General features: G+C 32.4%; 2 protein-coding genes and 1 long non-coding RNA gene across 8 annotated transcripts; 1 reads left to right on the top strand and 2 right to left on the bottom strand.

Annotated features, from left to right (window-relative positions):
* The first annotated feature begins 30,360 nt into the window (after positions 1–30,360).
* Positions 30,361–45,073, top strand: LOC127722187 (rho-related GTP-binding protein RhoN-like). 4 transcript variants are annotated; one of them, XM_052229084.1, is made up of 9 exons: positions 30,379–30,517; positions 32,343–32,413; positions 33,529–33,766; positions 35,058–35,232; positions 37,694–37,818; positions 38,972–39,023; positions 41,943–42,019; positions 42,644–42,722; positions 43,916–45,073. In XM_052229084.1, exons 3-9 carry the CDS (start codon positions 33,569–33,571, stop codon positions 44,074–44,076), a joined length of 867 nt encoding a protein of 288 aa, XP_052085044.1. In that variant the 5' UTR covers positions 30,379–30,517; positions 32,343–32,413; positions 33,529–33,568; the 3' UTR covers positions 44,077–45,073. The 4 variants fall into 4 exon arrangements, with proteins under 4 accessions (XP_052085041.1, XP_052085044.1, XP_052085043.1 ...); XM_052229083.1 differs by lacking the exon at positions 32,343–32,413 and adding an exon at positions 32,237–32,304 and having other exon boundaries at positions 30,382–30,517; XM_052229081.1 differs by lacking the exon at positions 32,343–32,413 and having other exon boundaries at positions 30,361–30,517.
* Positions 45,074–57,700: 12,627 nt separating this feature from the next.
* LOC127722477 (uncharacterized) lies at positions 57,701–60,286 on the bottom strand. Its single transcript, XR_007991757.1, has 3 exons — positions 60,141–60,286; positions 58,849–58,947; positions 57,701–58,203 (listed from the first exon to the last, which is right to left on the bottom strand). It is a non-coding gene; the product is annotated as an uncharacterized LOC127722477 (long non-coding RNA).
* An 8,579-nt stretch (positions 60,287–68,865) lies between these two features.
* On the bottom strand, positions 68,866–96,141 carry LOC127722189 (cytochrome P450 2J4-like). Of its 3 annotated transcripts, none has more exons than XM_052229088.1 (9): positions 96,040–96,141; positions 84,582–84,941; positions 82,744–82,960; positions 78,216–78,342; positions 72,732–72,888; positions 72,153–72,289; positions 71,327–71,423; positions 70,680–70,871; positions 68,866–69,163 (listed from the first exon to the last, which is right to left on the bottom strand). In XM_052229088.1, exons 2-9 carry the CDS (start codon positions 84,925–84,927, stop codon positions 68,979–68,981), a joined length of 1,458 nt encoding a protein of 485 aa, XP_052085048.1. In that variant the 5' UTR covers positions 84,928–84,941; positions 96,040–96,141; the 3' UTR covers positions 68,866–68,978. The 3 variants fall into 3 exon arrangements, with proteins under 3 accessions (XP_052085048.1, XP_052085045.1, XP_052085046.1); XM_052229085.1 differs by lacking the exon at positions 96,040–96,141 and adding an exon at positions 89,091–89,152; XM_052229086.1 differs by lacking the exon at positions 96,040–96,141 and adding an exon at positions 88,390–88,597.
* Between the last annotated feature and the right edge of the window lie 48,038 nt (positions 96,142–144,179).

Genomic DNA, 144,179 nt, shown 5'->3' on the forward strand with positions numbered 1-144,179 from the left:
CGAATAATTTTAAAAAATAGGCAGGTATATATATTCGTTTTAAGGTTATTGCTAAGTTTTATTGACCACATACACCTCTAGGAACAAAGTCTTTCTGTTTGTACAAAACAATCTAATAATTGTAACTCAAAAAGACTGTTTACCCAAATTTTTCCATGCATGGTAGAATTTATTATATCTTGACCATGTACTCTATCGTCATTTGAATTTCTGCAGTTTTGGAAGACTTCTGGGATTTGTAACATTATGGCCATTTGAACCTTAAAATCAAAGAAAGAACACTTTTATAAAGCTTGTACAAATGTATATTTGACACTGAGTATGTTAGATTGATATGAAAATTCAGAAGCAATATTTTTAAAACGAGTGTGTTTGAATTTCCAAGAATGAGGTCATTCATCATCAATACTGTTTCCTAACTATCATACAAGTGAGAGGTTGAGCTAGCTATAAAACCAGGTTTAATGCACTATTTTCTATATAAGAAAATGCCTGTACCAAGTCAGGAATATGACAGTTGTATTCCATTCGTTTGATGTGTTTGAGCTTTTAATTTTGCCATTTGATAAGGGACTGTCCGTTTTGAATTTTCCTTGGAGTTCGGTATTTTTTTATATTTTTCTTTTTCTTTAAAAACAGACAGACACAAACCACTGCAGCAGGTTGTATGAAAAACTCAAAATCTGTGAAGTATATGAATATGAATATGAACGTTATTTTAGGCAGTAAGTTACGTATCTAAAATTCATATACCCTATTATCTTTTTTTAGAATCCTTCACGTGCCAGACAATGTTCCTCTTACACAAACACAGGCTGGTATGCCCATCTCTTTGTTTGTCGTGAAACTATATTTTATATCCTACTTTCTTGCCATCTATGCATAACTTGGAGCGACTTAACCTTGATCCTTCAAAGAATGCAAATATTCCTGAAGACATGCCAAAGCCTTGTATATATATAGTTTAACTGAAAGATGTGTAATTTATTTAATCTACCAATATTACATCAAGGTAATTTTGCTTGAACACTGAAGTTGGTATTTAAATATTCCTAAGTAAACCTAAGTGCATGGTAACTTCCATAGCAATATTTCCACTAGTACAAGTATAGGATTTTCATAATCCAACCATAGTTGTAATCACTATCGGAATCAAATTTACTAACATACATAACAAAATGTGGTAGTATCAGATTTTCTCGGAGTTAGGCATTGACAAACACAAACATAATTGACCTGACATAATTATCTCTTGGAGGCATACTTGGAATTTTAACTTGGAAATTAATTTTGCTTGGAGTAATTTTTTGAAGAATAACAATTTTCTTGGAAAGATTGGACATTTGGAGATGGATCATATAACTCAATGATTTTGAGAAAAAATTTACCCCAAGCCAGATTCACAATGAAATGGAAGGTGTTAATTAAAACTCGAGATGTGAATAACCACAATAAAGGAAAACCAAAACTGACCCTAAATATTCAAATATTGCACTTTGTTGAGTATATATCAAAATCAATTTGTTTCTAGAAAAAATCAACCCTAAGTTGCTCTGTAGCTGGTAAAATTTTAATTTAAAAGATATTAGTGCATTTATATACTCATGCAATACTATGTTCTTTGGAAATGCAATGTACATGTAGCATTACCATTGCCATGCCATAGTAATTGAAGAATGTCTAACTCTGTGATGTTGTTAGCCTTTCCTGAAAAATAATATGTTTGATCTGGATTATAAAATCACAAAACCTGTAGGGAACTGCCTTTAAAGCGCATTAGCGTTTTGATTTAGGAAAATGGCAAGGTAAATGTTTCTTCTAACTGGGAGGAGAAAGAAGCATGATGATAGTTTTAACTGTTATGATTAAATTTAATTTTTCGTATCCTTTTAATAATACTTTACTAATTTATGAAATATCTTAATATGCAACCAGCATCCAAGACTTTATGTTTAATTTGCAAAATGCTTATGGTCAGTGTTCGCTATTTATCACCTTTAATCATTAAACTATCCTGGATTTGTACCAAACTTGGACAGAAAATTGTTTATGATTAAAAGCTAATATGTAGAAGGAAATTTTGTTAAAATTTTGTTCCATTTTTTCCGTTTTTTACTTATAAATGGGCTTAGTTTTTCTTCCAGTTAACATTACATACAGTCTGCAGTTTAAGTTTTTAAAGCATTTATTAGATTCATAAACTATCCTGGATTTTACCAAACTTGGGCAGAAGCTACTTACAATCAAAAGATAGTATAGAGAGGAATATTTTTATTAATTTTTTTCCTCATTTTTGTTGAGCCTGCGATTAACAGCAAAAGAAGGCGAGACACTGGGTTCCGCGGAACCCTTACGAATTTTTATTAATCCCAGAGTGTCTTTTTTTAAAATATCAGTGTGTTATTTTCAATTCTCAGTGTGTCTTTTTGGGAAAAATCAGTGTGTTATTTTCAATTCTCAGTGTGTCTTTTTCGAAATATCAGTGTGTAATTTTCAATTTTCAGTGTTTGTTTTATCGCAGTGTGTGTGTGTGTGTCATTTAATCTCCGTGTAATTTTTTCGAAAAAATGGCTTGAACATAGTTTTGACGAGAGCTGCTTGCTATAAAAACTTTTAGTCTACCTCGAGATATTTTAAAGACAGATTTGGAGGCATCGGCTCAGTTAAAACACCAATAACACAAATGAATAACCTCATAAAAAATGATTGAACTATTTATTCTGAAAGAAAATGTTTTTTCTTTTTTGTCCAATTTTAATTTTCTTAAATTATTCCATGTTTATCACATTGCATGTAAGTCTTAATTAGTTAATGTTTAAGTCTACCAAACTACAGATCAGTCCTTCTTTAATAGTTCAATTTTAAGAAATACTTTTACTTCGTGATGTTCTTTTTGTCAGAGTGATCAAATATAATTATATTATCATTAATGTTATTATTTTATCAGTTTAACAGATATTATGTTGTATTTGATTGCGAAATGAATAAAACAGCAGATGTAAGGTAATGTACATGTAAAAGTACGTAAATCCTTTTTGTTAAGATATATGATAATTCCTTCTTTTTTTATACAATTTTGTATACGATATATCATTATTATTATTATTATTATTATTATTATTATTATTATTATGATTATGATAATGATTATTATTATTATTATTAATATTATTATTATTATTATTATTATTACAGACGAGACGTAACGCATAATGTAAGTGCCTTTTAAAACTTCCAGCAATAATTTTTGCTGATTTTTCGTTTAAATTAAGTTAAAAAAAATGTAAGATACGTACCTTTCTGCTTTATTGAGCTTTGACAGTTACAACGAACTATGATAGAACAATTGGTACTTATTGTAAGATAACGTCACTCCCGTTGTGTCTTGTCTTAGACCTTTGTTTATTAGCCGACGTTACTCCAACTGTATCTTGTCTAACTCATTAGGGCCTTTAAAACAACGACATTTCAGTTGTGTCTTGTCAAACTTACCGGTCCTTAAAATAACGGCGCTTAGTTTATATGATGCCTCATTGCTTGGACCTTTAAAACAACGACACTCAAGTTGTATGATGTCTCACAACTGTGTCCTTTACAACAGCAACTCTACATGTGTATCTTGTCTATCTTGGTTGCTGTTTAAACCTCCATACTCCAGTTGTAACATGTTTTATTACCTGACTTTTGATACAACGACACTCATAGTTGAATGTTGTCTTACTATACTTGACCTGTAAAAACGACACTTCAGTTGTGGGAAACGAACAACGTTGCCCTTAAAAGACGACACTCCAGTTCTATCATGTCGAATGATAAGGTCTTGAAAAACCACGACATTTCAGTTTAATGTTTATTTTCAAAATAACGCGCGCAAGTTGAATCCTGTTTGACTACTTAGTTCTTCAAAACAATAACAGTCTATATGCATCATGTCTATCTTCTTAGCTAGTATATATAAGGACATTTCAGTTTTACGATGTTCAATTTTTTGGCCTTTAAAAACAACGACACTTTACGTGTATCATGTCTAACTACTTGACCCTTTAAAACAAAGATACTCTATGAGTATCATGTCTAACTACTTGACCCTTCAAAACAAAGATACTCTATGTGTATCGTGTTGAACTACTGGATACTTAAAACAACGACACTCTACGTGTATCATGTCTAACTGCTTGACACTTTTAAACAACGACACTCTACGCGTATCATGTCTAACTACTAGACCCTTCAATACAACGACACTCTACGTGTATCATGTCTAACTACTTGACCCTTTAAAACAATGGCACTCTTCGTTTATCATGTCTAGCTTCTTGACCGTTTAAAACAAAGATACTCTATGAGTATCATGTCAAACTTCTTGACCCTTCAAAACAAAGATACTCTATGTGTATCGTGTTGAACTACTGGATACTTAAAACAACGACACTCTACGTGTATCATGTCTAACTGCTTGACGCTTTTAAACAACGATACTCTACGCGTATCAGGTCTAACCACTAGACCCTTCAATACAACGACACTCTACGTGTATCATGTTTAAGTACCTGACCCTTTAAAACAATGGCACTCTACGTTTATTATGTCTAACTACTTGACCCCTTAAAAGCAACGAAACTCCAGTTGTCATTTAAAAATACTTGTGATTATTTTCAATTTAAGTAAAACATGTAAAGGTTTAAGATGTCATAATATCATATCAGCAGATTACGTATAGCCACCTTTTTAAGAGTATAGGACGTTATAATGTCATATCAGTAGATTAGGTATAACCATATTTATTAGAGTCTAGGACGGTATGATATCATATCAGTAGATTAAGTATAGCCACCTATATAAGAGTATAAGACGGTATAATATCATATCAGCAGATTGGGTATATCCATCTACATAAGAGTATACGACGGTATAATATCATATCAGCAGATTAGGTATATCCGTCTACATTAGAGTATGGGACGGTATAACATCATATCAGAAGATTAAGAATAGCCACCTATATTAGAATATAGGACGGAATAACATCATATCAGTAGATTACGTATAACCACTTATATTAGAGTATATGACGGTATAATATCATATCAGAAGATTGAGTATATCCACCTACATTAGAGTATAGGACGGTATAACATCATATCAGTAGATTAAGTATAGCCACCTATGATAGAGTATCGAACGGTATAATGCCATATCAGCAGAATAAGCCCTTTGATCTTATTTTCAGTAATTGCAAGAATCCATTGATATAATACTATTAATTATTGCATGAATATATATTCTCCCAACTAGAGTGTTTTAAAGCATCCGAGTGCAACATATATTCTTAGATAAATTTGCACTAGCCCTTTAGCTGTACAACAAAGCTTGAAAAACTATTTGAAATATATTCAGGTCACTGAGGGCGTCGATAGTTTGTAGCTATATGCGCCTTTATGCAAAATCAACTACGTATTTTTGTTACTTTCTCTTGGAAAAATTATGGTGCTTTATCATAATATGTATTATTGTGTTGTGCGTTATTGTTCTTGTCATTTGGTATTTCGTTTGATAGCCTACTGATCGAAATAAAACCGAGGATGGTTGAGATCTGAGAAGAATGTTTATGTAACCTCATCAGTGGTTGTCTAAAGTTAACGATTGTTTTAGACGGATGCAACTATCAACTGTAGAAAACTTTATATTGACCTGTGATTACTTTTGTTATTTGTACCGTAGTGTTTCTGGCTTATTGCGATGTCCTTTTGTGTATCCCTATTCCCCGGTCGGTTGTTTGTGTTAGGTGTACTCTTATACTTATGTTATACAAGTTATGAATAGTTTCTTCTATATTACAGTGATCAAATCTTCAAATGTAAGAATGTAATGTCGTTTTATGCCAGTAGATGAGAAATTCGTTAGTAAACAATGTATGAAAAATTACTAACGGAAGAACAATATATTCGAAACGGCAGATGGTGTTTTTCTCTTCCGTTTCATGGGGCACTAAATCATCTTTGATTAGTTTGTTTTCATGAATGATTTCTCATTTAATAGCACTATTATTGCATGTGACCCTATAAAAGCTCTACATTTATTTTTTTTTTGCATTGCTATAAGTTTTCCTTTCAAGAACAATCTACTACCAACAACTGCATCATACATCTGTAGTTGACAATATGCTTCGATTATCAATATTTTTCTTGATCCTTCTATTGGTTGTAGGTAAGTATGGCTATTATATTTTTAATACTTTAAGATATTTGTTTGTGTAAACTCCTAAAAAGAAAATTAAACGAAAATAAAGGGAAATATTTTTTGTTCGCAAAAATCGGAGAGGTTTTGGATAACAAAAAATTTAAGATTTTCTTATTGACTAAGTTAAGACATAATTGTATGAACTTCACTCACGAAAGATAAGCGATGCTGCGTGGAGATATTGCCTTGTTTTGATGCTAATTCTAACTATTGATATATTTCTGAGAGCGTTATTATGTTGTGTAATCCTACATTTAAATTAGATTATATTTAGAAATTAGTTAAACGTGCATGCACTTCTGCTTTACAAATTTTCATAGTCTAATGCATTGTATATGTTTTATATGTGCTTGGTTCTTGTTAAAATTTCGATGTTAAAAAATTAAGGGATTTGATATAAGCAAATGGAACAGTGCACCTTCTATACAAACTGATAAACATATTAATAGACGTTTAAAGTAATTCAAGAATAACAACGAAATGAACCCAGCAAGGGACTTTGCAAGCTCTGAATCATTCTAAATATGTTCTGGACCCTAAATGTAACTTAACCTTTCTTTATTTAGATCTGCAGGCAAAGTCTTTGGACGGCAAAGAACTACAGGTAATACCACAGTATGTTCCTGTTGCTTATTGAGACGAAATCCTTGAATTCAAAAGAAAAATGTAATTTGGTCTTGACTTTATATGAATAAAAGTAGATGCAGGGTATCTGTCAATGAAACAGTAACCCAGCGACGCATATTTTACTTTGAAAAGAATTTATGATAAATGCAGTACGAGAACACCGCCAGTCAATGTAAAATGACTAGTATATTTTGCATCTTTCCTGCGATTTATTTCACTATTTTCAATTATTTGTTATAATTTGTTATTTTACATAATTTGATAAACAGCTTAAAATACGTACGTATAATTTGAGGAAATATTCAAAGACTTATGAAAATATATCTATATATGTCTTGGTCATTTAACACGCTGTGTCGGCAAAGTTCGGGAAGTAAACTCTTTGCATAATTAATGAGATGAATAGGCATGCAACACAATATTAATTATGAATTATCAACACTTCTGTAGTTTATGAAAACATTCCAGCAATCTTTTTTTGAAATTTAAATACATATCTTTCATCTTGGCAGTCTTAAAACTTGGTTATAATTTTGTCAAAATCGCAGCTTCTATTCCTTTAATGAAGATATTGTATGATTCTAATGTTCTAGATTACGAAGCTAGTTAACAAGCTTACCTTTGTCTAAAAAGTAAACTTTGTGTATGAGTTATGAGGATTACTGCATGGGAATTTTGAGAGAGTAATATAGAGTATTTGTATTTTGTTTTAGAAAAATCTTCTTCGTTTAAAACGTCATGCCAGGAAAAAACAAGTACCAAGTCAGAGTGGTACGTATCAATTTATGTATATTAGGAAGTTATGGATACATTCAGTAAATATATATATTTAGTCATTGACTGGACGAGAGCTTTTAGTATAACACTGATTCGTAGATAATGGTTGCAATGAACGTTTTTTTGTCAGATGGATCTAAAGTTGGGTTTAAAAATTAAATACGAAAATTAAATGAATGCATCTTGCACTTTAAATATTTGCTACATGATTGAAAAGTTACGGGTGTCATTGTAGTCATTAATTGCGAATCAACTGTGTTTGAAACAAAGCCACTGGATTCCATATAAAAATAAGGAGATGCTATGATTGCCTATGTCTATGCCTATTGCCTATGCCTATGCCTATGCCTATGCCTATGCCTATGCCTATGCCTATTGCCTATGCCTATGCCTATCCACCAGTGTTCAAATGAAGTTGATATAAGCAAGTATAGACCACTGTACGTTTTTTGATTGTTGCACAACAAAAAGAAAGGGATTTGTACTTTAATTATTGATATATGAAAGCTTCTGATTTCTAAAGGTGAAAAGTATACACGTAAAAGAAGAAATAGGTTTGCATTGGAGTCGATAGGAATGTTTATTGTTTTACTGAATTGACCCCTTTATCTGTTTCATAGATGACGACGGATATGTTGAAACCAAAATCCGGTCCTCTTCTTTTCGAATGTGACATACCGATTTAGACTAATTATCGGGTTTTGACCTACATGAGCAACACGAGGTTGCCACATGTTGAGCAGGATCTGCTTACCCTTCCCGGTCACCTGCGATTACCGACGGTTTTTTATGGGGTTCGTGTTGCTCAGTCTTTAGTTTTCTATGTTGTGTTTTGTATACTGTTTGTCATTTTATCGTTTTTCGTTTTGCGCCATGGCATTGCCAGTTTGTTTTTTCAACTTATACCTTTGGTATCTTTCGCCTCTTTATTAAGTATATAAAGGATGCGATTCATGTAAAAATGTTCAATTTTATATAACATTGTTGTTCTGAATGTATGTCTTGGTTTTGGTCTACTTTCATTAATGTGTTGTATAATGTTGTGCGTCGTTCAGTTCAATTTCGTTGACTTTTCTTTTAAAAGTTTTGAATATTTTCAATAGTATATATGGAAGTTTGGAGATTTGGTATTATTTCTTTGAGACAACTACTTACCTGTGATCAAAGGATGGGATATTGCATCTAGGTCCCCGTCAGCCTTAAACAACCCGTACCTAATAGTAAGTTATACAAGTCGCCGGCATATCAAAATGAGGAAATTTTAAAGGAGAAAAACAACAGCGAGATTTTATGCTCGAACAAAAAACGAAAAAGAAAACAAATATAGCAGACAACAAACAACGACAATCACTAATTAAAGACTTTTAACGTTGAACAGGCGTATACAGAATATGTCTGGGTTAAACATGTATATGAGCTCATAACCATCATTTAACCTGGCATAACACACAAATTATCGATTTTAGAGTACTTGCAGTAACTGAAAGCTAGTTCAAAGCCATTTACCACTCATTAATAAATTATATTTCCCTTAAGAATATGTGTATTAGTTAATTTTTTATGTATTCAGAGTAATTATTTCAGAATATATTGTATACGATTTTTTTTCTTTTGAATCTAACTTGAATATTTTGTTTCTATACGTTACTGACAGTTCAAAATATTTTGCAGCAACAGTCGACGTCGACCTTTGCATCAACTGCAATAAGTATTACAAGCCGCAGTCGGGTTAGTTTTTTATTATAATTTTTCGCATAACTCAACATGTCTTGAGTCATAGAGATATTATAAGAAATAGTAGGCATATTGCAACTGGCAAATAGATGCTACATTATAATCAGTACAGACCATCTTTTACACACAAGCCAGATTTTGACCAGGATCGGGCCAGATATGATTGGCGAGTATTTTTATCAAAATATATACACGTTTTGTCGAGATTATATCTTAACCCAAAATTGAGTCGATTGACTATTTCAATTGCTTTCTTTATGTGTAGATGATCTATTCTAGCTGATTAGTTTAGCTCTTCACTGTTTCCATGTTTCTATTATAATTAAAAAAAGATGGCTAAAGATACTAAGCGATACAAAACAGTTTTACTAATTTTGCTTTAATTTTCTAGACATAAGAAACGTACTGCGGTGTTACAAAAATAGTAACAAAAATACTATGGTGTTACCTTTATGGTATTGGCTTTGAAATAGCTGTCAGTAACTGCGAGTACTCTCAGATATGTACTTAGTGTCTTCTTGTTGTTTGGATGTACCCGTCCACGTCCATTCTGTGTTTTTGTTAGATGTATTTCTAATTGTATCTATCTGATGAGTTAAGCCTTTTTCAACTGATTTATATAGTTTGTTCTTATGTTGAACTGTTACACCACTGTCCCACGTTAGAGGGGGGGGGGGGGGGGGGGGGGGTTGAGCGCTCACAAACCTGTTCCAATTCAGGAGCCTGTAGTTCAGTGGTTGTCGTTGGTTGATTTCTGTCATATTTGTTTTTCGTAAATCGTTTTGTTATAAATCAGGCCGTTTGTTTTCTCAGTTGAATTGTTTCATATTTTTCATGGCGGGGCCTTTCATAGCCTACCATACGGTAAGGCTACATTATAATCAGTACAGACCATCTTTTACACACAAGCCAGATTTTGACCAGGATCGGGCCAGATTCTCATTGTTGAAGGCCGTATGGTTGCCTATAATTGCTCACATCCACTTCGTTTAAACTTTGCTGGATAGTTTTCTTGTTGGCATTCATACCACATCTCCTTATCTTTATACAATTGTGAAGAAGATATCCGAATGATGATTGTTTCAAAATGTATGTGAAGTTAGCGGCCTATTTGTTATTCGTTATCCGATTTTCAATCTCTAACCGGCTGCTAGCAGGCGGTTCGATATTCAAATTTTCTTTGTTGAAATAAAAATGTAAATGTTCAATAACTTTAAAATCATGATAATCTTAGTTAAAAGGAGTAAACAGAGATTTAGGAAATCATTTTGTTACCCCTTCAAGTTAACGTAAATTCTCGTTATCCCCAATTATAAACCCTTATTTAAATTGTATATTCCTCTTAATGAAATATAGATTTGTATCGATGAAATACAATCAAAGATAAAATTGCGAATCAAAGATGTTCTTTTAAAACATAATATTTCAAGAAACACAAACAAACGGACAATCTAGTAACATGTAATATTTGAAAATATATAGATAAAAACATCAAAGGGACGATTTTAACTTCACCATGATAGAATCCCAGGCCTCGGCTAAACTTCCTGATCTTTCAATCTTCATAGTATTAATAGTATTATGCATATACATAGTTAATACATAGATACAAATGACATCAAGAGGAATTTAGGTACACTTCTTGACTTCTATGTTTACGGAGGGCCCAAAGTGCCAGTTTGATATTCAAAATATATAGTGAAAACCTACCGGAGACGACTGAAATGACAGTGGTCTTTAAATGTCCATAAAATTGAATAATCATTCAGACTATGTATATATACAGATACTACCGAAAGGATTTTCGAGAAATATGTCGTCTCTGATATACACGGAGGGCTTAAAGTGTCCCTTTACAATTAAAAATCGTCGAAAATTCAGGAAAAAGGTCAAGGGTGTTGGCTAGGCCTTCCTGATCTTTGAATCTTCATACTATTATCACTACAAACCAGTAAAAGTCTAAAATGGCCTATTTCTGTGCTCGATTGAACTGATTTTTACTCGACAAGTCTGAATGGGTCTGAATTGTACTTAATATTACTAGACCCAGTCTTAACCATACTCGACTGTACTGAGTTGTACTTAACCCTTATCTTTGCTATTGAAAATAGTTTGAACTTTTACTCGACCAGTCTGAAACAGTCTTAACCCATTCTCGACCTGTACTCGACCAATATTTGACCAGCTCTCGACCTATTTTTTCAGTCTGAACCATACTCGACCAATCTGAACCATACTCGACCAAATAACCTCTACTTTTTTATAATTTTAATTGTAAAAATAACTTTCTTTTTAACTGACAAGCCACTATAAAATAAATATATATATATATATAAACAGATTTAACATCCTTACATGATTCTCAGATTTATCAAATCGAGATAGTTAAATTATCAAATTTTAAAGTCTGAGTCTCGTAAAATAGAAAAACTTTGTTTACCTGAAAACCACATATACTGAGGGTAATAAAACCTTATTAATGTGCTTTTTGTTTGGCATATGTTTTTTTTTAAACAAAACTTGATTTTCCTAAATTTCTTAATAAAAAATACGTAGGTTTCATGTTAACATACAACAGTTATATAACTATCTTTTTAATGAGACCAACAAAACCACTGACATTATTTAACCTTAATATATCAGAAATATATCTATTCTTAATATAATTTGGGATATATATTTATTTTAAAAAGGGATAAAAAATTAAAGAAATTAATAAAAATTTTCTTCTGATTAGCGGTAAACTATAAAGTAATACATCCTTCTTGGGGCACACTGATTCAAAAGATCACACCTGGCCAGAGAGTGATAAATATTCAATTACATCCATTGAAAATTACAACATCCTGTAAAACTTAAATCACAAGGCCTGCCGTTTGAATTCACCAGATAAATAATACACGAGTTTAAGAAATATAGGGTTTTTTTTTCTGTAAAACACAATTGTACTAAGGTAATTATATCTTATTAAAGTGCTTCTAGTATGCCAAGTCTTTAATTTTGACAAAACATATTTAAATTTAGTTAAAAGAAATTTTTACTGCAACTTTGGAATACGTTTCCTTTTTTAAAAGGTTATCAAGGATTGCTATGAAAGTTTTTTTATTATTATTATTATTATAGTAAACTCTTTGTTTTACAAAACAAAGGTGTCAATGTGAACATTTATTAAGTTGCTTTATATACTATTTTATATATATTTTTATAAAAAAAATTTGAATAACATCTAAGATATTAGAAGAATGGTTGAAAGTTCTGGTATTTATGATGTACATAAAGCAATGTGAACATGATATCATGTATATAAAAATTCATTTGATGAAAACTTAATTTATTACATGATATTTTTTTAATCCATCCAGAAAGTACTTTCTTTGATCATCTTGTTTTATTTTTTTTTAAATGTGATATACATTGTATATATATAATTTTATGTATGTATTACAGTTCCTAAATTGATGACAAACAATAGATAGATACAAAAAACAGGTTTAGATTGGTTAAAACTTGGTCGAGTATGGTTCAGACTAGGTGAAGTATGGTTCATTCTAGGTCGAGCATGGTTCAGACTTGGTCAAGAATGGTTAAGACTATGTCGAGTATGGTTCAGACTCATATGAAATGGTTTAGTACTTGTCGAAAGAACGTCGAGTACAAGTTCAGACTGTTAAGTATGCTTCAGACTACAGTCGATTAATATCAAGTAAATTTCTGACCAATTCAGACTGGTCGAGTAAAAATCAGTACAGTCGAGTACAGATATAGATCATTTCAGAATTTTACTGGTTTGTAGTGTATGCATATAAATAGTTAATATATAGATACAAATGACATCAAGAGGAATTTAGGTACACTTCTTGACTTCTATGTTTACGGTGGGCCCAAAGTGCCGGTTTTATATTAAAAATATATAGTAAAAACCTACCGGAGACGACTGAAATGACAGTGGTCTTTAAATGTCCATAAAATTGAATAATCATTCAGACTATGTATATATACAGATACTACCGAAAGGATTTTCGAGAAATATGTCGTCTCTGATATACACGGAGGGCTTAAAGTGTCCCTTTACAATTAAAAATCGTCGAAAATTCAGGAAAAAGGTCAAGGGTGTTGGCTAGGCCTTCCTGATCTTTGAATCTTCATACTATTATCACTACAAACCAGTAAAAGTCTAAAATGGCCTATTTCTGTGCTCGATTGAACTGATTTTTACTCGACAAGTCTGAATGGGTCTGAATTGTACTTAATATTACTAGACCCAGTCTTAACCATACTCGACTGTACTGAGTTGTACTTAACCCTTATCTTTGCTATTGAAAATAGTTTGAACTTTTACTCGACCAGTCTGAAACAGTCTTAACCCATTCTCGACCTGTACTCGACCAATATTTGACCAGCTCTCGACCTATTTTTTCAGTCTGAACCATACTCGACCAATCTGAACCATACTCGACCAAATAACCTCTACTTTTTTATAATTTTAATTGTTAAAATAACTTTCTTTTTAACTGACAAGCCACTATAAAATAAATATATATATATATATAAACAGATTTAACATCCTTACATGATTCTCAGATTTATCAAATCGAGATAGTTAAATTATCAAATTTTAAAGTCTGAGTCTCGTAAAATAGAAAAACTTTGTTTACCTGAAAACCACATATACTGAGGGTAATAAAACCTTATTAATGTGCTTTTTGTTTGGCATATGTTTTTTTTTAAACAAAACTTGATTTTCCTAAATTTCTTAATAAAAAATACGTAGGTTTCATGTTAACATACAACAGTTATATAACTATCTTTTTAATGAGGCCAACAAAACCACTGACATTATTTAACCTTAATATATCAGAAATATATCTATTCTTAATATAATTTGGGATATATATTTATTTTAAAAAGGGATAAAAAATTAAAGAAATTAATAAAAATTTTCTTCTGATTAGCGGTAAACTATAAAGTAATACATCCTTCTTGGGGCACACTGATTCAAAAAATCACACCTGGCCAGAGAGTGATAAATATTCAATTACATCCATTGAAAATTACAACATCCTGTAAAACTTAAATCACAAGGCCTGCCGTTTGAATTCACCAGATAAATAATACACGAGTTTAAGAAATATAGGGTTTTTTTTTCTGTAAAACACAATTGTACTAAGGTAATTATATCTTATTAAAGTGCTTCTAGTATGCCAAGTCTTTAATTTTGACAAAACATATTTAAATTTAGTTAAAAGAAATTTTTACTGCAACTTTGGAATACGTTTCCTTTTTTAAAAGGTTATCAAGGATTGCTATGAAAGTTTTATTATTATTATTATTATTATAGTAAACTCTTTGTTTTACAAAACAAAGGTGTCAATGTGAACATTTATTAAGTTGCTTTATATACTATTTCATATATATTTTTATAAAAAAAATTTGAATAACATCTAAGATATTAGAAGAATGGTTGAAAGTTCTGGTATTTATGATGTACATAAAGCAATGTGAACATGATATCATGTATATAAAAATTCATTTGATGAAAACTTAATTTATTACATGATATTTTTTTAATCCATCCAGAAAGTACTTTCTTTGATCATCTTGTTTTATTTTTTTTTAAATGTGATATACATTGTATATATATAATTTTATGTATGTATTACAGTTCCTAAATTGATGACAAACAATAGATAGATACAAAAAACAGGTTTAGATTGGTTAAAACTTGGTCGAGTATGGTTCAGACTAGGTGAAGTATGGTTCATTCTAGGTCGAGCATGGTTCAGACTTGGTCAAGAATGGTTAAGACTATGTCGAGTATGGTTCAGACTCATATGAAATGGTTTAGTACTTGTCGAAAGAACGTCGAGTACAAGTTCAGACTGTTAAGTATGCTTCAGACTACAGTCGATTAATATCAAGTAAATTTCTGACCAATTCAGACTGGTCGAGTAAAAATCAGTACAGTCGAGTACAGATATAGATCATTTCAGAATTTTACTGGTTTGTAGTGTATGCATATAAATAGTTAATATATAGATACAAATGACATCAAGAGGAATTTTGGTACACTTCTTGACTTCTATGTTTACGGTGGGCCCAAAGTGCCGGTTTTATATTAAAAATATATAGTAAAAACCTACCGGAGACGACTGAAATGACAGTGATACCCCCTGGTCTTTCAATGTCTTTTAAATTTAATAATCATAACCCGGGTTCAGTTCACCATTTTCTACATAAGAAAATGCCTGTACCAAGTCAGGAATATGACAGTTGTTGTCCATTCGTTTGATGTGTTTGTGCTTTTGATTTTGCCATTTGATTAGGGACTTTCCGTTATGAATTTTCCTCGGAGTTTAGTATTTTTGTGATTTAACTTTTTAGACTATGTATATATGTAACACTCCCAAACGTGTCCATCCCCCCAAACGTGTCCGATACCCCCAAACGTGTCTATTCCGCCCAAACGTGTCCTTCAAATCATAAATCGCCCAAACGTGTCCGATTTCACATCCCCAAACGTGTCCGATAATTGTTATTCGCCAAAACGTGTCCAGATGAAAACGCCACAACGTCTCAAAACTTTTAGCGCCAATATAACTCTTTGAAGTCAAAAACGTTTACGGCAATTATATGGCGTGGGATACGATAAAAGACGTCGGGTTCGGTTGAATTCTTAAAAAATCAAAGTAGCTACCCAAAGAAATCTGGAGGAAAGTTTAGTAAGCCGTATAGACAAATGTTCAAGACATGCTTCACTGTGCACAGTGACTTCTGCTTTCAAAAAAATAGACACCAGGTTAAAAAAGAATCCCACAATAAAAAGTTATTTTTACTTGCAGCGGTTTTAATAATGTTTTATATAAAGTTCAGATAGAGGTATTTCACAAATAAAAATTTAATATATTTTATCTTGTAAATTTTCACGGTGCTTCACTGTTAATAAAGTGGAAACTTATTAGCATTAATTTGTTCAACGCCGGTTATTTTTTATTAAGTATGAAAGCTAAATTTGCAACACCTAATGAACTATTGAATGTTGATTGCTTAATGTCCAGTGGCAAATATGTCATGCGTATTTAAAAAAAACATAAACATTGCAATTTATTAGTTTTGTACAGTTTTAATAATTGTTTACTAAGTGGATTCTATTGTACTAATATTCTTCGATGATACCTAAATGGCTATATAATGTATGAGGGTATTGTACGACCTGCTTCATGCAAAAGAGGTTTGTGTGCTTTTAAAAGTGAGACTTTACGGTTTCATATAAACCGGACACGTTTGGCCTTTTTTTTAATTAAATGGACACAACTGGGCGCTTATAAACAAAACACGTTTTGGCGCCCTTTAGCAACTAGACATGTTTTGCAGTTCAGCGACGTCATATGGACACGTTTGGGGGAATCGGACACGTTTGGGGGAATGGACACGTTTCTGAGTGTTACATATATACAGATGCTGTCGAAAGGATTTCCCAGAAAAATGTCGTCTTTGATATGCACGGAGGGCTTAAAGTGTCACTTTTCAATTAACAATCGTCGAAATCCAGGTAAAAGGGCCAGTTTGATATTCAAAATATATAGTGAAAACCTACCGGAGACCACTGAAATGACAGTGGTACCCTCTTGGTTTTTCAATGTCTATGAAATTTAATAATCATTTAGAATATGTATATACACAGATGCTATTAAACGGATTATCCAGAAAAAGTCGTCTTTGATATGCACGTGGGGCTTTACTCAAATTTCGTTTGATGCTATTTGCATCAATATATTGACTAACTATATGCATAATATTATTATAATGCTTTTTTTCTTGCATTCCATAGTGGTAAAGTTGAAATCGCCGCTTCGTACATTTTACGGACTCCGTCACGAGTTGGTTGACCGTTATGGAATATCCGTTTCAACGATGACAACGGATGTTCCAATTGTCATAACTACAATCCCGTCCTGTTCTCCTCGAATGTGACCTAACGACTTTGACTTATTACCGAGTTTGTACTAACATGAGCAACACGACGGGTACCACATGTGGTGCAGGATCTGCTTACCCTTCCGGAGCATCTGAGATCACCCCCAGTTTTCGCTGTGGTTTGTGTTTCTCAGTCTTTAGTTTTCTATGTTGTGTTTTGTGTACTATTGTTTTTCATTTTTAGTCATGGCGTTGTCAGCTTATTTTCGACTTATGAGTTTGAATGTCCCTTTGGTATCTTTCGCCTCTCTTTTGTTTTTTTTTCTATTTTCAAATAATTTTCTTGTTTCTTGAAATATCATGTTTTGAAAGTACATCTTTGATTTAATTTATTGAGAAATATGCGATTAACATAAAGGTTTATATTTGATGGTCTATATTTGAGGACAGCGAGCATTTACGATGACTTGTATGGGTCACAAAAATAGTTTCTATACCTCTTCTAATTCCCATAAACTATCATGCTTTTAATGTTATCGAATATCTAATGTTTTATTACTTTCAACTAAGAAAATTTGAATATCGTACCGACTGCTAGCAGCCGATGGATATTGAATATCGAATAACGAATGAAGAACCGCCCGCTAACTCTTCATACTGAGGAGAATATTTTTGAATTTTTTATGACAACAGACGAGGACGGATGAAAATCGACGATAATTGGTAAAAAAACAGTTTAACACCACTCGTGATTGAACAATTGAGCTATCCGACTTTTAATATTAAAGAAAAATAATTGCAAAAGTTCTTTGTTGAGTAAGAACATTACATGTTACCCCGTATCACACCCGTTTCCGTAAAATGCTGGAAAAGATTTTTTTTTTAATTTACTTTGAGAATTATCTACCACACACTTTCATACGACAACTTTAAAACTTTGCATCACCAGGTCAATCACCAGTGCGTATTTACCGGCAAGATTTTCTAATTTTTCATCTTTGATACAATATAATTTGTGGAATTATAAGGTGTCTTTCGAAAATGCATTATATACACCTTCTTTAAAAGACATATTTTTCGAAGGTTGTGTTTTTAAATGTCAGTTACTTGAAATATAGATGTAAATCTTGAAACGAGATTAAATAAGAACCCCTCCCTCTTATTCCAATTCCCATGATCTCCACCCCAAAAGAAATGTAGACTTCAAATAATTTAAGTCCTATATCGATCGTATCATAAGTAACTTTATTTTTTAATTATTCTCCTTAGATTGAATATCGATACATTGAGTAAAGTCAAGTGACTCCAAAGTCAAAACTAGTGGTACATTTGTATGTGTTACATTAAGGATCATTATAAAACTGTTAATAATTTGGAATATATGACAAATATTAATAAACATGCGGCTAGGTTATACTCCAATGAGACAGAAACCATACGTCATCTAGAGGGCAACATATCAATATACACTTTGTTAACATACTAAGCGTTAGTACGTTATAGTTGTTATCTTCATATTTGACGTTTATTAATTTATAATGTTCATAAAAGTGAGACAAAAGATACCAAAGGGACATTCAAACTCATGAGTCGAAAATAAACCGACAACGCCATGGCTGAAAAAGAAAAGAACCAACAGACAAACAACAGTACACAAAACACAGCATAGAAACTAAAGACTGAGCAACACGAACCTCACCAATAACTTGGGGTTATCTCAGGTGCTCCGGAAGGGTGAGGAGATCCTGCTCTACTGCTTCATACGCTTGTTTTAATTCATTTATGCTTTTTTCTTCACATAATACATGTTACCAAATAAAGAGATTACTTAATTTTTACAGTTCTGTTTTTTTTTTTAATTCACGTACTATCATGATATTCAGATTGAAAAAGTATCCAAACGTTATGTAAAAGGACAGGTTGTATTACTATTAAACCTTGCGTTGTTATTTATAATTTATATAGGGATTCCCGTTACTACCACACCACAATCGACAACAATAAGTAAGTTTATCGAATAATATGTAAGTTAAATAAAATTGTACAAGATTGTGGTCTTTTTAAATATTTACATCATTTGAACTATACTTTGAAATATTCAATGCGGGTTGGAAACATCATAAATGATCCTTATCAGAAAGTAAAAAAAAAGTGACTGCGGGGCATTATTACTAATGCATGACAACTTCCAATAAGGAATCGGTAATAATAGTGAAATGAAACACCTGCTATAAAATATTTCAGTTGTAAAGCATATTAAGTGTTCATTAGAATAATTGCTCCGGTACGGTCAAATCCGACATGTTACATTGGGGTTTGGCAAGTGCCCTTGTCACCTGATGTCTCACTTAAAGAACTTGAAACATGAAGACAAAATAAAACTTGTTAATGTGGATTGATGTCGCTTTTAAAGTTGACTTAAGATGGATGTGGTTATTACTTTTTGGGTCCGTATGTGTGCCCTATAGCTTTTCAAATGTTTTGGTTCTTATACATCCTTGGCTGTCAAACATTCGGTTTTGAGCGTTCCCGATGAAAGCAAATCCAGAAAAGCGCTTCAAACGCCTGAAATTTATAAATTAGTTTTTTTTTTCATTTTTTCAAATTTGCTTTAAAGTGACCTGTTGACAAAAGGTAAATTTTAAACGGGACCTTGTGAAATAAGAGGGGTGTACTTTACTGGGGTCAAAATAAATTGTCTTTTGTTGTTTTCGTATCAACAAATCATATAGGGTAATATGAAGTTCAATTTTAAGGGTGATTTGTTGTTAATTATCCCAACGTATAAACACCGAACTTTTATTCTACTGTTATTTTCGTTACTTTTTCAATACTTACTAGATAATTTTAAAATGCCAAAAAAGTATTAACAATATCTGAAAATAAGTTTAAAATACTCATATGTTCTTCTATTTTTATCAAGATGTTGCATGCTAAACGTAGAAATCTCAGCGTGTCCATATTTGTACGAGTTTACCAAGTTTCTTCTTAAAGCCCTACTTTATAAACATTCGAACATAATTTCTGTACATTTCCTATCTCCATTGCGCTAAAGTTAACAAAGATTTTTTTCTACTCTTTGGATGTTATGTCAAAAATATTTGTTAATGTTAAATGTGGATCCTTGTATCAAAATATGTAGTTTGTTTCTTTTATACTGTATTTAGTTTTTAAGAAAAAAGTGTATCCTGAACAAATCGATATTCATATGAATAAAATTGAGAATGGAAATGGGGAATGTGTCAAAGAGACAACAACCCGACCATAGAGCAGACAACAGCCGAAGGCCACCAATGGGTCTTCAATGCAGCGAGAAACTCCCGCACCCGGAGGCGTCCTACAGCTGGCCCCTAAACAAATATGTATACTAGTTCAGTGATAATGGACGTCATACTAAACTCCAAATTATACACAAGAAACTAAAAATAAAAATGATACAAGACTAACAAAGGCCAGAGGCTCCTGACTTGGGACAGGCGCAAAAATGCGGCGGGGTTAAACATGTTTTTTGAGATCTCAACCCTCCCCCTATACCTCTAGCCATTGTAGAAAAAACAAACAGTAAAACTCAGTTTAAGAGAAGTCCGAGTCCGATGTCAGAATAGGAAACAAAAGAAAATAAACAAAATGACAATAATACATAAATAACAACAGACTACTAGCAGTTACTGACATGCCAGTTCCAGACCTCAATTACACTGATTGAAAGATTATAATGCCTATATCTACTTTAATGTATTAATTATGATTTTCGTAGCTTTTGCCACAACAACAATGGCGGGATGAAAACACAACAAATAATAGGTAAGTTAAGAAATATTTTACAATATATAATTTTGTATTGTTTAATTATTTTTATTTGAAATTCAGACGAGTTACGTGGGTTTATGGAAATGTATGTAAAATTAGGTACGGGTAGAAATATAATATTGGATCAATAACCGAAATCGGAACTTAGTTTCTGCATATGCAATAATGGTGATTTATTGTAGTATGTAATCTAAGACCCGGTTAATGGTACATGTTGACAAAATTAGAAATGAAAAAAAGAGTCTAAATTGAGGCAATTTTAAAGATAAAAACACTTATAAAATAAAAAGCTTTGTTCATGCCTTTTGGAAGAGGAATCAAATGACTTGAGTTTAAAACAAATTGTCTGAAAAATCTAAATACAATACCTCTTTTTTACACTTTACAGTCGTCAAATTTACGAAAATAAAATTATCGTAGAAAGACCAATTTCCTTTAAATTGTTCCACACGAGGACCATTTTCAAAACGTCTTTCAATATTACCTTAACAACATTTATTTACAGATACGACAAAGTATTGGAATCGCACAACTTATCTGTTACCAAACTTTGAATATTTCGAATTACTAAGGATTTTCTTATCCCAGGAATAGATTACCATAGCCGTATTTGGCACAACTTTTTGGAATTTTGGGTCTTCAATGCTCTTCAACTTTGTACTTGTTTGGCTTTATAACAATTTTGATCTGAGCGTCACTGATGAGTCTTATGTAGACGAAACGCGCGTCTTGCGTATTAAATTATAATCCTGGTACCTTTGATAACAATTATCAATAATCGTCATATTAAAAGTAAAAATACCGAACTCCAAGGAAAATTCAAAACGGAAAGTCCCTTGTCAAATGTCAAAATTAAAAGCTCAAACACATTAAGGTGTAATACCACCATTGATTTTCCCCTATTAGTCTTTGTTAAATTTGCACTTTTCAAAAAATTGTGTAGAATTTATATTTGTTTCAAATAAAGAAATACTTGGCATGAATAAAGTTTTATCCTGTCCAGTACTATAGAAAAAAATTCACTTAACATTTCATTGCATATAAGAAAATAACCATCACTGGAAGTTAACCAATCAAATGTTCCCCTTTTTAACCTGTGTACAAGCTTTAGTAACCATGTAACCTCAAGTTTCCAAAATATTCTATAGAAACCCCAAATAAAAAAGTAATGGTGCTTTGAAATACACAAGATATATGTTTATGACCCAGAAATGTTTTACTGCAATGAAATGTAGGATCAATTACCTACAACTGTCAAATTCAAGGGAATATTTTTTTCGACCTATTTTTGTATGCAACAGGATGTGACGTACTATGATTTGGTGGTATTACACCTTAAAAGAATAGAAAACAACTGTCATATTCCTGACTTGGTAGAGGCGTTTTCTTATGTAGAAAATGGTGGATTAAACCTGGTTTTATAGCTAGCTAAACCTGGCACTTGTATGACAGCCGCATAAAAGCTACTGACAACATTTTGACAATAAAAAATACATATGGCGAATGAATAAATTAATGTATGATTATTGTATCGGTATATGTATTTTTCAGTATTAATAGTAAATTGTGGTAAATAGTACTACTAGGAATCTGTCGGTTTGAAATATATTTCAATTTCGAATTCGAATCTTTCTGGCATCTATCAAACAATTCTTCTCAAGAATTTACCATTTTGTCAAAATAATTTATTTGACCTTCCAGAAATATTAATTGAACGGTAAATTCCAACAAATTTAATCAAAACCAATTTTATAGAAATAACCCAGGAACAACTAATACAACAAGAAAAAAAATGAATAAAACCAACACCAACGATTTTCCCGCGAACACATAAAATATCGTTAAATGTCGAAGCATTTGATTTAGCTGGAAGATTCAAAGAATAAAATAGCTTTACAGTCTATGAAAATTATGGAAAAAAAACGATAAGAAAAATCATTGAATAAATTGCTGACAAGTGTTATGAATGTCAACACACATTATTATGTAAAATAAACAGAAATGTCTCTATAAAAAAGTATAATCATTCAGAGATAACATCTTATATCCTTTTACCAGACAAATGCTGTATTGGCTAGTCATTTTCTTCCTCGATTGTCATGGAACATGACCGTTAAAATGTACAGAATATGAAAAGTTGTTTTTGTCTGTAGGTGTATCTATAAACTCAAGCATATTCGTTGCGATATACGTAATTTATCTATGAATGTCATAAATATACCAAGAAAAGGCATTTGCGCTATTTTGTAATATGCATTTAAAATTTTCAAAGTATCTTCATCTAAATAATATTATAATAATAATATAATAATAATATTGCAATTCTATTGTCTGCTTTGAGTAAAGGTATATATATTTTTCAGCTATACATGGAATACAGAGTGGACACATTGAATAACGATAGAATGAAACAATAAAGATGATATCAAAAATAAATTTATATTAGCTGTTCCTTGTATAAACAACGTTTGAAATAGAACAAAACAAGCAATGCAAATATTTAACAACCACACTCATTCGTACACAACTCCAATCAATTGGGTATCAAAGGTACAATAAACACTTTTAGGTTTCTTTAAAAACGTGTGTTGCACATGCTGTAATCAACGTTAAAGTAACTGCAACTAGACACTTAACTTTGCTGGTGGTAAATAGATTTAACAATAACAACCACCTTTCACATTTTCACGAGCTACGCACTGGTATGTCTATAACAACTCTTTATTAATTCTATTGTTCTAGTGGATGACGTATGAAATTGTACAAATTCAACATACAGTGCACTTCAGTTACATTTATGAATTGGATACGGGCGAGAAGATTCGTATCGATTTAACAAAGATAAACTTTTTTTGCTTTCACCCCATTTAATTGAAGATGGAATTTCGCTAAAAATTGACCATATAACAGTTTCGTTTTTAAGTTGAGTTTTAATCCATAAAATCTTAATACAATGTCACTAGCAGTCAAAATATAAGTGCATCTAGAATTCCTTATGTTTAAAACTTAATAAGCTCTTTCATGATGATACAATTGATTTGTTCTTTAACTTCTGTACTATTCAGTGAATGTTTGAAATATTCAAAAATAAATACAAACAAGACAATTTGAAAATGGCAAGATGTCAAAAACTAAAAGACAAAGCCAAATATAGAAAAAAAAAGATTTATACGAACCCTGAATTATCGTTTGATCTGAAAATTCTTGACCGAGTGATACAAGCATTTCAACGGTCGATGAACTTAGCATCGTTTGGAACTCTGCGATGTTCTTTACTTGGTATATTCCAAATTCATTTACGAGATGTGATCTTTAAATAAAAAAACAATGTTGCTGACCAAAAGCACCACTTCAATAATAATCAATAAATACCAACTGGTATGAGTTAAATTAGTGACAAGAGTAGTTTACTGATGATCAAATATCGTAAATTAATTTGGAATACAAATTTTATATAAAAAAATTGTAAAAACATATTTATTCACACGAGATTCAAAAAAAGCGAAACAAGGAGTGTAGACAGACAAACTTCGAGACCCAATAATGCATATGCTAAATATAAGGTAAAAGTTTAAGTTAGCCTTTTCCCGCTATTTTGTAAAATCAAATATCTCAAAAAGAAGTTTCATAACCTATCAATAGTTTAAGCTTAGTTTGTTCCTTAACTAATGTTCTTCCAACGTGAAATAGCAATTTAAATTCTAGATTGTTTTAATTTCATCTAACTATATCCTTTAGCTTGTCTTATTTTTGAATAAGGGAGTATGTTAAAAGATGTTATACTTGATCATGGTATCTCATTTATTATGTTTTCGAAATATGGAGATTTTTTACAGAACTTTGATTGATCTTGTTTTTTTTTTGTTTTTTTTTTATTTTAACATTATAATAGGCTGTTTGCTATCTAGTTGACATATACCCCACATATCAGTTTGACCATGGCTATTTCATATTTGAATGCTTTAAACTTCGTATTGGATAAGTCAATACATTAAAACTACCTTTTTTTCCTGAATTATTACTGACTGTATATAAACCAATAGTTAAAGAGTCAGCATCATGAGCATAGCTTGTAAAGAAAAAAAACTCAAAAATACCAAGCTTATAATTGTGTAAGCCAGACTTGCGTTTCGTCTAAAAAGACTCATCAGTGACGCTCGAATCCAAAAATGTAAAAGGCCAAATCAAGTACGAAGTTGAAAAGCATAGATCAGCATCAAAAAATTGAGAACGGCTTTGCCAATAACAGCTAATGTTGTCTATTCCTGAGGGTAGAAAGTCCTTAGTTTTTCAAACATTTTACTCTTTGTAATCTGTTAATTCATAAATATGACCAATGATATGTCTTGTCGTCACAGAATTCCTGAAGTAACTTCCACCACATTACTGATTAGTTCTGTATTGCATATTTGCAAATAATGTTACAAATTAGGCTTCTTAATGTACTTCACAGCAAATAACAACCGGATGTTTTATTTGACCCTTTTACATATTGTCTTTCGTCATTGCATCGATACATGTAAAGACATACCGTTTATTGATTTTTTTAATAGTCTTTATGTTATTTATGTCAATTGGTTTTATCTTATTGACATCTGACCACTATTTCTATTCATTCATATTAATGTGTTACCTTTATGCTCTCTTCATTGTTTAGATAATGTACCACTTCATGATCCTTTAAAACAGTTATATAAATAAGGTGAAGTGGTATGATTGCTAATATTGATTGAATTATTGTTGGTTGCTTAACATCCAGTGGCAAATATTTCATGCATGTTCAGGACGAGAACAGATAAACAATAAATACAATAGGTAGCGGACGCTCTACTTTGGCAAGGGTTTTACTGGTGGTCGGAAGATGACATGTAGTGACCATATTTCTACTCCCCGGTCACTCTTTGGGGTTGATTGCCAATAAGACAAATAAATGAGTGAGAAATAAGCCCATCGCTACCTTTGGCCTTTGATTGTTGATTACCAATAAAGACAACAATCAAAGACCAAAGGTAAAGTTAGGGTTATTACTTACCCATATATATTTGTCTAAATCATTTTCCAAATGTTTCAAATGTGATATGGAACATCCATATTATTCAGACCTTAATTCAAATAGGAATCAAGTGACTCTTCGTCAGATTTCTCCCGTTTACACAAATTTTTACAATAGGATGAAGGAGCATCTTTGATAACGATAACGAGGACGTTATTTTGGTCCTTTTGTAAAGTTTATAACCTCTCGGTCTTGAATGATATTGAGGTCCCTGTAATAACATGGCCATAAGGATCATATCTAAACTTCGATGTTTCACCTTCTTATGTTCAGGAGCATTGCTTTCTATACTGACGTCTGATGTACCTGACATATAAAAAAAGATGAAGCTTTAACTGTTTTCATAAGAATAAGACATTAAAGGTGGCTCTATCTTATCAAAATAGGGAGGTATAAAGTTTTGAACGATAGAGGCATTGAACATACTAGACAAATTAATAAAATCAATACCTGTGTTGATGTATTTCAATTTTAGAAAATGCCTTCTATGATCTTCGGGTTTGTCAATACGAATGAACAGTCTATAGTGATCAATAGCTGTTATAATACGTGTACACTCATATATTAGACTGAAAAACGAAACTGTATCAGACTGATTAGTCGAAAAGAAACTGACAATGCCATCGCAATTAACGAAAAACTACCAAAAGACAAACAACAGTGCACAAAGCACAACACCAAAAACTGAGCAACACGAATTCAACCAAAACCGGGGGTGATCTCAGTTTCTACGGAATTATAATATGATCCTGAAACACATGTTGCACCCGTATTGTTGCTCATGTAAGTACAAATCCAGTTATTAATAACACAACAGTTAACGAAATACAAACATGAGAGACATACATCTACGAAAAGCACTTAATTACAGAGTTCTGACATGAAATAAAGAATTTGGAGGGGTTAATAATAAACGCTTACAAATATATTTAACAATACATTATGTTTGATCATGAATGAATGAATTAAAGAATTGGCAAACTCAAATGCATAACTGTAGACAGAATTAATTTAAGTGTATCCTGAAAGAATAAACAAACTTAATCACTGTAATAACCTTAAAACAATAGATCCACAACAATACCGTAAAACTAACAAAGAACGATTCATCTGTGACTTACATAACCTTGAAACCTGCATTCATTATTTATTTCCATTATGTTTCATAAATTAACGATGTTTTTAACTATAAATCATTATATGCACAAATGTTTCCAGATGTGTAGTGCTGTTTGTAATATATAATATATATATATAAATATATATATATACAAGTCTAAATTGAAAACAACGTTCAAATCTATTATTGCGTTGGATAAAAACCGCAATTTTTATACGTGTGCATGCAAAACAAATTTTTTGTTAGAGGGGTCTAAATACAGCACAAACAACATTTTCCAAAAGACCAAAAAAGTGAAAAAGTATATTTTAACAAAATGCATTTGACTAACAGGTCGAACAACAAATGTTCTTAAACCCTGCTGACTGTTATTGGCGATTGCCAAATAAACGGATCACCGATGTAATAAACGGATCTTAATTATAAATTTAATACTAAACAGAAAACAATAAACTTGCGGAAAAGATGGTATACCGCAAACAAAAGGTGCAAAGGTTTTAGTACACCATATCCGGATTTCGACAATTAATGTCTCTTCAGTGATGTTAGGGATCGAAACGGTATTTGGAAGGCCATATAATTTATTTCAATTTAGGATAGACTTTTGAATTTTGAAGAGGCGAAATATTAGAAATAGGATGAACGGATCATATAAACCCGAAGGAAAATATAATACAAGCCCAAACGAAAAAATATAAACAAGTCTAAATTGAAAACAACGTTCAAACCTATGATTGCGTTGGATAAAAACCGCAATTTTTATACGTGTGCATGCAAAACAAATTTATTGTTAGAAGGGTCTAAATACAGCACAAACAACATTTTCCAAAAGACCAAAAAAAGTGAAAAAGTATATTTTAACAAAATGCATTTGACTAACAGGTCGAACAACAAATGTTCTTAAACCCTGCTGACTGCCATTGACGATTGCCAAATAAACGGATCACCGATATAATAAATACATCTTAATTATAATACTTAACAGAAAACAATAAACTTGCGGGAAAGATGGTATACCGCAAACAAAACGTGCAAAGGTTTTAGTACACCATATCCGGATTTCGACAATTAATGTCTCTTCATTGATGTTATGGATCGAAACGGTATTTGAAAGGCCATATAATTTACCTCAATTTAGGATAGACTCTTGAATTTTGAAGAGTCGAAATATTAGAAATAAGATGAACGGATCATATAAACTCGAAGGAAATATAATACAAGCCCAAACGAAAAAATATAAACAAGTCTAAATTGAAAACAACGTTCAAACCTATGATTGCGTTATACATATATATATATATATATATATATATATATATATAGATTGCCTAACAATGTAATTTTAACACACTATTTAGTATGTAAATATAACAATGTTTAAAATATTTACAAAATGATGAAAATAAACGCAATATTTCGCTAGACTAACTAGCTTTATCAAGCGTGCATCTATCCAGGTGAAATCGGATGTAGATGATAAGAAACTTTTGCAGCTCAATGTATATGTTGCACTTGAATTTAGCTGCCTTGAAAATAATACATAATTTGGATGAAGTTCAAGATTTTTACAAAATTGGTAGTTGAAGTTAGCAACGTCCATTGGCCAATATTACAGGATAAAAAGGACGATGCTGTGTACTAAATTATTCTTTATCTTTCCTGTATCTTTTCTCATCTTTTTCGTTAAGACCATCAGGTTCTAAAGTGTAGAGTTGGTGGATCCAAAAATTTTCTCTTCTCCTTCTCGCCGTGGTGTCCCACTCGGTGTTGACTTCTATGATTTGGAAGGTAACATTATCAAAAGAATGTTTCGTTGAACGAAGATGTCTTGTGAGAGGACAGTTTTTGTTGGTTTTGTACCATGTTTTGTTCATGGTACAAAACCAACAAAAACTGTCCTCTCACAAGACATCTTCGTTCAACGAAACATTCTTTTGATAATGTTACCTTCCAAATCATAGAAGTCAACACCGAGTGGGACACCACGGCGAGAAGGAGAAGAGAACATTTTTGGATCCACCAACTCCACACTTTAGAACCTGATGGTCTTAACGAAAAAGATGAGAAAAGATACAGGAAAGATAAAGAATAATTTAGTACACAGCATCGTCTTTTTTATCCTGTAATATTGGCCAATGGACGTTGCTAACTTCAACTACCAATTTTGTAAAAATCTTGAACTTCATCCAAATTATGTATTATTTTCAAGGCAGCTAAATTCAAGTGCAACATATACATTGAGCTGCAAAAGTTTCTTATCATCTACATCCGATTTCACCTGGATAGATGCACGCTTGATAAAGCTAGTTAGTCTAGCGAAATATTGCGTTTATTTTCATCATTTTGTAAATATTTTAAACATTCTTATATTTACATACTAAATAGTGTGTTAAAATTACATTGTTAGGCAATCTATAATTTTATTTGTGTAATTGAATTAATCTCTGTACTGATTAATCCACACTCCCATAGATTTGTATGTCATGTGCTGCTATTTATAGGCACTTATATATATATATATATATATACAAGTCTAAATTGAAAACAACGTTCAAACCTATGATCGCGTTGGATAAAAACCGCAATTTTTATACGTGTGCATGCAAAACAAATTTCTTGGTAGAGGGGTCTATATATATATATATATATATATATATGTAATCGCGTTTTGTTAAAATATACTTTTTCACTTTTTTGGCCTTTTGGAAAATGTTGTTTGTGCTGTTTTTAGACTCCTCTACCAAGAAATTTGTTTTGGATGCACACGTATGAAAATTGCGGTTTTTTTCCAACGCAATCATAGGTTTGAACGTTGTTTTCAATTTAGACTTGTATATATATATATATGTAATATATAAGTTGGATTGTCGTTCTTTAAATTATTTGTAGAATTACCAACTGAAGGATATTTTTGTCATGAGCTTTGTTCCACAAGAAAAACAAATTGTATTTGACAGTTTATGACTACAATTGCAATGTAAATTAATTTTATTTCAACTTATGACGTCATGCAAGTTTAATCGTAAAGGAGTGTCGTTTCTATTTAAAGTGTCTTTTTTTAAATCCCAGATTATAATCTGATCATATATTTAAAAATAGAACCTTGCAAACACCAAAACTAGGTCTCCTGTTACATGGTCAATTAGAAATGGAGGGTTTTAACTTCAGGACGTTTTGAAGATTGAGAACGGCAGATGATCCTAATACACATTCAAGGAATTTAAAAGCCCTGATATGATTTGGTAAGCTGAAAATTGATAAATAGAATACTTAAATAGATTAATCTGTTCTTATATCGGTACATGCGTTTTTTGAGGATTTTTTTTTACAGTGGTGTTTTTATGGGCTTTTTTTTCAACTACAAATGTATTGTTAAAATTTTGTTCTTATGTTGTGCTACTACTCCACTCTTTAATTATTGCTAAATGTATAATGTTTGAAAGTAAAATTGTATATCCGTTTCATATATCATATAAAATTAGCCTGAAATAGAAATTTGTTTCATTTTACTCCATTTTTCAAGAAAATTTTCAGCTTTTTCGACCTTATTTCATAATTTTATAGGTAACTCCACCCCTCGCTCATTGAAATTTTGGTATAGTAGTGAGGAATATGATATGTAGAAAAATAATTCAGTAAACTATTTGTTTGTCGAGGGTTGGCACCACTGTTTTTTTTACAGAAAACTGTCATACATTTTGCCAGAAAATGCCAAAAATCAGGTTTTTACGACTTTCATCTACATTTATGACGTCACAAATATATCACTAATGACGCAATTGTCGAAATCTTCTTTAACTATAAGACATTTTACATTACGTTTTCATCAAATTTAAAGATTTTGTGGGCCAAAATTGTGAGTTAGTGAACCAACTCCTTTAAACAAATACTTTTCCAAACTTATTGGATTACAAGAGGATCTTGTTGAGAATGATGTTAATGCCATATTAGATCAACTGAGGGGATACCGAAGTCTTCAAATATTAGCTTTTTAGGAAGACATGACACAAATTTGAATTGTATTGGTGATTTATAGTTCGTGTAAATAAAAAGGTATTCTATATACAATTAAAACCTTTCTCATTCAGTGATAAAGAACTTGAGTTAAAATTTTATTTCCTGCAATTAAGCCATATACGATACTCTAAATTATTAAATTAATTAAATAATGGCACAATTGCAAAGAAAGATGCAATCAATCTTCTCAACCGATCACACTCTATAAACTTGATTTGATAGATAGAATATCACAGATCAAACCACACGTCTCTGTATAAATAGTAAATTTGTCTATATGTTATCAAACCATTTAAAAAAACAAGAAAGCTTTAAAAATAAAACTTGTCAACAGATCATATGATTTGATTTGTAGATTAAACAGAAGCACACGGATTGTAAAAATTCACAGTGCACACTTATTGTGTTTTTAAGTCTCAAGTTACACAATATTGTTGAAAATTGTGTACCGTAGTGGCTATCTATGTTTTAACAGAACTTTAATCTATTGTGCGTTTTATATATTGCATTGTAAAAAACAACCAAACCATACATCCATGTTGAAAATTTTAAGTGAACGATTTCGGTCAGAAGTCGTTATTATTTACTTATTAAATTGTATAATATTACAATGTTTGGAAGAACTCCACTTTACATTCATTTGGATAATTAGTCCACCAATTGGACATTTATGGGGTTAGTCGACACCATAAAAACAAAGGATTTGGAAAGTGTTGAGTTCTAAAGTTATTATTTTATTGTACAGGTAAAAACAAACTACGCCTAATATATCTATGTCACCTTTCGGAAATACTTTGATATTAACGCTCTTTACCGTTTCGTACTTTCAAAAACATCATCGATTTGGTATCGATCATAACTGATAGGAATTATTTTTTTTTCAAAACGTAAATAAATGGCGTTAAATTTCTGTACTTTTTCTTTTTACTTTTTTTTTTGTGTAGGACACTTTGGACATCCTTTGCTCATGTTGCTGTTTAATATTTAAACTAACCTTATATCCTTGATGTTCGTAAGTAATGATTTCTCATTAGCTTGAATGTTTTTTAGCTGTACGGTTTGCTTGAGCTTCAACTTTGGGTAACACGATAGTTTAAGATGATACTACATTCTGTGTATTGGTAAGAATTATAAAATTATTGATTTTGAATATGTCGCAAAAATATCAGCTTTACAATTTCTTGTCAAAGCGCAACCAGATTGATAAATGCATTCTTAATCAAGGTATTCAATAAACAGTGTAATCATAGGGATTGAATTCAGTTGAAGATACGAGAGTGAAGCTACTCAAATGAAGTGTTTATGTTACAGCTGATTGTACTTGCGTAATCCAACTTTAACAGCCAAAACGGTTACATTGAAATCGACTATGCAGAAGAAACATATGCTATCGAATCGAGAACAATTAAGAACATAGCCAAACATATTTAATGCGGTACTCTTTTAGGAATGTATCTTGTCATTTTCCACGTTCTCCAAAGCAACAATGATAAAAAAAAAACAGCTGTCTTTGTTTTTTTATTAACAAGCACCCAAACTATACTGCTTATTTAAGGACATAATGATAACTATTTATAACATGTATGTGAAAATTAAATTGCACTAAATTGAAAAAAATGAAAACAAAAATGAAAGATTTCGTTATTCAATAAAACTTTTCTTTTCTTTTTGTTTCGTTTTGTAAAAACATTTTTATTTGAATTTTTCTTTGCTTTTTGACAAATCACTCGACCTACAGCAGTTGGCACTTTCTTTTCTTTAATACCCACAATAGCTTCATCTCCAAAATATAGAGATAGGAGTCTAGATAAACAGTTAATTTTACTGAAAAATACTGAAAATGTAATAATAAAAGAAAAAAAAAAGAAGACGAAATAGTTGACATTAAAGAATTTTAGCTATTTTGTAAGGGCCCTGTAAGGTCATTTAGCTCATAATGTTTCAGCGTATTTTTAAACGTTTTTCATTTTGAACTTTTCTGATGAAGGTAAATCAAGATTAAGCAATTTGCTAGACAATTTTTTATACGTAAATCTTTAAATGGTCTTTTTATCTTTTTTCCACGATCTTTGAAATATTTTGTAAACTTTACCTAGTTTTGCTTCTTTACAAACTTTGTCTTTAATTTACACCTTTTCATGCATTTCGGACGAATCGTTTTAAATCATAGTTGCTAACTCAGTAAAGTGACACTTAATAAAACATTAAATGATTCTTTCTTCCGCTCTTATTTCAGAGTCCGACCGTTATTTTATGCAGCTAACTAGGGACACAAAATGGAAATTTTAAAAGTTGTGTGCTTAGGGGATCCCACTGTTAAAAAGACCGACCTTCTGAGTGTTCTTTCAGAAAAACAGTGTAAATGTACTGAAAATTCTTGTATCCACAATTTAGTGAAGGATTACTTCACTTGCAATCGATTGATTTCTGACAAATTAACGGTGGAAATCCGATTATTCAATACTGTGGATTCCGTAAGTAGTTATGTTGTATATTTGTGTATATAAAATAATGTTTGTATTGAATATTTTCTATTTTATTTCGTATCTAAATAAAAGTTTTTACACTCCACGTTTTTTTTGCAATTGTATTTAGCTAGACAATTTTGTCACTCTTCAGTTATCGCATTTAAAACTAAAAGAGAGGCGAAAGATAACAGAGGGACATTACAACTCATAAGTAAAAAATAAACTGACAACACAATGGCAAAAAAGACCATAAGACAAACAACAGTAATATGAAAAACTAAAGACTTAGCAACACGAACCCCACAAAAAACCTAGGTGATCTCATGTGCTTCGGAAGGGTAAATAGATCCTGTTTTAAATATTGCACCCGTCGTGTTGCTAATTTTAGTACAAACTTGTTAAGTCTAATTCTATAGGCTAACCATAAAAATAACTTCTGAGGCAACAACAAGTATCTTTATTAAATCATGTGCGTACTTTCAATACCTATATGAAATCAGTATTCATTTGAAGTGTATACTTTTCTGTTTTTATAGATATACGGAGAGACATTCAAACAAAAAAAGCTTTTTCAGTTTAGAAAATTATAATGAATTATTACTGTATATATGATGTTGACTAGATATTATTATCTATACAATATCCAAAGTACTTGTGACTATATTATCTGTAAAAAGTCTGTTTGTGGAATATTACAACTGTAAGAATTATTAGAAACTCCGTATTATAAAAAGTATAGTTATTTATTGCACACACTGGGGTCATCAACTTTGAATTTCATTGAAAGTTAAGGTGAAATTACTGATAGTTTATCCTCCATAACCTCATTCAAGTAATGTATTGTTTTACAAATGAGAATGCATATCTGAGGAATTCATTTCAAAGACATGTAATAAAATGCTAAATAATTAGTTATATCACAAAGGCATTGTACATTAACTATATAAAACAGCCGTAAGAAGTCAATGTCTTATGGGAATAAAAGTATTCTTAAAAGTAAATGCACTTTTTTTATTTCATTGAAAGTTAAGGTGAAATTACTGATAGTTTATCCTCCATAACCTCATTCAAGTAATGTATTGTTTTACAAATGAGAATGCATATCTGAGGAATTCATTTCAAAGACATGTAATAAAATGCTAAATAATTAGTTATATCACAAAGGCATTGTACATTAACTATATAAAACAGCCGTAAGAAGTCAATGTCTCATGGGAATAAAAGTATTCTTAAAAGTAAATGCACACACAAGGACGTAAACATCCAGTCTTTAAGCAAACATATGTTGTACTTTCAGGATTTTATAGAAGCAGGTAACCTAAGACGAATGAAATATGAAAATGCAGATGTTATGCTTCTGGCATTTGATGTTGGTGATCCTGATACTTTTTACAGTATAGAAGAACGATGGGTTCAGGAATGTTTAAGATATTCAAAAAATGCCAAAATTCTACTTATAGGAGTTCAATCAGGTAATTAAATATTAACTGATTTTCGTATTACTCTTCAGGTGTAATACCACAAAATCACGGTATGTAACATCCGGTTGCATAGGAAAAAGGGTCGAAAAAACATATTCCCTTGAATTTGAAGGTTGTAGGAAATTAATCCTACATTTCATTACATTTAAAATTTTCTGTGTCATAAACATATATCTTGGGTGTTTCAAAGCACCATTCATTTTTTATTTGGTGTTACTATAGAATATTTTGGAAACTTGAGGCTACATGGTTACTGAAACTTGTGCACAATAAAAAATGGGATGAAAATTTGATTGGTTAACTTCCAGTGATGGTTATTATCTTATATGCAATGAAATGTTATGTAAAATGTTGTCTGTTGTACTAGACAGGATAAAACTTTACTCATGCCAAGTATTTTTTTATTTGAAATAAAGATAAATTCTGCACATTTTGTGGAAAAGTGTAAATTTAACAAAGACTTATAAGGAAAAACCAATGGTGGTAATACACCTACAAGACATGATTTCCTTTCATTGAATAGTAAGAAAATAAGTATGTTATCTACAATTGCTGGTTTTCTTAATAGTTCTTGATATTGAATCTAATGAACTGTTCCAATTAAAATTCATGCAATTCAGAATGTCCTCTCCAAAGAATTGTTTGAATAAATTCCAAACGGCCAAAATCAACACAATTTTGTGATTTTACAGAATTATAAACCATATTTTTTTCAACTAAATTGAATTACTTAAACGATATGTTTTTCAGCAAAGTTGGTAAAATACATGTGTATCTTAACTGGCTAGAATTTTTTACTTATCGAATAACTTCAAACCATTTATTTACATGCAGGCTACAAATGTTACAATGAAGTTTCAGATTTACTTTAAAATATGTTTCTACTACGCAGTTTAATAGTCATGGATATCCCTAATGAGAACATGTACAAAAACACACATTTATATATACTTACTAGTGTTTTCGACTGTATTTAAGGGTACCCCAAAACTGGTCATATTAAAAATACCCTAAACATGAAATGTACTTTTCAACAAGACTCTGGCAGAAAATGAATGAATTCCTTCTCTTGCATTGTTGTGTTATAAGATTAAACGAGAGGAAAATTGTGGGGTTACCAAGGCTAACCCCCTTACACTTGACCTTTTGGTCAATTTTAGTCATGTTTGTCATGTTTGAAACGTACCAAATAAAGGCTTCAGTAATTCTTAACCGTCTGATAATATTTGCTCGTATCAGATACATTTTCAATATCAGATTTCAAAAGATATTTAAACAGTTGTCAATTTAGGAAATTGTACTTATTTGGATGGAAATGTTTTGTTAAGTTTTATACATTTTAAACTTCTAGTTTTACATTTGAAGATTATGTGAATCATGTGTATTTGTGAGTTATAGTTGTCTTTGAATTAGCTTTCAATAACTGCCAGTACTCTAAGAACGTTATTTGGTGTCTTTTTCTTAGCTAGTTTGTTCTCATGGCATTCCATGCCTATTCCAATTCAGGAGTCTGTAAACTAAGATTTTATATTATGTTATGTCGGGATCTTTTAGAGCCTACTATACCATATGAAATGGGGTCTGCTCATAGTTGTGGAAGGCCAAAAAATTGTAGAATTTAGCGTCACAAAAGTTCATACTAGATACGGAGATGTAAAGAAGTTTACAGCAGTCCTTTTCCCCGTTTAATCAATAATAACTAATAACTAACAAATTTATATTTTTTTTCAGATACGTCATGTTATAAGTGTTGTCACCCATTTCAAAGACTCAGTTTTATAAAACATTCAGTTTCCATTGTATAATCAATCAATTATCTTTGATATACACAACAACGGATATTTCAATTAAGAAATTCTGAAAAGAAGAAATAATATAGAACGATATAAAGTGTTTTTCAAACCCTCAGTTTGCACGGGTTACCTTTTAATTATAATATACTTATGAAGAGTATTATATTTTAAAAATATTAAAGAAATGCATCTGCAAAATATAACTGTAATTATATGCGACTTTTAAAATATTCCCTTACTTATAGCATAATGTTCATGTGGAAATAGTGCTATTTATCGTACATTTTGATACTGATATAAAAACAACCATAACCAGGCTGCAGATTGTCCGATAAGGTAGAACAAAGTAAGAAAAAAGGAAAGTGCAGAGAAAATCGAATTGTTTTCTGTGTACCAATATAATCCTTTCAAATGTCTCAATGTGTATTGAAGCATACATGAATGTTTGATGTTTGGATGTGTGTATTTAAGGATGTTTGTATGTATGTATGTATGTATGTATGTATGTATGGATGGATGGATAGATGGATGGATGGATGGATGGATGTTTGAATATGTACTAATATTAATGTTTATGCACTAAATTAATCATTTGCTTCATCTGAAAATGAATTGTTTTAGGTATGTCAACAAAAATTTTAAACAGTGTTTTGTTTTAGATATGAGCATGATAAATAAAGTCGTAGAGAAAGAGATAACATTCCTTTGCACTCAACAAAAATTACGATACTGTGAAATTTCACTTGAAACCAAAAAAAATATCGAGCAGTGCATGACAGCAATTGTAAGTACGAGTAGTTTTTTTTTATCTGCTTTTTTTATTATTGAATTTTAGTATTTTAAGTTTGTCTTTGGATATCAATACAAATAAACCAGCTATTTTTGGCTATTTCTGATTATATTGTAATGTAGATTTTTAAATCCAGAATTTCTTGATGTTTCACTGTTCTTTATGGAAAAAATAATTCATGTCCCATTGGCAAACTATTGAAATATGACTTGTGTTAGAAGTTGTATCTTCTATTTTTGCTGATCGATGATCATGTCATTTTGCTATCAGTTCATTATAGAAGCCAACTATATATTTTTTTTTTAAAATTTTACGGATAGTAAATTAACTGTTGGGGTCTTCACCATAATTCAATTGTTAATTTTCGAGTGTCATGAAAGAATTAACAATATATTCAGGTAAAACATTCACTATTGGAAAAAAATATATAGTATATAAAAATTAAGCTTTGGCTTTGTTTTTTGGTTTTTTGTTTTTTGTTTTTTTTTTGTTTTTTTTTGTTTTTTTGTCGTTAGCTCACTGCTACTTTAATTATCTCATAGATATCTAAAAGGGTCATTCATAATGAGAGGGCTACAATTTTTCGTAAAGAGCGAAGAATTTTAATTCTTATTTGACATTTGTACCAAATGACTATTAAGATACAAACAAGACATGTGTTATGATTGCCATTGAGACGGCTATTTATAAAGTCAAACAGAAAAAAATTAAAACAAATACAAGTCATCGGTCTGCCTTCAGCAATGAGCAAAACTTGTACCGTATAATCAGCAATAGCACTAGTATTACATATTATGATACAATTCTAAAGAGAAACCAGGGTTGATTCATAATACAACAATGACAGAAGAAACGAAATTGCAGGGAGCGACCAAAAAAAACTAATTGATATGCAGATTTGAAACAGAGTGTATATCTTGTTTCTTGGTCATTGTGTTAGCTGAAAATTGTTTACTTATAACCGATGTCGTTGAAAATATAGAAGTACGAAGTTGTTAATCAAATGTACAACTGAAGCTCATGTTACTTGTATGTTGCATAAAAAATGTGTCTGTGTTATTGGAATAAATCATAAAAACAATAAAGCAATGATATGCTTATAAAAACATGACTTTGAACTTTCAAATTTTACGATTGATTTTTTTAGATTGAGGTAGCTTTCGATACAGAAAGTACAAGAAAGAAAAGAACAAGTATTGGTAAATGATAACATTTCGTGTACTAAGCAGGATGTTTTTGGATTTGAAATTTTGATATGATACGCTATCTTAAAAAAACAGTGTAGCATCAGTATATTGCTAATATTAGGGGTGAAACACGTGTTATTGTTTCTTTTCTTTCGTACATTTCTTTCTACTTTTTATTTATTTACTGTGGCTTTTGACGAGTATGCTGTGAATTGATAGTGCAGTTTGTGTACATGAAAATGATCATTTTGTTGGCATTTCCTGTTAATATAAATTTAATTGGACATGACTTAGTAAAAACTCATTGCACTAGCACTGATAATAATTAAGTAATCAACTGCTTCACACTATTTTTTAACTTTACAAGTTAATATTGCCTACAAATTATCAACAAATTTACAGAATTTATTAAAAATTGATATAATAAATTGTAATTATCGTTTTAGATTTTGAGATACGAGCTGTTGAAATTAACAGCTTGAAAGGCATAAAATACAAGAATATACATATGAATAGGGGAAATAAACAAATCTGCAGATACAATATACAGCAACAAACGACAACCATTTTATTACAGGCACATACACAATGTGGCGAGTTAACATGTAAAGGGACGATCAACAATCCCTTTGACCAGGGACAAAGTACAGAACAATAAGAGAAAATCAAATATGACATACAGCAACAAAACACAACTGAATAACAGGACAATGTAAAAACAAACTATAAAAATCACATGAAGGGCTAAACTCACAAGATCGATACATAGCATACATACAACTAACAAAAACCTTTTTAAGACACAGTTACAGATTGGAGAGTGCTCGTAGTTACTGAATGCTGTTCAAAGCCGATAAATATGTAGGTCAAACTATAATGGTTTACATGTTATAATTTAAACTTTTGATTTCCTAATTGTACAATTCACTCATTACTGTAATAAGGTTTCTTTATAAATTGATATAAAATAATATCTAGTAAAACGGTCTACATGACAATGAAGAAAATGTCAAAATTGAGAAAACTTCAAAGTTCAGTTGCAGGGTTATTATGATAAATTTGAATTACTTACTATCCAAACTCTTTTAAATTTTGTTATCTTGAATAAAATCGTTTCCTGTATATCTTCATAACGTGGTTTAATAGTGTTAACTTTCGCTAAAATCTAGTGAATTAGAAGAGTATAGAATAGCATTATAAAGATGATAGACAAATAAATTGAAAGAATAACTGTAGACGAGTTTCGTTACAAGATAACACCCATTACTGCAACATGTTTCGTTGTTTTGAACTACATTTGAGAGGTGTGAAGCCCGAATAGCAATATGTAAGACAAAATTAAAAAAATTAGATACTGATGTCTGACTGAATTCTGTCTTATGAACAGCTAAAAAAAAGATGTTATTTATTAAAATTCATGGTGCCGAAAAGTGGCTTTATCATACCATCTCCTTATCAAATTGGTTAACATTGTCTTGATTTACACAAAGACTAAAGATACACTAGACACTATGTACAAGCATGAGTCGACAACTGCCGTATATTGTGATCATTATAGAAAAACGTGGAATTGTAATTTAATAGCACATTGTGCAAATTTTATTCCTTTGAATATTGAACAATGTTTAACAAAAACCTCAACAGCATTATTTCAGGTTCGTTGATATAATGTTAAGGACTATCAGGTGCTTCTAAACTCATTAACAGATTTCATATTGACATCATTTAAAGAGTACTGTCGTGTTGGCATATATAGACATCTCACACATTCCTTTTTTACACTTTCATTTTTCTTCCTTTTAAAGCAGAAAATTTTTGTTTACCTGATATATACAACTTTCGATTTTTTATCCAACCAAAGAAGAGCAAAATAATCTTTATTTGCAGATGGTGGTAAATTGGACAACTACTAACGTTTTAATGAATGCTGTTTCAAGAACCATATACATTAACTACACTTAAACATTATGAAAACGCAAATCCTTGATATCTATACGAAACATTCATTTTAGACTTTGACAAATAAATATTGATCCCCAAAAACATTTTTGCCTTGAAAGCATTTTTTTATACTTCTCGACGGATTTGTTTAGAATTTCAATTTCCTGTGTATATTATGCATTATAATATGACGTTCTTCAAACGCTTTGAGTACACACCCGTGGTAATATATGAAAATATTGGTTTGGCCGTTCCGATCATACTCCCACGTCATATGCTTTTTTATGAATGAGCTACCCGAAGCCATTGACCGATGGAGTAAGAATATAATCATTTTACGGGAAAATGCACTGTTGCAAAACCGAAAGTTAGCAAAACAAGGAAACATAAACAAACGATGAAAAATGTGTTATAAGCCAATTGTTTGACATATAAGTAAAATTATCATTTAAATTCACCTAAAACTATCTTAATACGTTATTGTAAATAGTTTAAGCATGTCACTAGTTCAGTTTGCTCCGTTCTTTTACGTCAATATAACAGTGTGTTTATTTCCGGGAATAGCAAATATTTGTCTTCACCTAGAGCGCTTAGATCCAAAAGAATTGCCGTATTTGTCCTATCAGAATAGAAATAATTCATGGGCGCTTGAATTTATACTGATTTTACCACGGGTTTGCCCTTTATGCAGATATTTTACCCCTCGCTATCGCTCGTGGTAAAATATTTTGATTAAAGGGCCAACCCGAGATAAAATCAGTATAAATTCAAGCCCCGATGAAATTATTCTCAAACAAAGCTCTTAAATTGAATTTGATATTAGAAATATTGTACATTGTTGTAAATGGGTCATATGTTTGGTCTTGAGTTATTATAGAACAGGCAGAACATTTAAATACATGTGGGTGCATTTAAGTTGTTTGCTAAGAGTTGTTTTGAAAATGTCGTTCACTTGTATATTTTAAATAATGCGGAGGATATTTATTGTAGGTGATGGCTTTTCAAGTTTTATCAAGAAAGGGGTACGGATACTGCGGAAAATGCTACCAGAAAAGCAAGACGAACATGTAACATGACCATTATTATTGTTATTTTAAAATCAATGTGTTTGTACATAATGCTTAGAAACACATATTTATATTTTACCACTGCACTTATCGTGAATTGAAATTACTTCGATGACACTGTTAAAGATTTTCAATTGCTAGATTGTCCATATGTTTTGATTTAAGTGCTAGAGTCGACGATTTGAAATTTACTTTTAATAGAACTTATATTTGCTATCACATGGACGACCGCGACAGAATATGTTAAAATGACGATTTTGAAGACACATTTTGATGTTTTGTTTTAGGTGATCTTAACTTTACTTTTGTCGATTGATCTGTGCTACCTTTTGAGTTTGATATCATAAGGCTGTTTTCATAGCATTAGAACAAAAAAAAAACCCAAAGAAACATCAACAAATAAGTACTGTACGATTTAACAAATTAAAACAAGATAATTATTAGATATTGTTTTTGGAATGAAGATACGAAAACAAAACCATAGAAAAGGGAAACTTTTCTTACAGATATGTAAATGATGTATTTCATTATTTATTTATTTATCTTTTCAAAATTTTAGTTTGCGGATGCAACCGATACTTCCTTTTTATCTGAAGATATACAGAATGTTTTCATTTTCATCAGGACACAGATTTGGACAAAAAGCAGGATAGAGAAAGTATATCAGAACAATCAGAATTACATGCAATAGTTGATAAACATGGTAATTAATGTCTGTGTGTTTATTATGTTGTGAAAATGCATAATGTTTCCATAAATCATATAACTGAAGACGTGGTTAAAAATTCACCAATAAAAATATTTGAGATATATTGATAATGTTTATATCTCTAGTTGGTTGGATATAGATACTTCCACCGGGGTTAAATGCGAAACGAAATTTCTTTATTCGAGACATTTCAAATTTAAACAGAAGCCTTGACGAGCGTTTTTACTATTAAAAGTTAATTGTAGAGAGAGGATAAATGATCCAAACACATGTATAATTGATATAGATTCATTTATTTCAGAACTTAAGATATTTCGTTCCTTGATAGTTGATAAGGTACTACGTGTTTTTTTTTATCTACAAAGTGTATGTTTGGAAAATATATGAAAGATACATGGATCCTTTATTTACGACTGTTTTTTGTAAGGTTTTAAATGTTTCCCAATATGTTTTGATAATAGCAGCTGTACAAACCCACATAATAAATCACAACAAGCAAACAAACCGTTGCAATAACTGAATTGGGGTACACTGGAGTGGAAATGCAAGACTTGGAATATATAATCAAATTTTGTATACAATTGCTGCTTAAATCTTGTAATAAAATGGATAGTTAACACATAGGTTAGTGCCATTGACAGCAACTCAACAAACACGTTAATCAACAAATTCTAAAAATAATGACAACGAATGGCCAGTTCACACTAGCTCAATGTCTATATAAACCAAGCTAGAAAAATACCTGAACCAAAAGTATTGTAAAATACATGTAGTAAGACGCAATGACGAGTTATTATTCGTTTTATATTTTAGGCAGGCATAATATAACAGTTGTATTTGTGTAATCAACTTGAACCCATATTGTTGCGATAAGATAACAGCGGCACAATAGAATGATGAAATAACAAATAAAAGAGAGGCGAAAGGTACCAAAGTGATATTCAAACTCATAAGTCGAAAATAAAATGACAACGCCATGGCAAACAACAATTTCGATCTAATCAGTCTCACAGTTTATCAAAACTAAACAACAACGAAAAAACATTGCAATTTTTTTTATACAAGTTTGTTATTTGCTGATTACAAAAGAGAAATTTGAGAATATATTGGGTATTATTTATAAAAGCACTTTAATGTAAACAAATGCACATTGTAATGTATTTTATTTTTCCATTTTTGTCATTCAGATTCATCAACCAGGAAAGTACCTTTATTCCGCGCTCGATTACAAAAGAAATACACTGATATCGTGGCCACCATTAAAAACGAGAATATAGTTGACCATCTGATCACAGAAGATGTTTTGACTTTAGATGACAAAGACATCCTTGATTTTTCTACGGCATAAAGTGACGAAAATATGAAACTTATGGAAAAACTAATGTTTACTGCGGGATGAGGGTATATTCAGTTTCTAGCAGCTTCAAGATTAGATGATTGCTATGTTGAACTGGCAAATCAAAATGAAAACACTAAAGTCACAGCAAACAACATTTCAATATCAACATCTTGTTCTAAACTCACAGGACATGGAAATTTAATCGATGACAAATTCGTTTCATATTCAGAATATGATGGTATTAACCTTAAAAATAAAAAAAAAAAGATTAAAAGAAAATTTGAACTCAAAGGTAAAAAATTATCGACTATATCAGACTACACAACGAATGTAATTCAGCTGTCATTTTGTTTAATTGATTTCGTGGAATTGATAAGCATAGTACATATTGCCCTGAATGTAATATGTTCCAGTTAAATGTTCACTTTATTCATAATACCTATATTCATTCCATTTTGATTTGTCAAAATCGTAACAGATTAGTCTGCCTCATGTTACAATCAGTCATTTATTTATTTTTGTGTAACATCAAAAACAGTTTGAGTATTGCTGACTTTTTATTGATTGAAACAATATTTATTTCTCATGTCTTTATTAAATGTAATACTTATCAATGATATTGTATTGTAGAAAACCGTTAAACTATATTGGTATTAGTTGGTCGGGGGACTCTCAAGACAGTGTGTGAACATATACTTTCCATTGCCTTATGCTTTGTTTCATGTGCTATTTTTTTTCTTTTAATATTACGAGTCCTTAAAATTTACTGCATTTGTATGACCACTTTTTTATTTAACAAATTAGGCCTTTTTTTATTTATGTGCATCAAGCATTCCTATTTCTGTTTCCTCTTGATTTTAATTTTCAGTTAGATTCATGTTTTGGTTTTGCTATTTTATATTAACTTACTGCTTTTGAGGAAGATTAATTTATGTTATTTGCATGTGCTCATATCTTAATGTTAGTTTAATGTTTATTATATTTTCAAAGAAATATTCTATAGAAATAGTGTTTTATTTTTTTATTCATTCCAAATCAAGGTTTACCATTCATTCTATCATATATTATCTTATCTAAAAATCCAACGTCATTGTTTATCTGAATTTAACTTTGGTATTGATTCTTGTTATAGTTTGAAACTACATTTTAGTATAAAGCAGTACACAATTGTAGATTGATACCAAACGAACAACACTCAGTCAGAAGATAGGATATTTGAACAAATTAGTTGTCATTTACTGAAAAATTTTCACATTATTTCATGATTTTAAAGTTGATGTGTAATAACATTTACAGTACCAATTTTACTGCACTAGATGTGCATTTTGGCAATGAGTGTCCGCCTAGGGATTCTTGAAGTCGACATATTTGAAAATACAAAACATAACACAAACGTTGAAAAGCTCATAAAACCAAAAAGGACAAAAAGTAAAGCCAAACCCGGAGAGGAAATCAGAGCTATGCATGAGGATGATAATTCCGTTTATTGGTAAATTCTGCATTTCTTCTTTGATGTGTACTCGCTGATAATGTAAGTATCAGTGGACTGGTCCTGATAAAAAAAATATTGGATCAGTTCGCAATTGACATGCGCGAGTGCACTGCGTAAGGATCTACTTTACCTTTCATTCACAAAATCGAGCGTGAATTTTTTCGCAGAAACGCACGAGTTTTTTGGTGAATGAAACACTTGACTTTGTTTCAGTGAAGTTAGTTTAGCTCTTTCGAACGGTTGTGTAAAAATTTAAACAGAAAATGTACGAAAAACCCGTTAAACTTTAAAAAATTGCGTTATCCGCAGTATTATTGATATATTTTCTTACTATTCTGATCTGCGTTTTTATTTATAAATAGTCTGGTGCTGTTCCAAGGTGCATGTTTTCTTCTTTTTTTTGTTTCTTGAGAAGTATTTGTTCAACCTATTCAGTCACTATTAAGTGTTACAATTCATATTTAGACGCAACACATAAATAGTGATCAAAAAGGTACCGCTATTGCATGAAGCGAAAAAAAGAATGAAATATACACATTTTCGACATTTTTTTGTGGGACCATCATATAAAAATTAAGGAGATGTGGTTTCATTGTCAATGTATAGACAGCTATTCATATACCAAAGAACAAATCAGCGAACAAATTCAGATGCGGATCCAGGATTTGAAAAAGGGGGTGCCCAGGGCCCAAAACTAGACAACCTTTGTATTGAACAGGTAAAAAGTCTGCATTAACCATAAATGTAGCCTCCCCCTCTTTAATCCGCCAACGGTTGAAATATAAATGACATCATGACTTTGAAAAAACCATGAAAAGCGAAAATAAATAAACCAAAGTTGATTGACAATCATCTATTCAAATGTTTGAAATAGTTATGAAGTCGACAAGAAATGAGCTTTCAGACAATTTACAGTCAGCCTACAGACTTGTTGCCTGAAAATAAGTGTCTGCTTACACAGTGCTTTCCTTAAATCGATGTGATTGTTTTCAAGATGAGCACTGAGCGTATAACGACAATATAAAAGTGTAATCTTTAAGCAAATTATCCATTCAACTACGAGGAAAAGATTTAACTTGAACTTCTGAAAGTAAAACAATGACAAATATGCTGATTCATATCGTATCGTACTATGCTTTGTGAAAAATAAAAACAATGACGTACTGGTATGTTACCATTATATTCTGCATTGTTAAAGTCATGTTCAAAGAAGAATTAATGAAATGCATGCAAAAAAATAATTTTCCATACTTTTTGCAAGAGAACGCCATGTTTACTGCACTGTGACAAAATTTCAAATGACGTAATGCAGCCCAATCTCCCATACAGACAGATTTGTCGTCCTTTCCATCTCAATCTCTCTGCACCCGACTAAGAACTTCTTTCGATCACGCGGTGGAATATCGGTCATATAACAGCAAAAATGGCGGCCCTCAGACGGCCACACCGGTAAAGAAGGAAAACGTAACGTGTTTTTGTTGTCTTACTGCTGGTCAGACAAGATCGTTTAAGCTTGGTGGTACGAAATGCGAGGAGACAGGTCTGTTGAACAGTCTATCGTCATTTTTAGATTCCACGATTATAACAGAGCTGGTAAATTGCCAGGCACCAATTTGTCGAGGTTGTCTTAACTTTGTCGACAAATGGAAAACATTCAAAATCATGATGAAGGAGAATGCGGACTCCTATAGTGAAAAAAAAATATGTTTAGAACAAAAAGAATGTACAATTCACCGTGTGAAAAGTTAAGCAAATCTGAAGAAGTGAGTAAAAGCTATAAAAAATCGAAATCGAAGATTACAACATCTGCAAAGAAAATGTTAAAACTTACCGAACCAGGCGAATCTTCGGTTAATCAAAGCCTGGACAATCCAATAGACGGCACAATGCCAATGGAGAATATGGATCGAATGAAGGATCTTTGTTATTTTGTTCAAACCACAAGCAAACCGAAAAATGATAGAACAATGGGGATTAATAATAATATTGAAAACAAGCATGAATCTGATTTGAAAGATATGAATTCTACAACTTTTCAGAACTTATTAAAATGTTTGATAAACAATGATCAAAATGCTTTATTTAATGACCGTGCAATTAAAGAAAGATTAGAGAAGGCCTTTGCTGAAGAAATAGACAAGGAGTGTTCACTACTAGAGACAAGGAATATAGCACTGTCATCTGTTTTATACAAGTGTAGATCGGTTCCTTTGCTCCATGATTCAGGGATAAATTTATAAGTGATCTGGCACAAGAAATCAAGGACAGGTAAATTCACTTAATTGCTATTTTTGTTATTTTAAAGTTCAATTATAAAATCCTCCAAGATTGCACCAGGGTAAACAATATAGCACCAGGTGCTATAAGGCCCTGGGGAGAACACCGCACGTCATAGATTTAACCTGTGTGGTGGGTCAATTTTAGTTCATACAATGTACAATGTAGTCTTCATGTAGAAGGTTAACGATTTCACTGAACCTGTATACTACTGTAAGACTGTAAGTTCAGAAATTAATTTGTGCATTTACAATATTGCGACTTTGACATGACCTGATGACGGACCAAAATGTGAGAATAATTATTGCGATTACTGGAATTGCTCTTTGCAAATAATATAATATGCATCAGATTTCAGAATAGGAGTTCTTATTATTGCAATACCCAGTCACATTATACGTAATAATAAAAACCTCTCAAAATTTCTGAATTTACAGTATACATGCCAGTCATGGTATAAAATACATGTTCATTGTCTATGTATATCATGTATATACATGTACAAATTTGTGCACCTCATGTTTGCGGTATACAATTTTTTCCGCAAGTTTATTGTTTTCTGTTTGGTAATAAATTAATAATAAGATATATTTTGTTACATCTTGTGATCCGTTCATGTGGCAATCGCCAATGGTAGTCAGCAGGGTATAAGAACATCAGTTGTTCGACCTGCTAGTCAAATGCATTTTGTTAAATTATACTTTTTCACTTGATATGGTTTTTTGGAAAATGTTGTTTGTGCTGTATTTAGACCCCTCTACCAAGAAATTTGTTTTGCATGCACACGTATAAAAATTGCGGTTTTTATCCAATGCAATCATAGGTTTGAACGTTATTTTCAATTAAGACTTGTTTATACATTTTTATATATAAATGTATTTAACATGTTTGATGTAATTGCAGGGTGCCATTTCTGTTCAATATACTATGCACAGTGGTGGGGAAAATGTGCAGTGCAGATGGAAGGATATCAATCGATAAAATTGCCCCCATAGTATCAGCCTATGCAATCCTGATGAAAAGCAGATGTGAACAACTATCTGCATGGCACAGACTTACGACATTAGTAGCCATTACAGGTCATGTTGAGGACAGGGTTAGTACTTGTTTTGTTTTGTGAGACATGTGTTTGATAAGTGAAAAGTATTGTATGATACAAATATAAGACACCTACCATTTTATTAGCAAGGGAGGCTTGGTATTAGTTTGATAAAAAAACAAAAATCCAAAATTTGTCTTTAAAAAATCTCAACCTTGGACATGTTGGAAAGAAAAAAATTTGATTCAACATTTCTTAACTCTGGTTTCTGTTAAAAAAAAAAATATTTTGTGTGAATAAAAATTAACTCAGCAAGAAATCCCAGACACTGCTTCAGAAGAAAACGTTTGGTGTCTACCCAAATACAGATTATGTGAAAATAGAACTAGCATAACTTCTTTTGATTTGTTCTTACAGTCAGATAAATATACATTACATGGCCATTGTCAGAAAGTATAACAAAATATTTGGTGAGCTTTAGAAACATGAGAAAAAACGAGTCTTGTTGTTTTTTGTAGCAAGCACAAATAAATTTTGTATTTTCCAACAATGAACATATATTGGCTTCATCCTGCAATGAAAAAAATGCTACATTATGGGTAAAAATTTGTTTGAGTTCTAATTGAAAATCATAGCGTGAAACCACGTGAAATACTGTGACTTCAACTTTACAACCATAGTTCCTCTGCTTACATCAAAAGGTACTAGAAACCTTGAAAGGTTAATGACAGGCCTAATAATTTCAATGTTATTCTACATGTATACGTAACTCCTTTATTAGGTTGCTAAAGGGCGTCATTGCAGGATAATGTATCTTATCATAAATTTATGTAAAAATATATTTCAAAATGAAAAAGGTAATTCTTTAAAAAATTACATGTATATATATGATTTGGAATCGGACACTATCATGTTTATCCTTTTTGAACTTTCCTCTCTTGACCGAACAAATGTAATGTATTTAAGAAGTGACCATTCTATTTTAAGGAATGAGGAGGGGGCATTTTTAATTGTTTGATTTGAGTCTATCTGATTGTTGATATTGTTATTTTTATATCTTTTATGATTTTCTCGCTTGGAGTTCTGGATATGTATAGCACAGTCAGGGGATCTATTTGTACAAGGCAGAACCATGTTCACTTGCTGATGTCAGAATAAAATTACATATTGAATTCGTTCTGACTTGTACATGTAATAACGAACTGACTTGCACAATTCAGAATGATGATTGACAACTTAGCAAAAAAAAAAACTTTTTAAGAAACTCCTCCTTTTATTGTTTTAGACAGAAGTCTTTGTGAGGTTTGTGGGAGTGTGTATGTGTGTGTAGGGGAGGGGGGGGGGGGGGGGGTCCAATTCCAATAAATTGCTAGAAGTATCGACATTGGCTTAGTTTACAAAAATATCAAAGTATACATGTTCATGTACTGAATAAATCTTATACATGTATACTGTTGTTTTAATAAAAGACAAGTAGTACATGCATGTACATGTATATATATAAATGCATTTGTATGATATGTCTTCACGTCTTTGTTTAAGGCAAGCTAGGACACTGTGCATGGATTTTGTTCACTTGTTATTTGTTACCAGTTTGTTTTGTTGTTATGTTTCAGTTTTATTCCCTTTACTGTGTTTACCAGATCTTTACACGAGTATGCAGCAATTATATAATTGATTAACATACCATGCAGTAAGTTTTTATTTACTTTTCTTTGATAGATAGAAAAACATATATATTTGTAAATATGAAGTAAATGGCCAACAGCTTTCTTCGGTACGGTATATACATTGTAGGACAATGTACCAGGACCAGAACTGTATCCCGGTTTAAATCCAAGGGTGAATAATATTTAGTGTCTATAGTACCAAAGTAATGCTGTCAGTAACTGCGAGTACTCTCAAATCGTACTTTCTTGTTTATTTGACCTGTTGGTACTAATTGTATTGCTTTTTTGTTATTTAAGGTTATTCAGGGTTATATCTGGTCTATATACCAGCTTTGATAAGTGTTTGGTATAACTATAAATTTTCACTTCGTACTATGAACATCAAAATTATTTATTTTGTAAAAATATTTCCTTTCTCTATTGATACTGTACACGTATACCTAACAACAAAATTATTTTCATTTACCTGTGTTGAAAGTTAGTGCAAATGGCTGATATGTTTGTTCGAGCATATTGTCTTTCTCTAATTGTTTAACATTTCTTACCGATATAACATGTTACTTTTATTATTCCTCCCTTAGTTTGTTTATTTATTTTGTATTTACATTGTGTCATAGGTCAAATTTATTTGTTCAGTGTATGTTCAATGGTGTTAATATGTCCTTTGATTGAGTTTAGCTATTTCAGTTGATATTTTATATTGTGTCTTTCTATGTTGTGATGTTACACTATTGTTTCAGAAAAAGGGTGCAGGTTTGGTACTATTAAAACGTTTAAACCCGCTGCATTTGTTTGCACCTGTCCTAAGTCAGGAATCTGATGTAGTTGTCGTTTGTTGATGTGGTTCATAAGTGTTTCTCGTTTTTTATATAGATTAGACCGTTGGTTTTCCCGTTTGAATGGTTTTACACTAGTAATTTTTTGGGGCCCTTTATAGCTTACTGTTCGGTGTGAGCCAAGGATCCGTGTTGAAGACCGTACTGTGACCTATAATGGTTTACTTTTATAAATTTTGACTTGGATGGAGAGTTGTCTCATTGGCACTCATACCACATCTTCTTATATCTATAGCTCCTGGTTACTATTTCCTATACAGATGATAGAGGGTGATTGTGCTATAACAATGTACAATGTTTAATAGTTTATAATTTCCATGGTTTTGTTTGAATGTAAAATCAAGAGATCATATCATCATCCAGAAAAATAAGTGAATAAAAACATGGAAAACCAGTGAACCCAAAACTGTTTATATACATCACACATTTGTTTAAAGTTCCCGTCAGCATAGCAAAAGAACTTCATAAAGTTACATACATGTACATATATACTTGGTTTTTATACGATCACACAAATTGTGGTCGTATATTGTTATGGTACATGTACATCATTGACATCAACTTTTTGGTGTTTTTTTTTGGCAATAACTAAATCAATGTACATGTATCATTGAGATGATATGTCACCATGAAACAATGAAAATGTATCGGCTTTGATCAAATAAAGAGAACTCCTTTGGAAAAAATTGACAAAAAAGACATGGAAGAAAGAATTAAATGGACATACACACGACTATCATGGGGAAACACAGTTTCTCAAGAGAATGTTGTTGAAAGTGATGATGATGATGATGATGATGATGATGATGATGATGATGATGATGATGATGATGATGATGATGATGATGATGATGATGATGATGATGTTAACAATTTACCAGATTTGTGAATGTAGTGTCATAACTTCATAAATATTTTTTGATATTTCATAAATATTTTTTTATGGAATGTATATTTTTTTGGCCCATTTCATATATACTGTAAATTCAGAAATTATTGCGATGTTTTTATTTCGCGAAAAATGCGACAAAGTTATAACCACATTAATTTAAACTCGCATTTTGATTTTTTTAATATGAATTTAACAGGATTTTTCTCAATAAATATATAGCAAAAATTAAAATCGCATTTTTGTCTAAAATGACAAAATGGCAAAAATAAATACACGCAATAATTTCTGAATTTACAGTACCACATTCACCAACCATCTAGTTATTATTATCTGGAACATAGGTTACCTAGATTGCATGGTCATATTAGGACTTGCTTTTTTTAGCTAACCTGATTAAAAGTCAGGGTGAGCTTTTGCTATCGTCAATCCTTTCACTTTTAGAAAAATATTCTCTTTGCTTATAACTCAAAAACATTAACAGATACATGTAGAGCAAATCTGGCATTATAGGGTTCAGTGATTTTAGTTTATAAGTTTTTGTGTTTTGGTCTGTTTATCTTATACTGTATTCAATAGGTCTATATTTTGGTGTATGGATTGATTGTAAGGTGTACATTTCTAGCTGGCAGGTGTCATCTGACCTTAACCTCATTTTCATTGTTCTGTGGTCAAAGTTAAGTTTTTGAGTTTTGGTATTTTTTTCCAATACTCTATGCAATAGGTCACATATATTGGATGTATGGATATATTTTATGATGTACATGTCAGTCCTGCAGGATTTATTCGACCATGACCTCATTTTCACGGTTCAGTGCTCCGTATTAGGTTTTTGTGTTTTGGTTTGTTTTTCTTAGACTATAAGCAGTAGGTTAACTATATGTGTTGTATGGAAGGATTGCAAGCTGTACATGTCTGCCATATCTATCATATGCATAACAAGGAATGAAGCTTCTAGCTATGGGGTTTGAATTTTAATTAAATATAAAACACATTTTGAACAATAATCCATTAATTGTCAATAGAAGAACAACCACAGCTGCATGAACTGGAACAATAACAACAGCACTTTTTACCACACAAATATGCTGTTTCAGATTTTGCAAATCCAAATTGACTTAACATTAATGTTCGTAGACATTCAGTTTTATTTTTGCAGTATTCAATTATATCATCCTGTATACCAGGCAAGATCACGGACACAGTGGTAAAGAGTAGCCTGTGCATTTTGACCACGTCTACCTGCTCTTCCTATTTCCTGCAAATACTGACTTAAGTTTCTTGGTAGAACAGTGTGAATAACATGCGAAACATTCTCTGGATCAAAGCCCATTCCAGAAACAGAGGTTGTTGATACAAGTCGTATTCAAGGATTTTGATTTTTTAAATCTTCTAAAGTAGTGGCAATAACCTCTGCATCTTGTCTTGAAAAAAACAACTGAATAGCAAGATGTTTTAATATCTTCCTCGCCGAAAAGATGTTTTGAGTAGCTCGCTGCATGACTCATGTATAACATTGGTATGAACATTAATGTAACAGGATAAGATTGTTTGTCTGAAAATAATTTGTCACATTCACCAATGCAAATTTTCTCATACATTTTGCTCACATCAACAGTAGTAGTTTTTTCAACTTTATTCAGAAAAATGTTTGGACTATCTGGACTCTCATGTACAAAAACTGGGTTGCTCATTCCGAGAATAGATGGTATTCTTTTTATTAAATCTGATGTTAGTGTACCACTCAAGCCAAGAATGGGTTTCCCATCAAAGAAAGCTGGTAGTGTATTTAGACTTGCAAATGAGGAACGAAGCTCCTTGCCCCTGAAATGAAACAGACATCAATATTAATGTACATACATGTATTCATATTTATTACACTCATATTTTTTTCTGTCATAACATATAGGTGTAGTATGCAAAATTGGCAGATTATGAACTGTTATATCTTTCAATAGTGAAGTATACATAAAAACAATAGTAATATCAATCGAACTTGTATACATTTTAACTAAACTAATGATGAATATTGTCCCTTTGAAACATGTAACATACGTATGTTATCACATTTCTTTGATTTTTTAGTCCACAATAACAAATGTATGTTATTTTTCTGTAATAACCCTATAGAGTTATATCCCTGACTGATATTGTACTGTTACACTACTGTCTCAGGTTAGGGGAGGGTTGGGATCCTGCTAACATGTTAAACCCCGCCACATTCTGTATGTATGTGCCTGTCCCAAGTCAAGAGCCTGTAATTCAGTGGTTGCCGTTTGTTAATGTGTTACATATTTGTTTTTCGTTTATTATGGCCCCGCAAGAAAGTTGTCGGGGCCATATAGTTTTACCCTTGTCCGTCATTCCGTCATTCTGTCATTCCGTCATTCCGCAACAAACCATTATACGGACTTTCTAAACGCCTTCAGATATTGGGCTGATTTTTGGTATGTAAGTTAACCATGATGAGTTACAGATCAAGTTTAAGTTTAGTTCCGCTCCCCTAATTTTTGCCGAAATTACGGGCTTTTGGACTTTGATAAATTGTTGAAAATCATAGTTATACGGACTTTTTTTCTAAACGCCTTCAGATATTGGGCTGATTTTTGGTATGTGAGTTAACCATGATAAGTTACAGATCAAGTTTATGTTTCGTTCCGCTATGCTGATTTTCATGTCGTTTCAACACATCTTGTTAGATCTGCAGTACATCAATTTCCTGTTTGCTGATAGTTTGAAATTTAATTACTCATTGATCTAGGAAATTTTTCATCAAACTAGTATTGGTCCTGAGAGCTTGACACTATCCATGCGTGTTTGTGTCCACATGTGTTGTTGAAATTGCAGATTTTTCAACTTTTTGAGACGGGGCCATTCGTGTCGTTCTGACACATCTAGTTTTTTTATCATAAATTAGGCCTGTTAGTTTTCTCGTTTGAATTGTTTTACATTGTCATTTGGTGCCATTTAAAGCTGACTATGCGGTATGGGCTTTGTTCATTGTGGAAGGCCGTATGGTGACCTATAGTTGTTAATTTCTGTGTCTTTTGGTCTCTTGTGGAGAGATGTCTCATTGGCAATCATACCACATCTTCTTTTTTATATGAACATGCAAAAAATATTTTTTCTCGCCTAGGAAATATATGAAACAGACAGAATGATAGATTTTCCCTAATCCACGCACACACACACACAGGGTCCCTGATCAAGTCTTGCGCGGAGCCACTAGGCCGTCTGCTCAACTTTGCAGCAGCGTCATGGTCACCTGTATATATGCCATAGGCTACCGGTAAATTACAAATTACATCATTGCTTTTTAAAATGTTACTCAAGCACTCAGATTGTTTGTCTTTCAAAATGATATTTTCGTCATATTTACGAAGACATTCCTGAATACGTGCATTCGGTTCCATATTTTCCAGTACATGTGCGTTTGTTTACATATTAAACCGATCTACGAATGCAATGTCCTTCCGCGAACTATTTTACTTTCATTTATTTGTCAAAGTGCAATATGTTCAACTTCAAATCGGATTCCCCCTTTTTATCAAGATTACACAATCAAAAGTCTATATCTTACATATATACATACCATGTTATCAATTGCGATAATATTTTAGCCAGTTGTTGATGACTTAGCTAAGACAGATCAGCAATATTTTTTTTTGAAATAATATACTTGCAAAACAGTATGTTTAACTATAATATAAGTGTCAACTGGAACAAATATTCATATAAAGTCTTACATGTTAAACAATCTAGAAATATGACAACCCCTTGTTTGCAGCAGTGTTCGCTTAGTGTCTTTGTCATGTTAGTGTCGGTAAAAGTTTTGGAAGTGTTCCTTATAAAAAGAGCACTTTCAATCAAAACGTCATAGTGTGTATGAAAACGTGCTGTAGCCTATACATAGTATTAATTGATAGTGGATGTTTATAAATCTTATAAGGATACATTTTCTAACATGATAACTTCATAATAATGTATGATTTGTCTATAGATGGATATCTTCAATTTACGGTATTTTATTTGGGAACACATTTCAGATGTATTGTGAACATGAAAACAAATAATATTGAAAAAAAGTGTGACTGATGATATAGATTTGTCTACAGACAACAGGAATCTCTCAAAAAAGAAAATCAACAATGGTGATTTTACTACGTTTTATAATTCGTTATAGTAATATTTACCCCTGAACGTACTGTATTCGTTTGTTACAGTACCGCTTCTTTATCTTCCGTTATTTACATTTGTTCTTGTTATCGTAGAATCATGTAATGATAAAATAATAGTACATGGATATATCACTTGTACATGTTGTAATAATTGCATTGACAAATATTACGTTGATAGTCACAAGATGTAAAAAGAACAATGATTAACGATGTATGAGATTTATGCATTATTTGAATAGGTTTAATGCAAAAATGGAATAAAAAAAAATATTACTCAACGCAACTGAACAAATTGTATGTGTTAGTAATGTAAGGAAACATTATCACAGATGGATAGATACACAAACGATAATCCATTAAGATACATTGTATGATTTAATATATGAAATTAACTCACAGATAATAATTATAAAATTGAGAATGGAAGTAGGAAATATATCAAAGAGACAATAACCCGACCAAAGAGCATGTTTGTTGTTTACAAATTTCTAAAAAAAAAACATGAAAAAAGGCGCAATTTTCCTACAAATCTTTAAAAAGATATCATGATTAAATAGTGGTAATTTAAAATAGCATTCACAACAGCGGAGTTGTTGACAATGCAAAAACATCCCCAGTGACTTGATTGAAGAGGGACGAAAGATACCAGAGGCCAAACTAATAGATCGAAAACAAACTAACAAGGCCATGGCCAAAAATAAAAAGACAAACAGACAAATAATAGTACAGATGACACAACATAGAAAACTAAAGACTAAGTAACACGAACCCCACCAACAACTGGGGGTGATCTCAGGTGCTCCGGAAGGGTAAGCAGATCCTGCTCCACATGTGAAACCCGTCGTTTTGCTTATGTTAGTATTTAAATTATACTAACTAACTGCGTGTATAATACAAAAAATAATCACGATAAAGGCTGAAAAAAAAATATATACGTTATAATTAGATTGATGGTTAAACATATGTCTAAATGACTTTTCAAATTATTTGTTATACTATAAAGTAACAATTGGCATATGCATTCAAAAAGATACAAAAACAGGTTATTCAAACAAAACAAGCAAGTACGTCTCGTTTTTATTTCGATTCCATAAAATCTCACGATTGCAATAATTTCAAAAATATAATATCATTATATATATATATATATTAATTAATATTCAATACATTCATATGTACATTTTAAGAATGATTTTGTTAATATTCTCATATTCGTAAAAATATTGATTTTAAAAGAATACTTCTTTTTTAAATTCTAAAAACATGCAACACGTTATGTGTACATACAAAGCTGGTTCTGTTAGTTTGCATTGAGACGTGGACAATATAGAGTCAAGATAAAACTGCAAAATATAGGACTCAGTGAGTCTATGAAAGCACATACATGTGTATTAAATAGATGAATTCAAGAATTCAAGCGATCATCATATTACCTTGTACTGATAACATATAGTATTCACTCGTAATATTAGTTAAGTAACTTCTTTGAAACGAACATTCATATGGATGGTATTTGTAGGATGTAACATAATATTTTTCTATGGTTTGTTTGTTCTATATGCAAGTTGTGCTAGTTACATTTAATGCAATAAAACAAATGAAGTACAATATTTAATATTAACATGAATTAAACATACCACGACTTACTAGGACAATAGTTAACATATATGTCGTCACATAAGCACTGAGCTGTACCATTCACATGCTCTATATAACAGTCACTAAATCCACAGTCAAACGAAGTACACTGACTTTCTGTTCAATTGAAAATTAAAAAAAAATTAAAATATTAACTAACAATGGGATTTTCTGTATGTGCCTAATAATTTGGAATGTCTTTTGATATTAAAAGTAGATATGTTATCAGATTGTCGAGTGTTACTAGTTTGTTAATTCATTTGACTATAACTTTAGTTTACAAATGTATCTCAAAACAAATCAATTGTCATCAAAGAATACATTTTTGCTTTCGATAATACATCCTTAGCTTTACATTTTAGAATGTTTCTGGTGTAGATTTAACCTGTAAAGCGCCTATACGCAGCAATGGTATATATTAGTAATACGATTTCTTCTGTAGTTGTTTGTTAAATAAATATAATTATTCACAAAAACAATTGCATATTTTTCGTAATCTGACTTAGACATTATACTGGATTAATGGAAATACTGTTCAAGCTAGCTTTTCAATTAAGATGGAGCGGGCCAGGTTGCAATGCAGTTTTGATTACGAAGTTTTATTATTAGATTCATTAATGTATGCAAAACAGTCATTATTAAGTGAACGACAGACTTCTAATCTTAGATACTTTTATCTTGATTTTCCACGGTTACAATAAAAATATGCAAATCTAGTTGTTTCATTCTATTGTGTTGCTTTGAAATTAACTTAATATGCACCTTGACAACATTTGCCGGTCCATGATCCTATACAGTCACAAAAAAAATCATTGCCCATTGCCACACATTTCCCACCATTGAAACATTGGCAGTTATCAGCTTAAATAAAACAATATTACTATGAATTGTAAAAAAAAATAATTTAATATCAAAAACATTAACAATTTTAGCAACCGACAGACCAATAGAATTTTCAAGGTTTTTTTTATAATTATCAAAATAAAATGAAATGAAATATTTTGTGTATTTACAAATTGAAAATTGATTGCTGATGCAGTTCTATTTGCAAGCAAAGGGAAAACTACATATTAATTTCATGTTTATTATAAAAATTATACTGAGATATCAAAACATAAATTTAAATCTGTCATTTCAAAGAGAAATGATAAATTCGAAATGTCCTTCAAACTCATAAGTCAAAGATAGAATTACGTATATACATTTTGTAGTTATCAAAGGTACCAAGCTTATAATTTGATGCGCCAGAAGCGCGTTTCGTCTACATAAGACTTCTCGGTAACGCTCAAATTATCAAATTAACTGGACAATTTATACACCTTATGATCATCATCCTTAGTGTAGGATGTTTCCAAACAATTCTGGAGCTCGGTAATAATTTCTGAGTAAGTGTATGTTCATTGTTTGGAAAGCAGTTTTTTAGAGCACTTGACATACCCAGCAATACAGCGTTGTTTGGAAGGAACCTTATGTAATCGTAGTATTAAAATGTGATGAATGGTATTATTATCATTCAGCGTTTTATGCATTCTAAAAAACAACGTTTAATCCACAATTTTCAACAAAAATAATGCTTCTACCAATTCAGGAATATGACTGTTGTTATCAATTTCTTTGATATTATTGAGCTTTTGATTTCGCCATTTGATTATAGACTTTCCGTTTAGAATTTTCCTCGAAGTACGTTTTTTTTTTTTTTTATTTTACTGTTTTTCAAGAAATCAAATACACGTTTGTTTTATTTTATGTAACTATATTTATCAACAATCTCAAACAGATGAGTGTTGTGTTTGCAAATGTACTGTATTATTGTGAAGCAGTTATCCATTTAAATGCGTATTTGTTGATTTACAATAGATAAACACCGAAAAGAAGTGTGTTGTACCCTTTGTATTCATATTTGTTTATGTGAATTCATATCATTCAATGACGTTTGTGTCTCAACAACAAACTAGTTTAATTATTTTATATTCTACTAATGAAATAGAATTTATGAACTTAATGGTTTGAAGCGTACTATTTCAAAATTTTAAAACTCCGCTGGTACTACTTACGATTACATGTTTCTAGTGGAGTTGACTGCAGTGATGTAACTAATGTTCCGTTGCTACATTTCGCACTGGTTCCAATGTGTGATCTTTTAATTACCCATGACCAGAATGGAAAGATACTGCAGTCACAATTGAGTGGATTGCCTGTGAGTCCCCTTAAAGTACAATTACCCTGTTAAGTCAATCTAGTTTAACTACGATTACGACGAGTGGTTGTATCAAGAATAATGAGTTTTAGGCAATCCTCTCAATTGTAAAATTGAGGATGGAAACGGGGAATGTGTCAAAGAGACAACCCAACCAAAGAGCAGAAAACAGCCGAAGACCACCAATGGGTCTTCAACACAGCGAAAAATTCTTGCAGGCGGAGGCGTGCTTCAGGTTTGCATCTAAACAAAAATATGTACTAGTTCAGTAATGATGGACGTCATACTAAACTCCGAAATATATTTAAAAATCATACAAAACTAACAAAGGCCAGATGCTCCTGACTTGGGACAGGCGCAAACATGCGATGTAGTTAAACATGTTTTTTTTTTATATCTCAACTCTCCCCCTATACCTCCAATGTAGACGAAACAAACACACAACAATACGCACAATAAAACTCAGTATAAAAGAAGTCCGAGTCCGATGTCAGAAAAGGTAACAAAAGAAACTAAACAAAATGACAATGATAAATAAATTAACAAATGACTACTAGCCGTTTCTGACATACCAGTTCCATACCTCAAATAAACTGATTGAAATATTATATCTTCAGCATATGAATATCAAGCACAATCCCTCCCGTTAGCGGTTGAGTATCATACCACATACAATATATGAGAAGAACATAACCCGTATCATGACAAGACCATGTTGTAAACTACTACAAACACAAAGGACACAATACACCAGAATTAAACAAATTAGTTGATTTCCAGATAACATGACAGTTATAACTTCTCGATACGATACAAAAAACAAATATGGAATAAGTGAACGTCTGAACAAGAAAACAATCAACTTCAATACATATTTCTTTCGAGGGAGAAAAAAACAAAAAAGGTGGCACAGGAAAATCCGTCAAAATATCAATAAACAAGAGAGACGGTGTACACCCAGAACAACTTCTAAGGAACACTTGTCTATATAAAATCGAGACCATCAGACAGAGATTACAATAGCATACCTCGCAGTAATACCGAAAAAAGTATCAAATGACGTCAATGTAAACCAAGGACCTGAATTAACGGTGTATCCATATGGCACGTGTGACCAACTAGTTGCATGGAACGACAAACAGAGATAGCATGTGGCACCGGCAAGCAGTGGTACATAATTTGATGCCAGTCTGTGACCACTAAATAATACAATTATTTGCAATGACATTGTAATTGCTTTGGACTGTTTCATGTGCGGTTGTCCGAACTTATCAACAATATGCTACTCGCTAATTCTAAGCACATCAAATCATTTCAGCGTTCTGTCTGACACTTCGCTAGCATGTTCAACGCAGAATAGATCAGGCCTTTATATGCGTCGACCCCCAAAAAAATAAGACTAGTAAAACTTCAAAGAAAGCTGAAATATCCCTAAGATTACAGAACGTTAACTTTTAATCCATAACATGTATACAAGTCCAAGTACATGATTCATAGACAGCATGAACGCAGATTAATGTTTTGGTACAGAAACATGACTAGACGACAAGATCACTGACAGTCAAATATTTCCTACTGAATATAACATCTTCCGAAAGGACATTAACTGTAGTGGAGGGGTGTAATAATTGCAATTAAGGTACTTATACTACAACTGTCATCCCTGAACTACATTCGGACTGCGAAATTTATTGGTGCAAACCTTAGCATATTTGTCATTATGCTATATTATTACATTGGTAGCAATGAATTACATTGATTTCCCAGTCAAATAAAAACCGATAATTTCACATGTGAAATAAACGTGGTTAGTTCACTCTCTGACGTCATACAACAATAGGCGTTGTCAAGACGTCGATAACGTCGGATCAAAACAAATTGTGAATGCGTAGAAAAAAGATATAGTTCCTTACATTTTCTACATTAATTTCATTAAAAAAGCCATTTGCCAATGTAATAAAAAGAATAACTAATCAAAGAATTCAAATATCGAAAAATATTCAACTCGTGACCGAACAACACTGATAATTAACTCATGCGCTACGCGCATTCGTGAATTAATGTGTTGTTCGGTCACTCGTTGAATATTTTTCTCTATTTGAATTCTTCGATTAGTTATTCTATAATTCTTAAGATCATACTACAACCCCACAACATCCAATAAAAATGGGTACTTGAAAAGAGGTAAAAACTGAGATACAAATACAACAAAACCATCGAACAAATGGTGAAACAACCAACATAGCCATAACAAAAGCAGAAAAAAATATTGTACAGCCCAGATACAATTTATTGCCTGCTCAATCCTCTCAATTGTACAATTGAGAATGGAAATAGGGAATGTGTCAAAGATACAACAACCCAACCAAAGAGCAGAAAACAGCCGAAGGCCACCTATGGGTCTTCGTTACAGCGAGAAAATCCCGCACCCGGGGACGTGCTTCAGCGAGTTCCCTTAAACAAAAAAATGTACTAGTTCAATGAAAATAGTCGTCATACTAAAAATTGGTACTTGAAAAGAGATTATCCAGAGCAACAATATAAAAATGCTTTTATCATCATGGCTGGAGACTCCAACCTTCCAGTCTAGGCTCCATTCTGGGACTGTAAAACCAAATCTCTAAAAACCTAACTATCAACAAACCATCATACACCATAAATTCACTGACATTATAGTTGACCACAGCCTGTAACAATGGATTTTTCAAAGGCCTTCGATAAAGTAAGTCACAGTCTACTAATACACAAACTGGAACGACATGGCATCAGAGGTAACCCCAAAAATTGATACACATTTTGTTTTCTGGAACAAGTGGAAGTTTTTGAAAATCTGATAAATCAATGTAGAATCAGGCGTTCAACAAGGTTCACTACTCGTACCCAGTTTTTTCCTCCTACATTACGACATGCCGTAAGGTATTCGCTCAATGGTTAGACTATTTGCAGATCACACCATATTATATCAATCCATTGTATCAGACACAGACTATGGAAACTAACAGGAGGTCATCAACAAACATGCAATCTAGGAAACAAAAATAGAAAAAAGCCTGTCATCCCGAAAACAATTTCATGAAAACGTAATCCTATTGTTAGAGAGTACATAATGCATGGCCACACCTTTGAACCTGTTAACCCTGTTATATATCTATGTTGAACAAATATACTAACTATGCAAGATCAGGTTTTTTTCACATGTTAAATTATGACAATTCAAGAAGTGTGAATGCATTTAACTAGGAACAATCGTCTCCTTTGTATTCTGCTTTGATAATTTGACACATCATTACGAGTTTCAGGTTAATCTTCCTCAGATTAAGGTTAAATAAGGATAATTTGAAAATTTTACTATCAAATATCACCTTATCTTATCTCCTAAACATTTGTAGGAATATGATTGGTTTTAAGCAATCGCGTGGATACTGTGTATGTTTCATATATAGGGTTAGTAGGCATGGTTTATTTCATTACAATTGAAAATGAAATTGGGGAATATGTCAAAGAGACAACAACCCGACAAAAGAGCAGGCAACAGCCAAAGGTCACCAATGTAACTTCAATGCAGCGGGAAATCCCGCTCCTGGAGGTGGTCATCAGCTGGCCCCTTAATAGAATTGTGTACTAGTTCAGTGAAAATGGACGTCACACTAAACTCCAAAACATATAAATGAACTAAAATAAAAAATACACGGTTAGTACATGCAGTGGTGGTACGACCCTTAGTAAACACAACATGATGTCGAGGAAAAATCAGAAAGGTTTCAACAGACGTAAAAATCGATAATGAATGATTGAAATAAATTCAAAAGATACAATAAAAGCTTACAATTTGTTATTATTTGGCGTTTGTTTTTGTATAGACCAGTGTAAGACCAGTGTAGGGGTAGAAGGCGTGGTTTTTTTTCATGACAAGGTTAGTAGTGGTGTTATGTCCATTAGTAAAAACAACACGGTTTTGAGAAAAACTAAAAGGTTTTTTTTTATGAAGACCATCGTAAGTAGATTCTTAATATTGACGGCGTGATTTTTTTATTGGGCCAATAGTCTAAACATCTAAATACCACATGTTAAGAGAGTCGGTAAGAAAAATGGTTACACAATATGCTAGTGACCTAATACCATATATAGTGGGTCAGTAATTTCTAATAGAGGTTCGAGCTTCGCTCTCACCCCCAAAAAGGAATTTACTGACCCCATATATGTTGTGTTAGGCCAATAGCACATTGTGTAACTAACGTGATCTTAATCAAACTGGTTTTATAGCTTTCTCACATTCCCCCTGTTTGCCAATGTTTATGCTAATGTGCTATGTCGATATGCATTTTCTTTTTCTTTGATGACATTTTTCATTGTTTTTGTAGGGACTAAGATTATAACAAAATGTACATGATTTGCCCAAAGAAATAAATAATCTTGTTCTTACTTTCATGATAACCAAGATATACCAAACGGTAGATTGGATTATAACAATGAGTTTACAATACAGCTCACTCGGAATGCAAAAAGGCATGCATTCTATTTAAATTTAATGTACATGCCAAAAGCAGTTCAAAATACCACTGATGAAAACTGTGTACACCTAACAGTAATCTATTTATGATCAAATTGTAAAAACTACAGAATGAAAAGTTAGATGTTTGTATACAAATAAGAAGATGTGGACTTATTTCCAATGAGACAACTCTATACCAGAGACCAAACGATGAGCACGTTAACAAATAAAGGTCACCACATGACCAGTAGCAAACATTTAACTGAAAATAAATATGACCAAAGACAATCCTTAGATTACAGGCTCCTGACTTTGAGCAGTCACAAAAATAATGATCATAGGCTAAACATATTTGCTGACACAAGATCCGTATCCGTACCTGGGACAGTGGTGTACAAATCCAATATAAGAACGAACTATACAATCATGTTAAAAGGGCTTACCTCATCATATCGTTTCAAAGTACAAACATTAACTAAAACACAAAAGACACAGATATAAGTAAGGGTATGCTTCTCAGACTTAGATATCAGTAAGTTCACACCTAAGATTAAAAAAAACGCACAGGGCTTTAGCAGAGCAGTAACTCAAAAACAATCAACCTTCTTGAAACGAAAGAATTGTAACATTCAAGCAGCGCCTGCAAACTGAGTATATATCTCCCAATTGATACGATACTCCCGAGCTTGTATTTCCTATCGTGATTTCCTTGATAGAGGGTTGCTGATCACAAGGAAGCTATTAAATCAAGAGTTCCAAATGGTGAAGTTGAAATCAATCCTTCATAACTATTACGGACGCCATCACGAGTTGGTTGACCGTTATGGAATAACCGTTTCAAATATTAAATCGGATATGTTCCTTATGTCGTAACTACAAACTCCTTAACTTTTCTTGAATGTGAACTATCGAATTAGACTATTTACCGGATTTGTTATAACACGAGCAACACGACGGGTGCCAAATGTGGAGCAGGATCTGCTTACCGTTACGGAGCACCTGAGATCACTTCAAGTTTTTGGTGGGGTTAGTGTTGCTTAGTCTTTCGATATATATGTTGTGTCTTGTGTACTATTATTTATATGTGTGTCTTTTTGCTTTCTTTTTTAGCAATGGCGTTGTCAGTTTATTATCGTTCTATGAATTTCACTGTCCATCTGGTAGCTTTCGGCCTTCTTTCGTTTGCATTCCCATAATCATGTAGTAAATTGTCTCATTGGCAATCATACCACATCTCCTTTTTTATGTCCACTCTTTCCAAAAATTGCATTTTAAAAGATATTGATAAGTTCTTTAAAAGTAGTAACAACAATTAGCGGTAAAACTCTTGCTAGATGTTTTTAGAGTAAATGTCCGTTGATTTGATAGTATAGGACTGTTGATCTATTTAATCATATGAAAAAGTTTTTTTGCGTTCTTGACCGTGAAAGAGAACCAAAATAGTTTATAGTTTTGTTTACTAATATTACATGCATTAACATACTTTTCATACAAGACCTAGATCTCATTCATGAAAACATATAGGGAAAACCCTGTCGTTATCTGATCGGTATGTCAAAATATTAAAATAAAATATCTTTTGACACAAAAATACTTGAACGAGTTTGCTTTACAACGACTATAGAATCTAATAGGGATAATGTAACAAATATAAACAAAAATAGCCAAGATATATTTTTAAACCGATATAATATAACATATATTTTGAAAGTTGATCACAATTCATGTTGGGTACTCGGGTGCCTTATCATGAGTCACAGGTGTGCCGTATAGGTGATTGAATTTTGCAATTTCTCGTTTGAATTTGTAAGCTTCGTGTGTCACGCCACATGGTTGGGGATTTGATAAGCAATTATTTTACAATATTTTGTTTATAAGATCTTTGTGAACATTCTTGATGTTGATTTGCCGAGAACACAGTTGAAATTGGATTTTTTTTTGTTACAGTAATCAAGTACAACTACCTGATGTTTGATAAATAACTGTAGTACGATCATACAATACCATACGCACCACTAAATACCCTAACCAGTGTTGATAACTAAAAAACAACCTGTATATTATGCATATAGATCTTATTTGTATTGCTTTTAAGAATATGTTAATATAAAAACGGTTTATTATAGCATTATTTCAATTAATTTCTTCTTGAGATTGAAAAGTAATATTCCGGTATGCTTCCAAATCATAACTAATGGATCCTTTAAATCAACTTATCATAAAAAGTTACCAATTCAACACTGTAATTAGATCACTGAATATTGTTTTTATTGGTATTAATATTGATTTTGTTATCAATTAAAAGCAAACTTAATTTTATTGTTATATCCATATACAAACTCATGGATCTATAATCTGTCGATACCTGCATCTTGGCATTGCACAAGGTCATGTTTTTCTCTGACTGTATATGACGTCTTTACACTAAATCCGCATGTAATTCAGTGGTTGTTGTTTGATGATATGTTACATATTTGTTTTTCGTTCATTTTTTGTACATAAATTAGGCCGTTAGTTTTCTCATTTGAATTGTTTTACAGTGTCATTTCGGGGCCTTTTATAGCTGACTATGCGGTATGAGCTTTGCTCATTGTTGACGGCCGTACGGTGACCTATAGTTGTTCATTTCTATGTCATTTTAGTCTTTTGTGGAGAGTTGTTGCATTGACAATCACATCTTCTTTTTTATATTCATAAGAAATTGCTAGGCATATTGCTCGATTAATTAATAGAAAAGATACACAATACTGGTTGGAAAGCTTGGATGAACGGCAAATACCCCTACCCGAACCCTTCCCATGTTCAATAGTGGCGTGTCAAAACTTTGTTGACATTTTTTAGAATTAAAAACCATACTAGTACATGAAATGTAATTACTTTTAAACTATATTGTACTATCAAAAAGCTTTTAGCTTGTCACTCTCACTAATTTAACTACCACACACACACACACATACACACACAGGGCATTATTATAAAAACATATCTAGAGCCTGTGACGCTCACCTTGGTCATATGACATATAAAACATAGGACACTCTCTAACATTGAAGACCAAAATAGAACATGACAAAAATCTCTGTTTTGTTGATCTTGTTTTACTGATCTTTTAGTCTGTTCAGTTTTTTTGACTTATAAATACATCTTGCCTTGATGATCGAATTTGTGATTTAGAGTGTTTATTTATCTATCATAATGAGGCATAACAGAACAAAAAATGATTCTCTCTAAATATCATAGTTTCATGATAAAAGGAAAAAAATGAAAAACAAATCGTAAAATTGTCATTTATAGGCAAAAACTCCTATTAGAATTTGTCTCAAATCTTATAACAATTTTTCTAACAGTTTTGACGTATACATGGACAATTGGTAGAGTTCATTATTCTGAATATATTTTTCCCGTTCAGATTTTCTCTATTGATTACGTTTCAATAAATAAAAGACAAAACTTGCTTTTTACCCCTATGTTCTACTTGAAGCGATGTCAGGCATTTTAGTTGGTAGACAGGGTTATCTGACACATTTTTTAACTGTATACCTAAATGATAATTGTGGTCGAGTTCAGTTCAATTGTCCCAGTAGTTTCAGAGATGATTTTTGTAAAAGATTACAAAAATTGTCAAAAAAATGTCAAAAATTGACTATGAAAATAAGGCCTTTTAAACTAAGCTCTACATTTTGTGCTGTAACACCACTGTCCAAATTAAGGGGGAACATTATATCGCACACAAACATGTTTATCCCCACAATATCATTTATGTGCCTGTCCCAAGTCAGGGGCCTGACGTTCAGTGGTTGTCGTTGATTCATATATGTCATATATGTTTTCTGTAAGTTATTTTGTTATAAATTAGGCTGTTTCTCGAGCCCATCTCCTTATTTCCATATTGAATCAGAATTTTTTTTTAATATTAGAAAGAAAAACAAAAACAAAACGGAAATATACACGGACTATTTGAAACAGCTTTTAAGTGCCCGGATTCCTGAATAACATATGAAAGAAAGTCGAAAAGCCGAAAAGACATACACACGATTATATTTGGCATGTTTAACTAGGTAATTAATAAAAAGAGACAACGAAAGATTGCTGAAGGTAAAAAATATTTATTGATTTCTTTACATTATAGAAGTATATACATTGTATAATTATGTTGCTAAATACAAATGTTGTAGTATGTGCACACTCAGTTGAAGTGTATTGTTAGTATTCAACAGGCTTCATAAACATTTTGAAGGGTTTAGGGAAAAGAGATATGCCAGTCCAGTCTCGTTCCATAGGCAAGTTTCTCTTATCTGCAGGTATCAATTCAAACTTCTTCAGTATATTTGTTATCATGAGGAAAAGTGACAACTCGACTGTTGGTGCACCTACACATCGTCTCGGTCCTGTAAAACAACCGCATACCTTTAAGCCTATACTGGATATACAAAATGGTTAGAAACGTTTACAAAAGAAATATCAAATAAGGTTTTTGGTAGAGTTCGTATTTCTCAGTCTGTATACTGTTTTTGTCTTTTGTCTGTTTTTCTTTCCTTCTTTTTCATCATGAAATTTGTCAGTTTGTTTTCGTTTTATTAACTCGAATAATATCGTTCGCCATCTCTTTTACATTCATAGAATTAACTTAGAATATCCGAAAAAAACGGCAAATTTTAAACTATTGACATATCCTCTTTTTACCCCAACAAAGGTTACAAGAGGCTAATCATTAGAAAATAAAAACGATCAATTTGAATAAAATAACTAGGTTTATCGTTTCGTAAATTTGTCTCTATACTATAATATTTGATACCCTAAATATGTATCATTTATAAAGACGGCATATCGTTTTATTGTTGATATAATTATTTTTATCATAATTACTTTCAATAAATATCTTGTCGTCTGAAAACCATGTTAAAATCATACCTGTAGCTTAGGTAATATCAAAAAAGAGTGTCAATTGACGTTAACAGTGTAAAAGCAATAGTGAACATCAGTTGTTATGCCCTTTGGATCAAATACGAATCAATCAATCACACAAGCATACACGAGTGAATAAAGAGTGTGATATAACATCGTTGTTTTCACTCCAAATATTAATGTACACCTATCACATGCAACATAAAAGAGAGGCGAGGATAAATTTGGTGTCACTATATACTGTTTTGTATTCGTAATGATAAATCTGATGATCATACAAGTTATTATTTTTCAAAAAACAAAATACATTAAACATCTTTAAAAAATGCCATGATTTGATTAAGTTATCTTCTAATACATATATGTACAGTTATGAAAACTCATGATCCTTCATTCTGACGTTATAGTTTCCTAATGTTTTGGCATTACACAAGGTCATGCGTTTTGCAGGCAATTTATAAAGTCTTCAATCTGAATGCGGTGAATGTGAACGAATGTATACTTTAGTTTTGTAGAATTAGTAATTGCGAATACTCTTTTGTTGATACTTAATTCCTATAGTTGTATGTAAGCTGCTTTGTACCTCGTACTGATGTTTGATTTAAGCCAACTTGCAACAGCTGTTTATAGTTTGTTCTTATACTGTGATGTTACACAACTGTCCCAGGTTAGGGGGAGTTTTGTGTGCTCACAAAAATGACATAAGTCTGTTGTTCACGTTTGTTTTGTTTGTTCGTAGATTGCTTTGTTTTTAATTATATCGTTTGTTTTCTTATTTACATTTGTCATATGTCAGGGCTGTTTATAGCCAACAATGTATGTTTTTTCTCAAAGTTGAAGGTCGTACGGTGGCTTATAATTGCTTGAATCACTTTAATTGATGCCATTGGCAATCGTACCAGATCTTCTTCATTTTATACAGTACGAAATAGAAAACTGTCAAAAAACTACTGTACCAAAAAATAAATGTTTTTCAAAGCTTGTCTGTTTTACATTTACCTATACCAAAGGGAAGGTATCCATTCTTCTGTGGGGTTGTCCATCTGTCAGGATCGAATTCATTAGGACGATCCCATAGTTTAGGGTCGATCTGTGGATCATTTAAATCAAACAGTAAGATAGACTTAGCTGGAATAGTATATTGTTCTACTTTTATTTCACGTGGGTTGGTTCTGTATATGGCAAGTACAACTAAAAAAGAAGGGAAAAACATCAGGAAAAGAGAAAAAATAATCCAGCTAGCATGAATTATAATAAGGGCCCATGGTACAGTAGCAATAGCAGATACATATTTATCCACATCGAACGCGTCGTTTTCGCAAGACATTGTATATTAAAGCACATTGAATCAACTGTAACGGATACACTGAATGCGTCGTTTTTACAGCGCTGTCAGTGATAACTTTAATAAAAAAAAAATATCAGATAAGCATCCACAATTGTCGAAAAAGTCAATTATATCATCTTATTGGTTAAGTGATTCTGAATATGTAAGATTTGGTGTACATCGCTAATCATACCATACACATTATATTTTAGCGCCAAAAGGTGGGAAGTTGATATCAGTGTTAAAATAACTAGGTATCTTCTGTTAGCAATTAGAATAACAAATACTTTGGGAAATTACAACATTGTCAGAATGTCACCTGGTTTAGCAATACGTAATACTTCTTTAATAGTTGATTCCACGTAACGTAGTTTATCTCTGTCTTCGATCGTTACTGTTTGTTTTCCTCTACATACCTTAAACATACACAATAAAAACATGAAAAGTTTGCAAACAAGTAAAGTCAGTATTTGCTTTTTCTATCGCTTTAAGTTCATCAGTATAGGTAATGTGTATTAAGTGTACCAATATAAGTTTACATACAATTTCATACAAACCGCACGTTGAAATTGGTACAATAATACTGATTAGAAAATAAGGTGATAAATAAGGCTTTCTTATCAATTTGAAAGTATTCAAAAAGTTCAAATGACAAAGTTGTGAACGATTATATCTAGTTTGTTCGTAATATTTTTGCCTTGTCATACATTTCCAGGACAGAGGATCACGAATAAAGTCCCATAGCAACATGAGCGATTTTTAGAAACCTTAATCATGTTAATGGTGTGTTTAAATTTTATGAAAATTGATAAGTGCAACTCTTGTTGTCGTCACCAGTGTTAAAACACATATAGTCGGTCAAACGTATGGGCAGATTATCTACCAAATGAACATACCATAAAATGGGCGTATAAACAAAAACAAAGCCTGAAACCACAGTTACAAGTCGAATCCGACGTGTTACAATTTCCCGAGATTATCTACCAAATGAACAAACATAAAAAGGGCGTATAAACAAAAACAAAGCCTGAAACCACAGTTACAAGTCGAATTCGACGGGTTACAATTTCCCGAATAGGTGACAAACTAAATTGCAATACAGTACACAAACTATGCACTTGTAATTAATAGACAATCGGATTTACCCTATGTATTTCCTCCCTGCATTTTTTCTGGACATCCGGGTATTTCAGCAGATAAAACATCAATGCCATCGTTGTGCCTGTGTACGTCTCGTATGCGGCTATATACATATCAATGATAGCTTGGAAAAAATTAGTTTCTGGAAAAGAAAAATAAATTCCGTGCTTTAGAAGTTTTTTCAGATCCTGTTCTTTGGTCGGTTATGTCAGCGATCACTGATAATCTTTGTCATAGCTTGTACATCTGATGTCAGTGGTGCAGATTAATAAATGTTCAGCAAAAGAACATCGCAATGCATTTTTATCAATTGAGTTTGTGTACATACATCATACATCTATCATAGTCGTGCGTTCAGCGATTGAGATTTTGTACATTCCGGCGATTGTCCCTTGGATACGTTGTTACCTGAAATGCATTGACAACTTGAATGTTTAGAAAAATTGCGATTAACAATTGTATGTGCATATATGAATTGGCTTATTTAATACTGAAGGGGTGACCTTGTGATTGGTTTGATAGCTTATTTCACTTTTTGCTTCTTGTATATTTCACCCGAAATCCCGTTGCATTACAACACACACCTGATAAGGCACTGTCCTTTCTTTCTAATTCAGATAGATTCAAATAAACATCCAACAGATCACGTGGGAACTGTGAATTATGGTCAGTGATATGATTCTCTAGTTTTTGTTTAATGAATGCGTGTAGTTTGTCCATTTCTCCAATAACCTCACTGACCTGAAAATATAAATTTAAATACGTATCACTGGTTGATTATAACCTTCTCTAACATCATCAATTGAATTAAGTCCAAGTTTTAGAACATTACAGGTAACCACGTAGTTGGCATCTTCAGTTGTCATAAGAGACAGAACTTAAAGTCATGCAGGATGCATCTTAAATTGTGATAAGAGACCGAAGATGGGATCATTAGAAAATAAAAGGATATGTAGTAAATGTACATGGGACAAATCACACACAATACATTGAAAAAAGAAAAAAATATCAATAAACAGGGCTTTTATTCCTGTTCTTCATCTTGACAGTTGATGTAGGGTCTTGAACAATGAACGAATCATTCATACCCTACAACAAGGTCAAGACGGCCCCTAGTGTCGACTTAAGCGGTACTATTGATAAAAATAAACCACAGTACACCTTCTTGCTCCCCACCCGCCTCGGAGTGCCAACTTGTGCGATGCTTGTGTACGACGGTTCTCCAGTCTCCAGGGATACCAGAAAAGTGCAGTAATTTTGAAAGACATCGATAGCCGCTAAAATATGCTTTGAAGATACACATGTCGGGAGCGGACAATGAATTACATAATTTATAATTACGGGCGAGGTTTTTCAATATATATTTGTCATACATTGCCCAACAAAAGACAATAATTAGAAACAACAAATGATAGACAATACATATAAAACTAAACAATAAATGATAGACAGCACGGGGCACATCGAAATATATGTAAGAACACCTAGCAGTTTAAAATAGTATGAAAGGGCAATATACAAAACAGAAGACCAGACCAGTATTTTGGAGAAATTAAGAAAATATCAAATAGCCAAACATGAAATTTTGACGGTGTATTAATATGAGAAGTTCTCACATGAACAAGCACACCATAACTGTAATATTATAAAATCATACACCTCAAGCACGGGGAAACGTTCTACTGCCTCCACACAGGACTACAGAAAAACTCTAGAATCAATAGAAAAATAAAAGGATATGGAGAAAATGTACATGGGACAAAATCGCACACAATACATAGAAAAAATTAAAAAAATTATCAATGAACAGGGCTTTTATTCCTGTTCTTCATCTTGACAGTTGATGTAGGGTCTTCATTCGCTAATGTAGTAATCACCTTTAATTGTCATAGGAGACCGAACATGTGATCATGCAAGATGAACCCTAAATTATGATAAGATACTGGCCATGTAAACAAGGAGATGGAAGAAACTTAAATTGTCATAAGAGACCGAACATGTTTTCATGGAGGAGGCACCTTAAATTGTCATAATAGACAGACCAAAGATAAAGCGGATTCAAGCAATTTAAGGTCAGCATACAGCCTTCAACAATGTGCAAAACCCAAACTATATGACTATACAAGACTCTGAATGTTTATTTACGATTTATAAATTGAGGTATGCATGCTTGCATATATTTTTATAATTATTGAAGTAAGTCTTGCATACCACGTCTTTATATTTGATGATTATTTCAATCATCTAACAAAAGGAACTATTCGAAGACGAACAAATGGGCATTCGTAAATTCATTACCTTCCCCATGACCCTCCAAAACAAGAAATGTTGTTCTTTAAACATGACCTTTATAATTCCTTTTTAATTCAATTTAAATTGACTTGTTTTGTCAGCACTAATAAATACATTGCATGATGCATCAATACCCTCACCATTATCATGACAAATCATATATCTGTTATAATATCGATACATCATTGCTACCCCGAAACGAAATGTTCCGCACTGCTTCGTAAATGAGGCAAAGAATTATGTGTAAAGTATAAAAGTATAGAAAACATATATATAAAACATTTTAACGTGTATTCCGAGCTTGCGTATTTTGTTCCTGTTTTTCGATAGGCAGAATAAGGTGAAATTGTGGTACAAAAGTAAAACCATGGTCGAGTCCCATTTCCCCATAAAATGGTGGTATTATAATTGAAGTACAATATATTCAGTTACACATGATTCCATACAATCCTACCATGTATGATAGCTTTCTGTCAAGGAGTTTCACATGAGCTGAATTCTCAAAGTGCCATTGTGATATAGGATAGTAAAAAAAAATACAAGTTCCAAGAACTCTTATACAAAATGGTAAAAATCAATATGACAGTACATTTTGGTCAATTACACATTATCACAAACAACACCTTTTAAATATAAGATAACATTGAGAATGGAAATGGGGAATTTGTCAAAGAGACAACAACCCGACCAAAGAGCAGACAACAGCCGAAGGCCACCAATGGGTCTTCAACGCAGCGAGAAATCCCGCACCCGGAGGTGGTCCTCAGCTGGCCCCAAATAAAATTGTGTACTAGTTCAGTGAAAATGGACGTCATACTAAACTCCAAAACATATAAATGAACTAAAATTAACAAACATACAAGGCTAACAAAGGCCAGAGGCTCCTGACTTGAGACAGACGCAAACATACGGCGGGGTTAAATATGTTTTGTGAGATCTCAACCATCCCCTATACCTCTAGCCAATGTAGAATAAAGAAACACATAGCAATGTAGAATACAGAAACACAGAGCTTTCTGTTAAACAGACTCAAGAGGAGTTACGTTGACAATGATATATGAATAAGGTCAAAGTCCAATAACTCCTGTGAAAATAGCCAAAAAGAAATGACAGTACAATTTGGTCAAACTTGTATGACGACAAATGATCATACCAAGTATGCAAGTCTTCTTTAAAACGGCCTTTAGGTATCTACGGAGCCCTGTTGGTCTCACACAGATTATAAAGTGTCTTTTAAAGTCCTGCGCTGAAGATGTGTAAAGTCTAGCGCTGGAGATGTAAAGTCTAGCGCTAGAGATGTAAAGTCTAGAGCTGGAGATGTAAAGTCCAGCGCTGAAGATGTGAAGTCTAGCGCTGGAGATGTAAAGTCCAGCGCTGGAGATCTAAAGTCTAGCGCTGGAGATGTAAAGTCAAGCGCTGAAGATGTAAAGTCTAGCGCTGGAGATGTAAAGTCCAGCGCTGAAGATGTAAAGTCCAGCGCTGGAGATGTAAATTCAAGCGCTGGAGATGTAAAGTCTAGCGCTGGAGATGTAAAATCAATCGAATTATACGAATTCCAAACAAAAAGAAATTAGAAAATTCAGCAAAGAGTCAGAAACTCACTAAAATAAGTAAGAAAATACCAAAACGAGAATAAAAAAATTTATAGACGGAAGAAGAAATGAAGCACACTATGACCAGCAAACAACCATTAGATAGCTGATAGTGGGGGCATAAAGAACCCTCAGATAGCTGATAGTGAGCATAGAGAACCCTCAGATAGCTGATAGTGGGCATAAAGAACCCTCAGATAACTGATAGTGGGAATAACGAACCCCTAGATAGCTAAAAGTGGGCATAACGAACCCTCAGATAGCTAATAGTGGGCATAGCGAACCCCTAGATAGCTAATATTGGGCATAAGGAACCCTTAGCTAGCTGAAAATGGGCATAAAGAACCCTTAGATAGCTGATAGTGGACATAAAAATCCCATAGATAGCTGATAGTGGGCATAACGAACCATTAGATAGCTGATAGTGGGCATAAAGAACCCTTAGATAGTTGATAGTGGTCATTACGCAGCAAAGAACAAAACACCCTCAGATAGCTGATAGTGGGCAAAGCGAACCCTCAGATAGCTGATAGTGGGCATAACGAACCCTTAGATAGCTGATAGTTGGCATAACGAACCTTTAGAAAGCTGCATTCTGGTACAGGATTGTGTGAATGTTCGCCAACGTCGCCAACGTCGCAAACATTTACAAAATCATTACTGTTCGCCAACGTCGCCAACGTCGCCAACATTTACGAAATCATTACTATTCGCCAACGTCGCCAACATTTACGAAATCATTACTGTTCGCCAACGTCGCCAACGTCGCCAACCTTTATGAAATCAATACTGTTCGCCAACGTCGCCAACGTCGCCAACCTTTATTCTATTCTATTCACTATCAGCTATCTAATGGTTCGTTATGCCCACTATCAGCTATCTATGGTTCTTTTATGTCCACTATCAGCTATCTAAGGGTTCTTTATGCCCATTTTCAGCTAGCTAAGGGTTCCTTATGCCCAATATTAGCTATCTAGGGGTTCGTTATTCCCACTATCAGTTATCTGAGGGTTCTTTATGCCCACTATCAGCTATCTGAGGGTTCTCTATGCTCACTATCAGCTATCTGAGGGTTCTTTATGCCCCCACTATCAGCTATCTAATGGTTGTTTGCTGGTCATAGTGTGCTTCATTTCTTCTTCCGTCTATAAATTTTTTTATTCTCGTTTTGGTATTTTCTTACTTATTTTAGTGAGTTTCTGACTCTTTGCTGAATTGTCTAATTTCTTTTTGTTTGGAATTCGTATAATTCGATTGATTTTACATCTCCAGCGCTAGACTTTACATCTCCGGCGCTTGACTTTACATCTCCTGCGCTGGACTTTACATTTCCAGCGCTTGACTTTACATCTCCAGCGCTAGACTTTACATCTTCAGCGCTAGACTTTACATCTCCAGCGCTTGATTTTACATCTCCAGCGCTTGACTTTACATCTCCAGCGCTGGACTTTACATTTCCAGCGCTGGACTTTACATCTCCAGCGCTTGATTTTACATCTCGAGCGCTTGACTTTACATCTCCAGCGCTGGACTTTACATTTCCAGCGCTGGACTTTACATTTCCAGCGCTTGACTTTACATCTCCAGCGCTAGACTTTACATCTTCAGCGCTTGACTTTACATCTTCAGCGCTTGACTTTACATCTCCAGCGCTTGATTTTACATCTTCAGCGCTAGACTTTACATCTCCAGCGCTTGATTTTACATCTCCAGCGCTTGCCTTTATATCTCCAGCGCTAGACTTTGCATATCTCCAGCGCTAGATTTTACACATCTCCAGCGCTAGACTTTACATCCCCAGCGCTAGACTTTACATCTTCAGCGCTTGACTTTACATCTCCAGCGCTATACTTTAGATCTCCAGCGCTGGACTTTACATCTCCAGCGCTAGACTTTACATCTTCAGCGCTGGACTTTACATCTCCAGCGCTAGACTTTACATCTCTAGCGCTAGACTTTACATCTCCAGCGCTAGACTTTACACATCTTCAGCGCAGGACTTTAAAAGACACTTTATAATCTGTGTGAGACCAACAGGGCTCCGTAGTACGGTATCGGTATGTATTTATACAATCAACATATTATTTATTGTTAGTGTAAGCAAATTACTAGTTCATGATATTCAGTATGCTCTTAAATCTTTTAATAAAACTAACTATATCTGGTACAGATTCGTATAAATACCTGAGATTTTGTAAACAGAGCAAGCCAGCTAAACAAAGTTTCCTTTCTACCCAAACTTTGACCATGTTTGAAGATATACTTAATTCTAGTACGTAATATCGTAAAATCTGGTTCATTATATTCAAATCTGCAAAATACATTAAATAGATTAAATTTACACATTTGTATAGGCGCTTTATATAATATAATAGAAAAGAAAGGATATGGGGTATCCATCCATGACAAAAAATCAGTATGTGCACAGCAAAAAACACAAAAAGAAAAGGCACATCGCTTGTATTGCTGTTCTTCATCTCAAAGCCGCAGTGAGACCGTCAACACGGAGCAAACAAAATCTCACCTCACTGTCGTTTTGTTTCCTTTACAAAGCAAAACGAACATATTTATTATTGTTTATTATTATTATAGAGTATTTATAACAGCGCATTATATAATATCAAAAATTACTCTAAGCGCTTTACAACATATTCACACACATATATAAGCATTAACAATAAAATATGAAAGCCAATGTTATGAGATCCTAAAACAAACATATTTAAAATAAATTGCATATAAAACTATACTATTAAATTTACTGATCAACAATAAAATTTATATAAATGGGCATGGTAAAATAAAGGAGACATTGAACCCGTACAAATAAAAATAAATCAAAAATATTTGCTTAAAAAATTCAAAAAATATTTGCTTAAAAATTAAAAAAAAAAATATTTGCTTAAAAATTCAAAAATTACAGCGATATAAAATATTTTAAGAACTATGAAAAAGCATGTCTGAATAAATGAGTTTTCAGGTGTTTCTTAAAAGCGTTCACAGAATGGATGTTCCGTATATCACTTGGTAAATCATTCCATAGAACGGCTGCTGCTTTGTCGAATCTCCTTTCCCCATATGTTTTAGTTCTCACACGTGGTGTTGTTAAAATCATGGCATTTTCAGATCTGAGAGTTCGCATTGGTTTATATATATTAACGAGTTCTTGTAGGTAGACCGGTGCCTCCTCATGCAAAGCCTTGAACACATAGACGAGGAGTTTATATTGGCATCGGTATGTTACGGGGAGCCAATTGAGAGACTTAAGGATTGGCGTTATGTGGTCGTATTTCCTCCTCCTTGTAATGACCCTGGCTGCTGTGTTTTGAACTCGCTGTAATCTTTGAATAGTAGTTGATGGGAGTCCATACAGCAATGCGTTCCCATAATCTAAACGAGAGGTTACAAGGGAGCATACTAATGTTTTGCATGCTTCTTCGGTAATAAATGGACGAATTCGTCCAATGTTTCTTATCTGATGAAAACATGATTTTGAAACAGCGCTAATTTGTTTGTCCATTGCCAAAGTTTTCTCAAAATAAATGCCTAGGTTTTGTACGCACTCAGTATCACTGACAACGTTTCCACCAAACTTGAGATGCAAGTCTGAGAGGTTCTTTTCTCGGTTTTTTGGAGCAAACACTAAAAGCTCAGTTTTGTCCTCGTTTAATTTTAGCAGATTCGAGCACATCCACTTGCTGATGTCAGCTACGCAAGCCTCAAGTCGCTTTGATATATTTGTCCAATTATCAAGTGGTTTAAACACGAGATAAACTTGTGTGTCGTCTGCATAACAGTGATAACACATATTATGTCGTTTACATATTTCACCAATTGGTCTTGCGAAAATGCAATAAAGTTTTGGTCCCAAGACCGATCCTTGAGGAACACCAAATAGAAGACGAATCTCATCAGAAAGAACAGAACCAATAGCGATTCGCTGAGTCCTCATCTCGAGATATGACTTCAACCAACTACATGTAAGTGCTGTACTGGTTATCCCACAAGAGTATTCCATCCGCTTTATGAGAATAGGATGATCGATAACCTCGAAAGCAGCCGATAGGTCTAGCATGAGTAAAACGGCACAACAGTCGTTATCAAGTGCAACAGTGATGTCATGATGCACACGAAGTAATGCTGTCTCGGTCGAATGACACGCACGATAGGCTGATTGTACATTGTCGTGAAGAGAGTTTGACGTATGATGGTTTTCAAGGCGAGTCTCGACGACTTTTTCGACCACTTTGGATACGAACGGAAGATTAAAGACTGGTCGATAATTTTTCAATATCTCTTTGTCTAGACCAACCTTTTTCAAGAGTGGTCGGACAACTGCCTCCTTGAAAGATGATGGTACACAACACTGTTCCAGTGACAAGTTCACTATCTTGGTGATGACGGTAGCTAAACTGTTTAGACACGGTTTTAATATATTTGTCGGAAGAGGATCTAATTCGCATGATTTGGTTGGAGCTTTCAAAATAATTTTACGTACTTCCTCTACAGATGCTGGTGTAAAGAAGGTGAGTGGTTGGCCTTTGAATTTTAAATCGTATTTGAATTCTTCATTATCATAGGCAGACGATTCATTCACTAAACATAGATTGGTCCTTATTGTTTCGATTTTTCCAAGGAAAGAATTGCCGAATCTATTTGATAGTTCAATTTCACTGTGGTGTGATGGCAAAATCACCTGGTTTGTGTTTCCCATTAGGCCATTTGTGAGTTTTAGCAGTTTCTTTTGATCGTGTCCAACTTCCGAAATTTTATTTGAATAATAGTCCGTCTTGCATTTGAAGAGCAGTTTACTTGTTCTGGAACAATGTTCTTTATAAATCTGTTTATGAACTTCAAGCTTTGTTTTTCGCATTTGTCGCTCAGCTTTGCGGCGTTCTCGCTTTGCAACACGCAACTCATCAGTGTACCATATACCAACAAATTGCAAATAACATACTCATTCTTATTTCAGAATGAAGCACGGATTACGGCGTAAAACAATGACAGATGCACAGTTTTATTCAAATCGGTGACGTATTCAGCACTATACTTTGGTGTTAAATTGATAGTTTACTCGTAAATATTCGTATGCTTACGTATTTACTCGCTATGTGATCTTATGCCTAAAGTGCTCTGCTCTTCAAATGGTTGGAGCTATTGTTGGCGTTTTGGATAGTGAGCAGCACATATTCGGTCAATCTTTCGGTAACTCTTTAAATTGTTTTGTACAAGTTCTCTAGAAAATGTCCCAGCGTTTGTGTATGCTTGTATGTAAAATATACCAAAGTATCCAAGGGCAAAGAAACAAGGTAATGGCCCCTGTGCGCATGTTAATAGCCCTTTGCTGTTTGTGCACAGGTGTACGGTACGAACAGTAATAAATCTGTGTCAAGTATCCTTATGTTTCTTTTAACACATGACGTGGGTAAAATATCTTTGTTCTTACTGTGCTATAATCTGGATAATGCACAGCAAAGGTGTGCATTAACTACCTCAGATATACTGCACAGTTCAAAAGTATTCTTACCTTTAGGGACGGACCCTGGATTTTGAAAGGGGTGTAATTCCATAAAAATGAAAAAAAAATTAAAATATCACCCTGTAGCGAGACTAAAAACAATTTTTGACGATTTTATGCTAAAACATGATATGTTTTCCAATCAAAGGGTGGGACATAAAACATTTTATAATATTTTGTGTACAATGTAAATCTGAAATCAGTGTTTCACAGTCAAACCAGATAATAATTATTTTTTTGTAATTTCATTTTTTAGTTATGATTTTTAATACATCAATTTAAAAGTACACCAAACGGAACTTAAACTGTAGGAGATGTAGGTTATGGGCCAATAAGACAGCAACAAAACGACAAAAACAAACTAAGGACATCTAGAAGGCAACATACAGTATAGTTTTCAACAATAGATAAGTGTCTACACATTATGTCAATTTTTAATTCGTCACTAATTTATATAAAAAATGGTGAATAAATTTAACAGAAACGATAAAAAAATATTCTACCATTAAATCACAATTCTCCAAATAATGTAACATTTGTTTCACAATTTAGGAAGAAGCCTAAATATGAAAAAGTTAATAATTTAATACTTACCAAATTTTAACTACAAAAAAGCGTATTTCCCCCTTTCTTTATCCTACAAGAAACTTTCCTAGGAGCCGTGGATTGCGGAATATCGTCCGCATATTTCCAAAATGTTCACGTAAATTGATGGCGTCATGTGTTTAAACAGTTATTGGCCAATCAAATCGGTATATATCATTTAGTTTGCACGGTCGGGATGACCCTTTAACCCGAACTCCTACGTCGTTCGGGTTAATTAGGGTCACCCCAGCCGTGTAGATTAAATGATATATACCGACTTGCTTGGTCAATAACTATAGCATGTGCTAAACAACGTATGCACTGAATGCCGTATTTTGTGTACATGTTTTATTTAAAAACCTTCGTTTGAGAGACAAAAACTTAACTAAAAAGAAATCCTTTCATTACGACAGCCTCGTGTATGTTAATATGTAAATTAGAACAAAGTGTACAAGGGAAGACAAAAGAGAGGGTCCCTTCGCCCCACCACCGAAATTGTGCGTACTGTACCAATCTGAGTACACATTTTCCTGTTCCAGTACGAAAAAATAAAAAAATATATGTTGCTTATCAGGATGTCTGTTATAACATATTCTACAATATATTTACCTTTTTCCGAATGCTACGACCGACATTATATTTAGTGTACTGTTAAAGAAATGGTCTAACGGATCCGTGGCTTCATTAGCACTGAAACATTGACAAAGTTTGTTGACCTCTAGAGCTAGCTGTTGTTGCATGTTCTCTATGACGTTTGTCTTATGTTGACCTTGAAGTATTAGTTTGTTGAGTTCGAGCCACTGATGTCCATTTGCCCATACAATACCTATGTAGAAACATGATATAAAATTGAGAAAAATGGAGAAAAAAAAACATCATTCATTATCGAAAACATTGGAATAGATATCACTATTGTGTTACGTTTTCACAATAACAATAACAATGGTATGACATGTGAGTGCATACACAAGGCTGATTTAACCACACAACATGTTCTGCAAGTAGCATACCATGCTGTCTATACCATTGGTCGTCCGCTGTTATTTTTTGGGCTCAGGTGTCTGACGTAAGTGTCCTCTATTTAACAGTTCATTTTTTTTTACTGTGGTCAATTTAATCCTTATTTTTTATCCGTCGTGAAATGTCAATGACTATTGAGGTATAATTTGGATAAAAAAAAAAATGAGGTACATATAGATTCTACCACTGCAGTGAGTGTAATACGACATTTATCCACTTGAGACAGTCAAATTTTCGAATTTAAAACGCGAGGCTTGCCGAGCGTTTCAAATATTTATAAAATTTACTTGCCGAGAGTTGATAATTATTGTATTGCACGAGATGTGGTGGACGTGGAATATGTTTCTCTAATGATTTTTAGACGATTTGCAGGCAATCTTATTCCTTCTTTTCGATTGATCTGCAAATAGAAGTGTTCTTTTCATGTGACGTCATCAGGCATGGTCGCCTTTTTTCATGACGTCACAATAGAATCTTCAGAGGAAAACAAGAAAATTTGACGTCATCAGGCATGGTTGCCCTTTGCATGACGTCACAATAGAATCCTCAGAGGAAAACAAGAAAATTTGACGTCATAATCGAATTTTTACCAATGAATAACTGAGATCAAACGAGCCACACGTTGATAAATACAAATAATCAACAGGTCAGGAAAAGGATAAATCAGCTAAGAATTAGAGAAATGTACATACAAATGTAAGTTCAACCCTACCCCTTACTGACTTCCTTTTACAGCCGTAAATAAAGAAATCGTTCCTGGTTTATTCATAGCTATACACGCTCTCAATACAAAAGTATTTACATTTGTAACGAGTGAAAAAAAATAAAATCGCTACTCTGACAATAAAACATAATTGTATATTTTTGTGTAAAATCATGTAAGTCCAATATCTTAAACTAGTTGGGAGAAGTTTAAAACATTCCGCACCTTTTCTCATAGACAACAAATACAAGTTGCTAAATATATGAGTAGTCCCAGACAGAAAAGAAGTTTCAAAGAATTTGCTCAAAATACTTGCAAGCAGTGGGAAAAGCGATTGATTGTTTGTGCTGAACGCAACTTTTCAAAACGCTTGGTAATATCGTGGCAGCTAGATTATATTAGCAGTAGGCAGCCAGACATGCACCTCATGCGGTGTTTGAACTCACAGTATGAAGTATCGACAGGCTTAAATTGTTGTAGATTTACTCCTTAAAACTCTCGGCCACCGAAGACATATGGAAAAGAAGATGCACTTTAACTTTGAATTGGCTTATTTGTCTTTTTATTCTTTTAAAGATAAGAACAAACGTACACTCAATATAAAATTACAACGTACCGAATTTTAGTTGATACACAACGGAGCGTACGAATATTTCACGCCGCTTTTTTTTTCCTTTCTGTATACATTATATATATGCCTTTAGTAACGTATTGCTCAATTTACCTTTGCCTCTGAAGATGTGCCTTGGACAAAACATCCAGGTTGGTCTATGCGATGAGTTTTCACCATCATCAACCATAATTTGGGATATATTCGTATTTCCGGAAATAAATACAACAGTTATCTGCCCCAACTGTAATCTGAAAACGTTTCCATACTCCTTTTGTAATTCTTTTGTCAGCTGGTAAAAGTTTTTGGCTCTACTAACCATGATAAGATTTCCGAAAAAAGGCCATGCCTTTGGTCCTGGAAGAGTATCACCTGATGTCAGAAACCGGTTATAAATTAAGTAAGTTATGAAGATTACGACTATGGGCACTAATCCGACAGTGAAGATGTTTTCCATCATCTGTTCAGATGTTGCTGTAAGAATAAAATGAATGAATACAAAATTTCACAAAATACATATCTTTTCCTTTAATGTTTGTGATAGTGATATATACAATCCGAAATGTCGAAGTAAAATCGACGATATTGAAATGAAAAAAGGCACCAGTCAATACTATATGTTTGTACGCCTTCAACAACTGCGACCATTTTTTTGATATGTTGTACAGTTGTAATCAGTTCAAATCTCGCTTAAGAGCTGTCGAAATAATCTGTCAGGAAACTGTTCAAAACAGTCCTATACCAATTTACTAGTACCATATATAACAGTTATACATAGACAGATCAGGTAGAGTGGAACCGTCATCATAGTATCTATGGTATAACTGACTATATCAAAATCAGACTTTATTTGATTACTAAACTTGAAAATATCCATCTTAACGTAGCCCGTATCGTCACGGGAGTACTAAACTTACCAGTATTACTAATTAATATGTGGAAAATCGATGGGAAAAATTATCTGATAGACGACGCAATCATAGATTAATTCTTTAGGCCACGTCAAATTAATACCTCGTTCGTCGGATTTCCCGATGCTTGTGAAAGGTCGACCAGAAGTACTTTTTATAAAAACCCGGGTCCAGTACGGAACCACGCGCGTCCGTCTCTAAATTTATGAAACAAAATTTTAATCAGTTGTGCGTTTGTAAGTAACACCATACTGAGACGGAAATTGACATAAAAACGATCTAGATCTAGCATTCACAACGTTGGTTTTTTTGACAATATTATTGCCAAATTTAGTATGATAAGCATTTTTAGCGTGGACTATTTTTAGTTACAGTGGTAACGCAGGCAAACACATCAGTAGAATATGACTTGGGCAATTCTTTTACCGATTTGTTGGAAGTGCTCCGTGCAAGATCACTATGACACTAACGTTCATACACCAAACTACAATTACGACCCAGGCAATATGACAGCATTTTTTAGACCAGCTGCAACTACCATTCCTAAAAGATCGTCGAACCGAAAACAGATAATATCCCCTTCTTCAATGGCATACACGATGAAACCAATTTACCCTCTGATTAACTGGAAAAAAAAACACATCTAGGACAACCAAGAGCATGCTTTAATAGCCATTATGTTCAACTTTTCCTGAGACTGCAAACAAAACCAGATAAAGTAAAATCCTGCTTCATACCAACCACAATTAAGGATTGGAACCTACTACCTCCGGATATTTTCACCAAGATTCAGACAGCAGACTGAGAACCAGCTAACACTTTCAGCGATATTGTAAGGAGAGTCTAACTTAAATGAGTAACTCAGTTACTTGAATCACGCTTGGTGTAGTAATATCCTTGAATAATTCACGGTATACCTATCAAGATCAAATGACAAAGCAACGACGCCACCGAATTGAAAGATTTAAATTATGACAATATAACATGCATAAGAATAAAAGAGAAACCAAGGCAAAAACTGATGGTTCATGAATTGAAATGGCACTGCAAATGAAACTATTTTTGTTATCTGTTTTAAAATAAAGGTTTACCTTGATTTGTTTTAATCTTTTATTTATATTTGCTAGTATCATTACAAAGTTGTAATTAAAAAAATGAGAATGGAAATGGGGAATGTGTCAAAGAGACAACAACCAAACGAAATAGCAGAAAACCGGCTTATGCCACCAACACATTAATCCATCTTTACAATTTAGAAAATCTTCTAAAACTAAGAATTTGTATGATTGTCAATGAGACAACCTTCCAACAGAGACCAAATTTGTTGAGGTTTGCAACTAGTTAACGGTATGGCCTTCAGCATAGAGCAATATCAACATGCATAGATATATAAATTTGATTTTCATTAAATTCTACAGGGAAGCTATGTCTTTAGTTGAATGTATTGAAATGTTCATTTTGTTAAGTTAGTATATAGCATCTGACTGGTTCATTTGAATGGATAAATTGGTGTTGTTTTTAAAGGACAGTCCTTTATTTGATTGTCAGCTTGTTGTATAAACAAATATGTATGGTTGTATATACAAGCTTTATACATGTCTTTATGCTTTGCATACGTTCATTTAAAACAACATACAATACATTAATTATAACTTACATTAAACATGGATGCAATGCATGCCTGTTCAAAGCTGTTGCACTTTTTCATGTTCAGCAGGATCATAGTTATTTGATAAGACTACACAAAATTGTAGATTTTTCTACAAGTTAACCATTTTATACTTGGAAATATCGTGAAAAGATTAAACTGGGTGTAAGAGAACAAATTGAGAGGCACAGTAGGATAATATACGAACTAGGAGTCTAGGATATGAGATATATTTTAATTATCAAGCACCAAATCTATGTAAATTTCTATTCGCTCGATTGCTTAAAATTCTTTTCATAGATTTTTTTTTTTTAAATATTTCAAACATTATATCGCTCGCTAGTAACAAATTCTTTCGCCTGCCAAATTTCAAATTTCGGGGAAAAAAAAAAACAAATGAAAAAGTTTGCTCCTCGCTTCCCTTTTTAACGGAAATAGTCCGAAGAACTAGAAATTAATTTGGTGTAGCCTTATCACAAAATTTTGAATAATAATACTCCATAGTATTTAAGAGACTTAATGCCTGATTCAGTAGGAAGTAGACATGATCCTTATACAAGACAAAGAAATAATATTACACAAGTCAACATACGGACCCGTTTATATTCTGAATATATTATCCCAGCAACAACAAAACTATGGAACACTCTTAACTTAAACATAAGAGAATGTGAATCTATACTATTATTCAAAAAACAAATTCGTACCAAAAATAGTAAGGTCCCAATGTATTATTATGTAGGATATCGTCTTGGTCAAATTCTTCATGCTCGGTTAAGAATGGATTCAAGTTCGTTGGATTCTCACCAATTCCTTCGCAATTTAGTAGACTATTCAAGCTGTCGTTGTGGTGATGTAGAAACAAATTCTAACTTCCTGTTATCTTGTCCCATATACACTAATTTAAGACATGAACTATTAGCTTCTGTTTCAGTTCTTCCTGTCCAAGTTGACGCAAAAATTTAGCTTTTTGGATTAACGGTACTCTCAGATGAGCAAAACAGTCATTTATTTAGCTTAGTGCAGAAATATATTATCAAAAGTAAACGTTTTAACCCTTGAAGTTACTGCTTCATCATTCAATAGGAATCCAAGAATTTCACACTGTATACATTACAACAATTCATGTTATTTTTTATTTTTTTCTCTATTGTATTTTCTACCTTTTTCATATTTATATATTTATTACAGAGCATACCAGTATTTATATTTATTTATTGTTCAATAAGTGTATTATTTGTGTAAAAGGAGACAGATTTGTAAAAGCAAACTTTCTTGTTTCTGAATCCTTAATATTTATTTCAATTGTATCGTATCGTTATGTGATGATTTATCTGAATACATATTTTTTAAACTAACTGACTATATGTCCCATTGTAAAACGGTAATGATATGTTTCTAGGGTTACACTGTCATGGTACGTTCTGGTGTAAAACTGTAATGATATGTTCTAGTATAAAACTGTAATGATATGTTCTTGTATAAAACTGTAATGATATGTTCTTGTTCTAGGGTTACACTGTCATGATACGTTCTTTTGTAAAACTGTAATGATATGTTCAAGGGTTACACTGTCATGATATGTTTTAGGGTACAACTGTAATGATATGTTCTAGGGTAGAACTGTATTGACATGTTCTGGGAAACACTATAATAATATGTTCTAAGGTAGAACTGTATCGACATGTTCTGGGAAACACTGTAATGATATGTTCTAGGGTATAACTGTATTGATATGTTCTGGGAAACACTGTAATGATATGTTCTAGGGTAGAACTGTATTTATATGTTCTATGGTTACACTGTCAAGATACGTTCTAGGGTAGAACTGTATTTATATGTTCTAGAGTTGCAATGTCATAACACGTTATAGGGTTAAACTGTTATCATCTCATATATTCTAGGGTTACACTGTCATGATACGATCTAGGAATTAAAACTTCCAAAATAAAAATGAAAAAAAAAAAAAAAAACAATTGCTGCTACCATAATTTTGTCATACATGTATATGACAAGTTTTTGTGATATTTCTCAAAAACAATAAACCCCCACAATTAGTCTTACCTTGATTTTAGAATAGACAATGCATACACCTGTATTATAATAACAACAATGTGACGCACGATCGTTAAAAGTCACTGAGTTGTGTAATAGAATGTATAGCATTCAACTATAAAATGGTGTGTAGTTTATCATGTAAAATCATTACTTTAATCTATGCGTTTACTTTTATAAATTGTGACTTGGATAGTGAGTTGTCTCATCGGCACTCATACCACATCTTCTTATATCTAATTAATCATTACTATTTAAATAGTTTCAAATAAAAAGAGTTAATTTAAAAATGTAATGTGTCCAGCTACCTCATGACTGATTTTGGTTTTATATTGAAGATACATATAGTGCCCTTCGATTAAAGCCTGTTGTAAAGGGCTACAGTGTTGAACATTTTTAAATCTACGGTTAAAAGACATCAGGGGATTTAAAAGAAACTCATATCTTTTTTAAATAGTACAATGAAGACATGCAAAATTGAATACTGAGAAATCCCCCCTCCTCTTTTTTAGTAAAACGTAAGAAAGATGGCATACACAGCACATATTTGAATTAAAATGTCAATTGTTCTTGAACAATTGAGAGGTCTTTCCTTTTGTAATGTAAAATACATGTTCCAATAGACGTAGAATGTATTGAAAAGTTCTAAAACACACAAAAAACTGTAAATATGATAAAAATCAACAAATTCGCTTTTTAGGAGATGACCTTGACTTTTGACCTTGTGACCTTTGTGAAGGTCATCGGTTCACAATGTCATTGTAAAAGACTTCATGGGTCTAGGAACTTTGGTTCAAGAGTTAAAACTAACTTTACCTTTTCAGAAACCGTTAATGGGGGTTATGCCCCTTAAAAATATGTCAAATCTCTTCGGTCAAAATATAAAAAAAGTTGTGCCTCAGTCACCTAAACATTTTTCACTGTTTACTAATTCTGTAAGATTAACCGTTTTTGACTAAAAAGTTGAAAGGTCAAAGGTCAAGGTCAACCTTAAAAACCTTTAAAACACACTAAAAATCCTTTAAATAAGGTCAGAAACACATAATTCGCTATTTTAGACATGACCTTGACCTTTGACCGTGTGACCTTTGTCAAAGTCATTAGTCACCAATGTCATTGCTGAAGGCCCCATGGGTCTAGGACCTTTGGTTATAAAGTAAAAGCTGATTTTGTCTTTTCAGAAACCTAAAACAGGGGTTATGCCCCTTACAGAAAGGTCAAATCTCTTCGGTCAAAATGTAACGAAGTTGCGCATTCATGACCCAAACATTTTCCACTATTCATCACTACTGTAAGTATTAAGGTTTCTGAGATTATCCATAACAAGGTGTTATGTCAAAGGTCAAGGTCAACATACCAATTTGACCTTGAGAAATTTTCAAAGTCACATGAATCGATGATGATTGGTGAAGATCCTAGGTGTCTACGACTTACGGTTTCTGAGTTTTGGTGGCCAACCAACACCGGTTAATTTTCATAGGGGCATAACCCTACCAATGAGTCGTTGAATCTTTCGATCCAAATATAACGAAGAACCGGGGTCTGGTCCTGAACAAATTTCACCATTGGGTTTTTTTCTACCTATTACGGTTACGGTGTTGGAACGATAACAAGGTTTTTAGGTTTCGGAGGGATTACTCCGAACCGACAAAATTTTTCGACTCACAGGGTGAGTTCCGGATAGGTATTCATGACACCGATACAAAGTGTAAACATGAAAGCGACACGTCTTACAGTTAAGGCTGCTTACTTCGTCAAAGTTTGACGGAAAAAGAATAATAATAATTAAAATATCAATTGTTCTTGAACAATTGAGAGGTCTTTCCTTTTCGTAATGTAAAATACATGTTCCAATAGACGTAAAATGCATTGAAAAGCTCTCAAACACACATAAAACCGTTAAAATATGACAAAAAACAACAAATTCGCTATTTAGGACATGACCTTGACTTTTGACCTTGTGACTTTTGTGAAGGTCATTGGTCCACAATGTCATTATAAAAGACCTCATGGGTCTAGGACCTTTAGTTCAAGATTTAAAGCTAATTTTGTCTTTTCAGAAAGCGTTAACGGGGGTTATGCCCCTTAATGATATGTCAAATCTCTTCGGTCATAATGTAAAAAGTTGTGCCTTAGTCACCTTTACATTTTTCACTATTTACGATTTCTGTAAGTATAGTCGTTTTTGAGATATCCAATAAAAAGTTGTAAGGTCAAAGGTCAAGGTCAACCTTAAAAAGCTTTAAAACACACTAAAAATCCTTTAAATAAGGTCAAAAACACATAATTCGCTATATGGGACATGACCTTGACCTTTGACCTTGTGACCTTTGTCAAGGTCATTGGTCCCAAATGTCATTGTTGAAGACCCCATGGGTCTAGGACCTTTAGTTTAACAGTAAAAGCTGTTTTTGTCTTTTTAGAATCATAAATTAGGGTTTATGCCCCTTATAGAAAGGTCAAATCTTTTCGGTCAAAATGTAACGAAGTTGCGCCTTAATAACCCAAACATTTCCCACTATTCAAAACTTCTGTAAGTATAATGGTTTCTGAGATTATCCCATAACAAGGTGTTAGGTCAAAGGTCAAGGTCAACATACAAATTTGACCTTGAGATATTTTTCAGAGTCCCATCAATTGATTGATTGGTGAAGATCCTAGGTGTCTACGACTTATGGTTTCTGAGTTTTGGGGGCCAACCGACTGCCGTTAATTTTCATAGGGGCATAACTTTATCAATGAGTCGTTGAATCTTTTCAATCCAAATGTAACGAAGAACCGGGGTCTAGTCCTGAACAAATTTCACCCTTCGGTTTTTTTCCACCTATTACGAATACGGTGTTTAAATGATAACAAGGTTTTTAGGTTTCGGAGGGATTACTCCGAACCGACAAAATTTTTCGACTCACAGGGTGAGTTCCGGATAGGTATTTATGACACCGATACAAAGTGTGAACCTGAAAGCGACACGTCTTACGGTTAAGGCTGCTAACTTCGTCAAAGTTTGGCGGAAAAAGAATAATAATAAACAGAAGAAATACAGTAAGGTCTTTCCCTTTTGAAAAAGGAAAGACCTTAATTAAACAGATTGGAAAGCTAGATTAACATAGGATTTATGAAAAATGCTGACTTTGTATGGTGAACGGGAGAGTACTAGTATATAATATTTGTTCGGCTGACCATTACATACTTATTATTCTTATTACTGGCTTGTATCCTCTACATGGCAGTAGTCCGTTTGCGCCAATGGTTCTTTTGGGGATGTATCATCCGGTGTGTAACGTTTTAACAGCGGTATACTACTGTTACCTTCATTTGCGCGTATTTGTCCTGCGTTTGCGAGAAAAAAAATCCACATTTGCACGATAAAACGCTTTACGTTTGAGCGATATTTACATGTTGAAAAACTACTACATTTCCGCGGATTAATTAAAGTTTCTATTAAAAAAATGATTTAACAATCGTAGAACTTTTTAATAAATATTGTCAAGGATTATATATAGATTCTTCTTTTTTAAACCGAATGACAATATGAGAATTGATATTGAAGCTAGAGATGTCTATCTCTGCGACAAACAAATGAAAAAAAACCCTTGCTATTCGATAAATATTCTTTCCGAGTAGATGAAAGAGAAGAAAAGGGTAAACATTCATTTGAGATACACCAAGACATTATGCAAATATAGAATAAGAACTGGTCGCAATTTCACCTCATTTTCCATGGCAGTGGCAGTCCAAATGTCTTACCCTCCATCCACGGATCTACCTATTGTGTGCATTTTAATTTTTTTCTCGTCCTGAGCATGCATGGAATATTTGCCACTGAACAACGAACACGCAACCAAGCTATGTACATGCATATGTATTAATACACATGTAACACTCTCAAAATGTCCAACCCCCAAAACGTGTCCGATTCTCCCAAACGTGTCTTTTTCGCTTAAACGTGTCCTAAAAATCCCAAATCGCCAAAAACGTGCCCACTTTCAAACGTTTTTTTTTAATCGGTGCTTCAAAGTATGTACTGATATTAAGTTTTTAGTTTTAAAATATGCTTTGTTCGAGTATCACTAAAGAGACATACACAAGAGGAATATTATTAGTTACATAGTGTGCCAGTGACCTAATACGATATATATGGAATTTACTGACCCCATATATATCGTATTAGGTCACTAGCACACTGTGTAGCGAATATATCTTACCAACTATCTAACATGTGGTATTTAAACCAGTGGCCTATCAAAGTGAAATAGTCTTCAATACTTAGTATTAAGAACCTGCTTCCATTTGCCTATACAAAAACAAATGCCTACAATAACAACTTGTTAGCTTTAAATGTGTTTTCTGAATTTATTTCAATCGTTTATCATCAATTTATTTGTCTGTTGAGACTTTTCAGATTTTTCCTCAATACCGTGTTGTTATTATAAAGGCACGTAACACCAGTACTAACCTTGTATTGAAATAAGCCCCGCCTACTAATCTTATATGAAGTATACACGATCTCCACGCGGTTGCTTTTAAATAATCATATTCCTAGAAATGTATAGGAGGTAAGATAAATTAGCATGTATTATTAGCATCCATGATACCAACCTTATAATTCATAATCGTTAAGTACCTAAAGGTATCGATAAAATACGTTATAAACCGTATGATGTGAACGCAAGTCATTTTAAATGTGCATCATTTTTTTTTACTGTCACATTACGATAAATCAATTTTGAAAGAGGTAACATTCGACTAACAGAAAAAAAAATGGATTACATGATTGTAGCTTGCTTAACGTATTGTGGTAATTATTTCATGCATATTTATGACAATAATTGGTTAACGTGCAGTGGCAAATATGTCATGCATATATGGGACGAGAACATATTAACAATAAAAACCACAAATAGGTCTATCAGAAGGGCACTTTCCATACACGAAGTTTCGGATTTAACAACCCCATTTCTGACCAGACATGGCTGCGTACTTTTACATCCCGCACAGCCAAACGGACGCCCATTTTGGCAGGATTTTACTGTCGGTCGGAGGACGACCTAAGTGACCATATTTCTATATTTTCCAGTCACACTTGGAGGTAAGACAATAGATGAAAGAGTAAAAAGAGTATACATAACTGAAAGAGCAATACATTTGTTGTTTAACCAAATTATATATCTAATATTGGTGGACATGTTATTTATTTTGAAGGCAAAACAATAAATTTAATTAAAAGGGCACTTAATATATGGACAAGTTTGGACCACAGGCACTTGTCTCCGAAATTGTTTTTCCTATCTACCTGAACTACAGGCACTTGTCTCAGAAAACAAAATTCCTATTTACCTTTATACTAGGTAAATAGGAATTTTTGTCGGAGTCAAGTGCCTGTGGTTTGGACGTTCATAAACGTGAGACGTTTAGGCTTTATATAAACTCGTTTTGGGGAATAGTCACGTTCGGGCTTTCCAAAACATGGACACGATGTGGTGCTCTGTAGCACCTAGACGTGTTTTGCAATTCAATTACGTAATATGGACACATTTGGGGGAATCGGACACGTTTCTGAGTGTTATACATAATTATATTGTCAAATTAACCTTGTACAAGTTCCATGTCCGGTTAATCAAAACTATGAAAGTTGAATTCCCACTTGTACTCTCAGTGCTATTTACAAACTTCTTGAAAACATCGCTGTAATTTTGCGATAAGAAACATGATTAAGGCGTTGTTTGTTTGCTTTCTGTTGTATGTTGGCAGTAGTATTTTTGTGACCTGAATTTGATACAACTTATCCCTTCTATTGCATTCGAACTACAATTTTCAAAATAACAAGATCACATCAAAACCTGACTTAGAATAACAGGGGCCTGTTTATCGAAGCACTCGTAGGACTAGGACATGTCCTAAGATCATCTTAAGACGTATCTTTGTCATAAGTGCGTTTATAAAAAATGTCGTAACTTAGGAAAAGTAATAGGAATCGTTCTAACTTTAGAACACCTAAATAGGTGTCTTAAGATGGTACTAACTTTAGGATATATTTTATGATAGTTAATTTGTAAAAAAAATACGACCGCTACCTATATATGGATCACCCTTTTTCTAAATATTTTTCTATTTTCACTTATTTAATGTGTTCTTGCTCTCACCAAAAGATATTACAAAAAACAGTAGTATATATATATGACACCCCTCTATTCCTATTTTATACGTGGAAAATAAGAACAGAGGGGCATCGTTTATATATAAAACACAAAAAAGAAATGGACATAAGATCCGTAATGAAATAGTTTATGTATGCCATATTTTTTTGAAAGATGTACGAGATTGGCCTTTGAACTCTGTAAAGTATAAAACCGTGACATTTCGAATTAAACTCACTCAAAAATATATAATGATTGTTACCGATTGTCTTTTATTAGTTTTCACTGTTACTGCTGTTTACAACTAATTTCATCGATTATTATATAAAACGTTGTTACATTTTTTTCTTGTTTTTGTTTTTGTTTCATAAAGTGTGAATGTGCCATTATAAGATACATATTATTTCTTTTCTTTATGATAATATTTATAATATTTCTAATTTTTAATCTTGTAATTATTTACTACTGGTGAAATTCAATGCATTCTTAAACATTCAAAATTTTAGAATTTCTATTTGTTCATTACGGCGGTTAGGACATCCTAGCTAAGATAGTCCCAAGATAGCTTCGATGGGCATGCTGAGACATGTCATAAGTCGGTCCTAACATTATCCTAATTTATTACTAAGAGAGATCTTAAGACAGATCCTAGGACGGCTTCGATAAGCAGGCCCCAGGTATATAAGAATAAGAAGATGTGGTATGATTGCCAATACGACAACTTTCTATACAAGAGACCAAATTACACAGAAATTAACAATATACCAATCAAATACATGCATTGACTGTTTATGTGATTTCAAATAAAATCAAGTACTAACTTTAACTAGAACACAAAAGCTAACTTCTAATCCCTGACATCAAATATATGAGCGCAAATAGATGACACGTACTTACAAGTAGTATACAAAACAACTTGAATCACTTAATCCGGAAATGTGATTAAAGTCACGGAAATGTATGTGTAAACTTTAAATAAAACAGATCCTGTAAACTGGTTGCTTAAACAATGTAGTTACTGAATTTGTTTTATATTACTCACAAATTAAGTAAAGAAATATAAATGAAAATTGCTTATCATTAAATAGTAATTTACTTTTGATTTAACAAAATATTTGTATAATGACGAAAGCGTATAAGAGCCACACAATTATTTGTTTTTAAAATTTCTTCTTATGTTTGCGTAGGTTTACATATATTTGAGACCCCAAAAATACCAATGCAAATATCAGATAAAAGTCCGAGTTAGCCTTTTGTCCCACATTCCAAAAAAAAAACCCTTAAATATCTCGAAAAGGAGCTTCATAAACTATCAATATTTTTAGCTTATTTTGTTCCTTAACTAATGTTTTTCCGACTTATAGTATCAATTAAAAACTCTAGATATTTTAATTTCACCTAAGTACATCCTTAAGAAAGATTTTTTATCAGAAAATTATATAGATTTAACGTATCAGAAGGTATAGGAAAATTGAATTGAATTGAAAGGCCAAGTGGCAAAGTTGAGAAGAGCAAAAAAAAAATAAAATTCATACAATTGTGAACTTATAAAGTCAAATAAAAAAAAAAGAAAAATATTTCGGCTTGCAAATGAATTATTTTGAAGAAAAAAAAAAATAAAATTTGAAATCTCAGAATATGATAAAGATTCTTAGATAAACAAATCATGGGGTTTTATTAAATAGCAATCTAGTGCGGTCGCTATTTAAGATGTTTGGGTAGCAATTTGAGTGTAAAGTACATAATCATGATAATAAAAAATCTAATATATTTATTTCAATATGGAAGCTTGTTTGCATCTAACCAATCTTACAAAATGCTCAAGCGAACACTTACGTTGGAAATATATTTAAATTCAGCTACATTAACAGGGTTTTTTTTTTTAATTTTCTTCGGTATAACTTGAATTAAGACAAAAACTCATGCACATCTCCCCCACCCTACCCCTATTATCTTACGTATGAACTATACATGTACATTGTTTTGCTCTTCTCAACTTTGCCACTTGGCCTTTCAATTCAAATTTTCCTATTATTTGTATTGTGGTCCTGTCATGTGATGTTGTCGTTTTGGTGTTGTGTTTTACGTTGCCATAAAAGCGGGAGGTTTGGCATGCCACAAAACCAGGTTCAACCCACCATTTTTTTCTTAAAATGTCCTGTATCAAGCTATTGTTATACTATAGTTCGTTTCTGTGTGTGTTACATTTTAATGTTGTGTTTTTGTTGTGTCGTTGTTCTCCTCTTTTTGATATTTGATGCGTTTCCCTCAGTTTTTGTTTGTAACCCGGATTTGTTTTTATCTCTATCGATTAATGAGTTTCAAACAGCGGTATACGACTGTTGCCTTTATTTACCATGTTCATTGGACTATCCGGGAATCCATGTGACCACACCAACCGTTAGATGTAGAACCATATGATGTTATGGTCGCATGACTTGTCCAATGTCGTAAATATCTGCTCTTTGTAATGTTGGCTAAATCTGACCACCATATCATATGAGATTTTAGACATTGTGTTATTTGAATTTCCAATTTCTAAATTTTGGGAAGTAGGGCGCCAATGAGTCAACAACAAAAAATGAATGGGTCTCACGTGAAGTCTTGCATAGGGAATCATCTTAATGCAAGACGCCATAATTCCAAGTAGATGTAAAACATCTCTGGCTGTTGCAAGATTTACTTGTTCTTGTGTTGGCATCACTGTTACTAAATCCAAATGGAATATTGTTTATGTTATGTTATTGTGTTATTTTCTGTGTTTGAGTTGAAGAGGATTTTTGAGATTGATCATAAAACCAAACTTCACAGGACGATTCAACACTATCTCTCAATAAATAGTCATAAACCGATTAAGCAAAAACAAATCCAGGTTACAAACTAAAACCGAAGGAAACACATCCACTATAAGAGGTAAACAGCGGAACAACCGAAACACTGAACTGCAACAAAAAAATAAACGCCAACATACATAGAAATACCGCCATATTTAAGCCATTTCATCAATGTCACTTACTGGTTTTTGGTATTCCTGGACACAAGTTCTTAAAAAAATTACACATTTGATACAAGTAGGATAAGTACATTGAAGGATGTTTGATTTTTTTTAAATGTTTTATTTCTGAGGAATGTTTAACATTGATATTTAAGGCAATATACATACACCAAACGCTATCCTTATGTAAGGTGCCTTCTAAAATCTATTTCTTTCTGACAAAAAATTGAATATGCACAATATGGGCGTATAATGCGCACATGAAGCAGCTATTATTTATTTTCTGTTGTTGTTGAGTTATATTCAATATACCTTTTAAAGTGGGAATCGGAAAGTGTTCAATAAGCTGTAATATTAATGGGATTTCTTATTATCTTTCACATGCAGCGCATTTGTGTAAAAAAGTTGATAAGAGGTACATTTAAACAAATGCTTACTTTTATGTAATACAAACCCTTAAATAGGTTTTTTTTGATTTTTGATTTTTAACTAATCTTTTGTATTTTTTTTGGCCCATTGTACACTGATATATATGTATTTGAACTTTCTTTGAACATGCATTGCTCATATATCAAAATTATGGCCTAAGCACGGATTTCCGCGGCTAAACGTTCATAACTAACCATATCTATTTATTATAAATTTCACTCTTAAGGTTTTCAGAGAACTGAAACGTTAATATGTCACATGATTTCTTATTGAATATTTTCCTTTTGCATCATGCTGACATGATTTATTTCTTCTTTTTAGTTGTATTTGCCGTATACAGAACCAACCAGCGGGATATAATAGTAGAGATATATACTATTCCAGCTAAGTCTATCATACTCTTTGATTTAAATGACCCACAGATCGACCCTAAACTATGGGATCGTCCTGTTGTATTCAATCTGAACAGAATTGATACCTTCCATTTGGTATAGGTAAGTGAAACAAAATATCTTTGCAAATTACTTAAGTTGCAACAAGGCCTTTGACATAATTTTCCGGTGGCTAGGTATTAGCAAAAGCAGAAAAATACACTTTTTTATCACGTTGTAACAACAACTAGAATTGGTTAAATAACCAATAGCGGATGTCATCCAAATTGCCACATAACTGCAGATATTTTCAAATTTCCAAACAGTGAATGCACATATGTACATGACAATTCATCTTTCTGTAAGTTTTAAGAATGTTTCGAGAATTTTGAAATTTTTCGACTTTTTGCTGCTTCCACGGCAATGTCAATCATTTTGAAAATTCCAAAGATGGATGATACTTCTACTCATTACAAGTTAAGCTTCAACAAAGGATTATTAAATTTGGAACACTTTTGGATTTTAACAATTTTGCTGTATCCATGGCACATGTGGCAATGACAGTCATTTTGGAAATGACAAAGTTAGGTGCATATGGTGGTTAACTTTATCTTATAGTTGCATTTGTTACAGATTGGTCCATTCACCTCTGAGAACTACAGAGGACAAAAAAGTGTGGAAGTAAAATTGAAATAAAAAATAGAACCTTAGATTTACAATACTATGTCACACCCACTCCCTTCGGGATGACATATTTATATGTATAATGTTCAGACAAGAGCAACTGTATAAGTAATGAGAATGAAATTAAAAATATAACGTTATTTTTTTTTCCTAAAATGATGCATGTTTAGGGTATCCACTATTATAGCATATAGAATTATCTAAGTTATCAATTTATTGAATGCATGACTATTTTTCTAATTATATACCTGTTGGTACCTTTTTCGATAAAGACAATCTTTGCCAATATTTAGAGAATCACTGTTCTTCTGAATAAGATCCGGTTAACTCTTGAGTATATAACAATATTTTACATTAACATATTGTAATCATGAACAGTAGTTGTTTCTCACTTGTTTTTATTGAAGCATCTAACCTGTCTAAGATAAACCCCATTTATAGACCTACAGCTATGCCTTTGTTTTACAGGACCAAGACGATGAGTAGGTGCACCAACGGTTGAATTGCCACTTTTCCTTATGATAACAAATATATTACAAAAGTTTGAATTAATACCTGAAAACGGGATAAACTTGACTCTGGAACGAGAATGACCGACAAATCTCTTTTTCCTAAACCCTTCAAAATGTTTATGAAGCCTGTTAAATACTGACAATACAATTGAAATACTGTTGATATACAACACAATATGTGTTGAACCACATATGCAATATATATGCTTTATGTTTATTTCAACTATGCTATGTAATATTTAAATATATGTTCGATTAGGCAATCTTGCTACGTCATATTTCTTTTTTCTTAAATATTTAGTACAATATAATTATTGGTATGACTTGTACGCTTTATTGCTGCAGTCATATGTTTGTATTATCTATGAACTTAAATTCAAATGGAATCCTTAAACAACCAACGAAACACAAAAGTTTTTGTTTTTTTGTTTTTTTGTTTGTTTTTTTGTTTCTTTTAAATCTTAAAACAAGATGTTGGTTTCAGTTTTCTTTTATTTTCTAGGCGTTTGACAATTTTAAAAGTGGATAATGTGTTCCTTTTATATTCTAAATCATTACAAGAATTTAAATTGTGTAATCATAGATGTTTTTATTTGGAATAAGCAATATGTTTTTTAGTGTGTAATTTAGACCAACAAAACCCTGTCTGATATTTGAATTAAGACAAGGTGATATATGAAACAAAGAATTTTAAATTGCTCTTTAGTAACCTTTGCCTCAGGAAAATTGAACCTTGGATCCTTAATATTGTGTTAATTTATCAACAGACAATGGAAGGAACATGCTAGTCCATCAAACATTTTTAACAGGATTTCCGAAGGAAAAATCTTTTATTGATTTGTGGATGTACGGCGGGCGGGCATCCGGGCGGATGGGCGGGCGGCTACCAAACATTTTCCGTGCATTTACTCATGAAACGTTCAACTAAAGCTTTTCAAATTTTAATATGTTGTTTCTGATGACAAAATGGAGGTCAAATTCAATATTGACGATTTTCACTTTCGCCGTTCAGGAGTTATGGTTCTTGAAATATTGGATCGATGGTCTTGCCAGTCGTGTCCGTGCTATAACTCATGAACTGTTCGACCAAAGTTTTTCAAATTTTAATATGTTGTTGCTGATGACAAAATGGAGGTCACGTTCAATATTGACGATTTTCACTTTCACCGTTCAGGAGTTATGGTTCTTGAAAGATTGAAAAATTGTCTTTCAGTCGTGTCCGTAATATGTTGTTACTGATGGCAAAATGGAGGTCAAGTTCAATATTGACGATTTTCACTTTTACAGTTCAGGAGTTATGGTTCTTGTGATATTGAAACATGCCAGAACACAAATAAATGTTACAAAATCCGGTTTGATGTCGCTCTGACATTCTCTTGCTACTAGTTTATTTACTTATCGTACTCTTCTGGAGAACTTGAGATCACCCGGTTAATGATGGGGTTCGTGTTGCTCAGTCTTTAGTTTTCTATGTTGTGTTTTGTATACTGCTGTTTGTCTTTCTTTTTCTTTTTTTTTATCATGGAACTGTTTGTACAGTCGTGATAAGTTTAGTGTGAAATAACATTTCTAACCACTCTTATACATGTTATATTTTTGATTAATATGTTTTAGGCAAAACTCAAAATGCAAATAAGACATTAGTAAACAAATAAATGGAATTAGACAGGTTTATATCAGGTTTGGCCACGCACTGTGATTCTTACCAATACAGCAAAAAGTCATTTGCTAAAGGGCCGCATTTCTTATCCATATGAATTTCTACAATCCGTCGATAAAGTTTATTTCTGAAACGTACATAAATAACAAGAACATTTACAGATTTAATCATATCATCCAACTTCTAGTAAGAACATCTGGTATAGTTACCTCTTTTCGTTAAAGAAGAAGGCTTTCCATGAGTTGCAATATTTCAGACGACCAATTAAACAAATCGGTAACCGTTTGCTAAGATTGTGTTGATATGTAGTGTAGAGATTCAAACAGTCGCAGTGGTTATTTATTGTTTGTTGTCATGGCAACTAATTCCTTCAAGTTGCAGTAAGCTGAGATGTGGTAATGATATGATTTTTTACTAGTTGGCTCGCTATGGGGTGAACGGACCTAAACAATGAAAAAGAAATATCAGTTAACCTTTAGAACGTCTGTGTAGTATTTACGTCACACCAAAAACATTGTCTAATAATCTATCAAAGAAAACACAAACAAAAAAATATTAAAAAACAGGAACTCCACAAGGATGATTGAGGGTTCTCCCGGAGTGTCATTAGGGACCTCCATCTTGTTAGTATTGTTAACAAGTTCAGTGCGTCATAGCATGTGATTATATATCATATAACAACACATAAGTGACTTTGTCTAACCGCAATTATTCAAAATATCACCACTTTATAAACCATCTGTACAAGAAAATGGTCTAACCTTTAAATTGTCCGAATGGGAAATTTAAAACGAAAAGATTTTACAACAGATATAAACAAGATTTATACAAAATGCAACATCACGGGCATTTCTGAATAGATATTTCCAAATACATATTAAAACTAAATCAAATAATGTAAAAACGACACGTGTACGGACGGAAATACCAATATGCAAATTAAAAAGACAAAAGACACAAACCACCGATCTAGTAATACTCATAATGAACATAATGTATCCATTAATCCTACGAAACCTCTGAAAACAAAACGTTTTACAAAGTGGACGCCACTTTTTGAAGTGTTAATTTCAAGATTGGTTACATTTAAATTAAGCAGCGTTTTTATTTCATCTTTTAGAGGGGACGAGGAAAATTGAAACATATGACTTATTTAAGATCAATACAATTGTTACATTCCGAAGACCCTGACGCCATCTACAGCATCTAGTCTGAATTGATGTAAAGAATGCATTTTGTATTTCGATTTTTAATCGATAGATCAACCGTATACTGCATATACATCAGGCAAAATTGATCTCAGTTTTGGTTGGACCTTTTGATTTCATACATTTAAACTGTTATATGAGCTCCTTTCTGTTTTGGATTCACTTCGCCGCTGAAAATATTATTTCAAAAACATTTATTGTGTACATACTGTTTGTATAACAACATGGTCGGTATCGCTGTGATGCATATTGGATATGATAGGGAATTCTTGATATATAGTTTGATCCTTGTGGAACAATGTTTGTTTTTTTGTTTTTTAGTTTTTTTGTTGTTTTTTGGTACTAGTAAGCGGTTTTATGGTTTGTTTTGCAGTTTGTTTCTTGTTAAGACAAAAGTGAAAGGTGAAATTGGACAAACGTGTATCATAGGAACTTATGTTTGTCGCAAAGAACTGAAATTTAGAAAATTAGATATTGCAGACAATTATTGATGCGACAAATGTCATTGCTGAGGACTCGTATACACATAGTTATGATGGTCAACAAATGTTTTTGAAAACAATTTATACAACATAAATTATTTGGGAATACTTCCATTGATCTTTCTTTCCACATGCACAGCGGGATAGTATATAAATAACACATGGCTGAGAGGGTGATAGACCAGATTGTTACCCCGAGAAAACATTGTCAACTGAGGCGAAACCAAGGTTGACAATGTATTTTCGAGGGGTAACAATCTGCTCTATCACCCTCTCAGATATGTGTTATTTAATTTATTATACTGAATGTTCTGTCTATTACATTTCAAATTCAAAGTAATAAACTATGTCGTCTTATACATAACAATAATCCGTATTTATGAAAGCGCACACTTGAGGGTAATATATTATTTGCCATGGGATAGAGTAAATTGTCTCCCTCGTATTAACCAATCAAAATCTGGCATTTTGACATGAAGTATAAGAATAGTAAATTTTCACTTCAAAATACTTGTGTTGACCTCCATGGACTGCTAGCTTTTTCGGCGCGCACATTATAGTTACATCACCGAGGCCGTTATCAACTTTTGCCTTTTGAATATAAAAGTAAACATGCATGCCAAATGACATTCGTTAAGTGTTCACAGGACAATCGATACAACGAACGATATGACTGTCTGCTCTATTTAAAAGTATTAATTGTATTATATTTTTGTATGTTTCTCAGCAATAATTTGAATGTAACAGGCCATTATCCTTTTTTTGTAAAGAAATAATTACATCACTGTACATTTTTTTTAAATAAACAAATATGTCGAACACAAAAGTTTCCAGTAAAGTTTGACACCATGTCATTTCTCACTTGTTTGATAATCAAATATGTTTAAGTTTACATGATCGTTACAGTGATATTTAGTTACGTATATGGGATATCAAGGTGACATTTTAATAGTTACTTTTTCGTCTTACCAAACCAACACATATAGTAATAAGGGTTTTTTTTCTATTAATTGTTTATCGTGTATAATATCAAAACATGTTGTTTTTTTTTTAAATGTGTTAATTTTGATAATCGATTGATTGTTGGTTGATTAACGTCCAGTGTCAAATATTTCATGCATGTTCAGAACGAGGACAAATTAACAATAAAACAGTAATCAAGTTGGGTTGTGAAGGTTAATCCAGAAAAGTGCTTCGTACACACTTCGTAAAACTCTCTGTACTACACGAGGCATCATATTTAACTTCCTCATTCTGACCGGACGTGGCTGCGTACTTCATACATCCCGCACAGCCAAACGGACGCCCCACTTTGGCAAGGGTTTTACTGCCGTTTAGAAGAAGACCTGTAGTGACTATATATCTTATGTTAATATGTTAATATTGCACACATTTCTGTTAACAAAATCATCGTTTTGCCTTTTGGTACACACCTATCATGTCTAGATTTCTAAGCTTGGATTGTGTTGCCCGGTAAATATATAAAACTTATCTCAGTATTTAAATGTAAGATAAAAAATAATCTGGTTCATTTGTGTACAATATTGTATAGGCTTACTCATTGTTGTGCTATTGTGCTTCACTATTGAAAGGAATGTCTTAGCATGAATCGTAACGAAATACAGTCCACAATTGCTTTACTTTCCGAAGCATATTAATCCAATTGATGTCAGGTTCGTGCTGCTTGAACGGTATTACGTTGCCTAATGTTTTATAATTACTGTTTGTGAATTTTTATAATTTTATAATCTAAATTTTTCATGGTATCTTATCAAACCATTATCTACTGGATTTTAATCTAAAATAGTGTATGGTTATTTCAATTAAATATGAATAGTAATTCAAATTTGATATTTGTCATATATATAATATCCATACATTTGATCTAAAATATGTGTTAATATTTAACATCTTTTCGAAACTGTCATTTATTATAGATATGCATATCAACAGCAACAGCAGCTTTTGCACAGTAGTGCACAGCAGCCTTCACAACGTTTCATAAAATAGTAAAAAACCACAGGAGGCACTACAGGTTATTAATTTGTTTTGTGAAGTAGATCTATAATCTGACAAATAATGAAAATTGAGAAAATAGTGAAAACAACATTATGAAGGAGATTTGAACCGTGCAATTTGAATTAACATACTAACATACTAATGCTTCACATATTATAAAAAAAACACTACATTACTATATATCAATGTGACGAAATACTATAAATTATTATTATAATTTTTAAAAACAAACGAATATTTACAAATCTATCTCTACACTTACTCTGACTTATCTCTTAAAATATCAATTATTTTTTCTTTAAATATTGTTGTTAAATTAATTACATGAATAATATGGCAAGTGTATTAAAACGAATTTAAAAATTCATTAAAATAAAAAAAAAAATATTTTGATTATATCATATTGCAGTACTTTCTAGTCGACTAATTCATTAAAGTTCATCAATAAAATGTTAGACTTAATAACACCTTTTACAAATTTATAATGTATTTTTCAAATCTTTTTTTTATAATAACCAGAGAAAAAAAAGAAGGAAACCCGTTTTTTTTTTTTTTTGAATGTGCCATGTCTTCAAAAAAAAAAACGAAAAAGAAAAAAAAAAAAAAAAAAAAACGGGTTTCCTTCTAGACTAACCTTCACAACTCAACTTTTTTCTTTAAATATTGTTGTTAAATTAATTACATGAATAATATGGCAAGTGTATTAAGACGAATTTAAAAATTCATTAAAATAAAAAAAAAATATTTTGATTATATCATATTGCAGTACTTTCTAGTCGACTAATTCATTAAAGTTCATCAATAAAATGTTAGACTTAATAACACCTTTTACAAATTTATAATGTATTTTTCAAATCTTTGTGTTCATGTTTTTTTTAACTATCATGATACTCAAAAAGGCAATACGATGAATGGGCCAATGAAAACAGGGTCCGTTTTTTGTTTGAATGAACTTCTTACATACTCCTTTCTTGTGAACAAGAAAAATATAATTTGAAAAAAAAATATGAGTTTAAAAATTCAGTGTCTTCGAAGTACTTTTCTGGAGTAACCTTCACAACTCAACTCAATTACTGTTTTTACAAAGGTGTTATTGTTTTAATTGTTTGGTAAAAGTTGGTGTTTGACTTTAAACTTTAACTTATCAATGAATAAACCGACATAGACAACATGAAAATCAAAAACCCGAATAATGAAAATGAATATACACAAAAACCATTTAAAAATTTAGCTTTTGACATAACAAACAACACACTTTTATTGCCAGTCCTCCAACATTTCCAAGAAGGATCCTGTTTCCAAGAGCAAGATAATGGTAGAAATTCGAAGGAATTTGGAGAAGTCTGTACTGAGTTTGGTCATACACTGTGATTTAGAACAGTACAGAAACAAGTCTGCTATTTAATAATACAAGTGTTTACTAGTTGGCTCTTTGTCTGGTGCTCAGACCTGAATATAGAGGAATTTATAATTTCTTCTTATAAACTATCGTGTAGTATTTATGCCAAACCACCACATTATTAGCTGTTTTGTAGACCTTTATGAAGGCACACACTTTGTGAGTACAAGTCTACACAAACTACAAAAGATTAAGCAACCGCATCCCCACACGGATGATTTCGGGTTAATCTGGAATGTCATAAGTGACTTTTGTTTACAAGTTTAATAAGTCATATCATGTAATTATGTCCATAAATCTTATAATTACATAAAGACAAAGATATATACGATTGGTGCATGGTGAAATAACACGGACATTCAGAAATAAATAAGTGCAAAGTACAACAAGAAAACTAAGGCAGTAGCAACATGTAAGCGTTCAATTAGAACTAAAGATAAGGAGTACATCTGTTGCGTCGATAGAGTTGATAGATCCTGTTTCACCGGTTGCATTAATAATAAATGAACGATGAAAAATTCACATAATTCACAGAATTTTTTCTATACACAATAAAACATGCACCATTTGAAAACATATAATATCGCAAAGTTCCAGTATGCAGGTTAAAAGAAAAAAAAAACCGCATAGGTAACGATCTAAGAATATTCGTAGTGAACAACATCAATCCTCTTATCCTACCAAACTTCTGATACAAGCACTTGTGTTTCAACAAATCAAAATAAGAGCATCCCATTATGAAGGGTACCAAAGTCTTACCATAATCTTAAACATGAAAATGGGTTCTTTACCTTACGTGCTTCTTATCAAAGTGTCAACTACATGATTGTCAATCGATTTATTGGATTTTGTCTGTGTATTTTGCATGACAAAAACAAGTGTTTCTTGTTTGTTTCACCAGCAAACTGAAAGATGGCGTAATAAGTTTGGATCAAACTTAACGCGTTGGCACATTATTTGATTTCTAATTAATAGTTAAAAGGGGCATTAGCTGTCAAATTCATATTCATAAATTCTCATATTTGATTTTTAACATACTAGATATATATCCATATATATACTTACAAAAAGTTAACATGAACAATTAACTATGCATGGACTTAATATTATATATCCGTATTATATGTGTATTTTAGTCTGGACGCCATCTAATTAACCATTGAGGTGAACTCCGTGAAGCGTCGACTGTCATATAACCCGAAATAAACATAAACATGATAAACTTAGATATACATAAATAGCGAACTCGTTGAATTGCATATGTCTAGGTCTGTTTGATTTCATATTATAGATTACACAAATATTCTTATTTACATCAGACACAGTTGATCTTAAACTAGTTTTAGCCGAATATTTTTGCTGTTTGGTTGCTACGACTAAAGTAAAAGGTTGCACTCAACAAACGTGTCTCACAGGAACTAATGCTAATCGCAAAACACTAAAACGTGTCTAAAATTGGATATTAATTCAACACATGTCATTGCTGAAAATGTATACAAACATGATTATGGTGGTAACTAAATGTTGTTCCAACGGTTTACAAAATATCTATTTTCGGGTATATTTTCAAAAACCAATTCATGAGTTTTGCATAATATCTTTAATAGAATAATCAATCAATAAATAAAGTTTAAATACGTAATCAGAAGCACATATTGTTTGAAACTTCATTATGTCTTTCATGATTAGGGACTTTCCGTTTTGAATTTCCTCGGAGCTTGGTATTTGTGTTATTTTTTCTTTCCACAACCATGATCACTAATCTTACAGTATAAGGAAGTAAACCGTACGACCGTCAACTCATACCGTATATTGGACTATATATATGAAACAATTCGATTGAGAAAACCAACGACTTAATCTATAACAAAACAATTTACAAAAAAACAAATATGAGAAACATGAACCAATGATAACCACCGAACAACAGGCTTCTGACTTAGGATAGGCACATAGCTTACGTGGCGGGCTATTCTTTTATCTTACAGTGTTTTAATATTAATCAATATAAAGGCAACTGTTCTGTTTATCATTTAATACCTTAACTGATGAGAAGAAAGCAATCTCATGAAGCAATATTGAAGGGTTGATTTATATTAGAGGAACACAAAAACAGTGTGTGATTATAAAATGCATTGTTGTGTTTTGTTAACTATTAACTATTAATAATGTTGAATAGACTTTAATCTACATACAAACAGCGTGTTTCTTGATTTTGTGTTGGCAAGTGGTTTCATGGTTTGTTTTGTAGTTTGTTTGTTGTTTAGACTGAAGTGAAAGGTAGAAATCAAAAAACGTGTCCCATGGAAACTAATGTTTATTGCTTAAATTGAAATTTAAACGTGACTGAAATTGAAGCTACAAAATGTAATGATTCAACAAATGTCATTCCTGAAGATTTATAGTAACTTGGTGATGGTGGTCAACAAATGTTGTATGAACAATGTTTACATCATTAACGTGTTGGGGATACCGCCCTTTCTGTTCAATGCCGCATGGACAACGGGAAATTGTAAATTGCCCTCCAAAAGACTCGTGGCAACCTCCCTGGAATCTTAAGTACGACTGCTCGCTTCCTAGGCGAGCATCTTACCATGATATCACCGAGGTTGTTGTCAACATTTGCTTTTTTAACTTATAATTAAAAGATGAAAAAGTAAAAGCAAATATAATTTTGCGAAAAGCAATCGCAGGATGATCACAGGACGAAAGCTTTGTTCCGGGTTCTCATGGATTGTCATCTGTTACGTCAGTCATGTTAACAATTATAATGCGTCATAGCATGTGATTAAGTCGTGAATGTCTCTGGTCTATTGCTCATTATATAAATTATCACCACGTAATTAATCATCACCAAATGTTGTTTGAACGGTTGACATAACATTACATTTTAGGCAAGACATAGTCTTTGCTCTCTCCATTAAATGTTGCATGCATAACGGGTAAGTAGTGATATTTTACTTCGAAATACTCATAGTGGAAAACTTCTTAACAAGCTTTCTTATAAGAATAAGTGGTTGATATTCAGATTCGAGCACAAAATGCATAAACGAATCATTTGAAAAGAATATTGGGTTTGAATTAAAATGTCGTTAAAAAAATTTAATCCATTTAATCTTATCTATCCATTAAACAAACTTATGCTTAAGGGTTACCAATTAAACACTGTAATTATATCTTTAAATATTAGTTTCATTTGTATTAATATTGACTTTGTTATCAATAATTCAAAATCAAACTAAATATTATTGTCATATACATTATGCACATTCATGGCTCTACAATCTTTCGATACCTGTAACTTAGCATTGCACAAGGTCATGTTTTTCTCTGACTGTTAATGACGTCTTTACACTAATTTAATTAGAGGTTGGATGTGTACTGATTGATATTTTAGACTTAGACATGTTAGATGCATGATTGTTTTATTAGTTGTCTTTGAAGTAGCTGGTACTCTCAGATCTGTACTTAAAATAGTTCTGTTGTGAAGAATTATAAGTATCCTGTCACGTCCACTCAGTGTTTTTGTTAGTTTATTTCTATATGTATCAATGTGATGAGTTGAGCCTTTTTCATCTGATTTTTATAGTTTGTTCTTATGTTGTACTGTTATACGACTGTCTCAGGTTAAAGGGACGGTTGGGCGCCCAATAACGTGTTTAACCCCGCAACATTCTGTATTTGCCTATCCCAAGTAAGGAGCCTGTAATACAGTGGTTGTCGTTTGTTTCTGTGTATCATATTTATTTTTCGTTCATTGTTTTGTACATAACTTTTTCCGTTAGTTTTCTCGATTGATTTGTGTTAAATTTGTCACATCGGGGTCTTCTATAGCTTACTATGCGGTATGGATTTTGCTCATTGTTTAAGGTCGTATGGTTTTAATTTCTGTGTCATTTGGCATCTTGTGGATAGTTGTCTCATTGACTATCAAACCACGTGTTCTTATTTTTATAATAAATGAAGAAAATTAATGTAGTAAGCCAGTCTTTTTTTATAACTATGAAAGGATATCACGAATGATTCTTCTGTGCTTTTTTAATGACATAATATTTGTTATTGTAGCTGACTCAACCGCGGACGACTGATTTTAAGACATATAAACAGGCCAAACTTCCCGATTTGCACATGCCGATAGGAATTAATGCATAAGGCAGGAAACGAACCCACGTTCGCCAACTCAATTGTCCTATATATAAAAAAGTAACCAATAGTTCTTTTCCAGAACAAAAATACATAAATACAAAAACATAAACAAATATATATTTAATGGAGAAAAACATTAATAGTATTAATCATGTTTATAATATATCTTCTGAAATTTTAAGTAACGTTAGGCTGGTTTATTATAATTTATTATTATCAGATATTGAAAATTATACTCCGGTAGCTTCAATTGTATAGCTATCAGTTAAAACATATTTTGTAATACACTGCTGAGATTCGAATGTAATGAGGTTTCTAAGGAAAATAATGATAATGTTGGACCGTTAAAATGAGATAGAGTCGAGTTATCCTAAACAAAGGTTACATTGTATAGGCCTTTGTATGCATCTTGTCACTAATCGTGACCTGTTTATCAATTTACCATATATATATCCAACGCAATCATAGGTTTGAACGTTGTTTTCAATTTAGACTTGTTTATATTTTTTTCGTTTGGGCTTTTACTATATTTGTCTTCGGGTTTATATGATCCGTTCATCCTATTTCGACTCTTCAAAATTCAAGAGTCTATCATAAATTGAGATAAATTATATGGCCTTCCAAATACCGTTTCGATTCCTAACATCACTGATGTGACATTAATTGTCGAAATCCGGATATGATGTACTAATTTTTGCACCTTTTGTTTGCGGTATACCATCTTTTCCGCAAGTTTTTTTGTGTCATGTTTGGTATTAAATTAATAGTTGAGATCCATTTTGTTACATCTGGTGAACCGTTTATTTGGCAATCGCCAATGGCAGTCAGCAGGTTTGAAGAACATCCGTTGTTCGACCTGCTAGTCAAATGCGTTTTGTTAAAATATACTTTTTCACTTTTTGGTCTTTTGGAAAATGTTGTTTGTGCTGTATTTAGACCACACTACCAAGAAATATGTTTTGCATGCACACGTATAAAAATTGCGGTTTTTATCCAACACAATCATAGGTTTGAACGTTGTTTTTATTTTAGACTTGTTGATATTTTTCGTTTGGGCTTGTATTATATTTGTCTTCGGGTTTATATGATCCGTTCATCCTATTTCGACTCTTCAAAATTCAAGAGTCTATCCTAAATTGAGGTAAATTATATGGCCTTCAAAATACCGTCTCGATTCCTAACATCACTGAAGAGACATTAATTGTCGAAATCCGGATATGATGTACTAAATTGTGTACCTTTTGGTTGCGGTATACCATCTTTTCCGCAAGTTTATTTTTTTTGTTTGGTATTAAATTAATAGTTAAGATCCATTTTGTTGCATCTGGTGATCTGTTTTTTTGGCAATCGCCAATAACAGTCAGCAGTGTTGAAAAACATCCGTTGTTCGACCTGTTAGTCAAATGCGTTTTCTTAAAATATACTTTTTCACTTTTTGGTCTTTTGGAAAATGTTGTTTGTGCTGTACTTAGACCCCTCTACCAAGATTTTTTTTTTGCATGCACACGTATAAAAATTGCGGTTTTAATCCAACGCAATCATAGGTTTGAACGTTTTTTTCAATTTAGACTTGTATATATATATATATATATATATATATATATATTTGATCGTGGTATATATCAAAACAAATCTAAGATTGATTCCTGCAAAATTAATTTCTTCAGATTGACAGATTAATATTTAGATATAAATGCCATTCGATCCTCATACTTTTGATTAAAAAAAGATGAAATTTCAATCCAAAAAATCGCAGAAATCAGTTGTTATGTATCAATGTAATCAATGCTTACTTCGGCATCTACATTACAACGTTGATATATAGACATGACGTGATTTCAGCTAACATATGTTACTTTTTCTCAAAGCATATCCGAACCATCTCATAAATTTAACATTTTTCGTTAAAATGAGCGCGGGCACCGCTGTCAGAGAATGTTTATCCCGTGAAGTTATGACCGGGAGTTTAAGCAAAAACTATGGTATCATAAATGAAACACTGAAAACTATCAAAAAGATTTGAAAAATCTATTACCTTTCCAATTTACAGAACATTCTACTTTTTTTTCTTTTCTTATAACTTTTAAGATATGTTTTGCCACATCAATATAGATGTTTTGTTATGATAAAAGAATATTTCGAACACAAAAAAAATTTGTTGAAGTTCAAAACAGTGTCACTTATCACTTTCTCAATTAACAAATGGTCGTTACAGTGACATTTAGTTAAGTATATGGGAGAGTAAGGTGTAACATTATTGGTAATGTTTATGTCTTACTAAACCAACATATAAAACAATAAATGTTATTTCAATCAACTCTACAGAGTAACTGACACAAGGTGTGTCTACTATTCATACTATCATAACTTTTTATCTAAACATTGTGTTAATATTGAACACCTTTTCGTTCACAAAGGTGTTATGAAGAAAAACTGCCGGACATTTATAACTAATTTTTACATATTAGTAGTAGCAGATATTTTTGGCACACCAGTGATCTGAAGCTTTCACATCATTTCATATAAAACACATTTCTTACAACACCTATATATCTGATGAATATCGAACTTCACTACTGTAATGCTTGCCAAACAAGTAAGTTATTGATGTGTCTGCTGAAAATTGTGTTGCTCTGTAAATATATCTCAATCCTTCATTGCAAGGTTGCATTTCATCTGGACGATATGTGAACAGTATTTTGAAAGCAAACTTATTATTGTACGTATTGTGGAGTACTTCTACTTAAGCGGTCCCGATAAAACGTACTGAAAACTATTGTGAACATAAGTATATAAGGATTATTTGCGCCAAAAAGTAATAAATGAAAAAAGCCCGAAAAAAAAAAATAAGGTCAAAATGGTAAAGTTTAGTTTTAAAAAATGGTTGCTTTAAACAGTTTTTCTAAATAAAAAAATTACAAAACGTATTTCCGGATTTACAAAATAACCCAAGAATTTGTGAAACATGAACTTACTATGTCTTAATTGTAAATTGGTAAATGTATTGCCTAGAAGTCCGTATAAAAATGTAGGAAATAGACATTGAGAAAATCGGAGGTGATAGCGTAATAGTAGAAAAAGATGAAAGTAAATTTGAAAAAAGGGCGTCAGGTAGAAGGTCAGTGGGTGTTTTGCGGTAAAGAAAGAGACAGCAAAAAAGTTTGTTTGCCACAGTGGAAAATCGGACTAAAGAATCATTATACAAATTTATTAAAGATAATATAGAACCGAGAGCAACAATAATTAGTGACTTTTAGAAGCTTATGATTGTCTAGGTTCAGGGGGATTTGATCATTTGAAAGTTAACCATTTCGTAAATGTTGTTGATCCAAAAACTGGAGCACATAAAAACAAAATTGAAAGTAATTGACGTGCATTTTAAAAATCATCACCAAAATACGGCACGTGAAACCTCTTTATGATACTTATTTCAATCAATATTGCGTACTTAAAAAGTATATAATCTGTTCAAAAGATCCATTTCTAGCATTTATAAATATTAATAAACAAATGTATAATCCAGAGAAACAGAAATAGACATTGATTACGACGGAAAAAAATCTTTTATCAGTGAATCTCATCCTGCTAATAAAAAAATCCAGAGTACTTCAAGAAATTACAAACACTTTAAATTCTAGTCTGGATGATTTTCAATATCTAGAGCAATAATTGTTGTTTTACACATTTCAAGATTATTTCAACTTCATATGCAGAGTAATCGACACATGACATTCATCATGTACAATATCCACAGATTGAATTTAGTAAGTGACATTTATCATGTATACTATCCACAACTTTAATTTAAAATATGACATTTGTCATATATAATATCTTTAGATTTGAATTAAATATGTGTTAATATTTACCACATTTCCAAAACTCCCAGATAATACAGATTTTCACATTAGTAGCAACAGCAGCTTTAGCACAGTAGTGCCCGAAATCCTTCATAACGTTTTATAAATTGTTTAAAACTACCAACCAAGAGAAGATACAGTTAAGGAATGTATTTTACAGAGTATATCTATCAACTGACAAATAATGAAATTGGACAAATTAGTAAAAACATTAATAAGAAGGAGATGATGTCCCCTTTCAACAAAATGTAAATTAACAAAAATAACGAACTCCGAGGAAAATTCTAAACAAAAAAGTTCCTAAGCAAATATCAAAATCAGAAGCTCAAACACATCAAACGAATGGATAACAACTGTTATATTCCTGACTTAGTATAGGCATTTTCTTATGCTGAAAATGGTGAATTAAACCTGATTTTATAGCTAGCTAAACCTCTCACTTGTATGACAGTCGCATAAAATTTCATTTTATTGACTACGATGTGTGAACAACACAAACAGATATAATAGGTAAAAATGTCAAAATGAGTTTGGTCATACACTGTGACTTAGACCAGTACAGGAACAAGTCTGCTATTTTTAAAAGGTGTGCAATCGATGGCTAAAAAAATATAAACATTCTGCCGATATATTGAATTGCCGAAACGTATATGAAGACTGAAGTGAAAAGGTAGAAATCAACGAACTTATCTCATGGAAACTAATGTTTATCGCTTAAAAGAAAACGTGACTGAAATCGGTTATTACAAATGTATTAATTCAACACATAACATTCCTGAAGATTTTAAATGTCTAACATTTAATGTAAAACATCGAAACCAGCTGTCATGTTATAATAACTGATTACTTTTTAGAACTAAAATATCGTTAACAAAGCTCATAGGAAGAAAAACTATATTGTTAGTCTATGCTGTTTTTATTCCCATGAAAAAAAATATCACGAATGCTTCAGCTTCCCTATTCAAGAGTCTGATTGATGTATTTGATATTTAACTTATAGTTTAACAATGAAACTTATATGAATGCCAGAGTGTAAGTAAGTATCAATAATCGAAAATCATAACATAGCTATGTATAGTATATTTTTTAACAGTTTGCAATTCGAAAATTGTTTGTTTGAAATTATTTGCTGTTGTTATTTTTGTGAAGATAGTTTAGTTTACTTTTTTTTTTTTTATTGAAATCAACATTCCTGACTGTTTGCACAATGTTTGACATACTTTAAAGGGGCACTAGCTACGAGATATATAAAAAAAAATAAACTATGATATATTTTTTTTCAATCTTTAATGAAAGTGAAATAGTGAAATAATAATTCGCTTTTAGCAGTAGGTATGGTTCAATTTTGAAAACAAATATGCTAAGAAACATCGATGATGAATTATTCGCTTGCAAGTGAATAATTCGACCTCATTGAATCTATATTCATGTGAACCTCAATTTAACCACTTAGCTAGAGATGAATTACGCATATATTATGCGTGTTCAGTTAGCAAAAGGAAAAGAGTGTCAACATTGAAAGTGAAACAAGGTAAAACATTTGATTGCCTGATTCGATCCACAAAAACTCTTTCTTATACAGGTAAAAACGATGATTAACATATATTTTTCAATTTAAATATGAAATTAAACATACCTAGAAAAATTTAATTGCACGAGTTCGCTATCTATTTATATCTATATTTATGTTTATGTCGCTTATATGACCGTTGGCAGTCTTCGGTAGTTACATGTAATTCGATAGCGTCTAGACTAAAATACACACGAAACGATCATCGAGCCCATGTCTTGCAAATTGTTTATTTTAGACTTTTTTTATAAGTTTAAGTATGTTATAAATCAAATATGAGAATTTGAGTCAAATCGGTGAACATGAATTTGACAGCTATTGCCTCTTTAAGTCGATTTAAGTTTAGATCAACTACCTACGGATCACTATCTTGTGAACAAGCATGCTTTAAACTTAGAAAACCCTATCATTTTAAAAATTCGATGTGTACGAAGAGTAATATGCATAAGTTAATAAAACCACTAGAGACATATTTTGTTTAGAATACGTTTATTTTTTCTGGTCGATAATTTTACACAGATCTTACCTAAATTTACAGATTTCAGAATAATATTACCGTAATTATTAATCTGTGATATCCCGTTTGTAATAAGTTTACTACGGGTACTTTCAAACCTCAAAAACCACATCATCCTTATGTCGTTATAATGTTTTAAGGTTGCACTTTGTAAATACAGCAGATTAACAAACTAACATCTTTTGGGGAGATTCTATTCTATTCATAGATATTTTGTGTTGTTTACCTACGGGTTCCCAGATATGATGTTCGTGTTTATCCAATAGAGACAAAACTTAAAAATTCTATATGTATTAACACTGTTGAATAGCGGACAAATCGAGTTGTCAAGAAGACTCATAGTAAACACTAGTAACGGTTTTAACTACTGAAACGTTCATTCTAAACTGAACAACTCTAAAAAACATGAAAAATATCAAGACCTTTTTCAGTTGTTCAGTACTTGTTCAGTACACTGCCTAACTCGATCGATTTAGTATCGATCAGTACCGGTTCAGGTAATTAAACAAAAAAACGCCTTGCATTCGATTCATTTGATTAAGTAAGTTTTAGGTCATGCCAGTTCATCGTATAATTGTTGGCCAGAACAGTTCAGTGTATTTAGAATAATATACGGATTCATTCTAAACTGAGCAACTCTCAAATACATGAATTTATCGCAAGAAAAAAATGGCAAGACCTTTTTCAGTTGTTCAGTACTTGTTCAGTACACTGCCTAACTCGATCGATTTAGTATCGATCAGTACCGGTTCAGGTAATTAAGAAAAAAACGCCTTGCATTCGATTCAGTTGATTAAGTAAGCTTTAGGTCATGCCAGTTCATCGTATAATTGTTGGCCAGAACAGTTCAGTGTATTTAGAATAATATACGGATTGCTTTCCTTTGATAAGCAGAGAGTCAATAAAAGGGAATCGAAATAAAACAATATTTGATAAATAAATAAATAAACACATACAGATAAAGAGACATAATCGGCAACTACATTGGATACATGTTTTGTTAGCATGTGTTTTGTTTTTGATAAATTGATAAAAATAACAGCTGTTATAATATTCTTGAATAACCAAAATGAAAAATATAATGTATTTTTATCTATACGCAATATGTATATTGACCACTAAATCGTATTCGACAGTAGCTCATTCGTATGAATTTAAGAATAGAATATAATCCTGCCGTCTTCCGAAAATATCCACGCTAAGATTTCGTGTCAATTGTCATTTGATAATTAATTGCAGTGTCTGATTGACGTAACGCAAGTACATTGTTTGAAGACGTTTTGACAGTTGTTATTTATTAACATATATGCCTTGCTGTACAAGAGTGTTTATTTGATTTGTAAAATAACTCCTTGCATGATCATTACATGTAGATACCGACGACTAGACCAATCATTTTCATAAAAGGGTAGGGTGTTATACAGCTGTTTATCAAAGTCCCTGTTCTTCGATATTTACATTTGAAGCTGCTCATTTCAAACATTAGCAGTATACAATTTAGCGTCAGCATCAAAACAACTAGAGACAATTCAGCGGGGGTATGTTATTAGAAGGATTGGACATGGGTCCCCGATTCCATCTTCCCTTCCCCATTTCCCTTCACAAACTCCCACTTCCCTCCCCTTACTCAAGGATGAAAATCGGTCAAACTGTTTCCCATAATAATCCCTATTTTACTGTCCATATTGCCAGGGTTCCGCCCCTGACTCAAGCTTTTCTGATTCCCACTTTCCGCCCTCCTTCCAAGCTGAATCCAAGTATCATCATTTTACAATATTTTAAGTACTAACTTAACAGGTGAATATAACCCTGTCCCCTTTTGTACACGGGGATGTATTACCAGATTTAACCCGGTCATAGTGCAGTAGACTTTAAATTAAATCTTGCATATTAAATCTTTGATAACAAAATGCCAGTTGATAATGTTGATAAATCAAAAGTCTAATGATCCAAAACAAATACAAGTTCGTCTGAACACTAAATGTAATAGCTACATGTATTATCAATCTTAAATAGTTAGCCACACTATTTGACATAAATTATTTGGAAATGTATAGCAAGTTTTCTAATATTTAAAAAAATACTGTGCTTTTTAAATTCAGTGTTATTAAATCATTACTTTTAGTAAATCAACAGAACATGCATAACAGAAAACGAAATAGAGGCCAGTCCAGGAACAGCACTTTGCTCTTGTCTGTTTAAGGATATGATACACATCATATTTGGTGTCGTCAATATCCTGTCCTACAACATTTTAGGCAAATTTTACTGTTGAAAATCATAATTGCCCACGGGTAGACATCTATATTGAAATTATAGTCCTAGAGGAAAATACAAAGAACAATTTTGGAATTCAGGGAAATTGCCATTCTGCCTATCCTATATAATACAAAATAACATTAAATAGACATGATTGTGTTTTTTTTTACCCGAGAATTACATTATTTGTTTTTGTTTTGTAAATGAAACTACTGTAACAATACAGTTGCTGTGCTACAGTAAACCTATATGTATAACGCTTTTGTAGAAATTGTGTACCTATTTTGTAGTTTAATCATTTTTTTTGTCAATACACAGCTTTTTAATTTGCATGGGAAAACGACCAACAATGATACACAGAAAAATAATAGGCTAGATAGTATGCGTCACACCTAATTCTATTAGTGAGTACTTGTGTATGAATAACTACTTACACAACCGGAACCCAAGCAAGGACTATCCTTGGTTCCCAGGGATTGTCATTAGTAACGTCAGTCTTGTTAATTTTGTTAACAATTCTAATGCGTCATAACATGTGGTTATGTCCATGAATCATATAACAACATAGTCGTGACCGTCACTTGTCTATCGCTTATTATATAAATGATCACCACTGCATGTATAGCTTTTAAACATCATCGATTGCGAAATTTGAAATATGGACAAAGACATATATTGATACAGGGTGACACAGGGTGATACAAGATGGTCATTACAGTTCGAAACGGAGTCACTCCTTACATGCTTAATTATCAAATGTGTTGACAGAGTCAAGTATAAATGGTAGTTACTGCGACTTTGAAAACGTATATGGGAAAGTGAGGTGTAACATTAATAGTATCATTTGTGTCTTACCAAACCAAAGTAATAAAAGGTTATTTCAACTAACTCAACAGAGTGATTGACACAAGGTGTTTATCATGTATTAAATCATAATTTTTTGTTTCTAAATATTTGTTAATATCCAAGACATTTTCGTTCACAAAGATGTTATAAAGAAAAACTGCCAGACATTTAAATCAAATCTGTACATATTAGTTGATTTTTTTGCCGACCAGTGCACCGACCCTTTACAGCGTTTCAAATAATTACACATTTCTTACCACATCTGTCTCTCGTGAACATCGAACTTCACAATTGCAACGCTAGCAATACTAGCAATATTTAGATGTTTTTGATAACATCATGTAGCCCGGTAAATATATAAAACAGATAGAACAGTTCATTGCATTATCACAAATGAGATTGTCGATATTAGTACTGTATTTTATATATGTATTGTTGTGCGTTTTGTGCTTCGCTATTGAATTGAACTTCTGAGCATGTACGTAACGAAATCCTGTCCCCAACTGCTTCATTTTCCAAACCACCTCATCTTATAACCGGATTGTGGCAAGGGACGTGCTGCTTGAACTGTATTACATTGTACGTTGTCTAATGTATTATTATTGATGTTTGTCCTTCCGCGATTTTTTTATAATATTTATCATGTTTATTGTCTTACCAAACCATTAAAAGGAAGTGATTGTCTTGTTGGCTGCTTCGTCGACCCTTATGTCGACACACGTTTTGATAGTGCTAGTCTACAAATACCTAAATAAAACAACACAAGATTAAGCAACCAGAACCCCAACAATTTAGACAACATTCCGCTCATTGAACAAATATAAATAAATAGAAAACATAAAACAATATATATTAAATGGAAAACATTTAAAGGTAATATTAATATATCTTCACTAAATTTTAGTAAGGAAACGTTGGTTGCCTCAATTCTCTGTTATTAAAAAATATACTCAGGTGGCCTTCATTGTACAACTAACAGTAAAACTATAATTTTTAAGAGACTTCTGAAATCTACACTGTTTTGAAGTTGCTAAAAAAAAAAAGCAATAATAATGTTGGACCATTAAGATAATATAGGGTTAAGTTACTCCAAACGAAAGTTAAATAGTATAGGCTTATCTACGCAGCATGTTACGAATCCTGACCTGTTCATCGATTAGCGGGTTTGGATTTTTATATATATTTGAATGAGGTATGTTTAATTTAAAATCTAAGAATGATTCCTGTAAAAATTAATTTCTACAGATTTACATATTAATACAAGTTAAATGCATTTCGAACTTTATACTTTTGATTAAGGAAAAATACCTGTCGGAGATACAATTGCAATCGTGGAAACTAGAAATATTAAAAATATCAGAAACATGTCGTTTTATATCAAGTAAATCCACGGTTACTCCTAAACCTCCATTATCCGTTATTATATAGTCATTAAGTGATTTCAGCTAACGTACATGTATATTTCTTCATCGCTAGTTAATTCGGACCATCTCATAAATTCATCGTTTTTCGTCATAATAAGTGCGGACACCGCTGTCGAAGATTGTTTATCTCGTGAATTTATGGCCGGGGATTTTAACAAATCTATGGTATAATATATTAAACACCGAAAATATATCAAAAAGATATGAAATATCTATAACCTTTCCAATTGACCGGACATTCTAGAGTTGTCTTTTCTTTTATTTTTTAAGATATTTTTTGCAACATCAGTTTACATTTTGTATGTTATGATAACAAAATATGTTAAACCACACAACAATGTCATTGAAGTTCGCAACTTCTCACTTGCTTAATTATCAAATGTGTCGACGGAGAAAAATTCAAATTGTCGTTAAAATGACACATATCTAACTATACGGGATAGTGAGGTGTTACATTAATAGTATCGTTATTGTCTTATCAAACCAACATTTAGCGTAATATAGGGTTATTTCTGTTAACTCTACAGAGTAATCGACACAAGGTGTGTATCATGTATAATATCATAGCCTTTTTTCCAAATATTTGTTAATATTGAACAAATTTTCGTTAACAACTATGGTATAAAGAAACACTGTCATACATTTAAAACAAATCTGTTCATTTTAGTCGATGTTCTTGCATACCTGTGCACCGAAACCTTAAAAGCGTTGCATTTAATTACAATTTTCTTACTACACCTATATCTCTCCTAAACATCGAACTTCAATATTACAACGCTAGCCATACTAACAATATTTATATGTTTCTGCTTAATTTGTCTAGCCCGGTAAATATATAACACATCAGCAGTTCATTGCATTGTCACAAATCATCAGGTCGATGTCGTAAATGTGTTTATAGTATTTTCTAGGCTTACTCATTGTTGTGCTTATTGTGATTTACTTTGAAAGGAATTCCTTAGCATAAATCGTAACGAAATCCTGTCATCAACTGCATTATTATTTGAGGATATTAGTTTTATAGTCCGATTGATGTCAGGTTCGTGCTCCTCGATTTAAAGTATTTTTTATATATTTTAGGGTGATTTAAAGTCAGTATCCAGAGTAATTGACATATGACATTTACAAACAAATTGAATTTAAAATATGACATTTACCAGGTGTTACATCCACAAATTTAATTTAGAATATGTTTTGATATTTAACACATTTTCAAGACCGCCATTTATTATAGATTTTCAAATTAGCAGCAATAGTAGCTTGTGCTCATTAGTGCACGAAGTCTTTGCAACGTTTTATAAGATATTAAAAACCACTATGGGGCGTCACATTTAAGAAACTTATTTTGCAGAGTAGATCTATAATCTGACAGGAACTAATGTTTAGCGCAAAAACTAAAACGTAACTATATTTAATTATATTAAACGTGTTTATTGAATAAAAATGTCACTGCCAACGATTTATATAAACATGTTGATGGAGGTCACCAAATGTTGATTGAACGGTTTAAACAACATTATCTTTTTAGCAAGACAGTGTTATTGCTCTTTCCATTAAATGTCGCATGCATAACGGGCAAGTAGTAAATTTTTACTTCAAAATACTCATAGTGACCTCCCATTGATTGTATGTACGTCTGTTTGCTTCTTAAGCGAGCATCTTCAATGACATCATTGCGGTCATTATCAACTTTTTTTCTTTTAAATTTAAACGTGAAACTAAAAATATATTGCAAAATGGCATTCATAAGATGATCGCAGGACAAGTGTTTTAGATAGCAGTACTTATATTACAGTATCTAAATTTTTAAATTTCGTCTAACGCATATTATTTAAGATTTCAAATGTCTTACATTCAATGAAAAACGTCCAAACTAACTTCCTTGTAAGAATAAGTGATTAACATTCAGATTCGAGCAAAATTCATACTGAAAACGATGTTTGCTTTGAACTAACATGTCGTTAAAAAAAATCATGAAGAAAATCTATAGTGTTACATGTAGTTAATGTTGTTAGCCAATCTACTTTTATTCCCATGAAAGAATATTACGAATGATTCATCTGCGCTATTTCTAAGTCTGAATGATATAATATTTGATGTTAAACCTATAGCTGACTCAACTGTTGACGACTAGTTTTATGATATAGGAACAGGGGTTACGGTGGGCCACTAGGCCAAACTTCCGACTTTCCACTAGGCGATTCTAATATATGCCTAGGGTGGGAACTAACACACGTACGCCAACACCATTATCGTATATATAAAGGAAACAGTAGTATACCGCTGTTCGAAATTCATAAATCGATTGAGAAAAAAACAAATCCGGGTTACAAACTAAAACTGAGGGAAACACATCAAATATAAAAGGAGAACTACGACACAACAGAAACACAACATTAAAAGAGGGACGAAAGATACCAGAGGGACAGTCAAACTCATAGATCGAAAACAAACTGACAACGTCATGGCCAAAAATAAAAAGACAAACAGACAAATAATAGTACAGATGACACAACATAGAAAACTAAAGACTAAGCAACACGAACCCCACCAAAAACTGGGGGTGATCTCAGGTGCTCCGGAAGGGTAAGCAGATCCTGCTCCACATGTACCACATGTAAAATGTACCACACACAGAAACGAACTATAATATAACAATGGCCGTTTTCCTGACTTGGTACAGGACATTTGAAGAAAAAAAATGGTGGGTTGAACCTGGTTTTGTGGCTAGCCAAACCTCCCGCTTTTATGGCAATGTTAAACATAACATTAAAATGACAACATTACATGCCAGGACTACAATACAAATAAATGGGAGAACATATAGGACAGAGAAACATACGAATAATAGCTAACAAAAGATACCAGGTTTAAAATTTAATACGCAAGACGCGCTCTTCGTCCACACAAGACTAACAAGTGACGCTCAGATAAAAAAAAAGTTCGAAAGCCAAAACAAGCACAAAGCTGAAGAGCACTGAGGACCAAAAGTTCAAAAAAGTTGCGCCAAATACGGCTAAAGTTATATGTCTGGGATAAGAAAATCCTTAGTATTTAGAATAATTCATACTTTAGCAAACAGTAAATTTATAAAAATGACTATGTAATAGATATACATGATAACACCGAAGTGATGACTAACTACAGAATAAAAACGGATACATAAAAGAACATAAACCAGCACATAAAAATTCAGAGCCGATTTAGCCAAAGAAATCAACGCAAAAAAAGTGACGTCACATTTGAATTTCTGAAATTTCCCCGAAATAGGATATCATTATGATATAATTCACGATTTGGTTTATAATACTCATATAACATTTATTCATAACAATGAAAATTCAATACTAATTAATATAAAATGTGGTCGTAATTAGATAATTAATAGTATTATCTAGCTATGTCGGTGTTTCTTCTAAATCAAACTGTAATCCAAATATATCGTATAAATTTAGTTGACCAAACTAAAATCTAATTAATGAACTCGGTGATTAATTATCCTAACCATAACACACGAATACAACAGAGAAAAATAAGATTTACAACTACATACGATAAGACATTTGACAAAATCCGATGAGAATAACAAATATAATATCAAAACTAAATACATGAATTTTGGATAGAAAAATACTGTGACACGTCGTCAACACCATTATCGTATAAATAAAGGCAACAGTAGTATACCGCTGTTCGAAATTCATAAATCGATTGAGAAAAAAAAACAAATCCGGGTTACAGACTAAAACTGAGGAAAACACATCAAATATAAGAGGAGAACTACAACTACGACACAACAGAAACACAAGAGCAAATTTTTAGCAATGCGTATTCACATTCAGCAAAACAGTCACAATCAGAAATAAGTCACGTTCGGTAATTAAAAGATCAGACAACGTAATGTCAAATCACAATCTTACACGTGGTAAAACTGTTCTTAGTTTGGACAAAGACATATCGTATGGATCGACCAATTAGTGATGGTGTCCGTAAAATTCACGGAGTGTCATTTTTAATCTGTCCTCCTCATAACTTTGTTGGAGCAGTTTCTGCGTTAGGAGCACACTCCTGTCCGTATAGTGTAAACATGCACGAGCATAACGTATCAACTGAGATATGTAAACACCATACGAAGAGAGCAGAGGGTATGTTACTGCTGAGAAATGGGAAATTGATAATTGGGAAGTTGAAACCGTCCCGTTTATCATAGATTTTCGTGTGAAGTCGTCCATCTGTGTCAATTTGAGGAAAATATCAAGGTATGAAGCAGTCCTTCTAGTGTCAATAGTATCCTTACTGTCAAGTTCACTGGGATATATGAGATGTAAGTATTGTTTATTCAATGATAGGACATCATTAATATAGCGGAAAGTAAAATTAAAGAATTTTGCAAGGTGTTTTTTCTTTTTGTCTTTTAGAAGGTTCTGAATGAATTCTGCTTCATACGAGTACAAAAACAAATCGGCCAGTAGGGGTGCACAATTAGTACCAATTCGAATACCGACTGACTGTTGAAATACAAATCCTCCAAACTCAACAAATATATTGTCGATCAAAAAGTCCAGCATTTTGATTATATTATCTTCAGTATTTTTTCTGGTAGATTCAGTGTGGTTCTTCACAAAATATGAATTATTGTAACCCAAAACAAGAAATTTGTTTTTACGATTCCCATTTTTATAGAAAAAGCTCTGTTTAATGAGATGGTGAAGTCGATCTTTCAACTGAGCATAAGGAATAGTAGTGTAAAGCGTAGAAAAATCGAAAGTCTTTATGTTGCTGCTAAATTGCAGTATTGTGATCGAAGATTAAGCAGTAGATCTTTAGAATTTTTGAGAATCCACATCTGGTTAACACCACTGGTAGAATATATCTCATCACAATATTTTTGAAGCCCATCTTTAACTGTAGAAAGAATAGAAGTCAGTACTTTATAAAGATGTTTGGTCGAACATTTTGATGACCCAGCTATGTATTGTTCCTTATATGAAGTTTTGTGAAGTTTTGGTATTCAGTATAATGATGGTAATTTTTTTTTCGTTTTCTTTGATTTTGATACTGTACCAAAAGAAAGAAGGACATATTTGTGATTTTGTAATATTTTGTCCTTGTTAAATGATGTTAAAGAATATGTAGGATTACCAGTAGTTCTATTTATTCCAAGCTCTGTTGTGAGACATTGCAAATAATGGGTTTTACATATGAAGACAATATTATTGGAATCTTTTTCTGCTGGAACAACGACATATTTGTCATGCAAATAGAATAAAGCATCCACAACATCCGGATTCTTGAAAGGGTTAGTAACTTTGGTGCTCATAGTACATCGTAGTTTTTGAATGCGCTTCTGAATGCATGATCAAATAGCTTTGATCCATTCAGACAAAGTGTCCACTTTTGGTTCGTCTGGTTTGCGCTGTACCCATTTTCTTACATAGTCCTCAACTGCATCCATCAGTAACCTGAAGTTCTTTTTCCAGTTGGTGGGCTTAGGGATTCTATATTTTGGTCACTTGGCTAACAACTATCTTAGTTGTTAATTGGTAACGATGCCAAGGTCGCAAGTAATAACATGACCAGCTGGACTATAATTGTATTGCGACGATGTACATGAGCAATCCAGAGGCTTAGATTTTACATCTTTGATGTTAAAGGCCTCTAAAACCCTCTTTTGGTTGAAAATCTTGGATGCAATAGACTTGATGTAAGTATAAGAAATAACAGGTGAAGCTTTTTTTTTTGAAGTAATCAGGTATAGTTTTTTGTACAGATTTCTGGTGGAAAATATTGCTAATATTTACAGCATCTAAACCTTTATTGGGGAATTCTACCTTTAAACAATTACGTTTTTCCTCATTGTTAAATGGAGTCGATACGGGTTTGAATAGTCTATGGTTAGCAATGTCCATGATTATTGCAACCAATCTATACAAAACATAACGAGAATCAGTAACGGAAGTATTTTGGGCCTCTTGAAATAGCTGAAAATGTTTTGACAATTGAATGGAGTATAATTTAGTTCTGATAATTTTTATGATGAATTTCTAAATGTTTTTGAACACACGTTGACAGACTATCAATGCTCACGGTGTGCACAGCAGGTGGCATATATTTTCTGTGACAATAACTTCTATTTCGTCGAGCAGAAGTATTAAATAATTGTAATATAGTAACAGTACTGCACCTGGGACTAGACAAAATACCTACACCATCAATTTTGCCATCGCATCCATAGGGAATGGCTGTTCCCAACTCTCTTATCCAAAAGTCTTCTCTTTGTAAACGATATGGTGTACTCAATATGGGGTCATTTGTTGAATGATATATTTTCTCTATAATCCGGACTTTCATAGAAACAATAGATTTTGATTGAAATGTTGATTGAGACATTTGTTGTTATCAGGATCATTTACATTAGACCGATGATCATTCATTCTAAAATTAAGTCTTTGTCGAGTTTCCCCGATGTAGATCAATCCACAAAGAGGACATTCAATACTGTACACAATATTGGAAGCAGTGCAATTCAAATCCTCATGACTGTGTGTATTGTATCTTTTGGTGGTTAAATTACTTTGAAAGTGGGTATCAGATATTAGTATACTATATATATATATTACAATTTTTACGGTTACATTTGGAAATTAAGCAATATTGGTGGTTGTCATTAAAATCTAAAATATCTGAAAGTTGAACAGTACAGGGCCAAATATAAACCAACTTGTCTGAATTTTTATAGTACAATTAGGATTCAGAAGACTGCACATGTGTCATTTTCATTACATTATTTATGACACATGTGCAGTATATATATATAAGTATAATCGATAGTCCGTTCCCAGACCAAAAATAAATGAATAGAAAAACTTTAAAAAAGACATATATTTAATGGGGAAAAAAACAGTTAAAGAAGTTATTAACATATCTTCTGATTTTTTTTAGTAAGGATAGGTTAGTTGCCTGAATTTTCGGCCATTGAAAATTATACCCAGGTAGCCTCCATTGTACAACTATAAGTTACAAACATAATTTGTAATACACTGCTGAGATCACGACTGTAATTGGGGTTGCTAAAGAACGTAACCATAATGTTATACCGTTAAGATACGATAGGGTCAAGTTTCCAGAAACAAAGGTTAATTGTACAGACCTATCTACGCAGATATCATTCAAAATCTGACATTGATTTCTGTGAAATTATTCTTTTCAGATTTGCAGATTAATTTTTAAAGATAAAGCATTTAGAACCTGATACTGTTAATTAAAAAAAGAAAAAAAATATCGGTTGAAGATAAAATTTCATTCGTGGAAACCAGAACTCATAAAAATCTAAAAAAAACTGTCTTTTTGTATCAATGATGTCCATGCGTACTCCTTCATTTGCATTAAGGCGTTATTATATATTATCAATGATAAATATTTGTAAACATGTAATGTTTTATGATTGATGTTTTACCTTCGATGATTTTTCATAATCTTTATCATGTTTATTGTCTTACCAAAGCATATAAAGGAAGAATTTTTTTTTTACATTTACGATTCTTCTAATTAAATATGCAGAGTAATCGACAATATGATATTTATCATATATATTATCCATAAATTTGATTTAAGATATGACATTTATCAGGTGTTACATCCACAAATTTAATTTAAAATATGTGTTAATATTTAACACATTTTCAAAACTGCCATTTATTATAGATTTTCATATCAATAGAAACAGGAGCTTTTGCACAGTTGTGCATTGAAGCCTTTACAACGTTTACTGAAATAGTTAAAACCACCAGGAGGCGCTACAATTTAGTAATGTATTTTGCCGAGTAGATCTGTCAACTGACAAATAATGAAAAGATTAATATTTATAAAAACAATTTTATGAAGGAGTTGATGTATTTGTACTGTTTTAATAGTATGCACTTTGATTGTGCTTCCGGTTTATATATTATACTACTAAGTGGTTTTTTTAGTCGCCCATTAACTTCACTTTGAATCAGAGATTCTTTGTCAGAATATACTATCAATTGAACACTGCAATGAAAAGAATATTGTTACATGCTATCTTTCATCAATTACCCAGAAGATGTGATTTATTCTGATTTTGTTATTCTCAAACAGTGTTTGATTATCATATTTAAAATTCTGAAGTTGATTTTTATACCTATCCTTCAACGTGTTAATGCAACCTTTCCCATATTGATTTGGTAGCAATCTCATCAAGCAACAAAGAAGGTGTGAACTGAATTAGAGAAGCACAAAAAAAAAACAGTTGGCATGTCGCAAATGCTTAGTTCCAAATGATTTGCTGATTTTATTTGTGTGCATATATGTTAGATTACCGCAGCTACATTAAGGCCGTTTTTACACTACTTTAGACAAGGGTAGATGACTCCGTTCAATCTCATTAAATATTCATGAGTCGTTGTACCCGCGACGCCATGATCGAGAAGAAAAATGTCCAGTTCACCATCTTTTGATGAAACAACTTTGCAGCAATCGTTGCCTTAGGATAAGGAATGATCAAAATCAGGGTAATTATCGAAAAATTGAAAAAAAGTAATGGATAAATTATATGATTTAGGCAATTTTCTGTCGAGTATTAAGCCCCGCCTTCTAAGAATATTAAGCCAATCAAAAAATACCTGCTTCATTCAGAAGCTTGAATCAACATTTTTCTCGAGCACCTGTAATGTGACGAAAAATGAGGAAATATGGACAGAAATGGGGAATTTTTGTTCTTTAAGCTAGATATTTAGTAAGAATTAACCTCACAACATCACAAGAAATCCACACGGTACGTTTAAATGGATTTAAATGCCAAACTCGGGCCTCCACCTGGTGAGATTGTGCCACCCCAGTGTCGGGCATCTATTATTCTCATTTATGCATTATTTCAGTTAAGAAAAAGTTATTTGCATATATGTATGCTATTATTTTCTCATTTGAGTCGATTGAATGTTGTCGCATTTCCTGTTACAAATCGTCAAATGAAGAAAAGCTCAAAAAAGAGGGGGACATTTATTGCAAGATGAGGAAATTATCCCCCTTCAATGGCTACATGCAGAGAAAGTGATATATTCAAATCAGATTTGGTGCTGATATGCAAACCAACATGCTGCATGTGTGGCCAAGCCTGTTCTGCCATTCATATTATGATAGCTATGCAAAAGCACAACAGCTTCTTACAAAATCAGATAACACAAGCAACTGTACCAAAGGCTAATCCAGGTCTGGTCGCCCTGATTCCTGTTCGTCTAGTTGCATAATGTTTATTATTTGAACAGAGAATGTTAAAGTTTGTTGAAAAAATAACCGAAAATGTTTGTATTACTGCAACCAAATAATAATTTAAATGTATATTATATTCAGACATACGAAATAAAATGTTTGAAAATCTGTGCTGGCTTCCAAAAAATTGTAAAATTAACATAGAACTACTAACCTCGGGGAGTTATCTTCTTTCTCTAGAGCAAAACCAAACCATTTTCAAAATGTCTTCGAGTTTATTAAAAGTTCGGAAAGATTTCTAATTGTTTAGATAGCAAACCATGATCGTACACACATCATCATCTAAGTTAAAGTCTTTTTTTTTTTTGGTATTTTTGTTTGTTTAATTTGTATTTTATTTTTTGTTTTTGTTTTCTAAATATTCATTTATTTATTTATTTATCTTTATCTATTTATTTTTTCTGTATTATTGTTTTCTTTCTGTCTTTTGACATAAATCCATATATATATATATATATATAATAAATAGACCATTCTATACATGCATGTTCATACATATATTTTGTATTATATTGCTATAAATGTTAAATGGAGAAGACTTCATAAGTCTGTTTGACTTGTGTCTTATCCAAAGTGTACTTGAACAAATAAAATATGTTTAAACTAAACTAGTAAATGAACCTTTAAATGATGTTCATGTTTTTATGGCAAACGAACCTGATACCTTCCTACGTAACTACAGGTATAGTCTAATTATTAAAATCACAATATTTGAGATACATGTATTTTTACCATGGCACTTTCCTACAACAGATTTGTAAACACTCCATGATCAGTTTAGTTAACATTATAACCTGTACGATGCCCTGAATATTAATTATCTATTTCAGATACATGTATTTTGAACTTTACTACTTTTCTTCAACAGATTTATAAACATTATGTGATCAGCTTAGTTATCATCCTATACCATAGTCCAAGTAATAATAATATTTGAAATAATGTATTTTTTACTTAGACGCTTTCCTTGATTGATTTGTAAACATGTTAAATCTGTACTGTAGCCGTGAATGATAATGATATTTGAGTTGCATGTAATGTTTACTTGGACTTTTTACTACAACAGATTTGTAAACACTGCATGGTCAGCTTAGTCAACATGTTGCACCTGTACCGTAGTCCAAGTAATAAGAATAATATTTGAGATACATGTCATTTTTGCTAAATGACATTACACTTTCCTACAACAAATTTGTAAACACACTGTATTCCGCTTTGTTAATATGTTACACAGGTACCATAGTTCAAATAATAATATTGATATTTGAGATACATGCTGATAGATTCCTGAACCCTCTAAATCTGTAAGCTTAATTAACATACATACATGCATGATGTTGACACATCAGCTTTGGGTTTTATACATACATGTATGTAACATGTGTATGCATGTACATTTTGTACATGATATATTTTAAGACGGATCTGGATGACTACAAACATATCAAAATGTCCTAATTATTTAAGCAAGATATCATAGTTTGTCCACTTGTGTTTAGTATATATATATTCATTATGTATAAATTTAGTGTTGTAACATAATGGCCTTTATTGATGGCATTACCTGGCTGGTAACTGTTAATGTGCTATGTACATAACAGTTGCAGCACTTCACAGTTGCTGGGTAGGTCAAAATATCTCAGCATTAAGAACATGGCAGAAAATATATTAAAAGAAAAAAACTGAAACTGAAATAATGAGCTTCGTGAGTTTACTGAGAATAAGAAGTCCATACTGTCCATGTTCTTGTAAGTATAATCTGGAATTGACTGTTTTTCTTATATTATCAACACTTATTTAGGGCTGTATGAAGTCCTATAATTGCTTATTACCACTTCATTTTAAGCCTGGTGGTTAGTTCTCTCATTGGCAATATGCCAGTCCCGGGATGCAGTAGTTAGTTAACGTTGAATCTGTCATGTGACTTCAATCACCATGTGACAGAAATATAGATATCGTCACTTCCAACACATTTAGAGCGAGTGGGTAAAAAATGTTTATTCTATACTGCTCAAAATATTCGGGAAATTAAAATCTAATTATATGGTCTACTCCCTTTAGTCGTAAGGGAATTGAGATACAAACTTACGGAACATAGATTATTTCTACCCAGCAGAATGATGATCCTGAAATTGCTTCCGACTTTAATTGTGCAGGGATACATGCTCACCTTCTTTCTGATAAATGACGTCATAAGGGCGTGTTTAATTGATAATCTTTTCCGGTTAAGGACATGAATTAAGAAATAGACTATCATTACAAAACACAACGTATCCTAGGTCACTCGCGCTGTATGCATTTTAAGTGTAAGGTTAACAGACATGGAATTATACAATATTTTTTTACATGTGAATTATTAAATATTGTTATTATTGAGAACCTTGTTAGCTCATATCTTAACTTATTACTGAATCAAAAAATTATAGGACCATATTTGCTTAAATTCATTGAAAAATGCAACATTTTTTGCAAAAGAACAGGTAATCTTTTATTTTAAAACTAAGAAAAAATATAACATTGATCACCTATACCAATCATTTATGTTTCAATTAAAATGTAAAAAGAGAACTCAATTAAGAAAATAAAATGAAAAACATCATGTACAAAGAGACTTCTTAAAACACTTTTCAAAGTATATATTAGTACATTATCCTATCGTTTTAATCACAATGATACTATAAAGCTGAGTATACATCAGTATCAAGCATCATGCTTATTTGATTTAAAGATTAACAATGATTTAGAAGAGGGTTTTATTTAGTTTGTAACAATATTATTTTATAAATAAATTGTTGAAATTCTATGAATGCGATCAGACCTTCAGATGAGATTAATTTTTTGTAAACATACAAATTTAATGTAAGCAAAATTCATTCTGTAATATTAAGATATTGATTTTGCTGTAACAATTTGACAAATAGAATTACTGTAAATTCAGAAATTAATGCGGTCATTTAAGAGGGTAGTAATGCCCTTTACCGTCAGGCGTCAAACGATCAATTTCGGCTACTGTTAGCATCAATTTGGTTTAAAATTTTACAGTTAATGGTCAAAGTATCCTTATCGTGATTCGTCAGAGGTCTCATATAATTATTTACTGTTATTTTTGGAAAATATTTAACATGATTCTTCAAAATCAGTCGATTCTTTTGTAGTCTTAAAGAAAGTGTACATTTTATCGTCATACACCATAAATTCCCGTTAACGTCATTTGGCTAGATTTTTTATCTTTATTTGTCATGAAGGTACCCCCATTACGACCCTCATTTAATATTCTTGCATCTCACTGATTACTGGTAAAAATGAGACTGCAAAAATTTTGCAAAGGAAAATCACTGCTGAAATTTAGATATTTTGTTATTGCTAACCTGGCACTGTTGGTTTTTGCACATTGAAAAACATTGCGATATTTTTTTTAATTTTTATTGTTTGAAGATGCATTATCACAAGCTGACAACTGGCATGACTGGTATATATATACATGTATATCCTTGGTTCAATTTAGTGATTATTTACATGTTCTCTTAAGACTTGAAACTGTTAGCCATTTATAGGACATATCAATTAAAACTTGCACAATTTGTGAGTTAAGTTTAAAGATTATAGGTCCTTTTGCAATGAAAAGTCACATATTGACACACTTGATCATACTAGTATTTAACATCATGGCATATAGACTGAAAGCTTTTGTAAAAATTGATATATTTTAAAGTTTTACTTTCCTTCTTTCAAGTGTCCTGCACATAAAAGATAATTGAAACAAGTCGATTTATAACTTGGTCCAACTACAAAAAAGGTTGCTCTACTGGACTTTTCATCACACTAACACTCTTTAGTGTAGTAAATGTCCGCTCATATACAAAAGGACACATCGTGTATATCTGGAAGTACTTATATTCAAACACACAAAGTTGAAAATTTCTTATAAATGTTAAAACACCGGCTTTTATGTTAAAACGAAATATTATTGTATCTCGCGTTACGAGCGGAAACAATCCGCGCTTTTCCCGGTACCGATTTTGAATCGCGATCTTCGTTGCGATTTAAAACATCGCCGACAATGGGATTTTCCTTAATTTTTTCTATATTTTGGCCTAGCACAACCTTTTAATCTAAAACAAAAGCCACCAACTGATGAAAATTATTTTTTGCATTTAAATACGAGCATGAAACTTGCTGGGGGTTGCTCCAATTTTATCTCTTAGAGTCGTACAAGGTAAACAAAGTTGACAAAATTACGGATTTTGACCATCAGAGATGTAAAATTCATTCCAAATAAACAATTTAAAAAAACTATTCTAACCCCCAGCACTTTTTAGTAACTTTGGTAGTTGGTAAACTTACTGTTAAAATTTAACAGCGAATGGTGAGGCGTAAAAGGTTGTGCTCGAGCCAAATACAAAAGACAGTTTTAACTCATGAAAACGGCATGTAACGTGTCACGGGGTCATATTTTTATGTTAAATGATGAAAAATGGGACGACCTTTCATTATTGCCCATGTACGACCATGAATTATTCACAGTAAAGCCAGAGCTGACACTTCTCTTTCTATCCCCCTTTTTTCGTCATTTTTACCAAATTGCGTCCTTAATGTAGCTGCGACTATTGTCAACACTCAACAAATTTTAACTTATAGACATGCTTTTATTTCCTAAAGGTGTCTAATTCAAGTAAACTGATTGTTTTTTTTATGTTTTTTCTTATTATTGAAATCATCATTCTTGTCTGTTTGTTCAATGTTTCTGATGATTTAAGTCGATTGTCGTTTGGGTCAATTATCTACAGACAACTATTTTGAAAGCTCATAGGATAAACATTAAAAAGCAACATTTAAAAAAAATAAGTGTGTACGAAGCGCTTTTCTGGATAAGCCTCGCACATCAACTTAGCATTACTGTCCTAACAACTGTATGTTATCCATCTAATTATTTTGTATCTTTAACTCAAACTGAGTAATGAATGAACAGTGAGATAACTTCAAAATCAAAACTGGGATAATGACAAGGCATATAAATAAAACCCTTTGAAACTACGCTCTTGACATAACGAACACCCAACCTAGTTTGCTTGTCTTCCAAGACGGATTCAGTTTCCATTGACCCATTCAAAACTTCAAAATAATCCATATTAGCTTAAGAATATAAAAGTCTTCTTGACTTTTTCGCAATATACACTCTCAATAAGTAACGATCAAGGAAAATCTGAAAACAACCACACAACTAAGTTTTTACTCTGAACGGGCATGAACAAATGAATTATGAACAATTATGTATTGACAATGCGAATATATTTCATATTTTTTTAAATAAAAATCCTAAGACTTTTATTACACCTTTGCTTTGTGAAGAAAATGTATTGTTTTATTTTGTTATCTCGTGGATTCAGTCGGTGATTTTGCACGACAATGGACAACAGGTATAAATGACTTCGTATATCCTTTGTCTGCATGGGTCAAGGCTGCGAGAGAGACTTTATATTATCTTAATATAAGCAAATGTTACGTGTGATACGTTCGGCGCGTGCCTGTTCAGAATTGTCACTGCCAAAATCTCAGTCACAACCACAAAGATGTTGATTGGTAATATGCATAAGTGTATAAAACCACTAGAGACACATTTCGTTTAGAATACGTTTATTTTTTTAGGTCGATAATTTTACACAGATCTTACAAAAAATTACGGATTTCAGAAACAATATTACCGTAATTGTTATTCTGTCATATCCCTTTTGTAATCAGTTTACTACAGGTACAGTCAAACCTCCAAAACCAAATAATCCTCATATCGTTATAATGTTTTAATGTTGCACTTTGTAAATACAGCAGCTGAACAAAACTCGCCTCTTTAGGGGATATATATAATATGCATATATATTTTGTTTTATTTATCTGCTGGTTCCCATATGTGATGTTCGTGTTCATCTTATATAGACAAACCGTGAACATTTTTTTAGTATTAATACTGTTGGATAGCGGACAAATCGAATTCTCAAGAAGACTCACAGTAAACACCAGTAAAGGTTTTTACTATTGAAACGTTCATTTTAAAATGAACAACTCTTAAATACCTGAATTTATCGCAAGAAAAAATTGCAAAACCTTTTTCAGTTGTTCAATACACTGCCTACCTCGAGCGATTAAGTATCGATCAGTGCCAGTTCAGGTAATTAAGAAATAAAAACGCCTAGCGTTTGATTCCGTAGAGTTTTGTAGTACGTTTTAGGTCATGCCAGTTCATGGATAGAATTGTTGTCCAGTACAGTTCAGTGTATTTAGAATATTATACGGATTGCTTCCATTTAATAAGCAGAGAGTTAATAAAAGGAGGTCGAGATGAAACAATATTTGATGAACAAATAAATGACCACATAAATATAAAGATACATAATCGGCAACTGCATTCGATACATGTTTTGTTAACAAGTGTTTCGGTTTTTCTTTAAATGATAAAAATAACAGATGTTATAATATTCTTTAATAACCAAATGAAAAAATAAAACGTCTTTTAATTTTTACGCAATATATATATTAAAGATTAAATCGTATTCGGCAGTAGCTCATTCGTATGAACGTCAGAATGCATGGAGTATAATCCCGATGTCTTCTGAAAACATCCACGCTATGATTTCGCGCCAAGTGTTATTTGATAATTGATTGCAACGTCGGATTGAAGTAGTGTAAGTACATAGTTTGAAGATGTTTAGACAGTTGTGTTTTATTGACATACATTCATAGCTGTACACAAGTGTTTGTTCGATTGGTGAAATAACTTCTGGCATGATCATTACATGTAGATACCGACGACCAGACCAAGCATTTATATAAAAGGGGGTAGGGTTTTATACAGCTGTTCATTGAAATCCCTGTTCTTTGATATTAAAATTTGAAAAAAAAATCTAAAATGAACAACTGATCATTTCAAACATTAACAGTATGAAATTTAGCCTCAGCATTCAAACAACTAGATACAATTCAGCGAGGGTGTTTTATCAGAGGGAGAAAACAGGGGTCCCTGAATCCCACTTCCCTTAACAAACTCCCACTTCCCTTCCCTTACTCTAGGATGAAAATTGGTCAAAATGTTTCCCATAATAATCCCTATTTTACTGTCCCTCTTGCCAGGGTTCCGACACAGACTCATGCTTTCCTGACTCCTACTTTTCGCCCCTCCTTCATTACTGAATCCAAATATCATCATTTTACAATATTTTAAGTTATAACTTAACAAGTGCATTTAATACCGTTCCCTTTACTCGGGGATGCATTACCATATATAACCCTGTCATAGTGCAGGAAACATTAAACTAAATGTTGCATATTAAATCTTTGATAACAATATGCCAATTGATAATATTGAAAATTCAAATGTTTAATGATCCAAAACAAACACTTCTGTCTGAACAATAAAAGTATCCTCCTCCTTCTCGTTCATAGATGTAATAGCTACATGTATTATAAATCCTTTATAGGTTTAATAGCTACATGTGTTAAAAAATTTAAATAGTTTGACACACTATTTGACATATATTTTTTGGAAATGTATAGCAAGTTTTCTAATATTTCAAAAATACTATGCTTTTCAAATTCAGTGTCATTAAATCATTAATATTAGTAGGTTAACAGAACATGCATAACGAAAAATTAAATAGAGACCGGGCCAAGAACAGCACTTTGCAGTTTGCAATCTTGTCTGTTTAAGGTTATGATACACATCATATTTGGTGCCGTCAATATCCTTTCCTACACCAATTTAGGCAAATTTTACTGTTGAAAATCATAATTGTTCACAAATAGACATCTATACTTAAATTACAGTCCTAGAGGAGAATACAAAAAACAGTTGTTAAATTCAGGGAACTTGCCTTTCTGCCTACCCTATTTATACAAAATAACATTAAGTAGACTTGGTTTTCGGTTTTTTGTGCCGAGAATAACATTTTTGTCTGGTAAATGAAAATGCGGGTGCACTCGACCCCAATCTTAATTAACCAGGATTGTCAGTTTGCCTATCGAAGGTCGGTGGTTTTCTCCGAGCACTCCGGCTGCCTTCACCAATAAAAACTGGCCGCCACGAAATAGCCCAAAAGCGGTGCTTACAAATGGCATTAAAACAGAGACAATCAATCGAAAAAATCAATGTTAGCCTATGCAGCAAACCTATATGTATAATGCTTTTCTGGAAAATATGTACCTATTTTGCAGTTTAATCTTCATGAAATAATTGTTGTACATACGCACCTTTAAAATTTGCATGGAAAAACGACCATACACATGTAGGTCATTGCAGAATTATGCGTCACACCTAATTCTATTAGTGAGTACTTGAGTATGAATAACTACCTACACAACAACAAATGACTAAGCAAACGAAATCCCAACAAGGACGATCCCGGGTTCTCCTGTGACGACAGTCTTGTTAATTTTGTATACAAGTTAAAAACGTCATAGTATTTGGTTATGTCCGTGAATCGTATAACAACATAGTCGTTACCGTCACTTGTCTATCGCTTATTATATAAATGATCACCACTTCATTTACCATCAGTACAAAAAATATATAGCCTTTAAATATAATCGATTGCGAAATTTGAAAGATGGACAAAGACATTCAAGATTGTTACAGGGTGATACAACACAGTCATTACATCATTAAGTAGGTGGTATACTTAGGGAACCATATAATTTGTACAGCCTCGATTAATCAGGGAAAACCAATGAGTTTAATCTCCCATTGGAACGTTATAATAAGATAGGGTCAAGCTACCATAAACGAAGGTTAAATTGTATAGGCTTATCTACGCAGCATGTTACTAATCGTGACATATTCATCAATTTACATGTTTGACTTTTTATATATATTTGACCGTTTTATGTTTCATTCAAAATCTAAGAAGGATTCCTGTGAAATTAATGTCTTCAGATTGACAGATCAATAATTAAAGATAAAAACATTTCGAACTTAATGCTTTTGATTAACAAAACAATTGCCTGTTCGAGATAAAATTTCAAAGTTGGAATCCAGATCTCTTAAACATCTCAGAAATCTGTCGTTTTGTATCAATACAATCCATACTTACTCCTGCATCCCCATTACAGCGCTATTATATAGTTTTTAAGTGATTTACGCTATCGTACGTTTCTTCATCGCAAAACATATCCAAACCATCTCATAACTTCAACACGTTTCGTCAAACCCTTTTAATCAGAGTTTCTTTATCAGAAATTCTATTAATTGAACCTGCAATGAAAAGAATACTGTTACATGCTGCCTTTCATCAGTTACCTAGAAAAAGTGATTTATTCTGATTTTTTTTTATTTTCATACAGTGTTTGATTATCATATTTAAAATTCTGAAGTTGGTTTTTATACCTATCCTTTAACGTGATAGTGCAACCTTTCCCGTGTTTGTTTTGGAAGCAATCATATAAAGCAATAAAGAAGGTGTGAACTGAATTAGAGAAACACAAAAAAAAAAAAACAGTTGACATGTCGAAAATGCTTAGTTCGAAATGATTTGCTGATTTTATTTGTGTGCATATATGTTAGATTACTATTGTCAATACTTTACAAACTTAAATTTGTAGATATGCTTTTATTTCTTAAAACAGTGTCTTATTCAGGTCAACTGATTGTTTTTTTTTTTGTTATTATTGAAATCAACTTTTTTGACTGTTTCTTCAATGTTTCAGATGATATGAGTCAATTTCCGTTTGGGTCAATTATCTTCAGACAACTATCTTGAAAACACATAGGATAAATATTAAAAAGAAACTTTTGAAAAAAAAAATGAGTGTGTACGGAGCGCTTTTCTGAATAAGCCTCACACATCAACTCAGTATTACTGTCCTAACAACTGAATAGGTGTGTTATCCATCTAACTATTTGGTTTCTTAACTCTAACTGAGTAATGTATCAACATAGACAACATAGTAAACTTAAAAATCGAAAATTGGATAATGACAAGGCATATAAATAAAACCATTTGAAACTACGCTCTTGACATAACGAACACCCAACCTAGTATGCTAGTCTTCCAAGACGGATTGTTTTTCCATTGACCCATTCAAAACTTCAAAAATAATCAATATTGGTTTAGGAATATGAAAGTCTTCTTGAACAGTTCGTTATATACACTCTCATTAAGTATTTTGTGTTATCATGGATTCAGTCCTGTGATTTTGCATGACAATGGACATCAGGTATAAATGACTTCGTATATCCTTTGTCTGCATGGGTCAAAGCTATGAGAGAGACTTTATATTATCTTAATATAAGCAATTGATACCTGTGATACGTTTGGCGCGTGCATGTTCAAATTCATAGTTTGTCTTTATTTTTTTTTTTTTTTTTTGGAAATTGACACTGCCAAAAGTTTACAGTCACAACCACAAACATTTTGATTGACATTATGTATAAGTGTATATAACCGCTAGAGAGCTATTTTGTTTAGAATACGTTTATTTTTTTAGGTCGATAATTGTACACATAAATTTACGGATTTCAAGAACAATATCTTCGTACTCATTAGTCTGTGAGGTCCCGTTTGTAATAAGTTTACTAGAGGTACAATCATACCTCCAAACCCAAACCATCCTTATGTCGTTATAATGTTTTAAGGTTGCACTTTGTAGGTACAGCAGATTAACAAACCACGCCTTTTTTGGGGAGATATTTAATAGTCATAGAACTTTTGTTTTGTTTACCTGCTGGTTCCCAGATGTGATGTTCGTGTTTATCTCATAGAGATAAAACTTGAAAAAAATTATCAGTATTAATACTGTTAGGCAGCGGACAGATCGAATTCTCAAGAAGACTCAAAGTAAACACTAGTAACGATTTTTACTACTGAAACGTTCATTTTAAACTGAACAACTATCAAACATGAGATTTTATCGCAAGAAAAAATGGCAAGACCTTTTTCAGCTTATCAGTACTTGTTCAGTACACTGCGTACCTCGAGCGATTAAGTATCGATCAGTACTGGTTCGGGCAATTAATAAAAGACGCCTTGCGTTCGATTCAGCAGAGTAAAGTACGTTTAAGGTCATGCCAGTTCATCAATAGAATCGTTGTTCAGTACAGTTTAGTGTATTTAGAATAATGTACGGATTAACTCCCTTTGATAATAATAGAGACAATAAAAGGAAATCGAAATAAAACAATATTTGATGAATAAATAAATATAAAGAGACATAATCGGCAACTACAGTGGATACATGTTTTGGTAAAATGTGTTTCGTTTTAAAAAGTGATAAACGTTAGATTGTTGTAATTTTCTTGAATAACCAAATGAAAAATATAATGTACTTTAATATTTACGCAATATATACAAACCGTATTTTCATTGCATCGAAATTCTTTTCCTTTAAAAAAAAAATAGTTATTTCTTGAAAAAAAAAAAGATTCAAGTAGCAATTTTGCTAACATGTACTCTAAACAAAACATAACTTAAGTTTGGTCACTTTTGCAGGTTATATGCATTAAAATTTTGCGTTCATAGAAATAGTGCAAATTATACAAAATCAGAAACGGAATTAAAGTTTCACTGTGATTTTATTTTTTTACAACTATCAATCACCCACTATTATTAAAATTCTTTACAAATAATCTTTGGTATGTTCGGCAAATTGGATGTCAATATTTGAGTCAATAAGATGTTTACCACCCTCTCTTTCTGTACAGTTCCATAACATGGCGTCTCATACTCTGTACAAGCCTTCTGAACTTTAGTTGAGGAAATCTATTCCATTCATCAACAATTGCCACTCTTAAATCGCCAAGATTTTGCAAAGGTGGATCTCTGCGATTGAGATTTCAGCCAGAGGCATCCCAGACATGTTCGGTAGGGTTCATGTCTGGAGACATGGAAGGCCAAAATATAGTGTCAATGGCTTATTGCTCTTTGTACTCGGTTACAATCCTTGCCCTGTGTAGACTAGCGTTGTCGTCCATGCAAGTGGGTGATTATCAAAATGAGGGACTAAAATGTTTCTAAGCACCAAATTCCTGTATGTCTGTCCGTTCATGTTATCCTGCAGAATATGCATACCCAGCGTACAACGGTATGAGAAGCCACCTCATACTATAACACCAAATGCAATCATTGGGCAAATGTTGTTTTGGTCATAGGAAGTTTTATTTTCCCGCCAAACTCGTATTCTGCCGTCTACTGGTCGTAACAAAAACCGACTCTCATCGAACCAATGAATTTTTCCAAGCTTCTCGTGTTCCAGCGCCGATGGTCATTAGCCCAATGAAGGCTGATTATACGGTGTCTGGTTGTTAGGGCAGGTCTCTTGACAACACGACGTGCTCTTAGGTTGCCTCTATGAAGTCGACGGACCTATGTTCGAACACAAACACGACCACCTGGATGCCAGTGGTGTCTAAGCTGCGAGGCAGGAGTAAATGTGTTGGCTTTAGCACAACGAATAAGCAGTCTGTCATCACGACAAGTAGTTAAACAGGGTCTTCCGGACCTTGGACTATCATTTACAGTTCATGTGTCAACATGACGTTGTAAAAGTCTGACAATGACGGTGTGATTAACATTAAAATGGTTACCTATTCTCCTAGTGCTCATACCGGCATTTGGCATGCCAATTGCTTGCCAACATTCAGCTACAGATAACTTACGCCATGTCATATTACACAATGATTTGATGAAGGTCAAATTTCACCTGTACGCGGGACAATAGGAAAATGATTTAAAGGTATCGAAACAGTGTATTTGTAAAAGTGCAGATGACCTTTAATAAGAAGTTGCTTGACGGGTTAATCGAAGTTCAATCTGTTTGGTCGTAATGAATTTTCTTAGTGTCTGTTAAAGGCATTTCACAACACCAAACATTAATAATTTTTTTGCAATAGTTAAAAAAATATTGCCAGTTATATTTAGATTGTGCTAAATTTTTGCGGACTGTATATGTATTGAAAACTATATCGTATTCGGCAGAAGCTCATTCCAATGAATATGAAAATAAAGTAGAATCCCAATGTCTTCCGAAAATATCCACGCTATGATTTCGCGCCAATTGTCATTTGATAATTAATTGCATTGTCTGATTGAAGTAACGTAAGTACATTGTCTGAAGACGTTTTGACAGTTGTGATTTATTGACATACATTCCTTGCTGCACAAGAGTGCTTGTTTGCTATGTGAAATAACTGCTTGTATGATCATTACATGACTAAACCGACAACCAGACCAAGCATTTTCATGAAAGGGGGCAGGATGGTTTAATGCTGTTCATTTAAATCCCTGTTTTTCGATATTTACATTTGAAAAACA

The sequence above is a fragment of the Mytilus californianus genome, unplaced genomic scaffold (assembly GCF_021869535.1).
Source record: "Mytilus californianus isolate M0D057914Y unplaced genomic scaffold, xbMytCali1.0.p SCAF_12, whole genome shotgun sequence".
NCBI lineage: Eukaryota > Metazoa > Mollusca > Bivalvia > Mytilida > Mytilidae > Mytilus > Mytilus californianus.

Coding starts and splice junctions, on each gene's coding strand:
- LOC127722187 (XM_052229081.1), top strand. CDS start 33,569: ATGGAAATTTTAAAAGTTGTGTGCTTAGGGGATCCCACTGTTAAAAAG. Junction 39,024..41,942: donor AAAGAAAAGAACAAGTATTG/GTAAATGATAAC, acceptor TATTTATTGTAG/GTGATGGCTTTTCAAGTTTT. Junction 42,020..42,643: donor CAGAAAAGCAAGACGAACAT/GTAACATGACCA, acceptor CATTTTCATCAG/GACACAGATTTGGACAAAAA.
- LOC127722189 (XM_052229088.1), bottom strand. CDS start 84,927: ATGATGGAAAACATCTTCACTGTCGGATTAGTGCCCATAGTCGTAATC. Junction 72,290..72,731: donor AAAGGACAGTGCCTTATCAG/GTGTGTGTTGTA, acceptor TTTCTTTTCCAG/AAACTAATTTTTTCCAAGCT. Junction 70,872..71,326: donor ATTACGTATTGCTAAACCAG/GTGACATTCTGA, acceptor CTTCTTTTTTAG/TTGTACTTGCCATATACAGA.